The 137,855-nt window shown below is 37.4% G+C and overlaps 7 protein-coding genes, 2 long non-coding RNA genes and 3 pseudogenes across 12 annotated transcripts; 5 read left to right on the plus strand and 7 right to left on the minus strand.

The window, feature by feature from the left end:
- Positions 1–15,176: 15,176 nt before the first annotated feature.
- On the plus strand, positions 15,177–16,764 carry LOC113342650 (wall-associated receptor kinase 5-like). Its single transcript, XM_026587122.1, has 2 exons — positions 15,177–15,334; positions 15,437–16,764. Exons 1-2 carry the CDS (start codon positions 15,259–15,261, stop codon positions 16,711–16,713), a joined length of 1,353 nt encoding a protein of 450 aa, XP_026442907.1. The 5' UTR covers positions 15,177–15,258; the 3' UTR covers positions 16,714–16,764.
- A 705-nt stretch (positions 16,765–17,469) lies between these two features.
- On the minus strand, positions 17,470–19,753 carry LOC113342691 (60S acidic ribosomal protein P3-like). Its single transcript, XM_026587151.1, has 2 exons — positions 19,483–19,753; positions 17,470–17,973 (listed from the first exon to the last, which is right to left on the minus strand). The coding sequence occupies exons 1-2, from the start codon at positions 19,678–19,680 to the stop codon at positions 17,809–17,811; spliced, it is 363 nt and encodes a 120-aa protein (XP_026442936.1). The 5' UTR covers positions 19,681–19,753; the 3' UTR covers positions 17,470–17,808.
- An 18,848-nt stretch (positions 19,754–38,601) lies between these two features.
- On the plus strand, positions 38,602–40,993 carry LOC113342639. The gene is made up of 4 exons (XR_003356769.1): positions 38,602–38,749; positions 38,939–39,415; positions 39,541–39,636; positions 40,459–40,993. It is a non-coding gene; the product is annotated as an uncharacterized LOC113342639 (long non-coding RNA).
- Positions 40,994–45,836: 4,843 nt separating this feature from the next.
- On the minus strand, positions 45,837–47,249 carry LOC113342667. The gene has a single exon (XM_026587134.1). The coding sequence runs from the start codon at positions 47,247–47,249 to the stop codon at positions 45,837–45,839; it is 1,413 nt and encodes a 470-aa protein (XP_026442919.1).
- Positions 47,250–60,597: 13,348 nt separating this feature from the next.
- On the plus strand, positions 60,598–62,192 carry LOC113342668 (annotated as a pseudogene).
- A 9,439-nt stretch (positions 62,193–71,631) lies between these two features.
- LOC113342669 (shikimate O-hydroxycinnamoyltransferase-like) lies at positions 71,632–77,684 on the plus strand. Its single transcript, XM_026587135.1, has 3 exons — positions 71,632–71,739; positions 76,225–76,659; positions 76,785–77,684. The coding sequence occupies exons 1-3, from the start codon at positions 71,632–71,634 to the stop codon at positions 77,682–77,684; spliced, it is 1,443 nt and encodes a 480-aa protein (XP_026442920.1).
- Positions 77,685–104,331: 26,647 nt separating this feature from the next.
- Positions 104,332–106,023, minus strand: LOC113342670. Its single transcript, XM_026587136.1, has one exon. The coding sequence runs from the start codon at positions 106,021–106,023 to the stop codon at positions 104,332–104,334; it is 1,692 nt and encodes a 563-aa protein (XP_026442921.1).
- A 2,268-nt stretch (positions 106,024–108,291) lies between these two features.
- On the minus strand, positions 108,292–110,756 carry LOC113342637 (annotated as a pseudogene).
- Positions 110,757–112,527: 1,771 nt separating this feature from the next.
- Positions 112,528–115,649, minus strand: LOC113342656 (putative wall-associated receptor kinase-like 16). Of its 3 annotated transcripts, none has more exons than XM_026587127.1 (4): positions 114,491–115,649; positions 114,360–114,404; positions 114,198–114,278; positions 112,528–114,000 (listed from the first exon to the last, which is right to left on the minus strand). In XM_026587127.1, exons 1-4 carry the CDS (start codon positions 115,104–115,106, stop codon positions 112,706–112,708), a joined length of 2,037 nt encoding a protein of 678 aa, XP_026442912.1. In that variant the 5' UTR covers positions 115,107–115,649; the 3' UTR covers positions 112,528–112,705. The 3 variants fall into 3 exon arrangements, with proteins under 3 accessions (XP_026442912.1, XP_026442913.1, XP_026442911.1); XM_026587128.1 differs by having other exon boundaries at positions 114,198–114,404; positions 114,491–114,682; positions 114,800–115,647; XM_026587126.1 differs by having other exon boundaries at positions 114,198–114,404; positions 114,491–115,646.
- A 5,182-nt stretch (positions 115,650–120,831) lies between these two features.
- On the plus strand, positions 120,832–122,162 carry LOC113342672 (annotated as a pseudogene).
- A 1,193-nt stretch (positions 122,163–123,355) lies between these two features.
- Positions 123,356–126,414, minus strand: LOC113342712. The gene is made up of 3 exons (XR_003356796.1): positions 126,238–126,414; positions 125,748–125,878; positions 123,356–125,069 (listed from the first exon to the last, which is right to left on the minus strand). It is a non-coding gene; the product is annotated as an uncharacterized LOC113342712 (long non-coding RNA).
- A 932-nt stretch (positions 126,415–127,346) lies between these two features.
- Positions 127,347–130,630, minus strand: LOC113342705 (wall-associated receptor kinase 2-like). 2 transcript variants are annotated; one of them, XR_003356789.1, is made up of 5 exons: positions 129,773–130,630; positions 129,465–129,656; positions 129,172–129,378; positions 128,859–128,974; positions 127,347–127,890 (listed from the first exon to the last, which is right to left on the minus strand). XR_003356789.1 is itself a non-coding variant. In XM_026587159.1 (4 exons), the coding sequence occupies exons 1-4, from the start codon at positions 130,077–130,079 to the stop codon at positions 128,916–128,918; spliced, it is 765 nt and encodes a 254-aa protein (XP_026442944.1). In that variant the 5' UTR covers positions 130,080–130,629; the 3' UTR covers positions 127,347–128,915. The 2 variants fall into 2 exon arrangements, 1 of the variants encoding a protein (XP_026442944.1); XM_026587159.1 differs by having other exon boundaries at positions 127,347–128,974; positions 129,773–130,629.
- Between the last annotated feature and the right edge of the window lie 7,225 nt (positions 130,631–137,855).

The raw sequence follows: 137,855 nt of genomic DNA on the forward strand, positions 1-137,855 counted from the left end.
AAGGCTTTTCCTAATTATGTCTTCAAACCAAAGGATGCCTACAATGGTGGAAGGAAAAACAGCAAAAGTGTGACAGGTGTTGTAAATCAGTCTGAAAGGAGAAAAAGGAACAGGAGAAAGAAAAACGAGTTAAGTTCCTCTAATTTTCTCAAAAAGGAATTTGAATCCAATTCAGATTTCTTACATGTCAACAATCGAGTCTCTGATATGAAGATTCACAGAAACAGATTAAGACGGAATATCAAGAAAACATGGAATGTTGTTAACCCAGGTACTTCTAAATCTTCTCTTGATAATACTTCTTCAACTAAACCAGGTAGTTTGATAAATACCGATGAAAAGGAAAACGAAGAAGTGAATAATAATGAGCAAAATGCTCATCTTATTACACCCTGACATGTTCATGTTGCATCTCTTTTTAATTCTTGTCTTGTTAAAAAGGGATGCTCTGGATTCTCAGGATTTTCATCTTGAGAAAGCTGTCAGTATTGTACTGCATTCGATGTTACTTTATTCCGTTTGCTCCACAACATTTATTTCTTTAACCTTTTGGGCTTCCTGGTCTTTCATAGGCCCGTTTCTCTAGTACACGCACCAACCCTCACGAACGTCATGTTTACTAGGATTTGATGGAATTTCTTATATGTATAATGTGTTCCAGAGGTGCAAAAAGATTTTCTAAAAGTCTTTTTGGTGCACAATGGAGGGAAGCAACAAGGTTGATGATGTTGAGCTATGTCCTATTGATATCTCATGCTTTCATGCTCTTGATCATGAAAACGAAGACAAACTGCCAGTCTAGATTTCTTCACAACTGGTAGGAAATCTTCTTGGAGACTTTAAGGTCGTACGCGAACAACTTGGTATCGCAACACATAATCTAGACTACCTAAAAGACGAACTAAGGAAGGCAACTGAGGAACTCGTTCTTGTTCAATCCCTGGTTGCAGACAGGATTTAGTTTTTCGTCCGATCTTGGTTCTAGTAGGTTGCCTAGTACGCTTCTTTTTGGATTTTTTGGAAGAATAACTAGTGCTTTCAATAGCGATGATTGTGATTACACATAGCTATTTTTGTTTTCATCTTCTTATGTTATTTTTGAGGTTTATTGGTATTAAATTCTAAAAATATTTGGAGGATGATGTTATTGCAGTATTGATCGTTATAATTTTGTGATATTGCAATTTGATTATGGGATATGTATTGTTTGCGTCCGTGAACTTGGAGGTCCCATATGCTGTCAAAAGTAAAGTCGTTCATGAATTGGTATTCATATTGATGAAAGGACGAATCGACTTTTGATAATTACAAAAGTTATGCCTATGCAGTCATGTATTTGATGGAAAATAGGATAAAATCTTTTGTTTGGCAAGGATAAATTCTATTATGTCGTTATGATGGAAAATAGAATAGATCCTTCTATGTTATCCACGGTATTGATCTTCATTGATCCATTTTGTTATGTTTTACCTTGAAGGCTCCATTGTGTGTCTTATGTTGAGCACGATATAACTAAGTCGATTATTATTATTGGCTTTGTTGGTTGTTCCATAAGATGTTATATGTTGAGCATTATGAACTAAAGTAATCATCTTGGTTGGTTATTTAGTTATTTGCTCCGAAAGTCTTCTTTTGTCGAGCAAATCTTTTGGCAATTAAATTGATTACTTTTGTGATTAGTTTGGTTATTTGTATTCCAATTAGATTAATTATGGGTTCTCTTGTAATTAGTCTAGTTGAGTTTTCACATATTCCACAAGTCCTTGTGTTGAGTATATGAACGGCTATACAAATCATGTTCTATTGGTTAATGTAGTCCTATATTCCGTAAGGTTTTCCTTATGTTGAGTATGTGAACGATTAAGTTAGTCATCTCCGTATGATTACCTTAGTCGTAGCTCCGTGAGTTTACTTATGTTGAGCACTTACAATTAAATTGATCACTTTTGTGGTTTGATTTATGCGTATTCCAATAAAATTAATCATGGGTTTACTTGTGATTAATTTGGTTGAGTTTTGGATATAGAAAATCATTTCTATGGTTTTTGGTGTCCAATTAAAAATCCTTCTTTTCTTTCGAAATTAAGGTCGCTCTTGTTGTTCTTTCGGGAATGACATCAAATGGGGGAGAGTTATTTTGAACTTGTGCTTAATGGTAATATCTTACGGGGTGTGCGGCTGTGGAATTTTATAGAGGTAATCTTGTATCTTAAAACTCCTTGATGAATGCATTTAGCTTCGACTTTATGATTGCATCTAAATTAAGTTGGTATGTATTTCTTTTAGTCTATGAAATGTCACTTGTGGAAATTTCATTATGATCCCGTTCTTGTACCTTTGCCAATTTTATTGACAAAAAGGGGGAGAAATATTGTAGTTCACACTACAAATACATATGGTTTTCGGATCCTTGTGTAAGGGGGAGTGGTTTCCATGATCGAGATGGAGTATTGACTAAGGGGGAGTGATACATATCACCATAGTATTGTTGTTAAAGTCGTGATGCTATTGGACTTTGATGTTTCATAATAATACTGTGACACTGTATAATAATGATCGAGAATCTCGATTTCTCTCATTGTTATAGCTACGGATCCTCAACAACGGTGATGCTAAACTTACAACCTTTGGGATCATTGGAGTACTTGGAAGGACGAAGATTTCAGGGAACGTTGAAGATTAGACTAGGAATAGGAGCCACTAAAGTTTATCTTTTTTGTATTCCATATGTATTAATAGTTTTGTCACTAAAATTAACAAAGGGGTATATTGTTAGAGCATAGCTCGGTCGACCTCCCATGCGTTGTTATCTCAAGCATGTTTGTCAATGTTAGTGATCAAAACTATGAGTCTTGATTTCTAGCCTACAAAGCTAAGTCTCGGACTAGGATAGAAAAGTGTAGTTGAGCTCAAGGACTTCATGGCGATTCATCATACAATGAAGAAGATCTACTCAAGTAACCGTGGAACTTCATCAACAAAAATGTATGTGGAGACTTGAACTTATCTATCACTCAAAAGTCTATCTCTTCTATCTCCTACTTCTTATGAGACAAAAGTCGTATGGTATATAGACTGGATCATACACATTTGATATTTCGAGCCGAATATATCTCGCCTATCTATAACTCGAAATCATGTGTTGGTAAAGCGTTTCGCTTTGATCAAGTTTATCTTCACCTAGTGACGAAAGTCATGAAAAGTTTCAATTACTTTGAGAATTTCTCTGACGCGAAACGGTCTGTGAATAACGGCTATATAACGTCCATTGAGAATGTCCCAATGATTGGAATGAGAGTTTAGATTACATAACCATGTATTCTTTAATCCGAAGTTTTCGAACTTTGTTGATTGAGAGAAACCGGAGGAATTGGCTTTGCCCAGTCCGCGAACTGACGGAAGTTCTCGTCCCGAGAATTTATGTTGGGATTTTCCAAAAACTTGTTTGCGTGTAAGTCCGCGAACCTAGTCCGCGAACTGGCGAAAGTCTCTGTACCGAGATTTTCTACTGAGTTTGGAAAACTCCACCGGTTGTCTTAAGTCCGCGATCTTGTTTGTGAGCTTAAGTGGTTATGATCTAAAGATGTGCTCTGAACATGAAACTTAAATTACTAAGGAATGCTTTATGCAAACCGTGGCTATAAAGTTCATGAGCCGATTCAATCGAATCGAATCATCTTTGTTTCAATTGTTTCTTGTGTAGTTACATAATATCTCATAGCAATTGAACAACTCTTTAACTAGTTCATTTGAGCCAATTGAACTAGTTTTGGTGAAGAAGAATTAGGTTAATATGAAATGCTCATATGGTTAACCTTTTGGGTTACTATGTTGAACCAACATACACGTACACGTTTGGGCATGGTTTTCGCAAACCCAGTAAACGTCTACCCAAGTGTGTGTGGAGAGCTAAGTTTTCGATCTAACGGTTGAGAAATATTAGCTTGAATCTAAATCAGGTTTTCATCCAACGGTGAATATGGATTGCTTTGTAACTAAGGCAAAACCATGATTTGAAGGATATATAAAAAAGACATCTAGCATTGTGCAAAACTAATCCCTACACGTCTGTGTGATACTAATGCGCTCGCTAGAGTCGATTCTCCTTTAACCTTTGGGTTTCTTATCTAAAACCAGGTTAACGACTTAAAGACTTCATTGGGATTGTGAAGCCAGACCGATACTACTTTTATCGTAGTTGTGTGATTTGATCTTGCATCTTTTATCGTACGAGTACAATCTATTGATTAGTTTGAGATCGTGAGAGTTCTCCGATAGGCAAAATAAAGAAGTCACAAACATCTTCGTCTCACTGTTTGTGATTCCTCGACAAACCGCCTGTGTAGTCAAGAAGGATTGTAGAGAGGTGATTGATTAATCTAGGATGTTCTTCGGGAATATTAGACCGGATTATCAATTGGTTCCTGTTCACCTTGATTTCATATCTTAAGACGGAACAAAACCTATGGTTTATCTGTGGGAGACAAATTTATCCTTTGATAGACTTTTCTGTGTGAGACAGATTTGTTTGTTATCAAGTCTGCGATTTTGGGTTGCAGCAACTCTTGGTTGTGGGTGAGATCAGCTAAGGGAATCAAGTGCGTAGTATCATGCTGGGATCAGAGGCGTAGGAGTACAATTGTATCTTGGATCGGTGGGAGACTGATTGGGGTTCAACTATAGTCCAGTCCGAAGTTAGCTTGGAGTAGGCTAGTGTCTGTAGCGGCTTAATACAGTGTGTATCCAATCTGGACTAGGTCCCGGGGTTTTTCTGCATTTGCGGTTTCCTCGTTAACAAAACTTCTGGTGTCTGTGTTATTTCTTTTCCGCATTATATTTTATATAATTGAAATAATACAGGTTGTGCATTCGTGATCATCAATTGGATTGATTGATATTGATTGATCCTTGGACATTGGTCTTTGGTACCGTCCAAGTTATTCCTTGTATTTGATAAAGACTCGCTATTGTTTTTAGCTTGAGTAAAAATCAAATCAAGAGAGAGATATTAACTCCTTGAGATACTTTTATCTAGATTGAGTATGACTGTCTAGTTGATTCTCTAGCAAAGTATTTCGGAATTAGTCCATACAGATTGCTAAGCGAAATATTGGGTGGTGTTGTTAGACCCCTACTTTTTCAAATGTATCGGAACTCTATGATGCTCTTGCACATCTTGATTTGTTGACGCCGTTTGAAGATCAGAGCTAGGAAACGATATAAGATAAACTGAAATCAGCAAATAATGAACAAATTAAACATCAGCAGTAAATGAAAGAAAAAAAACAAGGTTGGTGATAAAGAGAGAACGTCAAAAGAGAAAATCTAAGACTCTTAGCAAGTTGTTTTTTGTTCCTCTCAATCACCATGTTTGTGCCACCATTAATGGTTTGGTTTAGATGTTTATTTCTTTTTTTATTCACGGAAGTTTATGTTTTTCTGTTTAGTTTTTACTTTTCCCGAATTTGGATTATTTTTTTTTAATTCTCGCCAATAATTTTGTTAATTTTTTGAGAAAAAAAATGATTTATTCTCCTTTGAGGGACTGGTTTTTGGAGCAAAATCAAGAGGAGAGAAAAAAATTTGGAGCAAAATGGTGAGGAGAGAGAAACAATTTGGAGGCAGAGGGTGATGCTCACCGTGCGGGTTCATATGACTTAGGATTTTAAAGGAGTTAGATGGGGCGTCAAAAATGAGTTAAAAAAAGCTTGAAGATACGTTTAGCTGATGCACATCTGCTAACGTCACATTGGTTGCTATGTGGACATTCACGGCTCAGTACAGACTATAATCCAGGCTGGATATTTAAGTTTTGGCATTTTAGATTCAAAAATAACCATATAAATCCATCGAAATGTCTTCGACAAGAATTAGGTTGAGATTGGCACTAACCCACGATTGTGCAAGTGGGGAGTGAATGACAAAATTTTTATTGCAGTAAAGTAAACAATGGCAATTATATAGTCCAGGACCGCTGAACTATGCCCACATAATTCTTCGAATCGTAGTTAGGTGCAAACGTATCACATTTGAAGCCATACATACTACCAAAACCTTCAATCAATTAAACGAGGTACAACAAATATCTTAGGTGCAAACCAGGTACACAAAATATCTTCTTGCACAAAATTATTTATGCATTATTGGCGATTGTTAAAGAATTTTATGCATTATTGTAAAATAAATAGCTGTCAACCAGAACGACTAATTTAACGAAAGCCACACAATACATGTAGATTGGATCTTCCAAATCTTTTTTAAAATAAACTAGTACTAAAAAAAGGCTTCTATAAGGCCAGTCTACATTTGTAGTTGTAAGAAATCTTACAACTACACTTCACTAAAAATGATCCAATTTCTATGTGATCATTATGAATTCTTGTTTTATTAATTGAAGATTGAGAATGTTTACAAAATAGATTCAAGTATTACAACAATTCTACTTGAAACCTAGACTCACTTTCTCTCTCTCCTTATTTCTTTACCAAGACTTGTCCTAAAATCCCCCTAGAAACAATGACCTCTCTCCTTTATATAGGATTTTACATAGTGGATGACAGCTAAGAATCCCATTATTTTCGGGATCACTATGCGACATATTCGCTCGTCTTCGCATAGCATAATTCTTCACACTTTACTCGTGACTTTGCTGAATCATCTGGTGCGTCATCTCATCTTTGTTGTGTGCGACGTCCTTCGCTTAGGTTGTATTCTTTACTTCGCGTAGTTATTAACGTGTGCGATATTGAACTCCTACAACATTCAACAGAGATCAAGTCATGTACTAATGAAATTTCCTCCGTTGAAATGTACCGAGTGATGTAATTAGAATTTAGACACTCCATCTACTACTGCTACTACTAGATAATTAACAACTAAGGTAAAGAACGAAGTCATGACTAATATTTAATTCCAATTGGGATGGTTCACTACAAAACTGAACACTCAGAGTAGCTCATTGGCTTCTTGAATTTGTCAAAATTTTCATCTCTGGCCAAATTTTGAGAAATTTTCATTGGTTGTAGGTCATTTTCGTGTTGGTTTGCAATACTCTGGAAATGGGTGCAAAGCTTAAATAAGTTATATCCTGCACATCAAAGAAGCAGTCCAATAATCGTTATTAATTTAGACTTAAATTTATTCTAAGATTTTCAACGGATAAAATAAATAAATCAAAGATCAGTGATTGCGAAGTTTGTGGTTGCCATGGAATGCTGTGCGCGCTTAGCTATTGTAGCATTAAGATGTTTTAGTCTTGGTAGAACCACGGAAGAATTTGCACCGTAAATACTCCGAGGGAAATCGCACGGATCCAAGACAGCATTTGATACATTGGAATAGGAGTAGGGTAGAAATGAACCCCATCCATCTTCTCACATCCTCTCACACGGTGAGAATGCGGTGCAAATTTTTCCATGAGTAAATCATTTTCGTAAATATAATCCATGAACCAAACTTAAGTATCCAATCGGTGGTGCTATTCAGTTCCCTATTCTTCACCTCCCTACTCTGCTCCCTCTAATCTGAACCCCATATTTAGGAAATGGTGAACCCCACTTGTACCTGAATATGATTCAAATCCTAAATGTGTGGTGTAGATTGGAGGGAGCAGAGTAGGGAAATGGAGAATAGGGAGGTGAATAGCATTTCTGGTATCCAATATACAACCGTCATTATTTTATACATTTCATTCTAATCAATTAACAACGTGTGTCACGTTGGTTGCAGTCACATCTGTTTGGTTGGCTTACGCTTCACTGGACCTCAAATATATACCAAAACAGTATATCTCCTGTGACTACGAGGATTGGATGTTTACTGTAATGTGCTTTTTTAAAGTCAGTCCAGGGAACCAGTTTCTGATTAAAGCAGAAACAATTTGAGATGCAGGCCCAGCAACAGCAGAATCTGAGGAGAGTTGTTCCACCATTCGAGACTGAATTAAGAAGCAGCGCATCTCCTTGCACAGTTGTTAGTGGAGCCCTTCATTTGGTAGGGGACAGCGTTAGCTGAATTCAATCAAGTTACTCCACCTACCAGTCGAGCTGCACAATTTTATAGCTAAGAATGACCGGCCTTGTTAGATAAGGTCTGTTGTGGTTTAGATTTACTACTACAAATAGTTCAGCATCTCAACTCCTCCTTCAATCATCATCCGCATCATTTTACATATTCCAAACTACTCAAAGACAGAAATATATATATATTCAAGAAGAAAATGGAGGGAAAATCCAACCATTGATTTGATCATCCAACGGTAAAGAAGCCGCTTCTGCGGAAAGCCTCCCGCAAAGTCGTGTGTGTGGGATAGTATTTGTCTAAAATAAATAAATCAAAGATCAGTGATTGCGAAGTTTGTGGTTGCCATGGAATGCTGTGCGCGCTTAGCTATTGTAGCATTAAGATGTTTTAGTCTTTAAGATTTATAAGGGCGAAAAAGAAAACAACCAATAAACTAATAAACCATGGCTCTGCAAAATCTTGTAAAGTTTCAGTGTTGTCTCGTTACTATGGATGTACTTGGCATTCGCGGAAATACCGATCACTGGTTCCCAAGTAACAAGCAAGCCTGGTTGCAAAGATCACTGCGGGAATGTTAGCATACCCTACACATTCGGTATTGGTCCTGGTTGTTTCATAGATGGGTATTTCGAAATACGTTGCGATGAGAGTCTCCTCAATTCCGTCAAGCCAGTTTATAGCAATGGCTATAATATATCAGATATATCAATACGGGACGGACATATGACAACAGAAATTTACATAGCCAGGAATTGTCCAGCCAGGGAAAAAGGAAGAAGCATTTACTCGACAGGGGAGATGGTAAAGTTCACCTTCTCTAATACAAAAAACAAGTTTTTTGGTATGGGTTGCAATATCTGGGCATATCAAAAACCAGATGGTAATAGATCTATCAGTACGGGATGTATGTCGGTCTGTGATAAAGAAGAAGATAGCACTGTTGTTGCCAGGCTCCCGTCCCAGCTGGACTAAAAATACTGAACTTCAGTGTTGGAAGATTGTCCGGTAGAAGATTGGATTTCAATCCATGTAGTTACGGTTTTTTGATTGAAGAAAAATCGTTTAATTTTTCATCGTCGTATTTCAAGGATTTCAAAAATTATGGAAGTGGAAGTGTTCCAGTGGTGGTTGATTGGACAATAGGTAACGGGACATGCGAAGAAGCTGCAAGAAACTCGACGACTTATGCCTGTGGACCTAACACCGACCGTATAGTACCTAAAGACAATAATATTCTAGGTTATCGATGTAGTTGTAGATCGGGCTACAGAGGGAATCCTTATCTAAACAGAAGTTCTCCTGGTAGTTGTCAAGGTAATGTTTACTGATTTCTACTGCTAGAAATGAATTGATATAACAATTCAAGTATATTGAACTGACCAATTTTTTCGCCTGACAGATATTAATGAATGTAATGAGATAGATGTTGTTGGAAAACAATTAATAAAAAAATAATTTCTTAAAGTTTTAATAAAAAATTATAATTTATTGTTTTTTTTTGTGAATGAAATTTTGTAGTCCCACATTGTGGAGTTTCCAATTTTTAGTAGTTTTAAGAAACTATATAAACTTATTAGTCCCACATTGTGGAGTTTCCACTTCTTAAATTGTTTTATTCCATTATATAAAGAAATTCACTACTTTTGTAAAATTGATGGGAAAGGGGTTGCTCTATATTTTAGAGTGACCCCTAAGGGAAACTATTTTATAGCGTTTCTTAAGAGTTCGCGATTTTCCTTAACGGTCTTTTCGGAGTTGCCAAGCTCAAGTTGAGCATCTACTACATATGCTAGTAGTAGGTGTAATAAGGTGTTTTATCCTGGAGATATCCATCCTGTGAGGGCTATAGCATCACTCTTGAGTGTAGCCGGGCGCTAATGTCTTAAGAGCAAAGTGTTGAACACGTGACTCACTCTGTTTTTCCAAAGTTTTGCCTTGTTGCTGTTGTGGAGATATGAGAAGCTCGTTCGTTTCGTCAATCGATCAATTCCATTATAAAGGAGATAAGTATCAATAACTTTTGCTTATTTGATTTTTTTTTTTATTATTGCACCCAACAATCTTAAGACATTACTATTGTAATAATAAAAAAATGGTTGGTTGGTTTGTGAATCATGGATGTTAATTGTGGAGTGAAAAACAAAAACGAATTTTTGGTCATGTAGAGTTTCGAGATTATCTCTTAACCTAGAAGGAATTTCGATGAACCCTTTTGACACAACGTAGTAGACATCCTGATAGTTACCCACGTAAAATTTCAGAATTTTTGGAGTTGTAAAAGTATTTTTTGATATTTTACAAAACAGACAAATGTTCCTGAAAAATTCTGACGGGCAAACTTTTGTTGTTAACTAAAGTATTTTTATGGGGTAATCATGAGTTTTTTGATATGGTGGTTCAAACGAAGTTTTAAATCTAGATATTATCTTCAAAACTCATATTTTATCTTCCGTTTCGGAACTAAGGTTTGTGAGATGTGGTGTATTAGGTGATTGGGAAATTACCGTGTCCGTGGTCAGAATAAACGAAGATTGTGACATGAAATTGAAAAGGAACATGGCTACCAGGCGCATGTGGATGAACACAAGTCTTCCAAAGCTGACAAAGGCGGAATATCAAACACAACTCTAACCGTAGTCTTCATAAGAAAGGTATGTTTCGTAAAACTGAATCCGGCATTACTTTAATTAAGGGTGATTGTTATGTTTGTAAAATTCCTGGCCATACGGCAGTAAAGTGTAGACAACATAAAACCTTAATAAGTAGAAAGTTAATGCTAATTTAGTTGAAACAAATGAACCATGATGTCGGAAGTTATTTTAATAACCAATGTGAGAGACTGGTGGGTGGACTCTGGAGCCACTAAGTATGTTTGTTGAAACAGAGACCTGTTCACCTCTTATCAGAGGATAAGGGATGTCGAGAAACTCTATATGAGTAACTCATCTGCGACAGAGGTTGCATAAAAGGGAAAGGTCGAGCATAAGTCATATCTGTAATATTCTCACACTGAATGAAGTTTTCATGTTCCGAGCATATGAAATCTATTGTATCTTGTTCTCTTGAAGATGGTAAAAGATTGAAGATCTTAATTAAATGTGGAAAACTTGTTATAACTAAGGGTATTGATTTTTTAGGCAACAGTTATAGGACTTAGGGTCTATATAAGTTTGAAGGAAAATCTGATGAAGTGAACATAGTTGATTCTTGTGCTTTCTTTGTGTGTCTTTGAATGTTTTGCATGGTAGACTTGGAACCGTAAAATTATAAGTCAATGTATAAACTGCCTAGCATAGGCTTCGTACCCAAATTTAGTTTGGATCTTGAACACAAAAGTGAAATGAATATGCTATAAAATCTTTTAGCACAAATGTTCAAGTAATTCTAATCCCTTAGAATTAATTCAGTTAGGCCTAGTTGACATGAGTTCAACCCAAAACCACTATGGTAAAAGATGGTTTATAACTTCCGTAGATGATTGTACGAGGTACTATCTTGTATATTGCTTAGGGATAAGGATGATGCCTTAGAAGCCTTAAGATGTATAAACTTGAAGTTGATAACCAATTAGAAGCCTTGAACATATTAATTGTATCCTTAAGGAGATCATAATTACCATGTTGATTAGTTCAGGATTACCTGCGGTCTTGTGGGAGGAGGAAGTCCTCTTAACTAGTATATCCTGAATATAGTACCCTTAAGGATCAGATGAAACTCCATATGATTTATGGAAAGGTAGATGACCTTCTTATGAATATGTCAAAGTGTGGGGGTGTTTGACTAAGATTGTCATTCCTCTTCCTAGAAGAACTAGATAAAACCAAAAATGTGATTGTGTCTTCATATAAGGTATGCTGAGTATACTTCTACATATAGATTTTTGGTTGTGTGTTCTGATTTTTCATACTTTGGTGTGATTTTTCTGACTTTGTTGTGAATACTATTACATAATCTAGGGATGCTGAGTTCTTTGAACATGTTTATTCTTAAACCTGTACCTCATTAGAGATGTGTTGTTGATCCCCTAGATTTATTTTCAAATAGTCAGAACTTATCTTAAAGGAAGATGAAGTTAAGGTTGAGCCTAAGAGAAGTAAAACAATTAGACTTGAGACTTCTTATGAAGCCGACTTCATAACATGCCTAGCGTAGTCTAAGCCCTGGACTTGTAAAGAAGCCTTGATATCTACTGAAACCCCATTCTGGTAAGAAGCTTCATTTAGTGAAATGGACTCAGTCCGTCGGAACCTGACTTGGGAGGTTTATAGTTTACCTCCAGAGAGTAAGACCATGAGATGTAAATGAGTCTTTAAGAGGAAACATTAGGTATATGGAACTGTAGAAAATATTAGGCTAAGTTGGTAGCTAAAGGCTATAAACTAAAAGAAGGTGTATATTTCCTTGATTCTTATTCACATGTGACGAGATTTACTTACGTTGAGATGCTAATTGTTATTGCTGTCATAAAAAATTAGAGATACATCAGATGGATGTTAAGACAGCTTTTCTAAAATCGTGAATTAGATAAAGAAATTTACATAGACCAACCTGAGGACTTTGTAGTGAAAGGTTATGATGACAAAGTTTGTAAGTTGAACAAAATTTTGTATGGTTATAAAATAAGCACGTAAACAGTGACATGGAAAATTTGATCATGTGATAATGTGTAGTGGATTTAAGTTAATGAATCTGACAAGTATATTTACAAGTAACTTGTTAAGGATGCCTGTGTGATTGTATGCTTGTATGTTGATGATATGCTTATACTTGATACAAACATAGATGTGATTAATTCCACTAAAAACATGCGATGAATGAGAACGTTGACTTGAAAGACTTAGGCCCTGTTGATGTAATCTTAGGGATGAGGATTAGAAAATAATCTAACATATGTAGTCTTAGTCATTCTCATTATGTTGAATTTGTGCTTAAGAGATACAATCAGTGTGATTGTAAGCCTGCTTGTACTCCGTACGATTATTCTTGTAGACTCAAGAAAAAAGGGTAATGGAGTATCTTAACTTGAATACTCAAGAGTTATAGGATGTCTGATGAATTTAATGAACTGTAAGAGTCCAGACATTGCCTATATTGAGTAAGTTAAGTAGATATAATTGTTCCAGAGCAAAGCATTGATGCACTGAGTAGAGTATTATGGTACCTAAAATACTCTATTACCTTTTGTTTATTTATGAAAGGTATCTTGTCCTTGAGGACTTTGTGATGCAAACTGGATAGTTGACTCAGAGGAGTCTAAGTCTACGAGTGGATATGTTTCACTCTAGCAGGAGGTTTGTTTTGGAAGATTTCAAACAACATATATTGCTCAATTCATTATGGAATCTGAGAGTATTGCGATAGATAAAGCACGAGAGGGGGCTGAGTGCCTAAGATGCTTTTTAGAAGACATTCCTCTCTGGCATAGGCCTGTGCCAGCTATATCTATATACTGTATTAGCCAAGCTATAATAGCTAAAGCTAAAAATAACTAATCTCAATTGGCGTTATTTCCATTAATTGGATAAAGTCCAAGGAGAATATCGCGCAACCTTTGACGAAAGGTTCATCCAAAGAGATTGTTAGAAACACATCGAAGGGGATGGGGCTTAAGCTCATAAATTAAACTTGCCATGAAGGATACTCAACCTTGATGACTGGAGATCCCAAGATCAAGGTTTCGAATGAGACAACTAATTTATAGTGGGTAAAGGTAAACACTATCAGAGAATTTTATTCTCTTTCCTTTTCCTATGGTGTAGACGTGATAGTGTGACTGCATGTGAAGGATGACTTTTAAGAAGTCTTAATGAGTTCTATAGTTTCAATTTAAGATTGAAGTGGGGTGTAGCAGTAACACTCTTAATGGAAACTCACCTATCTGAATGAGGAAGTGGGCCGCTTCCTATGAGAATATGAGCTTTGATTCTCTAGAGCATTCTGAGAAACAGGATATGTCCAGGGCCAAATTGGACAAAACGGCACGAGCTTGGCAGCAATCTTGGAGATATCACCCATGGTTGTTATCGCGAATTACATCAAATGCTAGCAGTTCAAGACATAGTTCACTGTCTCTAGCAAGTAATTCCGGTAATATCTCACTAAGCAAAGGTTCAAGACCTCATAGACACCTCTGCCTAAAATGGTATTTCCTGCGATTTTTATGTGATTTTCGTTTTGATGGTTTTGGTATTACTGGAACTTAGGACCTAAAGGTCACTAAGGGTTCACTAGTTCATGCTTTTTCACTTTGGTGAAAGATACCTATAGTCTCACCATGTGAGAACTAAAGATGAAAGCTCTCAATATTATTATGATTTATGCAATCCATAGTATGACCCTGGGGTCAACACACTTTTGTATGAGGGAGAGGACGTCGAAATGACTAGTATGATTTCAACACTTGCACGATCAGTCTGTTTGGATCGTGAGGTTGGGATGTTGATTTACCAAGATCTATATGTGTTTTCATGTTTTATTGAGTTTTCATTCATGTGGGGGATTGTTGGAAAACAATTAATAAAAAAATAATTTCTTAAAGTTTTAATAAAAAATTATAATTTATTGTTTTCTTTTGTGAATGAAACTTTTTAGTCCCACATTGTGGAGTTTCCAATTTTTAGTAGTTTTAAGAAACTATATAAACTTATTAGTCCCACATTGTGGAGTTTCCACTTCTTAAATTGTTTTATTCCATTATATAAAGAAATTCACTACTTTTGTAAAATTGATGGGAAAGGGGTTGCTCTATATTTTAGAGTGACCCCTAAGGGAAACTATTTTATAGCGTTTCTTAAGAGTTCGCGATTTTCCTTAACGGTTTTTTCGGAGTTGCCAAGCTCAAGTTGAGCATCTACTACATATGCTAGTAGTAGGTGTAATAAGGTGTTTTATCCTGAAGATATCCATCCTGTGAGGGCTATAGCATCACTCTTGAGTGTAGCCGGGCGCTAATGTCTTAAGGGCAAAGTGTTGAACACGTGACTCACTCTGTTTTTCCAAAGTTTTGCCTTGTTGCTGTTGTGGAGATATGAGAAGCTCGTTCGTTTCGTCAATCGATCAATTCCATTATAAAGGAGATAAGTATCAATAACTTTTGCTTATTTGATTTTTTATTTATTTTAATTATTGCACCCAACAGATGTATGCAAGGGAGATAGAGGTAATTGCTACAACACACAAGGGAGCTACATATGTTCTTGCAACAAGGGATATACTTCTAGAGTCAGAGATGATAATATGACAGATTGCATTCACAGCAATCCTCTTGAGAGCTCAAATAGTCAGCATAAAAACCTTAACAACATTGTTGTTGGTAAGCAGCCCTTTCGAATTGAAGCTTACATTGCTGAGTTCTAACAGCATCTTGCGGACTGAGGATATCGATCAAGATTTTTTAACTTTTTATTGCATGCAGGAGCCTGCCTTGACTTATTTCTTCTACTTATGAGTCTTCTGACTGGCTTATGGATATACTGGGGATATAAAAAACGAAAGCACATGGAAGTCAGAGAGGAATTCTTCAAGAAAAATGGTGGTTTGATTTTAAACCAACTACTTGATGAAAGAGAAGAGGACATCGAGACTAGTAGATATGTCAAAGGAGAAAAGAAGCATCGATCAATTGCTAAAATATACACCGAGCAGGAGCTGACAAAGGCGACCAATAACTATCATGAAAGTCAAATTCTTGGCCGCGGAGGGTTTGGCACGGTGTATAAAGGAACCTTATCTAATGGCGAAGTGGTTGCTATTAAGAAGACAAAAATAGTTGATATGGACCAAAATGAGCAATTCATAAATGAAATTGCTGTTCTATCACAAATCAATCACAAAAATGTGGTTCAGCTCTTGGGTTGTTGTCTAGAAAGCGAAGTTCCTCTGCTAGTTTATGAGTATATTGCGAACGGGACCCTTCACCAACATCTACATGAACGTCGTGAAGGTTCTGTTACTCTTTCATGGGAAAATCGTTTGAGGATAGCCTCAGAAGTTGCAGGATCATTAGCCTACTTGCACTCTGAAGCTTCCATACCCATAATCCACAGAGATGTCAAATCAGGTAACGTACTTCTAGAGGATGATTTCAAAGCGAAAGTCGCAGATTTTGGAGGTTCGAGGTTGAATCCTACCAATGAGGCTCAGTTAAGCACAGTAGTTCAAGGTACATTTGGGTACTTAGATCCAGAATACATGCAATCAAGCCAACTGACAGATAAAAGCGACGTTTACAGCTTTGGCGTTCTTCTTGTGGAATTGATAACCGGTGAAGCTGTACTTTCTAAAGACAGACCTGAAGAGGATAGGAATCTGGCTAGTTATTTTCTTTCTTCTATGAAAACCAACAGATTATTTGCGATTCTTGATGAAAGTTTGGTAAAGAATGACATTGAAAGAGTCGGTAGTGTAGTTGGGCACCAACAAATTCAAGAAATGGCTGAACTAGCACAAAAATGCTTAAGAATGAAGGGAGAAAACAGAACTTCAATGAAAGAAGTAGCAATAGTGCTGCACGGAATAACAAGGGTGTCGTCAAACCACCCTTGGGTCTTGGATGATGAGGAAGGTGCAACAAGCAAAGAAGAACGCATGCTCTTGTTAGAATCAGCTGAATTACTATCTTACACAGACAGCATATCAACAATTGGTGATAGCAGCAAAGGGATATCGGAATATCAAACAGAGGGGCGTTAACATATAAATCCAGCATTCTAGCCCATTTTGGCCCACTATATAAACACTGCAACGTGTGTTCCCATATTTTCTAGGGCTGCACATACTCCGGTACGGACCGGTTCTCTTAGGGAACCGGTGTCTGTACTTGGTGTTGGCCTATACCACTTTTTGAGGACCGGTACCTGTACCTCCGGTACCGGTCCGGTACAAGACCGGTACCGGTTTTTTTATCCGGAAAACGTTACAAATTAATATTAAGTTATACAACATTTTCATATGATTAATGTATCCAAAATAAGTCCAGGTTGCATACATACTTAAGTTCAACATTTCCATAACTTCAAAACAACAATCCAAAATAAGTTCGATTTGCTAAAAAGTAAAAAACAACATTTCCACAACCATAAGTCTGTCTACGACAAGTCGACAAGAAATGAAATGCGATCATTGCAAGCGAAAATGGATGGCTGCAAAGCCTGCACTTGCAATTTGCAATCCTAGCCTGCATTCATTTCCATACATTACATAGTAGCAATGAGAATTTGATATAAAAATGAATCTAAATTATGTTTCAATAAGGACAGCAAGATAAAGAAAGTTACCAACCTTCCATTCTTAGCAAGGAACCGATAATATGAATGGAGATCGTGTTTCTAGCCTTTTAGCCAATAATTATGTTTCAGATCCCAATTTCAAACATGCATTCATCAATTTCCACACCGGATTAATGAATTGGTAAATAAAATCATATATGTACTTTCAAATTACATCAAATTGCAGAAATTGCTGATCCTTCATTTATGAGAGTAAAATGAAATCCTATTGTAAAGCCAAGGAATAGCTAAACTGCATTGTGATCCATATCATAATGAGAGAAAATAAGAGTTGAATAAGTTTCCATAGACTAGTAGTAGTCCTAACTGCAAGATAAATCTCATTGCGGCGAATGAACACACCACAAATCATAATTTGTCCAACAATTAACACAAAATCCCATCAAACATCACATATAACGTAAACAACCTAGTTTTACAAAAATCCTGTCTGCAGATCACAAGTTACAACTAAGGACGAATTGTCATAACCTCCAATAATTCCAGTAACAAGGGTTGTCTAATCAAAGAGAGAGAATCCCATGTCATCATCGCTCTCCTCTTTCTCCTCCTTCTTCTCCTCAGCTGCAGGTGCTTCAGCAGCTGCTGCACCACCAGAGCTTGCTGCTGCACCACCACCAGAGCTTGCAACAAAAGAGCCAGCACTTGCTCCACCAATAACAACCTGAAAGACCCAATGTCACAGACTCATCAACTAATGAAACAGATAACGCTAAGGTTCTGAAAAAGAATAGACAGGAAAATAAAATTCAACATGACATGGAAAGGACTTTGATCACAAATTAGGACCAACACTTGACATCACAAATTTCCTGATTTGAATTCATACGTAAAACAGAGGAACATCAAGATTCGAATCAAGTGGATAACAAAATTACTGCTTGGAACACCTTGAACACATACAAATTTATTGTTTCATTTACATTGAAACATCAGATAAAGAATAGATTTGACTGACTCTTTTTGCTAGACCTAATCCACACCAGAACACAACATTCCCAAGCATAATTTCATAATTGTTAAAACATCTAATAACAAACCATCCAAAATAGGACAAACACTTGACATCACAGCTTTTCCTGGTCTGAATTCATATCTAAAACAGAGAAAAGTCAAGTTGATAACCAAATTCCTACTTGGAACACCACCTTGAACACATACAGAACTAATGTTCGTACAAATTGCACCACTCCTTTCACGCCTCCATACAACCAATGCTGCTACAGGGGGTTACCAAATCCCACAGGGGTTTACCAAGTCCATATAAACAAAACAATCCTCCCAATTGGACCTGCTGGATTGGTAACACCCCATGGAATTTGATAACCTCCTGTTGCAACATCAAATGTAATGGGAAGAACACTAAGATCCTTAGTGAAAGGCACGGTAACATTTTCTAAAAATGACAGAACACTAAAACATATAAACCCACAGGACAAACGATATCCACCACATCATTTGTCGCTACGAACAAAACCCTTAGAGCTCCTTTACCTATCATGGATTTAACCAAATAAAACCACATTTCCCACAGGAGCTAATCAACTTACATAACAAGTCCCAATTCCCACAAAAGCTACTTTACATGGCATGGATTTAACCAACTAAAACCCCAATGCCCACATTAAAACCCCAATTCCTACAAAAACTGTACCTAAACAATCAATCAGAACCATGAACAACTTGCAGAAAAGAGTATCCTAGAGCATACATTAATCAACAATAAAGATACAAAATATATACCAAAAAAAAAAAACCTTCATCATGAATTTTATTAGCAGCTTCAAAACCCCCAAATCTCAATTTCTTACAGAAAATTAAAGAATCTGAAACAAAACCCCTATTCAAATCCCCCAAATCTAGACTAATCAAGATGAAAATCAACTCTATGCCAAAAAAAAGGAAACCCTTATATGACATCATGGATTTAACCAACTAAAACCCCAAATTCCCACAAAAACTGTACATAAACATGACATCAATCACAACCAATCTACTTGCAGAGATCCATATAAATCAACAATAAAGGTACAAAATCAAACAAAAAAAAAAGACTTAATCAGTAATTTCAATAGCAGATTCAAAACCCCCAAATCCCATTTATAGTAAAAAAAAAAATCAAAGAAATCTGAAACAGAACACAGATCTATAAAGTTTCAAATAGAAATCAAACCTGGAAGACACCAGAAGTAGGAGTAACCAAAGAGAAGTTGGATTGAACGGCACCAGAAGAATCACGAGAAAGAACTTCCTGAACCAATTTCCTCTCCAAATCATAAGCACAATCAGCTGATGCTTCAACATCACCTTCGAACTGCTTTGCACTCCATTTTCCACCTGAACTCTTGCAAACAAATGTGAAGACTCCCATTTTCTCTTTCTTTTTTTCTGAAGCTAGAAATGAAAACCCTAAGATTTTGTTTGCAGCTTCACAGATTGCAGAAATTTCCAATGCTGTTTTGTTTATATAGGAGAAGGAAAGGAAACCCTAACCCTATAAGTTTACTCCTAGCAGGCGGAGTTTGGATTGGGCTGCCAGTGTGCTCAGCTATACTGCTAAAAACAACTATATTTTGGATACAGGCAGCCAACTGAAGTCCACCCCGGCCGATCCAAATGTCTTACTGGGTTAAAATACTTATCAGAGGTCCAGTTGGTACCAACGAATGAGATCCAGTGGACGTCTAATACATCCGTTTGGAGAGTTCTCAAATAGCTACATCCTTCCCCAATCCCACTGAAGTGAGATTTTCTTTGAAAATTGTATATATAATTTGAGTACTAATTGCTGGCCTCACATTGAAAGTTAGGCCAAAAACTTGAATTCTAGAGCTCCTGACCCGGCCAAAAACTTGAATTCTAGAGCTCCTGACCCCTACCAATAAGAAACGAGAGTTTACAATCTGTTTTGGAATTTTTCGTGCACACGAAATAGGGCAGGTTATCAATACCTAAACTCATGTACAATACAACGAGTACGTACTTTCCTGACAAAACCTATTCTACACCGAACCCTAACATTTTCATCTTCTCTTTCACTTCCTTCGCTACCTCGGAAACCTCATGCTTCACCACCATCTTCTTTTGGTGGTTGTTTTTATAAGCCTCTCTCGACTCTCTTTCTCTCTCTCTCAGAGTTTTTTTTTTTACCACAGCAGAAAATGAAATAAGTAAACGAAGCGCTCTTTCACACCGGACAGTGGTGGCTCACGCGATCTTTCAACAAAGACTGCCCTATTAATATATGAATATGAATCAGGTAAATTTATTTAGGTTTAATACCCTGATATGATTTAGGGTTGATTAATTTGTTTTGATCGGTTAGGGCTGGGGCTAGGGTTGATTAGTTTACAATTTTGTAATTTTTGCTTGATTAGAGTTATTAGCTCTTAATTCATGACAACATGGAATACAATCACTTTGTTTTGTTTATTTTATATAAAATTAAAATGTCGACAGTATTTCCATGTAGGTATTAATAACTTCTATCTCTTTATTTTTTGGTTGTGGGATAATCCTCATTGTTCTAACTTTTATGTTTGTTGTCTTTATGTTTCAGAGTGTTCGATCATATACCCAAGCAACAATTAAGGTACTAATGCTCTTCTGAAAGTCATCATTTTAACTTATTATTTGGATCACTAAAATGTCGGTAATTAATCAGGAACGATAGAATTGTGTATGTGGACCACAAAACAGGAACGATGTAGGTAATTAATCACAGAAAACACTTCCATATGCAGATTAAAGAAATTCATCGCTTTTTGAACTCAGGAGTTAAGATATTAACCTGCAGAATAGTTTTTCAAAAATAGTAGCTCTGACTGAGGTGAAAATCCACTAGAAAAGTTTTTAGCATTGAGGATTTAAAAAGAAATCAAAAGAACTATCGTTGATCTGTACTTTGTAGGTTGTTTGCTTTGTAGAGTAATAAGATTAAACATCTGCATTTGTACCATCATTTGAAGATTTGAGGTATTTGATTAACCCGTTGTAGGTAATGTAAACATGGGACTTTATGATTCATTGGCTGACTCTCTATATGAATTAAGACACTTTATGGTTAATAGAATTAGTTTGATAAAATATGGTATTATGTTTTATCATTCTCTACCAATTTGCAGTTACAACTATAGGATCCATTTACTTTATACAAACTTATTTTCCCACCATGTTGGCTCTAGGGATATCTTTTATCCAGATACCTTACAGACAAATTCTTTTATTTTTATTGGCGTCAGGCTCTATCTTTCCATATATTTGTCTCTGATAGCAAGTGGTTGGTGGGTTTTTTATCTGGTGGAATAGATGATACAGGCTATTTGTAACTAGAAGAAGCGGGTGTTCCAAAGGTGAAAGGCTGCTCATGATTTTGTTTATGTAGATGATTGCTTATGTGCTATATATAAGCTGACTTTTAAACTCTCTTCTGATATCCCTTTATGCCTTTGAATCACTAACACTTAACTGTCATTATTGCATTAGAAACTGTACTCGTTATCTTAGCTCAAAAGGCAGAGAACATGGTTCTAAACCATGAAGTTGTGGGTTCGACTCCCACAGATGGCATAAATAGAGTTGGTTATAACCTTAGACGTATTCAAGTTCTTGCGGAAATATTAGCTTAAGTGCAACAAATGCTATTATAACCTTACATGCTTTTGAGTTATGATGGAAAAATTAGCTCAAAGTGGAACACATGCATACATTTAAAAAGTGTCATATATCATCTTGGTCATGATTGATGGCTTTAATTAGTTTTTCACCGGTATCAAAGGAACACAAAAGATAGGAACTATTGCGCCTTTCTTTTTTGAAAGAGATTAGGAGTTTTAGAAAGAAAGAAGAAGAAGAAGAAGAAGAAGAAAAGGAAGAGGAAGAAGGTGTGAATTTGGAGATGAGAAGGATGAAATTTATAGGGCGAGAAAAAAAATTCGAGTGGTTGGAAATTTAGTCGTTGGCGTTTGTAGTAAAATGATGAGTGCTAAAAAGTGCATATTTCTATATCTTTTTGTTGGCAATTAACTCATCTTTTGTGCTCTCATTCTCCATTTTATCCCATATTCTGTATTTTCATTGTTTTCAAGAATAAATACTTTTCTTAATTAATTTTGTATTTTTAGGTTCTAAATAAAGTTTGGATGAATTGCGGAGTGAAAAGAGCAGAAAAGTAGTGAAAAGTCGGGAGGAATTACACAAGGAAGCCGCGAAGAATGTTGTGCTCAAGACCAAAAGCCTAGAACTGGGCTTGAAGAGGAAGAATTGTCCTTAAAGAAGATATGGGCTTGGCATATCCAAGGCCCAAAACCCTCACCCAAATCCATTTCCTATATCCATACCCGTTTCCCTTTCTAGCCGTCAGATTGGATCATCTCAGCATCCTATGGTCGCAGCATCGCCAGTACATCAAAGTCTGAAGCTCCTGTCTAACACTACAACACCTAACTCCATCTCAGACCGTCAGTTTTGATGTATCCCAGATCCAAAGGTCGTTTCATATCCATTTCCATCGAGCCGTTGGATCATTCCTTCATCTTTTCATCCAACATCTTCGCTTCGCTAAACATCAAAATTTTCTGCACCCGCTCAACACCACAATACCTAACCCTACCCAAAACAGAACCAAACGCACCCCAACCTAATTCCCATCGAGTTTCCTTCTTCTCCATCTCTTCTCCCTCACCCCCGATGCAGAACCCATTTCCACCACCTGCTTCGCCACCAACTCTCTGCCACTACCACAACCACCACTAACTCCACTTACCACCAACCCTAAGTCCATCATCACCTCTATTTATCTCAACTAGCCTTTTCAATTTCACATCTCCCCAAACCCTAGTCGTTTGTGTGTGAAATTGGAGAGAATAGTTGGTAGGCATCAATGGACAAATTGAAGGCATGGGAAGACACAAAAAACGCAATAGAAGAATGGTTCGACATTATTGAGTGTTTTCAGAAAGTAGGTATGATTTAATTTTGATTTCTTTGAAACCCTAATTTTGATATTTTGGGGATTCTAGGGTTAGACGTGTGCAACTATAAATTGAGACCTTGGGTTGTTGTAGAAGATATGCCTGGATTAGCCAGAGCACCACCAAGAGGCCTGGAATAGCCAGGACCTCAACTGTTAATGTTGTTTCAATTTCAGTTCAAGTTCAGTTCAATGTTTTAAAAAATTTCAATTCCATTGTCATTTAATTTCATTATGTTCTAACTCCATTTGCTAGGGGTTAGATGATACTCTTGAATTGTAAGCTAGGATAGTCCTTGTTCATGTCACTGTTCTTGTAGTGCTGATACTAAGTAGGATTGATAATTGGCTAGTTGAGTGAATGCACCTGTGATCAGCTGTGCTGTAAGAAGACAGCTGATTCTAGGGGTGTAAGAGTGGGAGTAGCTAAGGATTCAGTCCATTTGAAGGACTGTGCTTAATTGAAGTAGGGAAGTTAGTAAACTTAGTGATCAAATGCACCTGTGATTGAGTGTGCTGTAAGAAGACACTCAATGCTAGGGGTGAACTAGAGAACTTAGGGGATTAACCTTCCACTAATGCGGATTGCTAGATAACTGGTTGAGCAAACAAGCCTGTGATCAGCTGTACTGTGAGAAGACAGTTGATGCTAGGGGTAAGTTAGTAAGATTAGTTAAGTAAATCATCCATAATCTTCCCTGAGATGAAGCAAGAACATGATTTGATTAGGATCTGCCTTAGTTTAGGATCAAGAAGTGGATTCAAAGCCCTAGCATGTTCCTGTTTACTTGCTTTATATTCTATTGTTTTTCAGTTCAGTCACTGCCATCATCTCAAGTGTGTTTTAACACAACCAAGACTCTTTGTTACAACTCAGTTTTAGTGAAACCTTAAGCTTCAACTACACACACCTTGTCCCTGTGGATCGACCCGTATTTGCATTGTTCTACACCTCGACACCGTGCACTTTCGGTATTAGTTTGTGACTCTTTTAGAGAGCCACCAAGTTTTTGGCGCCGCTGCCGGGGACTTGGCTGTGCTGTTTTGAAGATTTCTTAGCCATCTTGCATTTCATTCTAGTCCATTTGCATCATTGCATCATTGTCTGCATCAGCATCTTGCATCTGCATTGCATTCCTGCATCTTAGTGTAACTTGCATAACCATTGCATTTGCATCTTCCCTGTTTCAGTGTAACATTTTTTGCATTATTGCATCATAACTTGCATATTCATCTCTTGTCTTTGCATACTCACTTGCATTTATTACATCTTGTTGTTCTTACTATTTTGTTGTTGTGCCTCACTTTCTTCTTTGAGCTGCAGGTACAACTGAAGTCCTGCTCTGTGCCTTGTGGTGCCTCTGAACTTGTGGTGCTGCTGCTGTGGAGCTGGTGCTGCATTATTGTTGCTAGAACTTGTGCTGCTGTGGTGCTCCTGCTGGTGCCAGGCCAAGTCTGCTGCAACCCCTGCTGCCTGGTGCTAAACTGAGCCATTAAAGCCCAACTGGGCTGTAAGCTGCAGAAGGTGAACCAAAGCCCAACTGGGCTTTTGCAACCAAACTGAGCAGCTGGGCTGTGCTTAAGCAAGTAAGCCTAAACCCATTAAGAGAACCCAACTTGTGGGCTTCCATTTTTAATTTGTGGGCTTGTAATAATTTTTTCCATTTTTCTGTTGGGTTTGTAATTAATTTCTTGTGGGCTTGTTTGTTTAATTGCTTGTGGGCTTGTGGTGTTAGATTGATTTGGGCCTGTAGTTTTAAATTAGAAAAACTGAACTTTTGAAAGCCCAACTGGGCCTCAGACCAAACAAGCAACAGTTGGGCTATTTCAAAAGCTACATTGGGCTTCAGTTTGCATACACATTGTGGGCTTAGTTCACCTTCCTTGGCAAAGCAATTTCTCCTACCAATGTGGGCTTGCTCCCAACACTAAAACCAAAATTCTTGCTCCCAATACTAAAACCAAAATTTTTTCTCCCAATTAAAAACCAAATTTTTCTACCTCTTTAAAACCAAATTTGCTCTCATCAAAACCAAAAGCTCCCAAATGGGCTTTGTCTTCAAAGTCTAAAACCAAAGTTTTCAAAACCCAATAAACCAAAGTTCTTCGAACCCATTATAGTCCAAATTTTTTCCAAAACCCGACAAAACCAAATGTTACCCATAAAAACCAAATTTTTCCCAAAAATCCAAACCCATTAAAAACCAAATTTTGGGCTTTGTAACATAGTTACTTAGCTTTTGAGACAAATCATGTCTGGATCTTGGTCTACAGTTGGGGAATACAACAAATCCCTTAGAGAACTTGCGTATGGACATAGTCCACGTTATGAACCTTCCATAGACCATGATGTCAATAGTTATAGGAATTATTATGGAAATTTTCAAAGTCTCGAGCCTCAATACATGAACCCTAATAACTATTCACACATGTATCATTCACCACAACGTGAAAATGAACATTTTGCTAGTGCCTCACTCACACAATCATCACTGATCAATCAATTAGAAGCTCGAATCACAGCTTTAGAAATGAAATCACATGAGGAATCTGTCACATCTAATTTTCTTAGGCAACCTGAAATCTATGCATGTCCCGCATGTGGTAGTTTAGACCACCCTGTTGAGAATTGTCATATTTTGCATAATTTTAGGCAATCTAGAGAAAATCCAAGGTATGAAATGCCTATAAATTGTGAGAATGGTAGTCACTGGGACCATAATCAATCCTTTGAGGGTTGCGATCAATATTTTGTAAACCCTAATGACCATGCACGCATGTACCATTCACCACAATTTGAACATGAATAATTTTGTACTCCCATAAATTTAGACTCCACCACAGAAGCTTTAAGACTCAGTAAGCAAAACTTTGATAGATCTACATCACGAATTCATGCATATTTAGATCAGATTTTGCTTCACCTACAAAAGGAGAAAATTCATGAGGAAATGTATGTTGTCCCTAATGAAGTGTCTAGTCCCATTCATGTAAATGATGTTGAATATGAACCTAATTTAGAGGAACATGAATCGACTAATGACACCACCACTGTTAATGAGGACCAATATGCATGCTACCATGATGATGATTATGATGATATGTTAGAAGAACATGAAAATATTGTGGAACCTGTTGGTTCAATAACATATGGCTTCTCGCCCTCGACCTTCATGAATGTTGTTTTTTCTAATACTCATTGTAATTCATATGATTTTGATATTGACATGGGATTCGTACAATTATTCTGCGAAGATGAGCATGACATAGGAATAGTTGAATCTTCTGTAGACACTAATGTTAATATGCATGAAAATATATTTGATGTGTCTGATTCTCTACCTAGGTCACATTGTGATATTTCTCCTGATTTGCCGATGCATGAGAATAAATCTGTTGATGATGCTGATGACTCTGATTGTGATCTTGCCAATTTGTTTGATGATTGTGAGCATGTTGTGACACGTGTAGAAGACTTAGGAGATGTTGATGTGATTAGTAATGATGTGCCTATCGTCCTACATAAGTCACAATCTGATGGCCTTCCACCCAACCTAGATTTGGTTTGTACCCATATTGTCAAACCGACTTTTCTGAGAGTACCTAATCTAGGTTTGGAACTGTGTGCTTCCCAAGTCCTCTTGGACTATTTTGCTTCTAAGTATAATACATTTGAGGAACCACAGTTGGAATTAGCATGTTTGCCCGTCCCTAGCACAGTTCACTTTGAGTTAGACCTTGTACATGATGAACCCCCAAAACTGCGAGATTTTGTTTCCAAAATTTTATCCGTTGAAAAATCCAGGTTTGGGGTAGCTCATTTTGTTTCACAGTTTCACTTGCGTTTCTTTCTTGTTATATTTGTGTGAAGCTGTTGAAACCTCTACACTTTGTCTTTTGGGTTGATCCTCAACTCTTTAGATTGTTAGTGTATGGTGAATTTTTTGTATATAATCCAGTAGATAAAATTTGAAAACCCTTTTTGTTCCTTTTGTATATATTTTGCTAATCCAATATGATCTCGGCTGACATATGTTGGATTCTTGCCTTGAATAACGGAGTTCTAATATTGCTTTCGCCAAAATCGGGTATTCTCTTTCCTTTTTCTCTACTCAACATGATCCTCTTCATATGTTGTATTATAATTTTGTTCATATTTTGAAACATTGAGGACAATGTTTAGTTTAGGTTTGGGGGTGAAAAGTAGATACTTTGATAATATGCCATAATTGAAAAATTGAACTCTTCCTTTTTGAAAAAAATGAAAAAAAAAATTAAAAATTGAAAAAAAACATAAAAATGGAGCTCATTTACCTTGAAATGTTGGCTCTTGTGCAAATATGTAATTATTAGGAGTCTTAGTCGAGATATTTAGGCACCCTGATTCTAGCACAATTCACATAGTGATAAGAAATTTGCACGCGCACGATCTACCAATACATGTATAGCCTCATCCTTGAGGTGTTCTATCAGAAGTTTTAGTTGCCAATCACTTTAGAATACTGAACGAAACTTGACTAGCTTGTTCTTTGGTTGGTTGGGATAGAAGGTGGAGGTTACATTAAGAAAAACAACAATCGAATTTACCCGGGGACTTGTATATGTATCAAAAGTGTTTTCTTATCACTATGTGAAAAGTAGATACTTCGATAATATGCCATAATTAAAAAATTGAACTCTTCCTTTTTGAAAAAAATGAAAAAAAAAATCAAAATTAAAAATTGAAAAAAAACATAAAAATGGAGCTCATTTACCTTGAAATGTTGGCTCTTGTGCAAATATGTAATTATTAGGAGTCTTAGTCTAGATATTTAGGCACCCTGATTCTAGCACAATTCACATAGTGATAAGAAATTTGCACGCGCACGATCTACCAATACATGTATAGCCTCATCCTTGAGGTGTTCTATCGGAAGTTTTAGTTGCCAATCACGTTAGAATACTGAACGAAACTTGACTAGCTTGTTCTTTGGTTGGTTGGGATAGAAGGTGGAGGTTACATTAAGAAAAACAACCATCGAATTTAACTGGGTGCATCAAAAAGGGCTACCTCTTGCAAAGTGTCATGTAATTTTTTGTTTCCTTTTGTATATGTATCAAAAGTGTTTCCTTAACAAAAAAAAAAAAATCAAGTATTTTTCAATTCCATCCTCTCTTGTTCCAAAAATAAAAGAGAGTAGTCAATGTAAATAAGAGTCATGTAAAGAGTCATTTTGTTGTTTCATTGTAATAAGCAATGAGGGTGTATGCCATTGATGTACAACGCGAGTAATTGTGAAATACCTCCAACTCATTCACAATTCTCGTAAAGTCCGGACAGCTAGCTAGATTTCGACCTTGGTTCTTAGCCTGAGAAACTATCTCTTGGTGATTAGTAGTCATAACATCCGATATTTCTTTACACATGTGTAGATACACTCTACATTCTTATCACATGTCTTTATTTGTTATCAGTGCTAGGATTGTGCCTTTGATAGCTAGATTGACATCTCCATTTTGCTGTGAGCTTAAACTGTCTTGCACATGTCACATTTGATGGAAGCTGAGCTTATATTTTGTCCTAGAACTTTGTAGGTACGTTCTAAGCAAACCTTCACGAGACTTCACTCGTCCACTAGGGACACTTAGTGGTTTAAAAGGCTTAGTGCATACGCTAAATGCATTCGAGAGACCAGCGACAGTGGTATAGGTAGGATTTCCTTAGTTTTGTTTTACTTGAGGACAAGTAAAATTCAGGTTTGGGGGTATTTGATGAGTGCTAAAAAGTGCATATTTCTATATCTTTTTGTTGGCAATTAACTCATATTTTGTGCTCTAATTCTCCATTTTATCCCATATTCTGTATTTTCATTGTTTTCAAGAATAAATACTTTTCTTAATTAATTTTGTATTTTTAGGTTCTAAATAAAGTTTGGATGAATTGCGGAGCGAAAAGAGCAGAAAAGTAGTGAACAGTCGGGAGGAATTACACAAGGAAGCCGCGAAGAATGTTGTGCGCAAGACCAAAAGGCTAGAACTGGGCTTGAAAAGGAAGAATTGTCTTTAAAGAAGATATGGGCTTGGCATATCCAAGGCCCAAAACCCTCACCCAAATCCATTTCCTATATCCATACCCGTTTCCCTTTCTAGACGTCAGATTGGATCATCTCAGCATCCTATGGTCGCAGCATCGCCAGTACATCAAAGTCTGAAGCTCCTGTCTAACACTACAGCACCTAACTCCATCTCAGACCGTCAGTTTTGATGTATCCCAGATCCAAAGGTCGCTTCATATCCATTTCCATCGAGCCGTTGGATCATTCCTTCATCTTTTCATCCAACATCTTCGCTTCGCTAAACATCAAAATTTTCTGCACCCGCTCAACACCACAATACCTAACCCTACCCAAAACAGAACCAAACACACCCCAACCTAATTCCCATCGAGTTTCCTTCTTCTCCATCTCTTCTCCCTCACCCCCGATGCAGAACCCATTTCCACCACCTGCTCCGCCACCAACTCTCTGCCACTACCACAACCACCACTAACTCCACTTACCACCAACCCTAAGTCCATCATCACCTCTATGTCTCTCAACTAGCCTTTTCAATTTCACATCTCCCCAAACCCTAGCCGTTTGTGTGTGAAATTGGAGAGAATAGTTGGTAGGCATCAATGGACAAATTGAAGGCATGGGAAGACACAAAAGACGCAATAAAAGAATGGGTCGACGTTATTGAGTGTTTTCAGAAAGTAGGTATGATTTAATTTTGATTTCTTTGAAACCCTAATTTTGATATTTTGTGGATTCTAGGGTTAGACGTGTGCAACTATAAATTGAGACCTTGGGTTGTTGTAGAAGATATGCCTGGGCTAGCCAGAGCTTCACCCAAGGGGCCTGGAATAGCCATTGCTTCCAAGTTGTTTTCAGTTCATGTTTTGAAGTCAATATTATTTCAATTTCAGCTATTAATCATTTCCAGCATGTTTTAAGTATCATGTGCTAGGGTTTAGATGAAACTCTTGATTGTATGTTAAGATAGTTAGTAATCATGTCATTGTTCTTGTAGTGCTAAAAATGAGTTAGGACTGCTAGTAGCCATTTGAACAAGTAAGCCTGTGATCAGTTGTGCTGTAGAAAGACAGCTGATGCTAGGGGTAAGTGAGTGATAATGGTTAAAAATTCAGTACATTAGAAGGATTGTGCCCAAATGCCTTAGAATTGATAGATTAATTGGTTGTGCAAGTAAACCCGTGATCAGCTGTGCTGTAGAAAGACAGTTGATGCTAGGGGTATGCTAGTAAAATTAGTTGATAAATCACCCATTATAGTATTTCCTGAGATGAAACAAGACATGATTCGATTAGATGCTGCCTTAGCTTAGGATCAATAAGTAGATTCAAAGACCCTAGTACCTTCATTCTATACTTCAATGCCTTTGGCTCATTGCCATTGTAACTGTCATTTGCCACTGTCACTCTTTGCTTCATTAGTTCACTGCTCAGAGAATTAGCTTAGGAAACTTCAACTCACACCCTAGTCCCTGTGGAATGACCCTGTTCTTGCACATACATTGCTACAACTGACCCTGTGCACTTGCAGGTATCACTGTAGGCTGTCTTTGCTCTTATTTTATACATATCCCAAAGCCTACCATAAAACCCTCCCGTTGAATTACCATAAGAGTTGGCGTTTGTAGTACAACTACGCGACTTTACCAAAACCGCCCAATTGAATTACCAACGCCTATTTTTTTGTTATAAATATAACACTAGGTTTTATTCTCATCAAACTAACAGATTTCTTTCTTAAGACAACAACATCCACCATGTTTTCTAAAGGAAGAGCGAAGAAAATATTATGTGTCAAAGCAAAAGAGGTTTGTCCATTATGTTTCATGGATAACCACAGTCTTATGCGATGCCGATGTATTCAAAGTTTCCGCGAGAAGATTGTTCAACATCATAATGGTGATTGAATCACAATCGGAAAAACTCAAGTACTTACAATGTCAAAATCCCAACTCTCTAGAGGAACCACATATGCTAGATGATGCTATGAAGATTAAAGAAGAAGAGGAAAAGTTTGCAACACCCTGCAAAAACTTCAAAATTAAAGACAAATTGAAGAATAAGTTATGACACTTCAGGCATTATGGATATAAAGATCACGAATACAAACATTGTCCACAGAGAATCAGTGGATTCTCAAAGCCAGGTTGCAAGACTTTTATGCATTTGTGCATTTCTTCTGAAGGAGACACATACAGAAGACCTCTCAGGAAATATCCTAGGTTTTTTTTGGTGGAGTGGGTTGATTGAAGTTGAATGACAACTCGATTCACTATGGTATGATGTTATTTAGTTTGTTGTTTATTTTGTATTATTAGATTATCTAAACCAAACATGTGGATGCCTTCACATTTGCACCATCAACATCATAACTAATTTAAATTTTTCTTGGATTAAACAGTGCACCCTCAATATAAGAAATAAAAACATACTGCATTGGATTAAACAACCGCATCAATACATGAAAACAAAAGAAATACATTAGATTAAAATAACTACTACATATGCGTGAATTTTCGTTGGATGGTGGAATTCTTAGGGAGATGTATGGATCATATTTTTTGAGCACCCTGAGAATGCTGAAACAAACATGGAAGTCGAAAGGACATCCTCTGTGAGATACTGTCCACATCGCTAATGTTCTGGGTTCCACTTCATGTACAACTTCACCGTTGAGTTTATTTTTGTGATTTTCTATTAGTACGACTACAAATTCCGATACATTACGACTAATTAGACTAAAACGATACGAGAATATGCCATAATCACTCCCATAAATGTTCCCCATTTCAGCGGTGAACATTCTATAAACTTTCTCCCACAAACACAATGTTGGTTTGGCTATATTCCTATCGAAAACATCTTGTGTGTAAAAAACAAAGGCTCTACAAATAGCTAAATCCTCTTGTTGAGTGAATCTAACACCATGAACTCTGGGAGTCATTTTTGTAGATGATTTGAGAGTGAAGAATGTGTAGAATGGGTGAATTTGGAGTTGAAATGAGGAGTATTTATAGAACTCAAAATTCTAGCCGTAGGATGAGAAGGATTTCCAGCCGTCCTGATTTAGTCGTTAACGGTTTTGTGTCAAACGCGTGAGTAATTAGTAAAAGACGCTGTCGTTTGATGAAGCAACGGGCGGTCATGGCACAAATGCCAGCATTGTTGGCTCAAACGCCAGCGTTTGAGGAACGACCGTCCGGCCTTCCATCGAGCGCGCGCCTGTTGTTCCATCTCACTCAAACTTCATGTTTGTTGAGTCTATAGTGGAATCAAAATCAACAAATCCTTGTTTTATTGAGTCCCTAAGAACTGCTCTTATCGTATTTATGTTACACAGTTAACTTGGCTCATTCTTCATATGGGTGGGTGGACATCCTTTTTTGTCATGCCAGTACCAGTGAATTCCTTTTTTGCTGCAAATGATGGTTATATCACTCGAATGCCAACTTTTATAGTCTTTATGTTACACGGTATAACCTGGCTTATTCTTCCTATGGTAGGTGGATACCAAGCTTATCATTGAGGCTATTGGTTTATTGGATGATCTTGACAAAGAGCTTAATAAGTAGCTTCCTGTATGCAAAAATAGTGAAGCTGATGGGAGACCGTACAAATGCTGCAACTATGGATTTTATCGAGGTAATATCTTACTTTGCATCTGTATAAATTATAACCTTGTTTATGCTGGTTTCTTTCCTTGCTGCGTATGGGCGAACTAAAGGTTCTGCGTTGTACAATCATTATTAGAATGTTGGGGCCTTTAATTGTTTTCAACTGTTCATTCTACTAGTATGTAACCCGTGCTATGCATCAGAGTTGATGGGTATTGTCGATTGGTGTAGCGGGGCAAAGCCCCGCTCCCGTTGCCCAAATATATTTAAATATCTTCAAAAAAATCTTGGTTAGTGACTGATTTTAGTGGATATAAAAGTTTTGATACCTCAAACTATTTTTTTAATAATTAAAAAAATACTACATGTATAGTTTAAAATGATTTGCATACGGCGAAAGTATGAATTTTAGATAAGTCTATTATGTACACCTTTGACAATAGCAACTAAAAGCATCGACCAAATGTTTTATATATTGTTGAACATAAAATTTTGTTTGAATTGCAGCCAAGCTTGAAAGGATTTTCAAACATCATTGGTTGACCAATTACCAAACTGTGTACCACTGTTCATCTCGCACCATCAAGGAATAAGAATTAAAAAGACTTCTTTTAAATTATTTCAGTTTGGTCTAAATTAATATGAGAACAAAAAGTTAGCTTAAATTAGAAATTATACAAAGTGTAACTAAAGCATAAATGCCATATAATAGATTAGTTATTGTAATAAAATCCATTTAATTAAACATTGTCACGACTTAAGCCTAAACTTGATTATCGTCCTTAAATAATTCCAATGAAATTCAATTAATTCAAAATTGCAAAAATTTGATTATCGTCCTTGAAGCATATATATAAAATTTATATTTTTACATTTATGTGTGTAATCCTTCCCATTGTGTAATAATTTATTTCTGGTTGCGTTAATCGACATTGCTTATTTGTGTTTTTTATTCTACAATTAACATTTATGGTTGATTTTTTTCTCGCGGATCTGTATCGTTGATTGTAAAGAAATTATCATTTATGAGAAAAACCATGAACCCTGAAACCCTGAACTAATTAAAAACATCTAATTTCAGAAGATTTTCCAGGCATTGCAATCATGTATTCACTACAAATCCAACATATAAGTAACCAAAGCTAACTAAAAAAAATTATGGTTTGTTTAAAAGTTTTCCATGAATCCTGGACAGCAGAGAAGCTAATTAATTACATAATGATTCCCTAACTATTCTTTTTGTACTTGCTTAAGTTCAGGGCCAGCAGAAAAGGCCTAGTCATTATTTGGGAATCCTCTAAGTAGATAGACAATACCTCTTCCATTTTATACTCCTGAAAATTTAAACAGTATCAACATGTACGTTCTCCTCTAAGCCAAAACCCAATTCAATCAAATCACCTTTTTCGTCAAAGAAATAGCTGACACTTGTTCAATATTTCTTCTCTTTCGAAGACATTTACATAAAACAACAGTTACAATACCAAATTTGTTGCCAAAACACATGCGTAAATCAACAACATCAATAAAAGTAAAAATGGAGATATCTTTTTTGTCTCCCTGGAACTTCATGGTTAGGTCTCCCAAGGTGTGTTGGATATATATATTTTTGTTTGAATAATGGATTATTTTTTTGATGGAAATTTTCTTCTTGATTTATATCTATCTAATTACTTAAATATCACTCGTCTTTGAATAATGTCCAGAAATCTTTTAAACATATTCGACTCAACTAAGTTTTTCTATAACTAATTTATGCCTTTTAGTTGTCACTTTTCATTCAATCGGCGTTCGGAAGAAGCTGAATTTTTTTTGATATAAAAGGCTGAAAATGAATATACCCTTACTTGAAAATCTGCACGGAACAAATATCTAGTGAAAAGGGTAAGCAACATACAGTTCTAGTGCATAACTATAAAATCAGATTTAAATTTTTAGGCAGGGAATGCATCACTTAAGCTTATTCTCTTTACCTTCTTTATGAAGTTTGAAGTCCTAAACTGGATATTGTTTTTGATGGAACTCCGACATAGGCAGGTAAGGACAGGATGAAATGATAGATTTCTCAGAGCATTGTCAAAGAAAATCCCATCAACAGGTAATCTTAACCTCTTCAATATGAAAAGACATGGATGAACTTGTTTGATACTTAGCCTACTTAGTATTTATATTTTCCATACCTAGTCTATGTTGTCCCTCCTTTAACTTCTATTAAATCAACTAACTCCATCTCGAGGAATGGAACAACTTTCCAAGTTGATACTTCTTCCCGGCATAATATCGATGTCCTGAACACCTAGGATTTTCCCATTCGTTGATTCCAAGAACTATTCAACCTTTTGTTAGCCATACTTTTAACTCTACTACAACTATTGCATACGCGTCCGAAGAATAAATTCACTCAACCAAAAAATGCAGAATTGGAGACTGAAATGACATACAATATAAAAGTGACCATGTACATGTAGTAAGTAACACACAACCAAGGATACATATAGTCTTACGACGTGAAAAGACGATTTTGAAGCTAAGCAGTATATCAAGAAATCAATGCCATGTAGCTATCATGAGGAAGTTGGTAGAGGTACCAGATATGGAAACATTTTGTCATTCAAAATTACGATGAGTATAAAACAAATAATAATCCCTAAACAAATTGTCATTCAAACATTTTGTACAGGAAAGATAAATAAATTGTAAAACGACGACAAATAAGTAAATCCAAAAACAGGTTTATTTGTTCACGATATTTCAAACTCTACAATACTTAAAATTTGCTAAGATACATTCAATTACGTCCTTATCAAACTTCAAATCAATAACTTGGTGCATAACTATGTTCTGGAATGAACTGCAACAATAAGATAATTACTATTGAATGATAATCTTGAAAAGACTTACATGGTAAATCCAATGCCAGTCTAGTAGAAAATCAAGGCAACAGATAAATTTTTCATTGAAATCCTTAAGACGTTTTCTCTTTGATATGCTATCCAACTTTTTATCTCATCGCGAATCTACAAATTCCAAGAATTAATATAACGAAAACTAACATCCAAATAAGAAATAGAAAAAAAAAATGCAAAACAGTTCATTAAATATATATGCTTGGACATCGAAAAAAGCATCACTACTATATAAAAAAACATGACTATTTACCTTTTCCAGAATTGATGCTACCCGAGCAACAATAAAAAATGGAATAACATTAGTTTGCCTGGATAGAACTGGATTATCATTAACACATCTAACATGATAAATCTTTCAATGCAAGAAACCAATACGCAGAAACTAACCAAGTTCAGTTAGGAGCAATAGTTTCTTCCTTACATATTAAACCCAAATGCCCTTCACCTACAGATGGGAACCTTAAGTTAGGGTACCAATTATAAAGGTAAACCATAAAAGGATGATTGGAGCAAATGTGATTCCAAGTTTTTTCACGCAAAAACGTTGAACAGAGAAGAGAAGCATGAATATTACTAAGGAAAATCCGATGACAACATCCAAGTAGCAAAGACAAAAAAAAATAGTCAAGAAAAAATGCAGTTAAATGAGGGCATTTCAAACTTACTTTCCTATACCAATTTACACCGTGAAATGAAGTTGAAGACCATTGTCTACATGTGGTGGCAAGGGAGCTTCAAAGACAGCACTTGACCTTATTGTACACAATTTGACAAAAGAAAACTTTAGCCTAACATAATCTTTAAAATCAACAAATCTGAAACTCCCATTACCATTGCAAGAAACACATAAATTAAGTATAACCGGGCAAAAAAAAAAAAAAAAAAAAAAAAAAAAAAAAAAAAAAAAAAAAAAGTATGTAGAAACACGAAAATCGAAAATCTTCTCTCTGCAAGCAAATATACCTCTTTAGTAGATCGAACTGAGAGTATAAGACTGTGCACGTAGTTCTTGATACCTACAATAACAAAAAACAAAACAATTTTTTTTTAATAAGAAACAACGAAAAAAGAAATCACCAATTAAGAAAAGTTCGGAAAAAGCATGGCCATTATGATAATTAGTCTATCTCTTCTACACTATCAACAGAGATAACTAACTCGGGCATCTCAGCGAAACTCATAGTATCATCAATTCCATGAACAACATTTGCAAGCTCAGATACAAAGCTACGCATTCCTTTCACATATGGCAAATCATCCTTTTCTACATAAGGATCCATATCCACTTCCTAAAATGAAAACATCAAATTCATACCAAACAAACTAAATCCCCAAATTCAGCAATTTATCAAGTACCTAACAGAGTCACATTAACCTAAACCAACTCGATTCAGTTCTGTTATATTTAACCCATGAAGATTGCAATCAAATACCTAATGCATGAACCAGGTCGACTCAATTCATATTCAGAAAGAATTTTTTTTTTTGAGAAAAATGATGCTTGCGGGAATTAACTGGATAGAGAAACATTATCAAATTACCAGTGAACTATTCCAAATAAACATCCCCGTTCTCTATGAAACTAAAGAACCTCTTAAAATAATCCTTAGACGTAACCAGCAAGGTCTGCCAGTAAATTACTTGCATTTCTATATCGTTTAATAACCTTCAGTTTAGCCAATGTTAACTTTAAAGCATACCACGTTTACTGCAAGACCTGGTATGTATTTTAATAACGTGATTGTTGAATATCTCTAATTCTCTACCTTTAAGATGGTGTGTACACCGAAAATGTGCCGAATTTTCAAGTAATGCACACCAAAACATATATAAAAAGGAAGTGATACTATAAATTGCCTAATTGGATGAAAGGACATACATATCCATGAAGTTTTTCTAGGTCATAGAAAGTCAGTAAAACCACTCAAGAAAACCTTAAAAATATTACCAAGAGGCGAGAGCAAAGACATCAAAATCATAATAGCGGAGATTTTAAAGTCTACTTAGGAAGACATCGATTTCGAAAAAAATATACCCGCATCTAAAATTGAAATTTTGGGACGTTGTGAAAACTGCAAAAAAAAAAAAAAAAAAAAAAAAAAAGCTTTAGTAACAAACAAAAAGATTATTTGCCACAGGACCATTATTCATTATCACACAACAGAGAGGGGTGAGCATATCATATATTTGAAAAACGATTATTTATCATATTCATCTTTGGCTGAGGTAAACCTGATAATCAAATTTAACATATGATAGTGTGAGAAACCAACCATTTTTTAACCATGAAACTATGAATTTGTATCTCTTGATAGAAATAAGTAAAATGTAAAGGAAAAAATAGATTCACCATGTTTTCGAATACTAACCAAGTTCAGCTGGGAGCAGCATTCTCTCTCTGTAACATGGAAATTTGGGCAAAATGAATGCCAAATCTAATCTAGCACAACATTCACCAAACAACATTTACGTACACGGCCAAACTAATTTAAGAATTAAGAATATATGTTACCCGATTGCTTAGTAAGTATAACGAATAGAAAATATGAAAATATGTTAGCTTGGTACTCGTGAAGACAGACGCAATGTAGACCTACAAAAACAAATGGTTTTTGTCCAATCTGACGGTGGTGAATGATTTTTTCAGAGTGATCGGCGGCTCACATCCCTCTGAAATAGCAAAACCCATTATCACTGATTTCGCGTTGGAATTAATCCCGTCTTCTCCTCCATTAACAACGCCATTTAATCCCTTTGATCCATCCCATGATAATCATGCGTTACGTTAGAAGAGCTATTCTTTGAAATTTTCCCCTATATAAACCTCAACAGTGGTTATCATCTTCCCGGGTTTCTCCATTTCTTTCTTCCGCATACTCTCTCAAGGCTATTAGGTCAGTACCATCTTTAATTTAATTTTTCTTTTAATTTGTTTAATTGGTTTCTTCAATTGGAAATTTGATTCTTCCATATCTTCAATTCATTGTTCAATAAAAAGGTATTTATTCATTTAGGTTTTGATTGATTCAGGGTTAGGTTCTTCTCTCCCCAATTTTTAATTTGATTTTCTTTCTTCATTATAGGGTTTTCCCCTAATCGTCGACAACTCCAGCTAGAAAGTGCGGAAGATTTAGGTTTTTAAGTAATTATTTATCAAGGCTAATTTGAGTTTTCTTTTCCTAATCATAGGCTTCCATTCATTTTCTTTTTGCTAACTATCACTCGTTTTGAATAAGTGTTGTGAGTTAACCAAGATTCAATTTTTTCGCTACTTCAGTTTGGTGTATGGATGCTCATTTTGCTTATATGAATGGAAACCCCATGATTAACCAATAGGATTGGCCGTGGCTTTATGGTATTAGGTTCTTTAGTTGTGTGTGCATAGTGAAAAGAATGATTGCTGACTGAATTGGTTTCAATTTTTTCCAGTCCATAATCCCATAACTTTTTTCAAATGGGTTCCCAGATTGTCAACAGCCCTTCTAAAGTTCCGCAACCACCTGAGAACAGTGCCATCAAAAGTTATTAAATGCCAGGATCTAAGCACGGTGTCATCAAAGGTGGGTTGTTGTTTTTCACCATTTAGGTCTTGAAAAGACATAGTTATAAAAGTTTTATTTGACTGAATGTCCAATTTGGCTTGCTTTTTTTTTTTTTTTTTACTATTGTTGCATTATATCATCAGATTATATGAGAAGTCCGATTAAAGGATAGAAATGCATCAGCCATCGGGCAAGTTTGAATTTATGTTCAAACCGGTGGTACCTCTGCTCCTTCCACAGTAAGTTGTAATTATCTGAAAAACTTCCTAGGGCCTAGGCAATGATATATTTTGTGTTTTTTTTTTTTTTTTCTCAACAATGCTCTACCGAACGGACATATTAACGGATAATCTTTTGAATTGTTGTTGATCTTCAACTTGATTGGTTGTCCCATTAGACAAGTTTATGAAATTGAATGCTGATCATGTACTTTACATATATATTCAACATGTTAGTATGCACAACTTTTCTGATTCATCCGTTATATTACTGTTGCATATAGCCTATGTCAATAATTGTTAACAGAATAATGTATAAGTTGGAGGTTTTATCTTTGTTAAAATGTTGGTGACTGTATATTGCAGCACAAAACATCCTTAAGATGATAACCAGTCGTATCAAATATGCCCTAGATATATAGTGAAGTTTGTTTGCATCACTGCCTTGGACGTGGTCATGAGAGGTAACCAATAGTTGGTTTCTCTTTACTTGAATGCTGTCCTTGAGACTATTAAATAATTCCAGTTGTATACACATTTGAGCTTTCCAGATTACCAATATTTTGGCACAACGTAATCCAATAACATTTTTATGTTATTATGGCACCAGGAAGAGGGAGTATTTGTGGTGTTGCTGCTTTTAATTATTGTATAGCTCCAAGCCTGAAAAATTGTTTTTAAAACAATTTATTTTTATTGTGGAAGTGAATCGTACAATTTAGTTATTGTCGGTAGTTTCGTACTTCCTTTTTTGTGGGCATGATGTCGGTGGATTATATGCTTTTGTACGTTTTTCATTTCAAATTGTATTGTTGAATATGTTTGCATCTTTTGTTGTGGCAGTTAAAATTCACTTGCTAAAGAGTGAAGCCGCCATGGTGGAGGATGTGTCAGACAGAGATAAGAAGAATGAATTCGTTGCGGGGATGAGAAAAGATGGTTCAATGCCAGCATTTTAGGAAATGGAAATGTTGGTGGGTAAATACCACCTCTTCTTTGTAGAATTCTAGCACACAAGTTCATACCCCCTCCCAGTAGCGGGCATGAGTTGTTTGAAATTAAACTATGCTAAATCGGTGTCACATTACAAGGGCACATCCATATACTACAACTGCAAAAGCCTGCAATCAGAATGCATCAGCTTCATGTTGCTGATAAGACAACTATGCTCTGCTGCACTGTTTTGTCTGGAGGAGTTATTAGAAGGAAGTGGAGAAAAAAATGTCTTGCTTACTACATTTTAAAGGTATTTAGTTACTAGGGCATTTAAATCTTAGTTTTAACCTTTGTTTGGTGTATTATAGATACTTATAACGGGGCCGCGTTGCTTTCAGTTGTAGTAGTCCATAAATGAATTGATAAAAAGTATGATTTTAAAATCTTAAAATAAAACTTATGCGCAATGCTGCGGAAAGCCTATGCACGCCCTACTACAATTTTTAGGTGAAAAGATTAAAGCTGGCAAGTCTTTGCTAGAATTAACATAATGGCAATAAGCCTGGGAAGATTAGAAGCTACGATCTGCACCTTTGGACTTGCCTCATTAATTTGTTACTGAGAATGAGTTGAGAAAATGGAAATTGGATTAAAGCTGTAATTTCTCAAATGGATTAAATCCAAAGTGATGTATTATCAAGGTAACACGCTATCCATTTGAACTGCATTTTCTTTGGTGTATTCGCAGCATGAGCAGCTAAATTACAATAAACTTCAGTTGCTTTTATGGACGAGTGAACTTCCGATGACACAACTGCTTAATTAGCTATACTTACTGACGAGAGTGTTTGCATTATGATTTTTTTTATAAGTAAAGGTGCATTCAATATGGGTATACAAAATCTTCTCATCTTTATATTCGTACCAGTCACTTTAGCATACAAATGAGAAATAAACAAGAATATGATTTTGATCAGCGGATAAGTCCTGATTCCTCAGACAATCCTAGTCTTATATATGCGACATAGTGCTCAATCAATTCTTTAACGTACTGACAACCCGTCGTCATCGGTAAGATCCTTTTTGTGAGATTCTTTTCAAAAAAAGAAAGAAGGCTTTAGAGAAGGCAAAAATTATACAAATATAAAGAAGGAAAAACTATATAATCAAAATATAAGAAAAGAAAGAGTCAATAGCACCAATACTGAAGATAAGAGTCTACAACACATAAAGATAGTACTATATAGCATATCAATTTTAATGTGTTACATAACGTAGGATGCCGAATCAACATAACAGACTACTTGTTTGGTCTGATCTGATTTATCCTTCGTTTATAACTCCATAGCTCATACAGTAACCTGTACACAAAATATTGAGCAAACTCCATAACTGATCATATAAATACTTTGCCCAAACGATGTGGAGACACCCAGCACCACAGTTCCGAATTAACAATACTCACGGAGAAGTTTGCAGTTGGCAATACCTCCTTTGCGTTTCAAGAAATCAGCCATTGCTGACCGAAATCACAGAAAAAGAAAAGGTTTCTCTTATCCTCCGCCCCTGGTTGTATGTATCTTTTCCAACTTCGACTTATTTTTTTATTCTTTGTTGTCGTTATATTGGTTTAATATAAGAAAAAGAAAAGGTTTCTCTTATCTGAAAAAAGAATTATTCAAATCAAAATAAACTGTAATAATTCCTTGAGAGAGAGAGTTAGATATTTTGTTTTCATGTATTATAGCCTGCAGAAAGGGATGACAACGGAAAAGCACTTTGCACTTAGCATAAAAATCAACATATCGAAGACAGAAGATATTTACTACCACACAGAAAAGAAGGGAACCATGAGCATATGCATGCTAGCTAAATAGAAGTGAAAACCCATCTGACAACTAAACATCAAATGCTATATACGAAAACGTCAAACAGACAAAAAAAGAAAAAAAAATTGCGGTGTCATTTTTAGCTCATTGGTTATGCTCCAATGAGCTCATAGAGAAAATTAGACGTTAATTCAATCGGCAACTTCTTTTGTAAACTAATTCCACCAACACCACAATTATGAAAAAAAACATATCCGTACTTCTAATCTCCATGAAAAAAAAACATATACGTACTTCTAAGCTCCAAAATCTGACAGTGAATGATCAAAAAACAATTTGTAATATATTGGTTATTTGGCTAGGGTTATAAACCTTGCTTACGGTTCTCCATTGTTTCTGGAGAGTTTGATAGCTTGGTATCCTATATGCGACTGTACTTGAATGTGCAAACCAAGCACCCATGTAGTCTTGCAGTTCCTAGATTTGTTGACAAAAATATATTTAATGTTAAACAACAGTCAAAGAAAATATGGATACATTTCCTTAAATACAATTCCAGAAGATCTTGGCACCTATACATTTCCTTAAGACTCTTATATTCATTATTCACAACTGAGAGGACTTCAATGTTTAGACGGTTTTTCATATTAGTGCATGTATACCTGAACTGTAGCTGCATATTTTCTGACTACTACACCCAAGTAAGATTAAAGACTAAAAACTACTTAAACATACAAGATTCATCATGAACAAGATGTAAATAGCATAAAATGTAAAGATTGACACAAGCATATAACGTGGTTCGGCCAGGAAGACCTACGTCCACGGAGAAGAAGATGTTTTCTTATTGATTATAAGGTCTTACCCTTGAAAGTGTTACAGATTTCTTCTAGATTTCTCACTTTCTCTCTATCTAAATCTCTCTCAGGAATTCTCTGTAGAAAAACCATCTAAGATTACATAAGTTGTCCATCTCCTGGTACATGGACTGGTATTTATAGACAGGATAAAATCGTGGTCGCTTGATCATCCGAGTTGGGTGAGATTTCATCCTTCGTCCTGGCTCCCTCGGACTCGCTCTATACCGTCCCTCGTGATGGAATACTTGGTTCTCCCTCCGAGTTGTCTTGCTCTCCCTTGGATCGTGTTGCGTTCTTGTGGGAAACCTCGTGCTCCATCGCCTCTGGGTCGTAGTATAGATCGTCCGAGTCTTCTGTCACGATGCCCAACTACCCAAGTCCTGTTCTTATCCTTCATTAAATGCGGTCTTGCTTTTTAGACTTGACCGTCTGAGAAGATTAGACCTTTATACACACGCGTCATTCATGTGGCGTTTGTGCAGTTGCCTCTACTGTGACAAAACCTTCTCTCAACGAATGATTCGGTGCTTCAACCTCATCATCTCATCATATATTCACCCCTTGGAACGTCGACACGTTGCCGTCGGGTATTTTACCCACACATTTTGCTCCTTTTCTTTGCCACTTGCCGAGGGCATGATGGGAAGAAAACTGTGTAGCTGTCCCACCTATCGCGACACGTGTGTACCTGTCAGCTTGTTTTAAGATATCTATTGGTTCTCTCAGATTTTCTGGGAACAAGATGTCTTTTCCTTTGTACTTTTCCTCCGAAATTCCTGTCGTCTAGCTTGTCGCGCCTTTGACCTTCTTGGGTTTGGGAGATCTAGTTAGTTTTCCAAAGATTTCCTCTTCTATTTAAGAAGGGTCCTTTTGTGATGAGGGTATAGTCTCCTTTTTTTTCTTCATTCTTTTCTCAGATGTATGCTAAATTTTTTCCTCCTCGTCCTCCATGGGAACAAGGTAGTTATTCATGTATTTTTTACCATGATGGTATGTCCTCTCATTCATGTATTGCTTCGTTTTTCCTTGATCCTGTTCTAGATCATCACCAATGTTTTCTCGGAGAGACCTATCTCTGCGCATGACATCTTTAATCTCATCTGTTCGTCAAGTGTCTACGCCTCCTGTTATGGGATCTCGTATTTATCACTGATTTTCCTTTTACGGGCAAGCTTCAAAACACTTTGTGATGTGTTTCTTCTTACGATTGGCCTTGGGAACACTGTATGTTGTGTGGAGGTGCTAGGATGTAAAATACTATTTCTGTTTTCAAACGTATATATATACCTTGCCCCTGTTTTATGCCGTAGCACCGGAGGCTTGTCATATGTTTAAAGTGGTGGGAAATCGATTGGTGGCTTGCTCCAGTCCAGCGTATGTGTGAAGAGAAGGGTTGGTTGTGCTCCTGCTCATGGATGTCTCCTCGGACGAGGAACTAGTAGGTGAGGAACCCGTTGCTCCAAGCGAGGCGCAAGCGCGATGCTCTTGTCTGAAGGCATTGTGTGATTTGTAGCTCTGTACTGTTCAGAGTTTGTTTATTTGATTGCTTTGTGCCAGTTGTGTGGCTCAGAGGAGTGTCCATATGTAATGTTGGTCCAATCATGGATGTCAAAGACAAGGAGTGATCAGTTCCTGTATTTGGATAAGGCACCGCTTATAGTATTGAAATCTTATACATAGGATCTATTCCTTCACACTCATGTTTTTTTTTTTGGTTCCCTGTTTGGGAATAGATTTCCCCCATATGGCTTGGAGGGTGATACCTCGGTCGAGTGATACTTGCCCTGACCAGGGGCAGGTATCTCGATTCTGGATATCTCCTGCTGTGGAGGACATCACCCGATTCTGTGATCGTGGTGGCATTACCTTAGGTCTGTGTCCGTGTCGGGTAGCTTAGGTAAAGTACCTGCATCATTCTGTGCATAATGGAAGGTGTGTCTAGCACCGTGCCATAGTGGTGTATGGGATTTTGTGGTATGCAAGTATGGGATGAAGTAATTAACAACAAAAAACAAAAAGGGAAAACAAAATAAAAGAATAAAAGTAAATCAAATAACCAAAGCGGAAAAACAAAAATTAACCAAAATGAGTAATTTTATTATTTGTCAAAAGAGAGCTTGGTAGGCTCTAAGTACATTCTAATAAGGTTCTATGACCTGTGTACAAGTAGGGATCGTGCCCTATTCTAGGACCGTCGGACGGTCTTCCTAAGCATTGTAAGCTTTTAGGTATTTGATGTTCCATGGGCGTTCAAGTTCTTCGCCATTGGATTTGAGCAATCTGTATGCTCCATCCCCTGCCTTAGCTAGGACTGTTAGTGGGCCTTCCCATACTGGTGCAAATTTTCCTGCCTCGCGTTGGTAGGGTGGAATCTCGCGGAAGACTTTATCGCTGGGCTGAATTGTCTCTGGTGAACACGTTTGTTGTATTCCCGAGACAATTTTCTGTGATAGTTTTCTATAGTTTGGAGAGCATTTTCTCTGTTTTCTTCCAAATCGTCCAGTTTGGAGAGTATCATGTCTGAGGTCAGGTTTTTCTCCCATGTCTCTGTGAGTATGATAGCCTCTGCGCCATATTTGAGGGAGAAGGGAGACATTCATGTGGCTTCCCTTTTAGTGGTTCGATAGGCCCATAAGACGTTGTGTAATTGTTCACACCAACTAGCTCCATATCCGTCAAGTTTTTTCTTCAGGATGTCGGCGATGGTTTTGTTTGTGGCCTCTGCCTGGCCATTGCTCTCAGGATAGATTGGCGTAGATTTGTTTTTTCTGATATTGAAACAATTGAAGAGAAGGTCAATGTTTTTCCCTCGGAGTTGCGCCCCATTATCAGATACAATGGCGGCTGGGATACCGAAACGACATATAATATGCTCGAAGAGAAATTTAAATACATCATGGTCTCTTATGTGTCTTAAAGCCGAGGCCTCCACCCATTTAGTGAAGTAGTCTGTGGACACGATTAAATACTTCCTTTGTCCAGTACCGGCTCTTAGGGGTCCGACAATATCCACCCCCCATTTGGCGAATGGCCAAGGACTCAGGATGGACTTTAATTCCATGGAAGGTGCATGTCTTCTTTTGCCAAATTGTTGGCACTCTATGAAAGTTTTTGCCATTTTCTTCGAGTCCTCGTTCATGCGAGGCCAAAAATACCCCTGTAGTCTTGCTTTGTGAGCGAGGGATCGTCCTTCACTATGGTTCCCTGCATAACCATAGTGTATTTCTTTTATTATGGTTTGTCCTTCCGCAAATGAGAGACATCTGAGGAGAGGCCCAAGGTAGGATTGTTTGTATAACACGCCATCCCGGAGTTGGTAGTTCCCAGACCTTGATATTATCTTGTGTGCGATTAACTGATCGCTGGGGAGGTATCCGTTAGCTAGATACTTGATGATTGGTGTCCTCCAGTCATCCTCTGGCAGACTCTCCTTCTGGGCTACTGAGTCGACAACGAGGATGTCCATGTTTCCTTCCAAGGGGATGGAGGGGAGTAGAACCCTTTCAATTCTGACATCGGTAGCGTCAGGGCTGACTGTCATAGAAGCTATGAATGCTAAAGCATCAACATATCTGTTGTTGATTCGATTTAAGTGGCGGAACGTGATGTTTGGTATCCGCTCGATATAGTGCTTAGCGAGTTGAAGATATCGCTGCAAATATGGATCTGAGGCTTGGTACGTTCCATCGATCTGCCGGATAATAAGTTGTGAATCGCTTGTGAGACGCACGTTATGGATGCCCAGCGCGATGATTACTCGGAGGGCATGTATTACTGCCTCGTATTCGATTATATTGTTGGTGGCAGGGAATTCGAGCCTTATGCTATAGACAATCCTTCGGCCGGTTGGGTTTGTAAAAACCATTTCGATACCTGAACCTTCCGAGTTACACGATCCATCGACGAAGACTTCCCATCGGTTGGGGTCCTCAGAGAAAAGTATCTTGGGAGGATCCTCTAACTCGTCTTCCATCCCCGGGATTTCCTCAATCTCGTATGTATCCTCCATCGGGAAATCCGATAAGAAATCTGCGACCACCTGGGTCTTAATTGTCGTCTGGGCTTGGTATTTGACACTGAATTGTTTGATTTGGGCCCCCCACTTGGATATTCTGCCTGTTCTGTCGGCATGGTCTAGCACGGACTCTATGGGGCTTTAGTGATGACTATTACAGTGTGTGCATGAAAATAAGTGCGCAACTTCTGTGTTGCATAGACCAGAGATATCACGATTTTCTCGATCTTTGAATAGTTTCTCTCAGCCGATGTTAGAGTTTTGCTGATGAAATAAATTGGTTGCTCCACATCTGCATCTATGCGAGTGAGTACTGCACTAATCGAGGTATTAGTTGCTGATAGGTAGATGCAGAGGTTTTCGCCTAGGTTGGGATTTGGAGAATTGGCAAGGTTTCCAGATGTTCCTTGTTTTTTGAAAGGCTTCTTCACAAGAACTAGTCCAAGAAAACTAATCACCCTTCTTTAAGGTGTTGAAGAAGTCTCTGCATTTGTCAGAGGATCGGGCGATGAATCTGCCCAAGGCCGCCAGCCGTCCATTCTGTCTTTGTACATCCTTGACCGTGGCTGGGGAAGGAATTTCCAATATGGCCCGTACCTTCTCAGGGTCAACCTCAATTCCTCGTTTGGTGACCAAGTAGCCCAAGAACTTGCCTGAGGTTACTCCGAAGGCACATTTTGCGGGATTGATCTTCATGTTAAATTTTCTCATTTGTGCGGAGATTTCCCTGAGATCATGTGCATGATATTGTGGGAGATTGCTCTTAACAAGCATATCGTCCACGAATACTTCTAGGGTTTTGTGTATCCAACCGTCAAACAGGCCCCTGCATTTTTTAACCCAAATGGCATCTTGGTATAGAAGTATAGGCCCCGAGGGGTGAAGAAAGCGGTATGTTCTTGATCTTCCTCGGTGAGGGGAATCTGGTTATAACTAGAGTATCCGTCCATCAGAGACAGCAATCCGTATCATGAGGTTGCTTCTACAAATTGGTCGATGTTAGGGAGTGGGAAGCTGTCCTTGGGGAAAGCTTTATTAAGGTCGCTAAAGTCGATACAGATCCTTACTCCCCCATTTTTCTTTGGTACAATCACCATGTTAGATATCCATGTTGAGTAATGGACTTATCGTATTACCCCTGAAGCTTCCATTTTCTTCAGCTCTTTCTGGATGGCTTCATGGTATTCTGGTGCCACTCTTCTCATTTTTTGCCGCGTGGGTTTGTTCTTTAGGTCAATTTTTAGGTGGTGACAGCACACTTCGGGGTCTATTCCTGGCATATCTTCCATATGCCATGCGAAGACATCGAAATATTCCTTTAGAACCTATATTAGCTTCTCTTCTTCTTTCTTGCTGAGGAGCGTCCCTATTTTCACCATACCCGGATTTTCGGGTGTTCTGATGTTAACCTCCTTAGGTGTCTCCGAGGCCGAGAAATTTGATTTTAGCTCCCCTATATCGGAAAGGTTTTGTATTGGTCTCATGGGTGTGTCCAATGGGAGGTTATTGTCTATCGCGAGTTCGTTGCCTGATCGTCTCGCGTCATTCGTTCTAGTTATGTAATCATCGATTTCAGCCTGATTTTTGGCAATTTTAGTTCGTTTCTTTTTCGCTCTGGCAAAGTTTATTTTGTTCTCTCCGTATTGAACTTCCGTCTTGTAACAGTATTTTGCTTCGGCGAGATCTCCAATGATTTCTGCCACTCCATCAGGCGTAGGGAATCTTAGCCTTTGATGGTAAGTCGAGGCCACTCCTTTGATTCCGTGGACCCAGGATCGTCCCACGATGGCTGTGTATGGTGATAGTACATCTACCACGCAGAAGGTGGTTAGGGTGAGGATCTTTCCTACCCGAATTTCTAATGTTACCTCACCCTTTGGGCGGATTGATGACCCGTTGAAGCCAAATATGTTATAAGTGGCGGGTACGAGACATTCATATTTGAGGCCCATTTGTTTAAATGTTTCATAGAATAAGATCTCCACAGAACTGCCGCCATCGATCAGGATTATGGGCATCGCCTATGGTAGTGCTTTGTTTTTTGTCTAATCTCCCTCGTGCTCGGGGAGTGTGATGGACATTGTGACCACTAGTGGGTCGTTGTGGTTTTGTTCTCCTTCAGAGGCTGAAAAGGTAATGGGAAGTTTCATCTATTCCTCCAATTGGGGTTCTCTTGGTGTACTGAAAACTTCATCGTCGTTGAAGTTTCGTTTGTGAAGTCGTCCAGTAGTATTTCCTTCTCGTACGAGGGTGGATATCGCCGAATGTGATATGGTATTACAGCTTGAGTGTTGTGCCTCGCGGAGGATCTCCACACGATGTATGGATTCCCCAGCGGTCGGTGTCATACGGTAAGTCCTAAGGTGCTCAGTTGCATCTCTTATTCCTGTGAACGGCGGTGTGAACGCCGGTAGGGAGTGTTTACTTGGGAATGACAATCTTAATAGATTTTCGAATAAGGGGGATTTTCCTGCTTCTCTCATGACTGATGCCAACTTCTTATTCTCCTGATTCCCAGTAGCTTCTCTATACATTGCTTCGAGTTGGTTGACTCGAGCTTGGAGTTCGTCCTCATCACTCCTGGTTTCGGGCGAGAAAGATGGTTTATGGGGGCGATGCCTTGATCGCTCCGAGTCATCGTCCGATTGTTTAATGTATGACACAATCTTAGAGCGAGTTGACCTCGAGTTCTTCCCTCACTTTGGGTCTGCGGCTGCGAGATTCTCAGTCTCGTAGTCGACATTTCGTCTGTGTTCGGGATCAACGTCTGATGACCCTTCGGATAGGCTACCCTCGTGGTCGGGCACACCTCTATTTCCCTTAGGAAATCGATCCGCTGTTTCCTCGTTCGAGGTGTCAGGGATGTTAATTCGTTCTTCATCTTGCAGATGCTCGAAAGGGTTTTCCTCCTCTGGGACTTCTTCAATGGTGGTGAGTGGTACCTTCTTTGTTACCTTGCGTTTTAGCCTGCAGTTTCTCCGTTCCAGTTTTCTATTGCGCCTTTCTAAGTTCATCATTCTCTTATCCTGTGCCTCTTGGGTTTTTAGGATGGATGCAATAGCAGCATTAGCATCAACGAGGTCTGAAGGGTTGTCCTTCTTGACCTCACCATTTGCTGCTTGTCTCGGCAAGCAGTTCAACCCTCCTGGCCGAGTAAGACGAATATCGTCACGCTTGTCGAAGGGGTTTCCCTCGCCTTCGGAGCTAGAATTATCAGTTAGTTCTTCCCGATATTGGTCATCGGGTTGTCCCTCTCCTGGGATCAGAGGCTCGCCTGGATCCATATCGTCAAGTCCTTCTGTTTGGGCTCCACCATTTTCTCCTTGGCTCGCACGAGTAGATCATCGCGTTACCATTACCTTCCCTGCAACATATGCAATAATACTTAATTTGTAATTTCTTTTAGAAAAGTGGTACCCTATATTTGCATGTCACATGCAATTACTACGTCATAGTTCAGAATGGCCAGTTTAGTACAGGAAGACTTTGCAGTAGATTTTGGAGACATGTGAAGATGTCAAAACATCCCTATTTGCATGAGGTGTTGATGATGGAGGAAAGGTATTTTTCCAGTCCCCTCTTTTCGAGGAAATATCTCCTTCAACACGCCATACCCCTATAGGGAAAGAATCTAATTATGACGATTGAGTATGTTTTCCCATTCTAGGAAATATATCTCATCATCTTTTAATTTATGATTTCAAAAAAAATTTTAAGTTTGATGACTGATGATATACTCATTAATTCCTCCCCTTGACTTAAATTTAAATTTTTAAGAAGAAGATTCCAAGATTTTGGTGAGTTTGATGAAGAACATCATGAAAAGTTCGTCTTTTTCAACTCTCATAAGGTGATTTCTTCCTTATGTATCTTACTGACTAGCATCTCTTCCCAGCTCTTTCATGGAGGAGATCGTTTGAGTACCGAAGTGTTTTAAAACTTCATATTTACTCCGATCTACAACTCTCCTGAGCTACTTGAGGAAGATTCTAAAAATCTTGAAAATAACAAGAAATCTTAAAGAAAAAAAATGAAAAAACGTAGATTTGTTGATCTTGAGGTTCTTCTAGACTTCTTAGATCGTGAAGATCATTTTTGAGTCAGAGCTCTACTCATTCTTCTCAACAGAAATCTACTTTGTAGTGTGAAAACACTTCTCTTACAGAGATTATGTAAACAATATAAAGCTGTTATTAGGGAGGTAGATTAGTTCTTCATACCTGCTTGTTTCTAGCGCCAAAATATAGCTGCCAATTTTCTGACTACTACATCCAAGTAAGATTAAAGACTAAAAACTACTTAAACATACAAGATTCATCATGAACAAGATGTAAATAGCATAAAATGTAAAGATTGACACAAGCATATAACGTGGTTCGGCCAGATAGACCTACGTCCACGGAGAAGAAGATGATTTCTTATTGATTATAAGGTATTACCCTTGAAAGTGTTACAGATCTCTTCTAGATTTCTCACTTTCTCCCTATCTAAATCTCTCTCAGGAATTCTCTGTAGAAAAACCATTTAAGATTACATAAGTTGTCCATCTCCTGGTACATGGACTGGTATTTATAGACAGGATAAACTCGTGGTCGCTTGATCTTCCGAGTATGGTGAGCTGTCATCCTTCGTCCTGGCTCCCTCGGACTCGCTCTATACCGTCCCTTGTGATGGCATACTTGGTTCTCCCTCCGAGTTGTCTTGCTCTCCCTTGGATCGTGCTGCCCTCTTGTGGAGAACCTCGTGCTCCATCGCCTCTGGTTCGTAGTATAGATCGTCCGAGTCTTCTGTCACGATGCCCAACTACCCAAATCCTGTTCTTATCCTTTATTAAATGCGGTCTTGCTTTTTAAACTTGACCGTCTGAGCAGATTAGACCTTTATACACACGCGTCATTCATGTGGCGTTTGTGCAGTTTCCTCGACTGAGACAAATCCTTCTCTCAACGAATGATTCGGTGCTTCAACCTCATCATCTCATCATATATTCACCCCTTGGGATGTCGACACGTGGCCGTCGGGTATTTTACCCACACATGAACTTCGCAGGCACCAGGAGCCTCACTTCTCCCAGCCAAGAAACTTCCCAACTGTAGATGCACCAAGTGTCAAAGCTTTGACAATGTGTCCAGATTTTGAACTACAATCATCAGCAATCACAGGGACACCACTTCGCGAAGAAACAGATGAAACCTTATATACAGATGTTTCCTAGATTGTTTAAAGAAAGGTTAGCGCTCTTAATATAATGTTAGCACTCTTAATATAATGAATTCCAGAATCCAAAAATCGGAAAAAGTTAAGATGTAGCCAGAAATAACGCAACAGACGACAGGATAAGCATATTTCAGCCCCTCCAAAAAACTTAATGATTTTATGAGCATCTCAAAGGAAGGTGGATCTGTTCCTTCGAGGGACATTTGAACCCTGCTACAGATAACATCGTTACACCTCTCTCTGTTTGTAACTTTTGGAGTAAGTGATGGTCCACAGACTTAAAAAGCAATGACTTTAATGTGTAACTTAAAAAGCTAAGCTTTTAGCTATTTGTATGATTGAATTGATTTGAGATACGCATTAATTTATTTTAAGCTCTTGAGCTACATGTGTCTAAGGCATTCAATATCAACAAATTGGCAACAAAACAGAAAGTTACTATTTGGTTGTGCAATTTCCACAGCCTCAAGCAAGTAACGAAATTAAGATATACAAAGAAATTTACCTGCCCTCTCCCAACAGCACAGACCTCTTGCGTTGTGCAAATCGACCCAGAACCCACACCAACCCTCAATGCATCTGCTCCAGCTTGAATCAAATTATGTGCCTGATACGATGTAACGGTATTCCCAGTTTTTACATCCAACTCAGGATAAGTATTCTTCACAAACTTAATCATCCTATCTGATAAGTCGAGTTACCCTGTGAACTATCCATCACCACTACATATGGTAGAAAAAGACTAATTAATACAAAAATTATACGACATGATATGAGTATATGCATATGAAATAAGACCTAATGGCTGATAAAATGATTAAGACCTAAAGGTCATATAAAATCAATCTTTGTAGAGAGATTAGTATGAGCCAAATATGAATACCTCACCGCTAACAACAATACAAAAAACGAATAGAACCTTAAGTTTGGATGGGGAAATCACCAAAAAGGTTAGCTTCTTCGGCCATTTATTTTATTTACATTATCTCTCGAATATATCCCGGAAATTGTCTTTTCAAAATCCTGTTCATGTAATCCCCTGTTCACGTAATCCAACAGTTAATTTTCAGTAACAAAAAAGTTCCACACATAACCTGTTTACCAACGTAAATCATAAGAACAAATAAAAAAGTTAATAAATCATATAAGAACCCATATATGGCATCTGCAAAATCAAAACCCAAAGATGTAAATATAAAATCAAAAGACAAAATCCAAAAACAGAAAAATAACAAAAGGCAGTTGAGGGAAAAAGAAGCATTAGAGAACAGAGATCACGTGCGTAGTACCTATCGAGACAATGATCACACAACCTGCTACAGAAGATCGTTTATGAAATAAATCAAACAAACAAATACTAATCTAAAAAACGATCAAACAAAACAAAACAAAACAAAACAATACAAAAAGTAGTCTAAAAAAATTGAACAATTGGGAAAAAGGAAAAAGAAACAACAAATGCTATAAGAAGAGGTTGAAGGGAACTTTGAAAGTTTCTTTCGTTAGATCTTTATAAATATGCAATGTTATAACTACTCAGACTATCTGGATCTTGGATGCCCCAACAAATCTAATGATCTACATAGAGCTATTTAAACAAAAAAGATCTATATACTGATAGAGCTCAGACTTGAATTACCAGCTTGTAGAGTAATCACATAATGTAAAAATTTAAGAATCTGATATACAAATTGTAACGTACATCAATGCGTTAACATTAACAAAAAAAAATCCTATAAAAAATAAGAGGAATTTCTCCAATATCAAATTATAACCAAACGATCAACCACTATCAAGTAAAATGCACTTAACTCGGGGAGTGACCATCTTCATTCTGTTGTACATCCAACAATAAATCATTCCATACATTGATAGTTCCAGGTAAGCACCAATAACACAATTATAAGGGACGATCCAGACAAATGATTATTGGTGATATGATCATGGAATAGAATTAACTAAGAAAATGAACTGTATCTAGACAAATAGAATTACTAAACATCAGAAACATAAAAAGAAAAAAAAATGAGAAACTGAATCAGCAAAAGCCCATGATACCAACAGACATAGTTGAACTTTTAATGTTTTAGCCATTAAAGACCAAAGCCACCAGCAGCTTGAAACTTAAGTGGATTTGTGTCACTTAGTTTATCTTCATTCATCAAGCTAGAGATCTGGAAGTGGGTAATCAGGGCTTCCTTTTCCTGAATTTACGCATATGCTAAAAAAGATGCCTTTTCACTATTAAACTTCTCCATTTCTTCCCATTGAATGCCTGCAAAAAAATAATAGTAAGTACACATTAAAAGAACGAAATGATATAAGGTAGCAGCAGCACAGAAAAGAGTAGCAGCAGCACCCTCACATACACAGACATCACAAATTATTCTCATGAGTATGTATGTAGTATTGTGTTTATGAAATATTATTTATGTGGATCACATTACTTCTTTCAATCTAGTAGTACTGTTGTTTACCTATCCAAAGACAGACAAAAAGATCAATCCAGAACACAACAAAAAGAACGAATTGATCTAGGTACATTGACAATTGGTCGACATTGTTTCCCTTGGGAATAATCAATACCCGTGTATTCAAAATAATATCACCAAGAGTTACATGTACTTATTGTAATATATCAAACTCCCCATGTTCACTCCAGTACATATATCGAACAACTACATTTGCGTATTGAACAATTAAATTGACAGAACCCTTCGATCCTAGCTGACATGATGGTGCACTAAAAGCAAATGCTTGAGCTGACCTGTATCTAATAGCCTAAATCCTCAAAATCACATGATTAACTTACCTCAACAGACTTAATCCAACCAAACACAAGTCTTGTTCTTATAATCCCAACTAAATCATCAACTGACACATACAACCTGAAAAAGTGTCGACAACTGTTTAGAATGAAAATAAAAATTTCCTGTAGATTGCAATCAAAGAGTACATCCCAAGTTCTTAATACATCTAATAAACTCTCTCAAACTAGATCATAATGGTTCTTACCACTGCATATAAGTCTGACTGCTTACCTAGAGTTAACAGGCTTCTATTCCTTTTACATTCAATTTTTAGGTTAGTAAAACAAAAAATAGAAAAACCATATGTATGGACTCAGTCACCTGTTGGTGGAGATTCAAGCAAACCGGGTAAACAACCTGGTGGCCTCACAAAAGAGAAAGATCGGTTCAGTACACAATAGGAGCAGCTAAACTGGTCATTCACTCATCCTTTTTTACAAACAAATTGATAGTAGTAGTCATGGCAACCATTGTTCAAAAGATTAAGACCCAAGATAACTACAACTATTTAAGATCGATTTAATCTATCAGTAAGAAAAATCTCAGCAAGCTTACATACCTTGATCAAGCTTGTTTTTCGTGATTTTAATTTGCTTCCTAAATCAAAAAAATAAAAAAACCATGTCAATTCCCATGTAAAAGAAATAACAGTAGAGTTTAGAGGGGTTTTTTAAATCAAACCCTAACACCAATTGTAGCAGAAAAACATATTCTTCCTAAGAAACAACTTCCTGTAATCAACAGTTCACCATCATCTCTCAAATCAGCCGCGACCCCAAATTTCCATCTCAGATCGAAGCCAGTAAAACCCATCACTGCAGATTGTCGATTTCAGATTCGTTGTTGTTAACTGCTATCTTCTTCACAACCGTTTTTCATTGAAGAAGAAAACTAAAACTGAAAAGATTTAAACCTACGGCCTACGCGAATAATAACATGAAAATAGTATCTCAGTTAGGGTTAAATTTGGACGGAAGTATTGTCTACCTAACTTGCGTTAGTAACGTCAGTTAAGTATTTGGTGTAAACCAAGTGTAAGTAATTGGTTATGTGTAAATCCACACATAATTATTGCATACCCACGTTTTGGCTAACGGTGTTACAAACGGCCAGTTAAATATAGGGTGTAAACAGAGTGTAGTGTAATTTAGGTTTTAATGTCTTGACCAATAAAATTCCGCCACTTGTCCTCTTCAGAATTGCTCTATGTGAAAGCTTTTATCTAATTTAATTTGAGGGGGTATTACACTCACCGTGCAACGTGGGAGCTCATATGAGTTAGTGTTTTAAAGGAGGAGAGATACTCAATAATATATCGATTTAATTTTGTCTAAAAATAAAAAAATTTCTCCAATATTAACTGTTTATGAAAGTAAATAAATTAGATAAAAAAGTTAAAAAAAAATTACAGGGGATAAAATACACACATAGATCCTACGAATATTGAACTTCCTAAATATTGTTGAAATACTCTAAATGTTCACCTAATATGCGGCACAATCTTTTTATACAAATCGTATTTTTTTTTAAATGTTAATTAAGTATTATAAAATCCGACGGTTTAGATTTTATTTTAAAGATGTTAACGTGGTGTAAGAATATAAAAAGAAAATGTTTAATCTGGAACATCAGATCGAATAAATTCAATCGAAATTAACGGCCACGAAATGTAGGGGGTATAAGTTGTTTTTCAGTCAATCAGGAGCGAGAGTTTGGTTCACCGACCAATAAGAGGGAAGGTTACCGCAACTCTCGACGTGGAGTGAGAGATGACGTGGGGGTTTTAGGTTGTTGATTTCTTTTCCTTTGGGTCCTACCTAAAGAAATTGTGACTCAATTGAAAGCGTCAGCTATCACATCCTTGGGTTTTGAGCTCAATGAACTGGATTTCAACAGTATCTAGGGGCTCAATGACCTAGTGTTGTCTCTCTCCGAGTCTTGGGCTTAGCTCTATGCTGACTTGAAAATTAAAATGAACTCCGTTGATCCAAATGTTATAGCTTTTGTTGGTGGTGAGTGTAGTTGTAGAAAGTAATACATCTTGCATCTAACATTCAAGACGAAGAGATTGCAAGGTAATAATAAGTAAAGAGCCACATAAAAACACAAAATATACGTCGTTTGGTATGATTATCTACGTCCACATGGGTCAAAGAGTGATGTTATTATTTCTACCAAGTTACAGAGATGATAGATCTCAACACTTAGTCTCTCTACTTACTCAAACACTTACAACGACTTGCCTTCCTCTCAATAAAAGCGTGTATATTTATAGGTAGGGCTGCACATGGTTCGGTTTTTATCGGTTTTTGGCAAAACCTAAACCGAAACCAAAGTACTCGGTTTTCCAATAATGAAAACCAACGAAACCATATAGCATATTCGGTTTCATTGTTTTCGGTTTCTACTCGGTTTTGTTAAAAACCATACGATTTTTGGTTAACCGAATGATTTATAAACAATAATGTGCCAGTGCTTTATAGTTTACACAAACAGTACACCCAATACTACAAGTGGCAGAAAAGTTTACTGGCAACATATCAGAGGCATAAATGACGAGCAACTAAAATGGCAGTAAAAGGCTTTAACTCGAATAATCCTCCTAAGAGTCCTAACCATTCATTAACTACAATTCATCAGTGTGAAAAGATTCATTCTGATATGGTCACTATTAATCGGTTAACCAATTGATTTTTGGTTTGGTTTTGAGATAAAACCTAAACCGAAACCAATACTTTTGGTTATCTGAAACTGACAACCATTAATAAACCATAGCAATATGGTTTTGGTTCGGTTCGGTTTAAAATCTTCGATTTCGGTTTCGATTTTCGGTTCTGGTTCGGTTTTGTGCAGCCCTATTTATAGGCTGAGATGTATATACAACAAGATTACAATGTTGATCCTATTCTATCAACTTTGATGTTCTTTTCGGGTGGTTGTCGAGGTCCTCTCCCGATACTTGATGCCCGACTCTATATTCACCCAATGAGTATATCTTCCGATGTACCATTGTTTGATACGAATATCTTACCCGATACGTTCCTGTTATCTTTCTGAGTTCGGGCCCACTATGACTGGAGTCTCCTGTTCCCCACACGTATTTCGTCAGTGCATTTATCCGATACACGCTATACCATTGGACTGACCCATGCTCTACACGTGTTCGCTTCTCATATGGGTGGTAGCTTTCTATTTTACCGTGTCAAGGCCGAGGAGATGATTCCATGCTTCACTTTGATCATTCTTCGGGTACATCACAGCTTGAGATGGTGCACCTCCATCTGCCGATATTTTACTATTACAGTGAGCTTGTTGGAGCACGGCTCATTGCTCATGCTGGTGGCTTGTTAAACCTTGCAAAATAACCGGGAAGGAAATTCCAGTTTATAGGTAAGCCTTACTTCAGGGCCCAAGGAAGATACGTGGTTCATTCAAAACCGGGATTACCCGCGATGCTTCTTTGATTTGTAAAGCTTCCCCAAGAACAAGGGGAAGATAGAGAGATCTCTGGGAGCCAAGATTGCATTGGCCATCAGACATGATGCTTTGGGAGAGGCTCAAGATAACACCATGGGTCTGCAGACTCGTGCCAAAGTAAGCTATTTAGAGATTTGTTAGTTTTGTGTAATTTCAAAGTTTGTCTTTTTTTTTTTTTTTTTTGATAAACAAGGAACCTTTTTCATTAATGGGATTTCAAGATTACAATGAGTTTAAGATCGAAAATAAGAAAATACAAAGTAACAAGAACATACCGTAACAGTACAATACCGAGAAATCCGACAAGAAAAAGAGAAGGATTACCGGAATAAGACAAATACAAGAAAAAGTTTGTCTTTTAAACTCCTTTCTGATTATAATATTTTTGAGTAGCTTGAAGCAAGGTTGAGAAGTCTCGAGGGTACAAAGTTGGATCGTTATGCAGAGGTGAGATTGTTTTGCCCGTGTCTACTTTAGAGTGATGTAAGTCATGAGGTGTTTATCGTTCACTTATTGTTCCTTTTTGCATGCAGCCCCACGATCCGTTAGCTGATGCGGCAGTAGGCCAGGAACTCCAATCTCATTTGAAAGAACCATAAAAAAAGAAGAAATCTATAAGATAAATCTAGGCGTGCATGGTGCATGGAATTGATATAGAGCCTACCCCTCTAAATCTAGTGGTGGAGGGCATTGGTCCACCTCTATGCTGATCGGATTGCCTCTAAAAGTAAAGCCTCTACTTAAAATTAAGCTTTGTGAATATCACTTTTACAAAAAAATAAAAAGAATCAGCAAAAGCTTATTATAAAAATCATGAAAGATCCAGGAAGACAACTACAGGTTAAACGAGATGCTGTGCACTGTGCGTTGATTAGTTTTCGACATTAATATTTTTTGTGCGGATATTTGTGCAGCACATTTATCGTAATTCTCATGGTGTTACAGAAGTTGATCACTTTATCTTTTTTTTTTCACTGGGTTTCTCTGGCTCAAACTAATTTTGTTAATCCTTGCATTTAATGAATTGTTAATCCTTGCATTTAATGAAAGCTTCACGGGCATAAGATTGTTGTCCCAGCCTGCACCAAACATATAACTTGTTAACGTCTCTGCATACGATTAATGGAAGTTGACTTATCTATTCTACAATATTCTTCTGTTGCAAATCAAATTAACCTCTTGATGATCTTTCACTTAACTGAACTCTTCACGAGGGCAAGTGGGAAGAATACCTCTTGTTAACGTATGTCTTGCATATGCTGGGTATATCCTGTCCCTTATGCTGGCTTGCCAAAGCTGAGCCCGAAAGCCGACCTATTTTTAGCCCAATTATAGGTCCCTAGGGGTTTTTAAGATAAACACTAACTTCTCTTCAACTAAACTTCTACAAAACAGAAATTTATGTAGTTGCACCGGAAAGATTTGCTACATTAAAGGTAAGTACCAAATATATATTGTAGTATTGGATTTGCTTTTTAGCCCCGGAGGTATCACATAAAACTCTTTATAAAACTCCTTATATCCTGTTCTCATATCTTTCGCAGGATTTGTAGAAGAAGTTTGCTAACACTTGTTTCTTTTGTGTGATCTCTTAGTTGTTATGTTTTTTGCACGCAGTCCTATACTCGAATAGTTTCTGTTGTTGGAGACATAAGTAGGCTCGTATTTCTGTTCTCATATCTGTATGACTGTTTAATCATGATTCTATGCATGTGAATAAGTCTTGTACTTATTTTTTTTCGCACTGTTTATACCTAGTCACGATTCTCTATTATTTACTGTTCGGTGATATTTTTGTTGTTAACAGTAAATTGATTGTCGTGCATAACAACTCCGTGATGGAGATGATGAGGGCTATCGTTAGGCGGTTGATGGGGTTATTTTCATCAGGTCTTCCTGTTCAAGATTCAGCTCCTAGTAAGAGTTTGGATGAGTCTCAAAAGATGGATAGACCGACGGAAAAGGTAAAACCTCCTTAATTTCAACACTTGGTGCAATATGTGAACTTAAGAGGTATGGTTTAGCCTCTATAATGTGTTGCCCTAGGCGCTCAGAAAAAGAAAAAAAGAAGTTGCTCACGTTTTTGCGCCTTGGGCGTTTTTATTAGATACTCGTCAATCGTCATAGGTATCCAATAATCTGGATAAGTGTTTGGTACAATTAAGTTGTTCTGACGACTTACCGAATTATTCAGTTGGGGTTTTATTTCCTACTCTCAAGCATCTAATATCATCTTTTGTTAAACTGTCTAACTTGGCGCGCATATTGGATAGATGGATGCCAAGTTCATCGAGGCTGTTGGTTTATTCGATGAGCTTGACAAATCACTAAATAAGTATGCAATGATAGTGTGGAAATTGTACGGTAATCACTTTCCTGAGCTTGCAAACATTGTATCAGACAATGTCCTGTATGCCATAGTAGTGAAGTTGATGGGAAACCGAACAAATGCTGCAACTCTTGATTTTAGTGAGGTACAGTGTTTCTCCTGATCACATAAATAGAAAATGTAGTAATTACTTTACCTTTAGATCCTAGCTGAAGAGGTTGCGATTCAATTGAAAGCGGCAGAAGCCATATCCATTTGATGTTTTTCTGTTCATTGTAGTAATTACTTTACCTTTAGATCCTAGCTGAAGAGGTTGCGACTCAATTGAAAGCGGCAGAAGCCATATCCATTTGATGTGAGCTCAATGAACTGGATCTCATCAATATCAATGGGCTCTGTGACCAAGTGTTGTCTCTTTCCGAATCTAGGGATCAGCTCTATGATGACTTGAAAACCAAAATGAGCACCTTTGCTCCAAACCTTACTGCTCTTGTTGGCGATCTTGTTGGAGCACGACTCATTGCACATGCTGGTGGCTCGCTGAACCTTGCTCAACAACCTGGGAGCACAATTCAGGTTTACGGTGCAGAGAAGTCTTTCTGTAGAGCTCCGAAGAAAAAGCATGCTACACCCAAATACGGGCATATCATCTATAATTCTCCTTTGATTAGTAAAGCTTCCCCTAAATTCAAGGGAAAGATGGCTAGAACTCTGGCAGCCAAGATTGCATTGGCCATCAGATTCGATGTTTTGGGAGACGCTCAAGATAACAGCATGGGTGTGCAGACTCTTAACAGGGTAAGAGACTTGGGAGTTCCTTTTTCAGTATTTTCAAAGTTTTTGTTTTGAACTCCTTTCTGATTAGATTGAGTAGCTTGAAGCAAGGTTGAGAAGTCTCGAGGGTAGAGCGTCATCACCTCGTCCTGTAGAGGTTGGATTTTTTGCTCCAGTTTCTACTTTATTGTTTTAAGTTGTCTAGGTTATATATGAAGTATTTATTGTTTACTCATGGTTCTTTTTTGTATTTAGGCCTACAATCGATCAGCTGATGCGGTAACTCCAATGTTGTTTGAAAGTATGATAAAAAAGAAGAGAACTAAATGATCCTTAGTAGAAAAAGAAGAGAAACCATGTGAAACCGAGGCAGATGCACAAGTCCAGAACGACATACTTTGAAGTCTCTTTTCTTTTTTCCCTCTCTTTTGAGCATCTGTTAACGAAGATGTACGCTATAAGCATTTTCTGAGGATCCATGTCAGAATGAAAAACCTTAGCTATTACTCTATTTTATTTTGTCTAGTGGATTTATAGAACTTCCAGGTCTTATGATTAGGTAATATGATGAATGATGCACTGGGCTCTGAGCAGAACTAATTGACTCTCTTTAACTTTCTCCTCTTTAAAATGATGGAAACTAATACCCCTCCCCCTTAGTCATGAATTTACGGTTGATGGTTCCCAGTCATATAAGATAGGGCAAAGAGTTGAAATGCCCCAATTTGTGGGGTCGTTAGTGAAATGCCCCGAGTTTTGGGAAAATGTTAAAATGCCCCATCTGTTAGTTTTTCCATCCGAGCTAGTTAAGCGGTCAATTTTGCACATATGTGAACTCTCACACCTGAAGAAAAGTCCATTATAACCCTAATGGAAGAAAAGTTAAAATGTCCGGTTCTATTAGTTTTTCGATCGTCGTCGCCACAACCACCACCACCCCTGAACCCTTAATCCTGAAGGGTTATTATTGTCTTTTTCTCACATGTATGAAGTCACATGTGTGCCAAATTCACCATTTAACTATCTTGGATGGAAAAGTTAATGCATTGGGGCATTTCAACCACTACAAAAAACCTAATATATTGCAACACCCTATAGTTATGACATAAACCCCTATTAGTGTCGCGATAACCTATGTAGCAAGAAGTCTTTTTTGCAGCACCAATCTTATTACTGCAGCAAGAGATTATACTTTTTCGCCACACTCTTTTCATATTATTGCTGCAGTTGTGTGACAAAAGTTTCAATTTGCAGCAGTAAATTACAGCTTTTAGCTGCGTGTGAAAAGTACTGTGACTAGAAATTTGCTTTTGCAACACCTATATTGAAGGTGTGGCAATATATGGTGTAGCAATAACTATATTTTCTTGTAGTGAACTTTTTTTTAAAAAATTCGGGGCATTTCTGCAACCATGCCTCCCAAATTGGGGCATTCTGGCTATTTTTCCTATAATATATATTGAAATTCCTAATTAAGAAAAACTCCAAACAGGACATGTCAATCTTCTGAAAACATCTTGGGCTTCTTCTACTCCCTAGGAACAGTTTTAGATCCAGGAGTTAGAAGCGTTGATAGGCCGGTTCCTATGGAGGGTGGTATAAAAGTTGTTTCACCATGCCATGTTTCCCCACTATGATAAAACTGACAAATTTGAATAAATTAGTATATTTTATTATGTTTTGTGGGACCTTATCAATAAAAAAATGGGTTTGTTTAGGTTTGGTGGGATCTTTATTAAATTTTAAGGTTTCTATAATATTTTGTGGGTCCCTTTTATAATAAAATCTGTTATAATAACTAAAAAAATAGGAGAGAAGAAAAAAATAAAACACTAAATATTGCTTATCGCAAATTGCTAGCGGTGCTTATCCGATCGCCCAGTGTAGTCTTGACCGAGCGGTCGAGTCTCAACCGCTCAGTAGATATTCGACCTTGCCTGATTAAGTGGAAAAATTGCCACTTAACCAGGCCAGTTTGCCGGTCAGCCAACTCCATAGGAACCGGCCTTTGCCGTAAAAAGAAAAAAAAGGTGTGTCTACAAATACATCAGGACCTGCCACAAATTTTTAGTTCCAAAAACTATTTATATAGCAGTAAGTAGATCACAGGTTAATTAAATTGCGCACACGAGTTTAATAAAATCCTAGAGTTTTATAGTCTAAAAGTTGCAAAAGCGCTAAACTGAAGAAGGGTATAAAGCAAGAGACGCAAGACAGCTCAAGCGTAGACTATAGAGACATGGTAAAAAATTAAGCACCTAAATTTTCATTGGGTTAAATACACAATTTCTGAACAAGAACCAATTTATGGAAATCCTTTAACTGTAGGAATAGGTTTGTAAGATTTTCTTAATCTTCGCCCATCACCAATATACGGCAAACCCGGAAAACCTTTTAAAGTAAAACTAGGTTTGCAAGACTTTCTGAAACTCGGCCCAGCATCGGCAGGATTCTATTTATTCTTTTAAAGTCCACGGGCAGAACTAATTTCGATAAAAGTTGCCCAAGACATATAAAGTGTAGAATCTTTAGTTTCCCATACAATGTGGGTAGGGGTGAGTGTTTGGAGTCCAATCCGCAGATTCGATCGGGCATAGCATACGTCAGTGGGCTGGATGCATCTGTAGGATTCAACGAAGTTTGAAGTGGACGTGGGTGCTGTCTTAAAAAGAACCATTTTTTTAGGGACCATGATTTTTTTGGGATCATGATCTTATTAGGCCAACCTCCCTATACTTATAAGGAATGTCCTAAAGTTAGATAAGTACACATTTACCCTTTACTTTAATTTAAATTAAAACTAATCTAATAACTATATAAATCTAATCATATATATCTAATCTAAATGAATCTATTAACCAAAATCAAAATCAAAATCAAAAACAAAAATAGGGAGGAATCGAAATTTTTTAGTTTTGAAAAAAAAATCATCCTCTTCTTCTTCTCTCTTTGTTTGACGTTTCTCGTTCGATTGAAAAATGAGTATTAACCATCAAAATGAGTTGAAAATGGAAGTTGCAGAGAGAAGTTCGGCTAGGAATTATGTGAAAAACTTTGTCGAACTAACCGAACCTAATGGAAATGATGAACATGAATAACAGTTTGGCTATTTCGCAAAAAAAATCTCCCAACCGAACCTTAGTTCGATTATGTCGCAAAAAACATTTCCCAACCGAACCCTAATAGTTCGGTTAGTAGCAAAAAACATTTCCCAACCGAACCCTAATAGTTCGGTAAGTTGCAAAAACATTTCCCAATCGAACCTTAGTTCGGTTAGTAGCAAAAAACATTTCCCAACCGAACCCTAATAGTTCGGTTAGTTGCAAAAAATATTTCCCAACCGAACTTTAGTTCAGTTACGTCGCAAAAAATGTTTCTTAACGGAATTTTAAGTTCGGCTTGATCGTAAAAATTTTAAATTTTTTTATAACCGAACTATTTAGTGGTCACACCAAATATAGAGTTCGGTTTGATCGCAAGGAAAAATTTCAATTTTTTGTAACCGAACTTCTTACTGGTAACTAATCATTACTAATCACTAATCATTAAGTTCGTTTTTGGTCATAAATTTGGGTAACCGAACTTAATCGCAAAAAAATTTAAAATTTCTCGCAAAGAAAATTTTCAATTTTTTGTAATAGAACTTCTTAATGGTAACTAATCATTACTAATCATACTAATCACTAATCATACTAATCATTAACTAATAACTAATTAATCATTAAACTAACAAATTAATTAAGGAGGGTAAGTTTAGTATTAAGAAAAACATTTAGCTAAGGGGTGACTTAGGATTACTTATAATGTCTTGCCTAAAATAGAATCATGGTCCCCCACAAAACAACTATGGTCCCCAAAAAATGGTTCCTTAAAAATATGTTGGACACCTTCATCATTATATTAAGACCAAGTCTTATGGGCTAGATTTGGTTGCTAGATTAGCCAAAAAGGCGTTGCAATCACACAGAAAGAGTTGCATATTTTTTAACAGCACTTCTCTTTCTAGATATATCTTGCATTCCAACTAGCTAGTAGCGAGATAGTTTCGCTGAATGGTTCAGCACAGCCAAAATCACCTTTTCGCTGAATGGTTTAGCGCAGATTGATTTATTTTTCAATCAGACGGCTGAGATGGTTGCGCTGGTCCATCCAACGCAACTTAATTCTATTTTTCGCGGTTCCATTCAGCGCATCTAGGTTTAGCTGTTCCATTCAACACATCTAGATGCTAGATTGGAATTTCCAAATTTTTCCCATAGGACTTGGCTGTTAATTTAGATGCTAGATTAGCACACCGTAGGACTTAGCCTAAATGTGCATATTGAATTTCCATAAAACATAGGCTCCATAGTTTAATCAAGTATATATTCTTCTTAATTGTGTTTTTAGCATTTACTTCCTTGAAACTTTTAGGGATAGAACTTGAGAGGAAAGGGGAAAACAGGTAATAACTTCTCTTTGCACCTTGTAACAACTATGGGATGGTCATAAATCAGTTTTGCTCGTTTGCTTTAGTTTTTCTCGTTTGTATTACATTCTGATTATAAAAAAAATCCATTGGATCATCCTCTGTGAGTGTTGCATTGGCTACCATTGTCAAATGTAAAATCCGACATGTATTGGATTGGATGCTATGAGGTTCCGTTCCGATCCCGACCATTTCACAACTAAAATGTGGGACTGATCGGTTCTCAACATAAACACTATAGAAAGAGAGATAGACATGACTAGAGTGTTAATTTCCAATAAACCATGTTCCTGCCTGCAGGGGAGACCCAGACTTCCGACTAAAGCAAAGGAAAATTGTTTCTAAGGGGTGCAAGTAAGGGAAAATAAGCTCGGTAACGCTAAGGCTTGGGATCCAGTTGGGCTGGTGTGCAACTGCACACCCATGCTATTCACTGGCTCCGTCCTGGAAGGCTATGGGGATTCGAACCTCTGACATGTGAGTAGATCTCTGATCAGTTTAGGGTTGCAGTTATTTTGAAGTGACTTGAAGATGCTTTCTTTAGCAAAAACACTGAGTGAGAAAGGTATGGTATTTTTTGATAAAGCTACTACCTCGTCATCTACAACTGTGTCGGCACATCATGATGAATATCTGAGATTTTGTTACGTTTGACATTAAAATAATTGCTTGTATTCAAATAAGTATCAAGACAATGTGTAACTGCTGAAAATTCAACCGTACATTCAAAATATCTAAAATGAAATGAACCTAAGACATGATATTGAAATTAAAAAGAAAAGATAGAAAGTTTATCGAAAGTGTCAATTATTTTCTCGAGTATACACCCCAAACCCTAACTGGATCTCTCAAGAACAACGTTCTCTATCTGACTTACTTTAATCACAAATTACATAACCTCATCTACAATGCCTTAAGGTTCCTTTATATAGACATTCAGTGAAGTGGAGTACAACTCATATTTTACTTCGCTAATACTCACACAATTCACATGACTCTCCTTTTACTTCACAACTCCAATTTTCATTACAATAATTACTTATATTTCGGCGATAACCCTGGCGGCTTGTCTGTACAGCTGTCCGTATTTCTTGCACAATAATTTATCCTCGTTGGACATTACTTCTTTTTGCTTCGATATTTCATGCTCGTTAACACTGGTGATTTACATTCTTCGCTAATCCCTTTATTTATCTCGTCACTAGTACTTCGTAATCAACCTTCTGCATTGTTATATGCTTCACGGTACTTCACAGATGACTTGATCTCCTGCCAAACGAGTTGTCCTTGATCTTGATGTTATCTTCTCCTTTACGAGTAGTATTCGATAATTCTCTTGTCTTCACTGTTGAACACATCCGAGAGTATTTTCTGTATCTACATTTTGTCTTTTCTCTTTCCATTCGATTGTTTGAGATTGAAAAGAGAATTGTCTAGCGACATTATGATTTTGTCCTCTAAGAGAGTGAAAAACAAAGAATTTATTCTTGGTTTCCAAGTATATACTTGCCTTTGCTTTCTCCTTTGAAGTGATAGCAAATTGTGCGAAGGAATTGCTCAAAACAATAGTAAAAATTAAAGTATATATTTGTCTTTATTATTTTGTGGAATTTTGTAGTCATATTTTCATCCTTCTCAATTTCGAATTCTTCTGGGATTCCGAATTGATGTTATTTTTTGCAATTCATTCACTTTTTTTTGTTTTTTGTTTTTGTTTGTGGTTGTAAACTCACATTTTGGAAGATTGTTTTATGATATCTCTATTATTTCCTTGTCTCCTATGCATTATTCTCTTTTCATGATTCGAGGTTTTATTGCGCCTCCTAGTTAAGGTCTTATTTTGCCCCACCCCTTTTGTTTATTTCGGGGGATTTACTGTTTGGTCGACGAAATCTTTGGCGCCCATTGTTCTTGCGAACAATAGCCCATTGATCTCGTCTTATCATATCGTATTTTTGCCTCTGCATGATATTTTTTGTGACAATACGACAAGTCTAAATATTCCCATGAATAATAGTATCATGATATTGTCGTCTTTATGGTCGCTCAGCTCCCTATAAAAGAGCGTCGTCCTTTTATATTCCCCCTGACTGCCCCTTCAAGGAAGCGTACCCCTAACTGCTACAGTTGATCTCTTCATATCCGGTGTATTCCAACAACCAATTGTTTTCGTGACCTCTTATCCCTTCGCTGATATGGCTCATGGTTACGAGATCACATCCTAAGTGAGGTTTCTTTGAGGACCTAGTTTATCGTAGCCAGGACTTGCCAACCGGTATGGCCGAATACGCTCCAGATGTACAGGTCACCCGTAGCTCAACCGTGTACCTCCACGCCCTGATCGTATTTCTACACTCCTTACCGGAAACCATTAGGTTGTTTGCCAAACAATCTCCAGCGGACAGGTTTTATCATTTACCTGATTAATATCTTCTAGGAATTTACCAACTTGACGCGTGTTAGGCCTTACGTAGGTGTGCCTCTTACATATTATGCGAACTAGGGTGCACGCCAAAATTGGGTTCCTAGCCTCCCTAGGTAGAGGTATTAATTATTTGTTATTATTTGGGGTCTTATGCAGCCTCTAGTGAGGTCTTACTTGCCTGTTGAAGATGTCTTATTTTGCCCATTTTATTTTTCTTTATATTTGTGAGGTCTTACCAGCCCGTAATATGGGTCTTATAGTGCCTATTTTTTGCTTGTTGCTTGGAGAAAGATAATTTCATTATATATTCCGATCAGTGATTACATATTCTCTCTCTTTATTCGTAACAACTTCATTCATCACAGAACTTGAGGAAAATATTTCTTAATATAGTCTGGATTACATTGATCGTCTAGTTTGCGATTTTGCTTTGATCCTTCGCCATATATTGGGTTTCCTTCGTTATCCGTTCCTTTACCTTCACAGTCTATGAGTTCGTAATCCCCATTGCCCACTACTCTCTTTATGATATATGTCCCCTCCTGTGTCGGCTCTAGCTTTCCTCCTGATCGTTTATGATATGGCAGAATTTCTCGTAGTACCATCTCTTCAGGATCGAAGCTTCGTTCCTTAACCCTTTCATTATATTCTCGTGACAACCTTTGGTGGTAATTCACCATATGCTTCAACGCAGTTTCTCGGCTTACCTCCAAATCATATAGCTTCCCAAGGATCAAATCTGTATTCAGATTCTTGTCCCAAGATTTTCGCTTCGTTGTTGGGATAATTACTTCGGTAGATAACACTGCTTCCGTTCCATATGTTGGGCAGAAAGGTGACATTCCAGTGGTGGCTCTTCTCGTTGTCTTATATTCCCATATCACATTATGAATCTGTTCACACCATGATTTGTGATGCACATCCAGTTTTTTCTTCAAAATGTTCGCTATTGTTTTGTTTATCGCTTCCGCTTTCCAATTGCTTTGTGGGCAGAGGGAGGACTATCCTGACTGAACTTTGAATGCAGTGAATAACATCGCAATGTTCTTACCTTCAAACTGTTTTCCATTATCAGAAATAATTTGAATCCGAACCCCAAATCTGAAGATGATGTATTCGAAGATGAAGGAGAAGATTCGCTGTCACGACTATGTTGCAAAGCTTTTTCTTCTACCCATTTGGTGAAATAATTTGTTTCCACAATTAGGTATCTTCGTTGCTTCGATCCAGGTACAAAAGGTCCCACGATATCAATTCCCCACATTGCAAAGGGCCCTATACTTAATACTGAGTTAGACTCGTAGCCGGTGCACGGATTCGTTTCCGAAATCTTTTGAATTCTTCGCGGTAATTTTCTTCGCATCTTCATGCATGTGAGGTCAGAAGTATCCTTGCGCTTTAGTTTTGTGAGCCAGCGACCTCTTTCCACTATGATTTTCAGCATCCCCATAATATATTTCCTTTAAGATTTCCACCCCTTCTTCTTTCGATAAACATCTCAGTAGTGGGCCCAAAAATGATCTTCGTTATAATATCCCTTCTCGTAACTCATAATTTGTTTCTTTGCCTTTAATTTTGTTTGCTTGTAATCTGTCACGAGGTAGATCTTGGGTATGTGAGTCACATATTGCTTCACAAGTTGTAAGTACTTTTGCATAGTGGTGTCACTGGCGTTATAAGTTCCTTGAACTTGACGAACAACCAATTTTGAATCACTGGTCAGCCTGATGTCATCCAACTTCATCTCGATCGTTAACCTTAATGCATATATTACTCACTCATACCCCGTTTCGTTATTCATGTCACTGAATTCCAATCTGAAGTTGCACACTATTCTCGCACCACCTGGTGATGTGAACACAATACCGATGCCTTTGCCTTCGCATTTGCAGAACCATCAACGAATATCTCCCACCTTCACGGATGATTTTATTTAAATCTCTTGGATCGGTACGTTCTTAGTTTATATCCATCATTTCTTCCACGCCTTCGTATTCTTCTAGGGGAAACTCAGCTAGAAAATTTGTTATCACTTGGGATTTTGGCGAAGATAAAACTTTGTATTTACATTTGAATTGTTCGACTTGAGCATTCCATATTTCTAATCGCCCTACTCTCTTGGAGTTTTTCAAGACCGATTAAATCGGTGTTCTTGTTAAATCTTTATCTTGTGAGTCTGAAAGTAAATTGATACCTTCTGCGTTGCATAAACTAATGAATTGAATGTTTTGCTGATGTAATATATTGGTTTTTCTACTCCTTCATCTGAGCCAAGTAACATTGCACTAAGGGAATATGGGGTTGCTGGGAGATATACTAGTATATCTTCTCCCGATTCTTGATTCTGCAAAATTGATAGTTTTACGAAATGATATTTGATGTGCTGTAAATCTTGTTCACATTCTTGCGTCCATGCGAATTTTGTTCCTTTTTCAAGATGTTTAAAAAGTGTTTACACTTATCCAAGACCGAGAAATAAATCTTCCCAATGATGCTAACTGTCCATTTAATTTTTGTACATCTTTTAAAGTTGTTGGGGATGGCATGTCTAATTTGCCTGAACCTTTGCTGAATCTATTGTTATTCCCTCATTTGAGACTATGTGTCCCAGGAACTTTCCCAATGACACTCCAAAGATGCACTTCAATGGATTTATTTTATCTTATATTTTCGCACCTGATCAAAGATTTCCTTTAAATTTCTTACATGATCTTCAGATTCTTTACTTTTGACCAGCACATCGTCAACGTAAACTTCCAACGTGGTATGTACCCACTTTGCAAATAATTTTTCAAGTATACGTTGGTAAGTGGCTCCATCATTTCTTAATTCGAATGGCATGAGAGTATAACAATACAATCCTCTTGGGGAAAAATATGCTTTATGCTCTTTATCTTCCTCTGCTAACGATATTGGGTTGTATCTCGAGTACCCGTCCATCAGTGATAGCCTACGATAGCCTGATGCTAATTCTACCACATGAGGTATGTTTAGTAAAGGGTATCTATCTTTTGGGAAAGCTCTATTCAGATCGCCAAAATCAATGCAGATACGAATCCCCTTGTTCTTCTTAGGTACCACCGCCATATTTGTAATCCACTGTGGGTACTTTGCTGGCCTAATGATCCCAGATTCAATCATTTTTTGGAGCTCTGCCTCGATTTTCTCGTGATATGTGGTCGATATCTTACGAATTCGTTGCCTAGACGTTTTCGCTATTGCGCTGGTGTCAGAGTTTATGACGGTCTATCGAAGGATCAAAGCCAGGAATCTCATCAATACTCCATGCAAACACATCTCACTAATATATTAACAATTGTATTATGATATTTGCAGAATTCATGACTTCTTTTTCCTTGTGGGGGTTCCATTCCTAGATTAAAAGGAAATGGAATTTCTTCTGTCAGAATGATTGCTTCCCATATTTTTTCTACAGTCGTGTTGAGTCTCATAAGTTTTACATCTTCAAAAGCTGGAGCATTTGGTCTTCATTACCCATATCTTTGATCAGTTGAATAATTTTTTCTCTGATCATTTGAGTAGTTTCCACGTTGATCATTATATCCGCTTCTTTGCTCTTCATATCTCTTTCCTTGGATACTTTCTCCATAATATATATTCTTATATTCATGGTTAAACCATTCTTTATCCTTGCTTGACATGGCCACTTCTTTTGCTTGATTCGCTCCAGAGAATTCTCCTCACTCTACCGTAGAATCATTTTCAACTGCATTAGTTGCTCTTGGAAGAAGACATGAGTTACCATCCTTCGCATGGATTGTATTTCCTTTCAATTCCCTCAGCTTTTCTTTTAAAGGTGTATATTCTTCCTGGTACTCTCGTAACTCCTTCATTCGCAAAGTATCTTTTAATCTAAGTATTTGTGTATATAAAAGATCTGTAGTGAATAGAGCATCGATGAATGCACGAATGAAATTTCTTTCCTACACCCTTCCATCTAACTCGCCGCAGATTGGCCTCCATATCATTACTAGACTTCGCAGACTCTCATTAGTTCTTCGTTTCAAGTTAAATAGAGTCTCGATCCCAGGCTTTAGAATGTTATTTCTAATGTATGTTTCAAGGAATGTGCTCTGTAATTCTTCAAAATATGATATCGTTTCCTATGCCAATCTATAGAACCTTGCTAATGCTTTTGTTGTTAGACTCGCTGGAAAATATTTACACATAACCGCCTCATTTCTTCCCCATTGTAATAGTGAGAGCTTGTATTGCTTGAAATGTTGAACTGCGCTTTCTGTTCCACTGAAGATGCTTCCGATGGTAGGTAGGGTGCACCTCCCAGGGATTCTTTAATGTAAGATTTCGTATGTGAATGGTGATTTTCCCGCTTCTTCTATTGCTTCTGTCAGTTGCATTCTCCCTGCTCCTCATGAATTCATTAGTGCTCGCCTATGTTTGAGTTCATTAAACACTAGCACGACTTAAGTTCCCGTTTTCATCTTGTTGTGGCTTTCTATTTGCTTCTCTTTGAATTTCTTCTAATGCTCTTCGGAGATCTCGTTCTTCGTTGTCCTATCTATATATCCGTCTCCTTCTTTCCTCGCTTCCTTCATCATCTTCCCTTAAATGTGAATGCCTTTTTATCGAGTTATTCCTACTCGCCCGCGATTCCGAATCTCCAGTCCTTGATCGTGAGACCGTAATAGTCATTTGTTCATTGAGCCTATTGTTTTCTTGCGTTAGAGCAGCATTTTTTCATGCAAGTCTTATTTGATTTTCTACCATATATCCCTCTCATTATTTTTCTTACCGAAGCCTCTCAGTTAACTGCTCTACGGTCATGTTTTCCTCATCTATTATTTCTTCTCGTTTTTCGTGAGTTGTTTCATTCTCTTTTTCATAACGCCGTTCATCCTCCCTTTTGTTCATCACTGTGTTCCTCATGCTGGATGGGACTGTGATGCGGTGGTGGGTGGGCTCCTCTACTTCCTCTCATCTCCGATGTTTCTCCAACCTATGTTCTCCTTTTCCTCATTTATTCAATACGCTTGATTTTCCGTGCTGCTATCACATGATGAGCCCTTGTTGCTACTCTATCCATTCATATCTCTAAGTATTGTTATTTAACTGATCTATGAACAGTAACACTATTAATACCAAACCGCTTCTCTGACTTGATTATAACAAGCTTTTGTAAAAAGAACCTTGAAATCCAAATCTATGAAGCTTAAAATGCTATAACAAAACTGACGGTGAAGACTCAATTGAGGTTATTATGATAATTTAAAACTTCTTTGTCTCAAAACTTTAACACGATTTGGAAATGAATATAATCACCAGACACACAAAATATGATAAGATTTCTGATGTATTTCATATCTTAAAGATCCAAGAGATAAAGATTCTTAAACTTAAAACTTGAGATGATATGTATATGAAACAGATTTTGTGAAAAACGATGAATACCAATAAAAGATTAGATTTCTAGGTGAGGGTAAACCCTCTTACTCCTCCAAGCTGTATTCTAGCGCCAAAATGTAACTGTTGAAAATCCAACAGTACACCCAAAATCTCTAAAATGATATGAAGCGATGACATGATATTGAAATTAAAGAGAAACAAAAAAAGTTTACTGAAAGTATCAATTATTTTCTCAAGTATACAACCCAAACCCTAACTGGATCTCTCAAGAACAACCTTCTCTATCTGACTCACTCTAATCACAAATTACATAACCCCCTCTACAATGCCTTAAAGTTCCTTTATATAGACACTCAATATAGTGAAGTACAACTCATATTTTACTTCGCTAATACTCACACGATTCACATGACTCTCCTTTTACTTCGCAACTTCAATTTTCATTACAATAATTACTTATATTTCGGAGATAACCATGACGGCTTGTTTGCACAGTTGTCCATATTTCTTGCACAACAATTTATCTTCGTTGGATATTACTTCTTTTCGCTTCGATATTTCATGCTCGTTCACACTGCTGATTTACATTCTTCGCCAATCCCTTCATTTATCTCGTCACTGATACTTCGTAGTCAACCTTCTTCATTGTTATATGCTTCGCGATATTTCACAGATTGCTTGACTTCCTATCAAACGAGTTGTCATTGATCTTGATGTTATCATCTCCTTTACGAGTATTATTCGATAATTCTGTTGTCTTCGCTGTTGAACACATACGAGAGTATTTTCTTTATCTACACAATGGATGTCTATAATCTCTGATCGTTATTTCATTCACAAGCATTACCTTCGAAGCCGCTGTCTTAATATTTCTGGATTTGTCTTGAGCAAAGATTATTCAAACATGACATGCCGCGAATATGATTATATATGCATGGATAGAAATGTGACTAAAACTTACGTCCCTTTTAGAACCCTTTTAGAAATATGACTAGTACTTAAGTCCCTTTTCCCGAAGGATTATTGGATCTTTTAATAACGGGGTTCTCCTTTGTAGTAATTGGGAGACTACGTGTGCAGGCAACATGTATCTGATTATTATAATTCATTCACCAAACAATACAAAATCTTTCCTCGATCTATCCTGTTTCCGTTGCAATACAGAATCTTGCCTCGATCTATCGCGTTTCCCTTGCAATTTCATACTTTTTGTTGCAAGTTAATAATACCTATTTATTCTATCGAACCCAAATACTTGTACCTCTCACAGTTATTCACGTGTCTTAACACATGCAATTTCTTCAGATCTTAACACATGCAATTTCTTCAGATCGATCAGTTGTATATATTCACATGTGTTTGGAATTGAAATTCTAAACTAGCCATTTTAAAGGTAGATGGGTCCACAATATTGTTACTGGGTTAATAATTTACGTATCCATTTGTTTCTGCATGGTGTTAAAGGTTGATAGCATGTACAGGGCAAATGTTAAGAATCAGACAACCCAATAATTAGGAGCAAAACATAACATTGATTACCATCACAACCAGTAATTAATACCATTAATTTTGATATTAATACTATGATCATTGTGTTTTATGACAGTTGGGGAAGATTTTCAGAGTGTCATTAATGCAAAGATTCTTTTAATTAATTTGTTCATATTTCTAGCTATACAAGAGAACCATAATATCTAGGTGGGAAGAGATGGAATATACAATGTTTTTAACATTATTGAGAGTTTGTGAAAGTATTCCGAGCAAGTAAAGAAAGAGTAGAACTTAAGTTCATTTTTTCAAGCTGCAGAGAGATAATAAAAAAACTGTTCAACTATTTTATCCCGTAGGGTTTCTGAGTTAAGTTTGTTGCAAGTAAAATCAAAAGGTATAGTTGCGAAATACCTTAAAAAGTGAGATTGATTACGCGACGGATCTGTTTGAAATTCATTTTGTATAAGTTTTTTTTCTTGAATTTCTTGTGTTGTTACGGATCTAGTTATAGGCATATATATCTTGTTTCTCCCTCAATTTATAATTTTCTGAATTCTGACTAATCTTCTTAACCCTATTTCTTATGCGTGAAGGTGCATTTCTTGCCGATCGTTATGTTGAAAGTTACAGTGAAAGAATCATCTGTTGTTAAACCGGCAGAAGAAACACCAAAAGTGTGTCTGTTGACGTCAAATATTGACCAACTGTCACCAATACACGTACAAACTGTGTCCTTTTATAGGCGTCCAGCAGCATCAACCGACGATTTCTTTAATTCAACTGTAGTGAAGGATGGTTTAAGCAAAGTTCTCGTTACTTACTACCCAATCGCTGGGAGATTGAAGAGAAATGAATCCGGGAGAGCTGAAATCGATTGCACCGGTGATGGTGTAATTTTTATAGAGGCAGAAACAGATTCACTTATCGAAGACCTCGGGGATTTCACTCCTAATGAAAAACTTATGCCTCTCAGTCCTAATCTTGATTATAGCAAGGACATTTCTGTGTATCCACCTCTTTTGGTTCAGGTAAATCACCTGTTCTGATTTATCAAGTTTTGACTAAGAATTTTTTAGATTTAACTCACAAAACAAATTATGCAAAATAATTTCTCTCCCACTGGTCGAGTCACTAAAGTCCCTGGTTAATACAGGTAACGCGTTTCAAGTGCGGTGGTGTTTGTCTAAGTACATCAATCATCCATATAGTAGTGGGTGGAGTCTGCGGATTTAACTTCATCAATGCCTGGTCCGGTTTATGTCGAGGAGTAAACAATATGAAATCTGTCCCGTTCTTTGATCGAACCGTATTACGAGCTCGTGACCCGCCGATAGTATCATTCCCACATATTGAACATAATAAACCAACTTCTATGAACATACCACCGTTATCAAAACCTAAAATTGCAATTTCCAAACTCAATATCTCAACCATGCAGGCCACTCTACTGAAATACAAATGCAATAAGGGCGAGTTTCGGTTCAGTACGTACGAAGTCATTGCAGGGCACATATGGCGTTGTGCATGCAAAGCCCGTGAACTCAAAGACGATCAAGAAACCGTAATATCAATCCCTTTAGATTGCCGTTCACGTTCAATTCCTCCTCTGCCGGATGGTTATTTCGGGAACGCCATATTCGATTTAGCACCAAAAGCAATTTCAGGTGATATTGTCTCAAAACCATTAAGTTATGCTGTCAATATTATACACGAGACAATAAAGACGTCGGGAAACAATGAGTATTTAAGGTCAGCCCTTGATTATCTGGAACTACACCCAGATATCTCTATCCTCAAGGGAGGAGGTCCTCAGAGCTGCATCATTAGAAACGTCAGCTGGCTTAAAATGCCAATATATGGAGATGATTTTGGTTGGGGACAACCACTTTATGTGGGTCTAGGTACGGTTGGTTTAGCGGGTCTATCTCTTTTGGCTCCAAAACCACCTTGTAGTGACGGTGGCTTTTCGTTAATTATTTCTTTGGAGTCTGATTATCATATGAATCTTTTTACTGAATACTTTTACGAAGATTGTAATTTGTCCAAATTGTGATAAGAAAAATAAGTGTTGTAAACTATTTAGTTTGGATTTTTTTGTCTGCATTTTTTGCGTACAGCAACTTGACTAGTTGGGGAATAACCACCCAAAAAACCGGCGGGATCAGGACTCGCCTTCTGTATCAGCTGACTCCATCTCGTGTATTAGATTACACTGAGAAACGTCTGAGTACTAGTCTTGTAGTACTAGTCTTGTAGTTGCGGGAAAACCTACAACCACATCCCAATGTATCTAAACAATAACCTAAGTAATCATAATGAATTCTTTTATTAATTATCAAGATTTATAATTGGATACAAAGGATTACAATGACTCTACTTGCTCTCCAAATAAACTTTCTCTCTCCTAGGTTCTTGTCTCACTCACACTAAAAGATCTCTCCCTCTATGTGATGACTTCTTTCCTTTATATAGGAGTCCTCATAGTGGATGACAGCTAAGAGACCCACTATTTTCGGAATCACGGTGTGTTGCATTCGCTCATGTATACTCACTCATTCTCGCACAGCTTATACTTCTCATAGATCATCACACTTTACTCGTGACTTTGATGACATCATCCAATACGTCACTTCAACTTTACCATGTGCGATAGTCCTCGCTTACATCAGATAATCCTTACTTCGCATACTTATTGATATGTGCGATATTTCATTCCTACATTTTGCCTCTTCTCATTTCGCTTACATTGTGAAGTGAGCGATATGAGAAATTTTCATCCTATAATATCGCATGTTTTCGTATTCTATCTTGCCGACATTCCTCCAGAATTCCAGTTTTCTTTAATTACGCGTGTGTTTTTAACCACTTGTTATCTGACACGTCCTTTTAACCGCCTGTGTTTATCCGTTCTATAGTTGCAGGAAATCCCACAACACATCCCTTGTATTATCATGACTATAATTTCTAGATCTAAACTTATTTGATATGAAAATAAAGATAAAGATAATGAAAATAGAAAATAAGACACAAGATTTACGTGGTTCGATCAATTTGATCTACATCCACGGGGTTAGATTTCACTATGATCATTGAATTATATATGAATTACGTTGAGATTCCATTAATGAGTATTTGGAGCTCTCTCTCTCTCTGGTTTTTGGGGAAGAATAAGAAGATAATAATAATACAAGTTACTTTTCTCTCTCCTACCTTTCTCTTTATATAGGATGCTACCTAGTGGATGACAGCTCATATACAGCTAAGATTTCCCCTAATTTCGGATATGGCTTGCGATGATATCGCAAGCTTACAAATGTTAATTTCGCAGATATTCTAATCTTCGCAAAGTTATTACATTTTTCTTATGTTTATGCTAATATCACCTATTGTGTCGTTTTTCAAAGTGCTCTGCGACATTTTTGTATTGCGTTGTTAAGAATTTCCCGAGCGTATCGTTGTCGCGAAATTCTGATCCTACATCTTGCCTCTTTTTTCTTGAATATTTCTTGAAGAGCGATCTTCAAGAAAAAATCCATTCTTGTAGTTATTGGAGAGAGATGTGTGTTATTGGAGTAGTCTTTGATCTTTGTTGATGAAGGAACGAGCGAAAGAATAATGGATTTGAAAAGTACGTACTTGTCTCTATTCTTTTGTGAAGTTCCGGAGCGTTGCGAAGTAAATAAGAAGTATCATCTCTTAAAATATGCGAAGTATGAAGTATCCTTGAAGAAGTATAAGAAGCACTCAATCCTCGAAATATATAAGAAGTATGAAGTATCCTTTGAGAAGTATAACAAGTACTTAATCCTCGAAATATAAGAAGTATCCGTCCTTGAATGAGAATAATAAGTATTGCCTCTATTCATGCGAAATTATTACTCCATTTTTGGTGATTCTTGCCGAGAAGATAAAGAACATAAAATGTTTTCTTGGTAATCCATAGTTGCCTCTGTTCTTTATCTATGAGGGTAGAATCCTTGAGAAAATGTTGAATGTGTGAATTGTTTCTTCATTCTTATCTTGCCTCTGTCTCATGTTTTGTGCTCATGCGATAGTATAATCTCTTCAAGTTGCTTATAATTGTGCGAGATAATTAAGAGAGATAATCACATCATTCGGAAGAATCATATTCTGCGAAATTCTGAATCATTCTGTGAAGTTCTGAATAATCTTGTGAAATTCTTGAATAATCCTGTGAAATTCTAAATAATCCTGAATAATTCTGCTAAATTCTGCGATAATATTGCGAAATTCTGCAATATTATTCTGTACAGTTTTGTAAAGTACTTATGCGAATATAATGCTTACGTGATGATTATGTTATGAAATGTGTATGCGATGTTTATGCCATGAAATGCTTATGCAATGCTTTTATGATGCGAGTATGATGCTTGTATGATGAGAATGCTTATCTATTGCAATGTATAGTTAATGTTTGTGTTACTTAGCTCATTTTGCACGCTAAAATTGATGTATCTTTAAATTGCCTCCATTCTCCATTTCTCTGGCTTTTTCTTTAGTATATGCATTCTTCTTCGTGTAGTTATTGTTCAAGTTCTTACTTGTTTTTCATCTTCCCTCTTTCCTGCACTATTAGTATCTCATAACAGTATGATCATAATATCAAGTCTGCGACATTTTCGCTGCCTCAGTTTATTTTCCATGTACATATTCGCAAGCTTGATTGCTTACATATAATCATTCTCGCAAGCTTACTTTCTTACTCATTTTCTTATGTGGTCTTATTTTGCCTTCCTAGTTAAAGGTCTTATTTTTCCACCTCTTCTCATTGCGACAAAATCGCAGGACGTCTTTGCACTTTCATGCAAAAACCCATTGATCTTGCCTTAACTTTTTCTTTTGTATTATTGCCTCTTCAGGATTGTCGCACAAATATGACAAGCCTTAATACCCTTGCGAGTAAAAAGCCTCATGACATTTGCTTCTTAAGACACTTATCATCTCCCTAATGGAGGGTGCCGCCCTTATCTCCCCCCTGGTTTCCACTTCAAGGAGGCGTACTTCTACCATACAAGGTTAGCTCCTCCCTCCAGTCTTAACAACAACCAGTTGTTTTCGCAGCCTCTTATACCTTTTACCTATAGGGCTTATGGTTACGAGACTGCACCCTAAGTGGGTTTTTATTCGGGCCGAGTGCAGTATAAGCCAAGACTTGTCAAGAATGGCAAGGTACGCTCCAGACGCTCCTGGCACTCTTGACTCAACCGTGTACCTCGGCGCCTTGATCAGATTCCACACTCCTTGAGAGAGTCCTTATTATCTTAGTCGCCCAACCTAAGTCATATGCTTAAGCTGAGAATCCAAGGTGCCTCTCCCGGATGGGCTTTATTGACCACAAATCTCCATGACTCAGGTTCCAGGGGCGGTGTAACCTTTTCCCTGAGTCATGCTACAGCTACTCCCTTCTATAACGTACTTTAGGTCTTATATTTTCCTCTTGCGAAATTTTATTCGCGAACTAGGGTGTACGCCATAAAGGTTCGCCCCATTCTAATCTTAGATTTTTATGGATCTTAGATTTTCTCTTGCGAAATTTTCGCGTTTCTTTGTTCTTTCATTCATTCTTTCATTTCTGTCATTTCTTTCATCCACTCTTTTATTCTCATAATATCATATAATTTGAAGCAAAGTAAATATTCAAGAGAAATTCTAATACATTATAATTCTGAAATCTTTGTAATTGTGAAATCTTTGGAATTCTGTGATTGTTTCGCATTTTGTAAATCAAATCAAAAATCTTTTTATTCTCTGCAAAAGAAATATTATAGAGAAACATATAAATTGAATTTTCTCAGTTTTCTGTAATTTTGAAATCTAGCAATCTTTGTAATTTTGAAGTCTTTGTAATCTTGAAATCTTAGTAATCTTTATAATCTTTGAGATATTGAAATCTTTGTAATCGTGCGATTGAATCGCTTTTTGTAAATCAAATCAAAAATCTTTTTATTCGTTCTTAGTATAAAGTTAAATGTTCAAGGAAGTGGTACTTATCTTTCATGTGAGTCGTTGTTGTTGTCAAATAAGTGAATAAATGCCTTGAAACGTATGAATTTCGCGCAGCAGAAAGAAGAGTGAGAAGTGAGACTTAAACCCTTGACCTGCTTCTTGGATTTTCTCGCACCATACCAACTGTGCTAAGCCTCTCTTGCGAAGTAATCAAATTCCAACTGTGTGAGAGACAATTCTGTATAAATTTCGCGTAACAAAAATAAGCATGCGAAAAGAAAGAATTGATCCCGCCACCTGCTGCTTGCATTCATGCTTCCTGACCAACTGTGCAAGCTTCTTCTTTGCGAAACATCTCTGCGAAATTATCATCAACTCTCTTCTGTGTGAAATAATCAAAGAAATATATGTGCGAAAAAATACACAGGTGTTGGGACTTGATCACACGACCATGAACGTATTAACTTCGCAGATGACCAATTGTGATTCCTCTTGTTTGCGAAATAATGAAACAATATTCGGAAATTATCATTTTTTCGCTGTCTGTAAAAAAGAAGAAAACTATGTTCGCAGGCGAATTCGAACTTGCGCCCACGAACGCACATACTGCTCTCTGGACCAATTTTGCAAGAACCTCTCTGCGAAATTAACACATAACTTTTTTCCTTATTATTTTATTCTCCCATGCAAATGAGAAGAAAATGAAAAATATGTGTCTCTGCAAATTCGAACCCGAGACCTATTTGTTGTTCGCTCAGCCTTGAACCATCTGTGCGAATATCTGTTTGTGACAGAAATTATAGCGCCTGCCTCTTATCTTATCTTCTTCTTTCCCTTGTTTCTTCTCCTAAACATGAAAATCTTCCACTGAAACTTCCATTTTTTCCTTAAATTTCACCACAACAACTAATTTTCTCTCTCACTCTTTTCATGTCTTTGAATTGTTGATGATGTTTACTCCCTGAAAGTGTGATTTCTTCCATGAAATTTCCACTTTTGAACTTAAACTTTGTAGATCTAGAAAAATATGAATAGTAGCTAATCTTCATGAAATTTTTTTGAACCAACAAGCTACAGGAGGGATAAATCCTTTACTCCTCCCTGTTTCTAGCGCCAAAAATGTAGTTGCAGGAAATCCCACAACACACCCCTTGTATTATCATGACTATAATTTCTAGATCTAAACTTATTTGATATGAAAATAAAGATAAAGATAATGAAAATAGAAAATAAGACACAAGATTTACGTGGTTCGATCAATTTGATCTACATCCACGGGGTTAGGTTTCACTATGATCATTGAATTATATATGAATTACGTTGAGATTCCATTAATGAGTATTTGGAGCTCTCTCTCTGGTTTTTGGGGAAGAATAAGAAGATAATAATAATACAAGTTACATTTCTCTCTCCTACCTTTCTCTTTATATAGGATGCTACCTAGTGGATGACAGCTCATATACAGCTAAGATTTCCCCTAATTTCGGATCTGGCTTGCGATGATATCGCAAGCTTACAAATGTTAATTTCGCAGATCTTCTAATCTTCGCAAAGTTATTACATTTTTCTTATGTTTAAGATAATATCACCTATTGTGTCGTTTCTCAAAGTGCTCCGCGACATTTTTGTATTACATTGTTAAGAATTTCGCGAGCGTATCATTGTCGCGAAATTCTGATCCTACACGTTCATCTCGCATTAATGAAATGGAATCTTGAAAAATGGGACAAACTTTTCCTTATATATCTTCTTCTTTCGTCTTCTTCTTTCTACTTTCTTGTTTCATCTTCTCTACTACTGCTTTCACTGATCTTGATTTTGGCAAAACTAAAACTTATTTCACCAAATAACTTACTTCTTTTATTCATCTTCATTCCCATTCTAAAAATGGCTCCTGCTCGTAAGAAGATGAAGACATAATTCAACAGGTTAAAGGACGAACTCCATTCGAGGGGTTACTCACTTTCTCTTCCTTCATCATCTAACTATTCATCCAAACTCAATCTTGATTTGATCAACTCCGAACAATGGAACAATCAAAAAGTTATTGTTTCATTGGGACAACTTTCTATTCTTCCAATTCCCTTGTTCAACCCATAAATTCCCCTATTCTATGAAATTCTTGCTGATGATCGATTCGCACGGAGAATATTCCAACTAAGTGGTGATGCGATCAGAATAACATTGGAATATTCTCGTCACGCAGCTGGTTTAGAGACCTCTTATCCTTATGAGGTGCGAAACGAATCGCATCGTGATAAGGTCATCGACTCTACCGAATATACTCTTGATAACTTCTTCAAAAATTACTATGATGCAATTATGAAAATTAATTCAACTAATTGGGTCATTCGCTTAAGAAGAAAAGATGGTATCGCTGAAGATAATAAGATCATGCGAGATGTTGATTGGAATGACAAATCTAACAGTTCTGCTCGCAGATCTAATGACTCAAGCTGGATTAATTGCCCTGTCATTCTAGAGGGTCCTTATATTTCTGGTAAAGCTGAGGATGGCTCTGATATTCCTCTTCCCAAAAGGTTTTCTTCTTACCAACCTTGGAAATTTGTACTTTCCGAAGATGAGATAAAGAAAGTGGTATGGGAGCTTCGCATAAATGTTCTCAATCTCGCATAACTTCCTTCCAATTTCTTATTTTCCCGTATTTTTCTTATTTGCAGGCTGCTAAGAGGGCCAAGACTTCACACAATGCATCAGCTTCGCAGAATAATAAAGTAAGAAATATTATGTTTAACTTTAACAATATTGTTGCCTCTATTTCTTATCTTGATTATTCGTGTAGGTGAAACCTTTGTGTGATAAGACTTCAGGTAAATGTAAGAATATTGCTAAAAGGCCTACGTCTAAGTCTTCGTCAAAAACGACATCTTAAATGGATGATCTCTCCAGGAAGCGTAAAATAAACGATTCTTCTTCAAGTTCGGAGTTTAGTGAGGTCGACATTCTTGCTCCTGAGGATTCATCAGTTTATTCCTCTTTGAAAGAGTTATCCAATCTTTTGGATGGAGATCTTTTGAATGTTGTATACAATAAAGAATTGAATCGTTCCTTTGGAATGGTCTCTAAAATATGCGATGTTCCTACTTTAGATGATCCATCTCTTCGTGGAGCTTCCTCTGCGATAAATCCAAACCTCCAATTCACAATCGGTTCTTTGGTAATAGTTGCAACTTTACCTTTTGTTTTTTCTTTAGTCTTGCTTTATTCCTAACTGTAATACTTCCTTTCGTTCTCGCAGGGAGCCCGTTTATCTTATGTAATCTCCTCAGACTACCAAAGGAGACTTATTAAGCTTGAGAAAGAAAATGCTAAGCTTAAAACTGAGAATTCGACCAATTCTGAGTTGATTCGCAGAACCCGAGAAAGAAATGATGAACTCATTGGTATGTAGCCTTTACTTTCCTTGTTCTTCTATTTTTATGCGATAATTCACATTTCTTATTTTGTTATATTCGTAGACCTGTATAATCTTTCGGATGAGGCTTCCAAACTCCCTGATGATGAAACCCTTTCAGAACATATTAATTCTTCTTTAAATAACTATCCCCACCAAGGATTTGAAAATCTGAGTTCGGAATAATTAAGACCGAAATATGCTGCTCTTAGAAAAATCCATAGATCTTTATTGACTTCATTTAATAACTTTAAACATCGTCTTCATGAGAGCCAAGAAAAAGTCAATTTTTGGAAACGAAGAAGAATAAGCTTATTAATGAGAAAGATGAGATTGATCTTAAGGGTGCGAAAGCACTAGAAAAATTCCAAGAATCCATTATTGAGGTTCAAAAAGAACGTGATTTAGCTTTGAGCGAAAAGAACATACTTGTCGAAGAAAGAAATTTAATTCGCTGTCAGCTTCTCATAGAAAGCGAAGCTGAATTTAGTTGGGTTGCTAGGGTTCTAAATAATGCTAGAAAGGATTTAGCTATAAACGTGAGTCTTCAAGCTGAGCATTCCGCACTGGTTAAAGACATTGTTTCCAACTATGAAGGTCAAATGTTGCTCTTTAATACTTATCTTTTCTTTGAAAATAACATCTTTTTTTTTTCTGTGTCCTAACCTGCTTATTCATATTTCGCAAACAAGGAGAAGGATCATCTTTAGAAGATTAAAGAATTAGAAACTTGCTTAGCTTCTAAAGAGAAAGATTTATCTGCCCGCAACTCCAAGTAGCGGCAATTGAAGAAGAATTTCACCATCATGGTTTCAAACAATAGTAATGATGCTAATCGTGCTCGCGAAGTTGCTGTTAATAAAGTCTGCGCTGAGAATAACATTCCTCTTACAAAATATAAATTTCCAGAAATCCCTGACAATGAACATATTTCTGATATTTCGGACAGTGAGGGAGAATCTGAAGAAGAAATAAGCGGTTCTGAGGCTTAGCGAGACGAAGAAAATGAAGATTAATCATTTTCATTTGTTGTAAATTCTTTGCCTCCTGAATATTTTCATGTAATCTTAAAAACATGCACCTTTTGAGCATAAATTTTCACTCCTTTAATATAAATTCCCTTTGTTCGCATTCGCGTCCAAAATATCATTCTCTCGCATGTGTATGAGTCTATCAAATGGGTCAAATAACATTCCCTTTGCATTCCCATTCTTACCTCTGTTAATTGACACATCTTGATAGACTTAGTATGAGTAGTTTATTTTATAGTTCTTCATGCATTTGGTGTGAATGATTTCGCAGTACTCTTTTTTCTCTGCGAGTTACATCAAAACAAAATTAGTTTAAAATTTTATGTTTCTCTCAAGGTCTTATTTTGCCTTCCTATGTAAAGGTCTTATCTTGCCTTAATTCTGTGCGATGAGATCGCAGGAGGTCTTTACACTTAAGTGTATCGACCCATTGATCTCGTCTTATCTTATTTTATTTTTTTTGTAATATTACCTCTTTAGGTTTTGTAATATGGACGACACCCTCCATAAATATCCCTAATGGAGGGTGTCGTCCTTATATTCCCCATGGTTGCCCCTTCAAGGAAGCTTACATCTACCGGGTTAATGTTATGGATCTTCCTATCCGGTAATCCAACAACCAGTTGATTTCGCAGTCTCACATCCCACTACCGATGAGGTTTATGGTTGCGAGACCGCACCCTAAGTGGGGTATCTTCGGACTGAGTGCATCATAGTCAGGACTTGTCAAGAGTGGGAAGGTACGCTCCAGACGCCCCGGGCACTCTTGACTCAACCGTGTACCACGGCGCCCTGATCGAGTTTCTGCACTCCTTGGGAGAGACTTTCTCACCTTAGTCTCTCATTTAAGTTTAGTATCTTAGACTGAAAATTTAAGGTACCTCTCCCGGATGGGCATTTTCGTTTATTCTCACCCCAAATCTCCATAACTCAAGTTCCAGGGTCGGTATAACTTTCCCTTGAGTCATGATTTCTAGGTTTCTCCGACTATGATGTGCGATAGGTCTTACTTTTTGCCTCTTGCATGTATTTGAACTAGGTTGCACGCCACATTCGGATTCCTAGTCTATCTTGATAAAAATTATCATTTCTGGTGCCTTTTATTCAGGTGGTATTATAAAGATTTTATCTTTTCTTGACACTGTGTCACTTCATGAAATTAGAATTTGTCATTCCACTTTCAATTTTTGAGTTTATACAACTCTAGTACATAAATTTCTTATTAACTTGTTTCTCATAAAGAAAGACGTGTGCATTCCCCATATTACTCACTTATCCCCTTCATTTTTTGTATCTCCTTAAGATTGCAGATGCTTTTCAAAATATTATTTAGTATAACCCTTTCACTGATCGCTATTCGCAGAAAACCCTGCTTCAGTATTCTGCTTATCTGTTTGTCCAACTTGATATACTGCATCCACCATTAAACTCTCAACTCTTTGACTATCTGCAGCATGCTTTTTCCAATTCCTTCGTTTACTCTCTCTTTCTTCGCACTTATCAATGTCAATTTCTTGACAATTTCTACTTTCAATTGTATCTCCTCTTATAATACCAACACCCTGGGGTAAAGGAAATTTTATGCACTGGTGAAATGTCGAAGCCACACCCAAGATACTATACTGCCATGGTCTTCCAATCAGAGCGTTATAGGGTAATTCGACATCCACAACACAGAATACAATTTCTGTTGGCATATTCTGAAGAAGAATCCTCATCGTTACCTCGCCTTTTGGTTTGTTCGCAGTTCCATTGAAGCCATAAATTTTATACGTTGAAGGAATCAATTTTATGTAGGATAAAAGAGAATATCGTCATAGCTTCCGGGATCTATATGTATTATAGTTAGTCCCCAAGTGTTTGCTTCATCTTCCTCATCATCTTCTACCTTTGCAGGAAAACCTACAACCACACCCCAATGTATCTAAACAATAACCTAAGTAATCATAATGAATTATTTTATTATTTATCAAGGTTTATAATTGGATACAAAGGATTACAATGACTTTGCTTGCTCTCCATATAAACTTTCTCTCTCCTAGTTTCTTGTCTCACTCACATTAAAAGATCTCTGCGTATATGTGATGACTTCTTTCCTTTATATAGAATTCCTCATAGTGGATGACAGCTAAGAGACCCACTATATTCGGAATCATTGTGCGTTACATTCGCTCATGTATACTCACTCATTCTCGCACAGCTTATACTTTGCATAGATCATCACACTTTACTCGTGACTTTGCTGGCATCATCCAATACGTCACTTCAACTTTACCATGTGAGATAGTCCTCGCTTACATCAGATAATCCTTACTTCGCATACTTATTGATATGTGCGATATTTCATTCATATAAGTCTGGTTATGTCCGCCACCATTATTCTCTGGCGTTGCTATTTTTGTGTGGGAAGATTGAGAATTTTCAAGTCATTGTAACGTGAAAAATATAAGTATTCTTCCCATGTAAACGTCTGAGTACTAGTCTGGTTATCTCCGCCAAGGAGATAAAACGTTTTCCGTTGTTAATGAAAGATCAAATTGACTCGGTTCCCAGTATCCTCTGAAATACAGTGCATTTGCAGATACAAATTCAAACGTTTACATTGGCTTCTTCACAGGCAGCAATATAATCCTCCTGACAGCCTTCAATAAGTATTTTGTCATTTTGTTTTTCGTTCCAATTGAACTGCCAATTTTGCAGAGAGATTTAGCTACAACTTCGAATGGGTTCAACTGGCTATGAAATCTCGATTATTTTGTTTTTGTTCCATGGATTAATTAGAATTTATATCTGAAGTTGTCTATGAAATCTCAAAATTGTCTCAACTTGATTGCATTTAACATGTTAACAAAAATAATCATAAAAACTACTATCACTTTGCATTGCTAGCTAAACTGTTCAAAACAATGCATTCCAACTTTTAGAAACTCAAAATTAAAGAATTGAAATAAACTTGCACAATAAAGTGTTAGACGTGGAGGTTATGGAGGCGAATCATCTGGAATGTGAATGTACCTCGCGGAGTTTTCTCCAAGATCTTCCAATGAAACAAAACTATTCATGTGGGGAATTGCTTGAGCATCCACCTCATATGGATGATACTTATCAACCCACAGATTCTTAAAAGTGAGAGTATTAGGATCATAACAAATAAGTGCTTTATAGGGCCCAGTTTACCATCCTCCCACATCAAAACTTGATTATTGTTTGTCATGGAAAATGGTTCATTATGCCGATAATAAGGGTACTGAGAATTGTATTTCATACTGATCTCCAAGACCCAAACCCAAGAGTTCGAGTCATCATTCTCAGCCACGGGGGAATACCATTCACTCTTCTTCTTTTTTTCTGCTCTTTCTTTAATATCCACATATCTATGCGTCTTTCTTCCTTGCGATTATGAGTTTCTTTCTCTGGTGCATAACGCATGATGAAATTATACTCATCTCGACGAGCTTCTGCCTCATCGTCAAACACACAAGCTACCATTCAAGGACATAATAAGACCTTTGTAACCACAAACAAGACCCTGACACGGTGGCATTGGAAGGGTACCAAATATCTCATCTACTAAATAAAAAACTCTGATGTTCCATTCATCTTCAACACGCTCTATCCAATGAAGTGCCTCGTTTGCGAAAACCAACCTTTCTTGACAAGTATAACGGATTCCTCCTTTGTTTCTCCACCCTCTGCCACCACCGAGGGTGTATACTTGAACCCTTCCCAACTGCTTGAATTGGCTGTACTGTAGGTAACTTGAACAACCTTATACTCATTAGTAGATTTACCGTAACCAAATTCACCCAACACCTTAGGTCTCGATATTTCACCAAAATCCATCTCCGAAAGATAAACATATTCTCCAGTCATTGGATTGCATATGTACAAAAGCCACTTCTTTTCATCTTTTTGAACAGTATAGCAAACCAAACCATTGCAAGAACCGAATATATTATGTCTAAAAGGTCCACTTTTTATCATCTTAACATGGATATTTTGGAATTGACCAAAACCAAGGTCGATCTTTGCAAGTTTCTTATAAGAAATTGGTTCATCATGAATGCTTACCTCCTCAATATATCCGTGGAAGATCTGGATTTCTCCAGAGCATTTTTCTTCTGAAACTGCCAAAAGAAACCCCGTGTTTGGTTTCTTCAATAGAATTTTCCAAAGTCTGCATACTGCTCTGCCCAGCGAGACACACTCAATAGGGAAATGAGAAAGTATGATTGTTGTTAAATCTACATTGAGATTCTTGATTAACCCATTGCTGGTTCCAAGAATATTCCTGACTAGTACTTTTCTTTTGATAGTACGTATCAGTAGGTGCATGAAGCTTACGATCATCTAGAGCATACCACTTGGACCACCTCTTTCCAAGATCCTTCAATGATACATAGCTATTCATATGAGGAATAGCTTGAGCATCAGTCACATAGTCATCATACAGTTTCTTGATAATGAGAGTATTAAGATCATAACACAGTAGATATTTGACATCAGAATTCTCCCACAACAAAATTTGATTGCTTGTTGTTATGGAAAATGGTTCAAATTCAGGTTGACCATAGCAGGTTTTATACTTTATACTGAACTCCCGTCTCCAAACCCAAGGGTTCGAGTCATCATACTCGTCCAGAGGGGAATTCCCCCAACTTTTTTTGTTGTTCTTCTTATTTTTTTCTTTCTTTAATGTCCATATATCTAAACAACTATCTTCCTCATAAGGACCTAGAAAATAATTCGAAGTCGTATTCACATGGTAAATACCTAAACTCCCTCTTAACGACACGAAATGAACACTTTCAAAAGATTCAAAGCACGATGGCAACAGGAAGACACTAAATGTTTCATTTACTAAATCAAAAGCTATGATTTTCTTGAATTGCATTTTTGTACTATGTTCTAGCCAATAAAGCTAGTTGTTTGCAAAAAAAAAAGCCCCTTGCTTAAAAATGTAAGGGATTTCTGCTTTGTATCTCCACCCATTGCCACCACCAAGGGTGTAAACCTGAACCCTTCCAACGGAACCATTGGTCTCGTAGTAAACTTGAACAACCTTATACTCATTAGTTAATAATGAATAACCAAATCCACCAAACACCTCAGCATTTGATATTACACTGAAATCCATCTCTGGAAGATAAATGTATTCTCCTGTCATGGGGTTACAAATATAAACTAGTTTTTGCTTTTCAATATCTGGAAAGCAAATTAAACCATTGCAAGACCCATATATAATAGGTATATATTTTTGACCTAAACCGTGGTTAATCTTTGTAAGGGACTCAAAAGAAATCTTTTTAACATTTACCTCTTATCCGTCTTCGGTATATTCATCCTCATAACAGATTTGGAGATGCTGCCCTCTGAAAAGTAAACTCGTCTTTGGTTCTTGCAAGTGATTTCTCCAAAGTTTGCATACTGCTCTGCTTCGTGAGACAAACTCAATAGGTATAAGAGAAAGTATGTTTTCTATTATATCTGAGTTTATGATTACTCCATTGCTTTCGATGAAACTGTCGGCGATTAATCTTCTTTTGGATCTATCATGATCTTCCATGGTATGTTGTGTGTAGGGGTAAATATCGCACACATGGTTATCACGCGAAGCGGTAGAATTATAAGGAGGTGAATTCCTTCGCACATAGCATATTTCGGATGACAGAGCTAATTACGTCATAAAGTTACGAGTAAAGTGTGGAAGTTGTGCGAAGTTAAAGAACACGTGCGAGAAGACCCAACATAAGCGTGCGAGAACATCGCACGTCAGATCCGAAAAAAGGGGCTTTATTAGTTGTGCTCCACATGTAAAACTCCTATATATAGGACCAACCACCATTGTATTGAGAGATAGATCTTTTGAAGAGTTGAGATAGAACTTTAGGAGAGAGAAAGTTATTTGCTCCCCAAGTTAGGGTTTTATCTTCTTTCTTTGTACTGATTTCTAAACTTAATAAAATTCTTATAAGTGTTCCTCATCATGGTTTCATAGCTTAGTTTACAGATTATTGAAGGGGTGTAGTTGTGGGATTTCCTGCAACTACATTTTGGCGCTAGAATAGAGCTAGTTGGAAGGGATTGCACCTGCTTATGAAAATCTTAGACTGGTTTTTTGGAAAGTTTCTTATTATTCTTGTTTTCGTGAAAGATTTTTGTTGTTTTCGTTGAGTTTCAATATTTAGGATCACTCACTGAAAAAGCAGTTTTCATTTAGGAAGGAAATCTTGGTTTGCATAAGTCTGTGAGGAAAGTGTTTTTTCAGGAAAAACGATGGCGAGGCAGACAGCAGAAGGAGAAAATACAACACCAATCAGGAGGAGTAGAAGGATTGCAGGTATAAGAAGAGGCGAAATCGCAGAGACATCAAGAATGGGATAGATGAAAAACAGATCTCGGCCGGTCAGATCTCAGATCTAGCAGGAACCAAGGGAAAACGATCAAAGAAACTATGATGAAGTAAGTGTTCGCACTACGAATACAGATACTGTAGAAGAAAATGAAGGAAGAACGCATGAGGAAGGAACGGTAGGATAAAATGAGGAGAAAATGACCATTGCAGAACTCAGAAAAAGGCTGATCGATGAAAGGAGGAGAGAAGGGGAAATGCGTGGGAACTTGACACGCGAAAACGAGGAACTAAGAGAGGAGAACCATAGATTATAGGAGCAAAGATCAAAAACTAGATCCATAACAACACGTGTGATCCTAAGATCAAGAATAAGTAGAAGTACCTCCAGGCGAAGCAGATCTGATTAAAGAAGGGAGGAACAAAGACAATTTTTAGATAATAATTTTCAGGTAGGCGACAACATACAGGAGGAGCGCGAACACAATCAAATAGACGATCGATATGTGCAGGTGGGCGAGAATAAACCCAGGCAAGGACATCGCAGAGAAGATATACTGTAGCGAAATGAAGAATATAACCGCATCCAAGAAGATGCAGAACAAGAACATGACCCAAAACAAGCAAGGATGGTACTACATGGAAGATAAATGTTGAGACGACACAACGAGAGAGATAGAGCCGCACAAGAACACGCAAGGGATGAAAGAGAGAGGCGAAAAAAGAGAAGAGAAGAGGCTGAACAACATGAATTGGAGGAGGCTATGCGTCAAAACAGGCACGAAAACATACTGAGGTAAGCACGTTTGAAAAGGCCAATGCAGCAACAAGAGAACCCATTCTTTAATGATGAAATTTTAAGAGAAATAACATAACTAAGAGAGATAATGGAAAAAGGGAAAGATGGAGGAAGAAGGCAGCTAGAATAGGCGATAGAAGAAGCAGCAAAGACACCCTTAGCACGACGGATACAATTAGTAACAATACCAACAAAGTGCACACTACCCACATTTCCTAACATCTTTGATGGATCTACATGCGCAGTCCAGCATATGAAGGTGTACAGTTTAGCTTTGCTACAATATAAGGATAACGACGCAGTCTTGTGCAAGTATTTCCCGGCAAGCCTCACAGGAGAAGCTTTGAAGTGGTTCGATGGATTGCCCGTAGGTTCAATAAGATCATTCCAGCAATTGCAGAGTTTGTTCTTGGGACAATACATCAGCAACAATATGCTAAGACCAGGAATCGAGAAAGTATTCAGCCTAAGAAGGAGAACGAATGAAAGCCTGCGAGCTATGACCACTAGATGGAGAACAATGTGTAGCGAAATGGCAGGGCGAGTGGACGAAAGAATATTCATCTTAGCATTCATCAATGCACTATTTACAAATGACTTGTTGTATACACAGATGCATAATGAGGGAAATATGGAGAAAATGGAGAAAATGCATAATGATCTTCATAACAGAAAATATCTGAAAAAGTACGACGAATAAAAAGCGATGCAACAAAAAGATCGAAGGCATTATTCACTGCACGAAGTCATTAAAAAAGAAAAGGAAAAAGTAGCAAGTAGGTTATTATCAAGGTATTACAATCATGTATGCTAATAGATAAAACAAGAAATCAACATTGTATGACCGAAAAACATGAAAAGAAATGATTCTACTTCTTCATATTGAATCCTTTACAAACACAAGAATAAAAGAGGCAACAATAAGACCTTAGAATAAGACCTCACTTGGGGGAAATAAAATTTAAAACCTCTAACTAGGGAGGCTAGGTATCCAATTGTGGCGTGCACCCTAGTTCGCACTTGTGCAAGAGGCAATATAAATAATCCCTAACGCGTGTCATAATTGGGTAAAACCTAGTAATGCATGGCTCAGGCGAAAGCCATACCAACCTGGAACCTGAGTCATGGATATTGGGGGAGAAATAAAAGTGTTAGAGCATAGCTCGGTCGACCTCGCATGCGTTGCTATATCAAGCATGTTTGTCAATGTTAGTGATCAAAACTCTGATTCTTGATTTCTAGTCTATTATAGCTAAGTCTCGGACTAGGATAAAAAAGTTTAGTTGAGCTCAAGGACTTCATGGCGATTCATCATACAACGACGAAGATCTACTCAAGGAACCGTGGAACTTCATCAACAAAAAGGTATGTGGAGACTTGAACTTATCTATCACTCAAAAGTCTATCTATTCTATGTCCTACTTATTTTTAGACAAAAAGTCGTATGCTACATAGACTGGATCATACACGTTTGAAATTTCGAGCTGAGTATTCACTACTTATCTTTTTCTCGAAATCGTGTGTTGGTAAAGCGTTTCGCTTTGATCAAGTTTATCTTCACCTAGTGACGAAAGTCATGAAAAATTTCAATTACGTTGAGAATTCCCCTGACGTGAAACGGTTTGTGAATAACGGCTATATAACATCCTCTGAGAATGTCTCAATGATTGGAATGTGAGTTTATATTACATAACCATGTATTCCTTAATCTGAAGTTTTCGAACTTTGTTGATTGAGAGAAACCGGAGGAATTGGCTTTGCCAAGTCCGCGAACTGACGGAAGTTCTCTTGCCGAAAATTTCTACTGGGATTTTCCAAAAACTCGTTTGCGTGTTTAGTCTGCGAAATCAGTCCGCGAACCTAGTCTGCGAACTGGCGGAAGTCTCTTTGCCGAGATTTTCTGCTGAGTTTGGAAAACTTTGTCGGGCCTTAAGTCCGCGAACTTGTTTGTGATCTTAAGTGGTTATGATCTAAAGATGTGCTCTGAACATGAAACTTAAATTACTAAGGAATGTTTTATACAAACCGTGGATATAAAGTTCATGAGCCGATTCATTCGAATCGAATCATTTTTGTTTCAATTGTGTCTTGTGTAGTTACATAAGATCTCATAGCAATTGAACAACTCTCTAACTAGTTCATTTGAGTCAATTGAACCAGTTATGGTGAAGAAGAACTAGGTTAATATGAATTGCTCATATGGTTAACCTTTTGGGTTACTATGTTGAACCAACATACAAGTACACGTTTGGGAATGGTTTTCACAATCCCAGTAAACGTCTAGCTAAGTGTGTGTGACAAGCTAAGTTTTCGATCTAACGGTTGAGAAATATTAGCTTGAATCTAAATCAGGTTTTCATCTAACGGTGAATATGGATTGCTTTGTAACTAAGGCAAAACCCTGATTTAAAGGCTATATAAAAGAGACATCTAGCATTGTGCAGAACTAATCCCCACACGTCTGTGTGATACTAGTGAGCTCGCTAGAGTCGATTCTCCTTTAACCTTTGGTTTTCTTCTCTAAAACCAGGTTAACGACTTAAAGACTTCATTGGGATTGTGAAGCCAGACCGATACTACTTTTATCGTAGTTGTGTGATCTGATCTTGCATCTTCTATCGTATGAGTACAATCTATTGATTGGCTTGAGATTGTGAGAGTTCTCCGATAGGCAAGATAAAGAAGTCACAAACATCTTCGTCTCACTGTTTGTGATTCCTCGACAAACCGCTTGTGCAGTCAAGAAGGATTGTTGAGAGGTGATTGATTAATCTAGGATGTTCTTCAGTAATATAAGACCGAATTATCAATTGGTTCCTGTTCACCTTGATTTTATATCTTAAGACGGAACAAAAACCTAGGGTTTTTCTGTGGGAGACAGATTTATCCTTTGATAGACTTTTCTGTGTGAGACAGGTTTGTTTATTATCAAGTCTGTGATTTTGGGTTGCAGCAACTCTTAGTTGTGGGTGAGATCAGCTAAGGGAATCAAGTGCGCAGTATCCTGCTGGGATCAGAGGCATAGGAGTATAACTGTACCTTGGATCGGTGGGAGATTGATTGGGGTTCAACTATAGTCCAGTCTGAAGTTAGCTTGTAGTAAGCTAGTGTCTGTAGCGGCTTAATACAATGTGTATTCAATCTGGACTAGGTCCCGGGGTTTTTCTGCTTTTGCGGTTTCCTCGTTAACAAAATTCTGGTGTCTGTGTTATTTTTATTTCTGCATTATATTTGTTTATATAATTGAAATAATACAGGTTGTGCGTTTGAATCAATCAAATGGAAATCCGACCTTTGATTGTAATTGATATTGAGTGATCCTTGGACATTGGTCTTTGGTACCGTCCAAGTATTCCTTGTGTTTGATTAGGACTCGTTGATTTCTATTAGCTTGAGTAATATCAAAAATAAGAGAGAGATATTAACTCCTTGAGATACTTTTATCTAGATTGAGTCTGACTGTCTAGTTGATTCTCTAGCAAAGTATTTCGGAGTTAGACCATACAGATTGCTAAGCAAAATATTGGGCGGTGTTGTTAGACCCCCGCTTTTTCAATTGGTATCAGAGCAGGCAAACACGTTAAAGACCTTATAAGTCTGTGTTTGTGGCAATCTGAGTTTGTGGATAGAATCTCATACGCATACCAAAAATGCCTCATAAAGCTGTCAACTTTGTCAAGTGTCTCAGAAATACCTCAAAGGGTCACTCCTTAGATGATTCTTCCGAATTCCGAGGTAAGAAGATTGTTCCATCCTGTGTTGGTAATTCTTCCTCCAATGAGACATTGGACATAATGGCAAAGGCTGAAAAGAAGCTCACCAGAATCTCAAAAATTTCTATAGAGTTTGTTGATCTCAAGGATCATGTACAGCTCATTGATGAATTTGAAAAATCTATTGATCGTGAACAGGTACTCTATAACATTATAGGGTCATTCTCTATAACATTACAGGTACTGCTGACGTCATGATGGCGTCATCGATGACTAAGCTGCTGACTGAGTTTGTGCCGCTGACGTGGCAGCTTCTGATTTGACAACGTTGATGACGTGGCACGTTGACACATCACCTACTACTGACGTGTCATTTAGGTGTTGGCGTAGCAATGTGTCATGGCAATAAGTGATGAAGCGGCAAAGTGACAACACATTGTATTGCTGACGTGGCACGGTGACGTGGCGTATGCTGACTGGACAGTGTACTTACCTGGTTGTTGATGACTGGATCGAGTTGCTGACGTGGCGTGCTGCTATGTCAGCACTTGATGATGTGGCACTGCTTATGTGGCGCCCTTTTGAAGTTTGATGTAGCACGGAGCATCGAAGTTTGATGTACCACAAAGCATCGAAGGTTGATATACGCGGAGCATCGAAGTTTGATGTAACAGGAAGTTCGAAATTTTCCAGAGCGTTGATGTTTGATGTAGCGCAGTCCATCGAAGTTTGATGTACCACAGAGCATCAACAGTCGATATACGCAGTTCATCGAAGTTTGATGTAACAGGAAGCATCGAATATTTTTTCTTTTGGCTGTCTGAGAACTTTTCGTAACGGTTTTGCTAAACTGTGATCTTTAGTCTTGAATTTTCTGTCACGGTTATCTGAACTGTGGTCGTTTCCATTAAACTTTTTGTAACAGTTTTCGAAACTGTTGCCTTTACCTTCAACAACTTCTTGCAACGGTTCTAGGGACTGTTGCCGTTTCTCATGGACTTTCCACCACCGTTTTTCTGCACTTTTGTGGCCTTTTCTGGATCTTTTTGAGATGCTTTTCTGGAGGTATTCTTTAAGGTTTTCAAGCGCCTAGAGATGTTGGCAACTTGACAACCTTGCGAAGATGACAGTGGTGATTTTGACATACTACAAACTCGAACATGTAGACACTACGTTATTTGGGAAGCAAATTTTTCCAACTTTGGAATTGAATATGCTGCGGATCGAACATCCTGACAACAATCTTAGCGATCTTTCCAATGAGTCAGTCTTGGTGGCCTCTGACTATGAAGCTGGACTGGAGCAGTTGCGACCAACTGGGCTGCAGCAGCTACGATCAGCTGGACTGCAGTGATTGAATCAAAACCGGACCCAACCATGTTGCGGATCGAATATCCAGCAACAATTTTGTCGATGTTTTTACGCCACCTTTTGCTGCGGACCGAACGTCCTGGCAACATTTTCATCAGGCTTTCTGGTGATGCAATTTTTAGTGGTTTCAGAAGGTAATAGCTTCAGCAAATCTCGAATTGCGAATCTGGACTACAGAAGTTGCGATCAACTGGACTGCAGTAACTGTGATTAACTGGTCAGCAGCAGCTGCGATCAGCTGGACTGCAACTATTACGATCAAACTGGGCTGTAGCAGTTACGATCAACTGGACTGCACCAGTGATTTTTCACGACGTTCAAACAGCCTTTTCACGGACATGATTTTAAAGCATTCTGTACAAATTTTCTCAATGGGAAAACACGATTCCTTTTCTCGTATTCCCCTTAGTCGGCGCCAATGTTTGTACCCAAAATTACTTTTGGGCATGAAACACGATTGAATCCATTATTTGGTGTGTATTTTGGGTTAGAAGACGCATTGGAGAACAAATAAAAAAAAACACAGGTTTTACGTGGTTCGGCATGGTTTGCCTTCATCCACGGACGAATCCCCTTGGGGAGTGGTTTTTTATTGATAATAGAATTACATGGCCCCCACTTGTATTGGCTACCTCCCAATTTATACAGTTCAATAGATAATTTCAATATAAACTTAAATGGCATGAAACTGCTCGTTCATGCCCCCATCTTCAATTCTGCATGAAACCGCTGGAACTAATACTGCATGTTCAATTTTGTATGAAACCGCTGGAATTAATACAGCATGTTCAATTCTATATGAAACTGCTGGAATTAATAATGCATGCTTCCATGTTAAATTCTGCATGAAACCCCATGAAACTTCCCTCTTGTATTAATTCTGCACACTAGCTGACTGGATTGATGGTTGATAGGAAGAATGGGATGGCAGACTGGATGGACTGGCTGACAGCATAATGGGCTGGTAGACTGGATGGAGGGTTCCGCTTGTGGACATCGCTGAGCAACCTGACTGGGGGAATGCACGTGAACTAGTTGGCAGCATTGCTGGAAATACGAACGGAAACTAAATGTCTTCACATTTGCCTGATGGCTGAGTTTGACCGTTGACCTCGAACATTAACCGGGCGTCAACTTTGACCATTGACTAGTCATTGAATTTATGTAATGTTGGGCAGGCTGGTGGGATGCTCTGGTTGACTGGTTAGCGGGCTTGGATGACAGCTGAACATTGACCCAGGAAACATTCTGGCCCAATATGTGGCAATTTTACTAATGGTACAAACACATACATTAAGATTTAAACCTGAAGCGCGTTACAGAGAGGTATGACTTTCAATTTTTCGCTGAAGATGCTCGCGCGGATAATGAGAAGTTGCAGAACCAAATAAATCATTAAATAATAAGCATTCATATTCGCTTGATCAAATTGAAAATCTAACACATGAGAATGTTCACTTAGCTCAACAAAATGAGATACTAGGCTCCCAAATTTCCCACCTATCTAAATTATTGTATAGTGCTGATTTAAGACATCAAACCTTGTCAGATGAGAATCAGGATCTATCCAGGGAGAAGCGATGTTTTCCCGTCAGTATCTAGTTCTCCAGAAAACTTGTGATGACCAAGAGGAAATTCTTCGCGCGTTAAGGAATCAGCATGATGAATCAACAAAGGAATTAACCACTCAGAATGAAAAGATTATTCAGAGTAACATAAACTTGACTGTGAAGATGAACCAACTTCAAGAACAATACACTCAGTTAAAAGAATCTCATGATGCCTGTTTGTACCGTGTATAAAATACACGGGAGGCCCGCAAATCAATACAAGGAGGCATGCAGGGCAAGTCAATAGGCATGTATGAAGTTTCATGCAGAGTTAATTCAAGGAGGCATGCAGGCAGTTTCATGCACATTTAATTCCAGGAGACATGCGGGGAGATTAATTTCATTTAAGTGTATCTTGAAATTAATTATTCAGCTGTATAATTAAGGAAACCCTGGTAGAAGGAAGGAGGAGGTTTTCAGAATGAGAGGAAAACATTATAATTCTTATCAATAAATTATCTATCCCTAAGGGGATTTCATCCGTGGATGTAGGCATCAATCACCGAACCACGTTAAATCTATCTTCTTTATTTTTCTTCATTAGTAACTTAACCCAATTTCACATCAATCATCAAAATCATCGTGTTTAGTACCCGAAAATATTTCTGGGTACAAACATTGGCGCCGACTAAAGGGATTCGTGTAAAACAATCGTGTTTTATCATTGAGATAGGTGCGTCAAAAGCTCAGAAATCATGCCACGAATTTCCATGCAAAAATCAGCAAAAAAAGAAAAAAATAGGGTTGAAGAAACCGTTGCGAGGTTGAAGAAACCGTTACAAAGGTTGAAGAAACCGTTGCGAGGTTGAAGAAAGGTTGAAGAAACCGTTGCGACGTTGAAGAAACCGTTATGAAGGTTGAAGAAAATGTTGCGTAACAGTTGAAGAAAGCGTGGCCAAAACAGTAGCAACAAGTATTGCGAAATCCAGAGAACAATAACAGTTATAACTGTTACAGAAACGCACCCGCTTCATCCAAATCTTGTTTCGTCAATAACTTCTTCGTTTAAAGTCCGAATTGAGTGATTTTTGGCTCGTTAGAACCGTTTTTCAATTCACTACAGCATGGAAGCAAAAGTTTCTGTGTTCGAGAAACTTTTATATGCACTTGGGCAGCTACATGATCGATTTCGAGGTTCGTGGATAACGACATGATCGAGTGCGTGGTTCGTGGATAGCGACATGATCGAGTTCGAGATGAGGATTGCATAGACCCTTCAATATTTAGCCTTGAATCACTTCTAAAGCACCTAAAGCCTCACCTTTCACATGAGCACATAAGTCTTGCTTTTATCGCAAGCATAAAATCTCGTCTTGCACGCGAGTATGAAAGACTTGCATCTTGGCAAGCATAAAGTACTCTAGTATGAACCATGAGCCCAATTCCCGATATTGGTCCAAAGACTCGTACTTAACACAAGCATAGCCATCCTGCCCGAGCATCAAGCGCTAGCGTTGTTACGTTGCGAGCAAAAAGCCTTGCCCCAGCCACAAGCACACTACACTCTACTCAAGACTCGACTAACTATCGAGCATCACAATTCCACCACATGGCAAAAAGTCTCGCCTTACACGTGAGCAAATTTTGTTGCAGGTTATCACAGTTGGGGGCGTCTTTGTAATGTCTCTACTAACGCTTGGGGGGGACGGGCGAGTTACGTCATCGACGATCGACGTGAAGGAAAAACAAAATTCTTAACCTCAGGTTAAGAGGGGGCAATGTTTGTACCGTGTATAAAATACACTGGAGGCCCGCAAATCAATACAAGGAGGCATGCAGGGAAATTCAATAGTCATGTATGAAGTTTCATGCAGAGTTAATTCAAGGAGGCATGCAGGCAGTTTCATGCACATTTAATTCAAGGAGGCATGCGGGGAGATTAATGTCATTTAAGTTTATCTTGAAATTAATTATTCATCTGTATAAATAGGGACACCCTAGTAGAAGGAAGGGGGATGTTTTCAGAATGAGAGGAAAACATTGTAATTCTTATCAATAAATTATCTCTCCCTAAGTGGATTTCATCATCTGTGGATGTAGGCATCAATCGCCGAACCACGTTAAATCTGTCTTCTTTATTTTTCTTCATTAGTAACTTAACCCAATTTCACATCAATCATCAAAATCATCGTGTTTAGTGCCCGAAAATATTTCTAGGTGCAAACAATGCCCTTATGAAAGAGAAAACTTCTCTTTCTTTGGATGAGAAGAAGATTCGATCTCTTCTTAAGGATTTGGTTGGTGATGATTTTGATAAGGCTATGGAAAATATGAAGAGTAATGGTTTCGCTTTATCTCAATATCTCCTTTCGCAGAGGGAAGGTAGTCACATGGAGCTGACTGCCTCAATTTACTTGTCCTTTTTGATTATTACTTAAATCATGATGTTGTGAAAACTTCGCTCCGGTGATAATTATATATTTCTTTTGCAGAGTATGAGAAATTGCACCAGTCCACCATCTCGCAGTTGAGATCTGATTTGGCTAAGGTCCGTAATGAACGTGTGAAACTCTCAGTTGCACTTACCTCTTCTCGAGACCGAGCGAATATATAGGAGATGTTCATATCTTGAGAACTTCATGGAGGTTGGCGTCAGGAATGCTGAGAAAGGTGTCGCTCGTGAAGCTCATGTTAAAGCTCAAGCCTTTGTAAACAAAATTCTCCTGGACAACTCTCTTCCTTTAATGAATGTGGCGCCTCTTGATATAAGCGAAAATGAGAAGCTTCCTGATCCTAACGATGATTATGAATATGTAAGCGATGATGAGGAAAATCCTGAAGTTCCCCTTCAAGAAAATCAGCCTGAAAAGGACGAGTTTGGTGATGGCCTATCCAAAGCTCCTAGTTCTGATATCAATCTCGTCAGCGAAGCTGACGCTGGAGCTTCTTTGATTAATCAAGATGCACCTTCTAATGAGCTTCTTTAATTAATCAAGATGCACCTTCTAATGATGCCTAGCTTTTCCCTTCCTTTGGTATTTGGTGTCTTCCCAAATGTATTTTGGTGTATTTGAAGCATACTCTTGTTCTTAACACTCGTTTCTTGACAAGGGAGATAATATATATTTTGTTTTAATTCCCATACTTTCCTCTTATTATATTCCTTGTAAGAAACATGTAGGTAATTTCGTGCGGCCTTTTCTCTGTTCACATCTCCTGTAAAACAATGTTAGTGCGAGTTTTATTTTTCTCATGAGGTATTATTGGGCCTCCCTAAGTAGAGGTCTTATTTCGCCTAGTATATGACTTGCTTCTGTGCGACGAGATCGCAGGCGGTCTTTGGATTTTAGTGTAACGATCCATTGATATCGCCTTATCATATTCTTGTATTGTTTCCTCTGCAGGTTTTATTGATGCGCAAATATGACAAGCCTTAATACTCCCGTGAGTAAAAAGCCTCGTGATATTAGCGTCTATTGACACAATTCAGCTCCCTAATGGAGGGTGTCGTCCTTATATTCCCCCTGATTGCCCCTTAAAGGAAGCTTACCCCTACCGGGTTGGGGTGGGTTCTTCCCATCCTGTGATGCAACAATCAGTTGTTTTCGCGGCATCTTATCCCTCCGCCGATATGGCTTATATATGGTTACAAGACCGCACCCTAAGTGGAGTTTCTTCGGACCGAGTGCATCATAGTCAAGACTTGTCAAGAGCGGCCAGGTACGCTCCAGACGCCCCAGGCACTCTTGACTCAACCGTGTACCTCGACGCCCTGATCGAGTTTCTGCACTCCATAGGAGAGACCTTTTCACCTTAATCTCTCGATTTAGGCGCCTCTCCTGGATAGGCTTTTGTTTCACCCCAAATATCCATGACTCGGGTTTCAGGGTCGATGTAGCTTTCCCCAATTATGACGTGTGTTAGGTCTTATCATTTCCTCTTGCTGTATGTGAACTAGGGTGCACGCCAGAATTGGATGCCTAGCCTCCCTAGTTGGAGTCTTTACTTCTGTTGCCTTCTATTAAGGTCTTATTGTAAGGTCTTATTTTTTCCTTTTTGTTAAGATATTGGTTATGTATAAAAGAGCAAAGTCTTTATTTTTATTCATACGCTTGAATATTACATCCCTGTGAAAAAATTCGCATCTTCATCTGCATATAATTCATTTTAAGTTGCATGGGGTTTCCTTCTTCATACGTGCGGTAACCACTGGATGACTTATGGATAGTATTTCTTCAAATATAATATGTTCCACGGATCCTCAAGCTTTCGTCCCATGTCTCTTCCCTCAGGATACATCAACTTGTATGCTCCATTTCCAACTACCCTCTTTATTATGTATGGTTCATCCCATCTTTTCTCCAGCTTTCCATCTCCTCCTCGTTGATAAGGCGGTATTTCTCTGAACACTAGATCTCCTGGATGAAATTATCTTTCTTTGACGCGCTTGTTATATTCTCGAGCTATCTTTTTGTGTAATTTTTCATATTTTGTAGAGCAATTTATCTACTTTCTTCTAGATCATCAAGTTTTGTTAAAATTAAGTCTGCACTCAAATTCTTTTCCCATGCTTCTTTCTTAGTTGTAGGAATGATGACCTCAGTTGGCAACACCGCTTCTACTCCATATATCAGACAGAAAGGTGACATTCCTGTAGCTTCTCTCCTAGTTGTTTTGTATGCCCATACTTCATTATGCACTTGTTCGCGCCACCCTTTGTTGTATCCTTCCAACTTCTTCTTCAATATATCTGCAATTGTCTTGTTGGTTGCCTCTGCTTGTCCATTACTTTGTGGATATAATGGAGTGGATTTTCCGTTTTGAATTTTGAATGCGTTAAGTAGCATTTCTATGTTTTCTCCTTCAAATTGTTTTCCATTATCAGGAACTAATTGCGCAGGGATTCCAAATCTGCAGATGATATTCTCAAATATGAACGTGAACATATCTTTGTCTCGAATATGTTGCACCGCTTTCACTTCTGCCCATTTTGTAAAGTAATCTGTTGCTACTATTAGGTATCTACTTTGCCGTGTTCCTGGTATAAATGGACCAACAATGTCTAAGCCCCATTTTCCAAATGGCCACACACTTGTTGATGAGTTCAGCATCGCTCCAGGTGCATGTATCTTTTTTCCGTGATGCTGGCACTCTTCGCACCGCCTCAATACTTCTTTTGTGTCCTCATGCATGTAGGGCCAGTAATACCCTTGTATATTCGTCCTGTATGCTAAAGACCTTCCTCCACTATGATTCCCATCATCTCCGTAGTGTAATGCCTTTGGGATTTCTATTCCCTCTTTTCGCGTTAAACATCTAAGTGATGGTCCAAGGAATGACTTTCTATATAGTACACCATCTCTTAGTTCGTAATTTGTCGCTTTACTATTTAACTTGTGTGCCTCCAACCTGTTTCTTGGGACTTCTCCTTTCTCCAAGTATAAATGAAGATGGGTTCTCCAATCTGCGTCTTTGTTCGCTTGCTCTTCTTCAGTGTTTTCTATTATCATTACGTCTGCGTCTTCTTCCTTTTCCTTCTTAATTGAAGGCGAAAAGAGCGTTTGTATCTTTATATACCTTGCAGTTGGATCTACTAACATAGAAGGAATAAAAGCCAGTGCATTCGCGAATCGATTGTCTTTCCTGTATATGTGCCTCCAACTTATTTTTGGAATTTGGAATGCTAACTCCGTGACTAGCTTCTTGTATTTCTGTAAAGAAGGATCATTTGTGCTATATGATCCTTCTATCTGTCGGATTACCAACTGTGAGTCACTAGTTATTCTTGCATATTCTAACTTCATTTCAATTGCTAACTGTAACGCGTGCACCACCGCTTCATATTCAGTTTCGTTGTTGGTGGACGCGAACTCCAACCTGAATGAGTAAGCCATTCTTGCCCTTGCTGGTGAAATAAAAACTATTCCAATTCCATTGCCTTCTCCATTTGATGATCCATCCACCAGTGTCTCCCATATATTTGAATTATGATCTGTCAACAAATCTTTAGGATTCCCATGTTCTTCATCCACATCCATCATTTCTTCAACATGTTCATCTTCCAATGGAAATTCTGCCAAGAAATCTGCGATGACTTGCGATTTTGGTGAAGATAATATTTCATACTTGATCTCAAAGTGCCCTACTTGTGTATTCTTTCTTTCGATTCTTCCTGATCTTTTTGAATTTTTCATTACAGACTCGATTAGTACTTTTGTCAATACCTTAATCTTGTGGGCTTGAAAATAAATACGGAGTTTCTGTGTTGCATAGACCAGTGCGAGAATTAGCTTTTCAATCTTTGAGTAATTTTTCTCTGTGGCATTGTATGTTTTACTTATGTAGTATATTGGCTTTTCTACTCCTTGATCCAAACGTAGCAAGACAACACTTAATGCGTGTGGTGTTGATGCCAGATGTATTAATAATTCTTCTCATGGTTTCGCTTTCTGTAAAATAAATACATTCATTAGGTAATTCTTTATATTTTGCAGTGATTTGTCGCATCCTTCTGTCCATTCGAACTTGGTCCCCTTCTTTAGGATGTTAAAGAAGTGCTTGCACTTGTCTGATGAACGTGACATAAACTGCCCCAATGAAGGTAACAGTCCATTCAATTTCTGTACATCTTTCACAGTCGCAGGTAATGGCATGTCACGAACCGCTTGTACTTTTTCTGGGTCGACTTCTATTCCCTCCTTGGATACAATATAACCTAAAAAAATTCCCGACGCAACTCCGAAAATGCACTTTTCCGGGTTTATCTTGATGTTGAATTGCCGCATCTGCTCAAAGATTTCTCTCAAGTTGTCAACATGATCTTCATCTTTTTTACTCTTCACCAACATATCATCTACATAGACCTCCAATGTTGTGTGTATCCATTTTTCAAATACTTTTTCTATCATTCTTTGATATGTCGCAACTGCATTTTTCAGACCAAAAGGCATTTTTGTATAACAATATAATCCTCTGGGTGCGAAAAAGGCAGTGTTCTCTTGGTCTTCTTCAGCCAAAGGAATTTGATTGTAGCCTTTATATCCGTCCATAAGTGAGAGCATATCATTTCCTGATGCTGCTTCAAACATTTGTGGTATGTCTGGTAATGGAAAGTTGTCCTTTGGACATGCCTTGTTTAAGTCACTGAAGTCGATGCAAATCCTTATTCCATTATTCTTCTTTGGCACCACCACCATATTTTCTATCCAATCTGGATATTTTGCTGGCCTTATTATTCCTGCCTCAAGCATCTTCTGTAGCTCTGCTTCTATTTGAGGATGGTACGTGGTTTTTATCTTCCTTATCCTTTGCTTGAATAGTCGTGCGTTCTTATTGATATCCAATCTGTGGCATGCGACAGAAGGATCTATTCCTGGCATTTCTTCCATGCTCCATGCGAAAATGTCTTTATATTCACGTAAGATATTGATCGTTCGCTCTTCCTCTTCTTAGCCCATCTTTGTTCTAATTTTTAATATTTTTGGATCATCCTAGTGGTTTTGGTTCTTTTATTTTGTGCATTGGTGCAACCTCTTCTTATGGAATTTCTCTTGGTATTCCTCTTCCTTCTTGTGCTCTTATCATGTATATTCTTAATTCTTCTTCCTTCCTTAGATCTCTTGCTTTTCTCCACTGATCTTTTCGCTTCTTCGCTCGTACGTCATAATTCTTTACATCTATCTGACCGCAGATCTTCGCACTCTTTTTATCTCCTTTGATTTCTCCTATTCCACTTGGTATTGGGAATCTCACACATTTATGGAGAGTTGATGCTACACCTTTATCGCAGGCACCCATGGTCGCCACAATAGCATGTTGTATGGTGAATCTACATCGACCACGCACAATGTATCTGCGTTTCTATTTCTCCCAATAGTATTCGCACGGTTATTTCACCTTTTGATTTTGTTATAGTTCTGTTAAAACCATGAATGTTGTATGTAGAACGAGTCATATCCCCGTCCTTGTATCCCATTCCTTTGAATGTGCGATAGAACAAAATATCTACCGAACTACCCGTGTCTACCAAGGTTTTGTCTATCGCCCACTCTTCTGATTCTTTCATTCCTTCATTTTTTTTCTTTTCGCTTTGCAGTTATTGTAATCACCAAGACATCTGTTCTCCTTAAGTTTCTTCCGAGATCTTGTCCGCTGCAAACGTTATCTTCTTCTTTTCCCATTCCTTTAATGGAGCTATTTTATCCACCGTCATGATCTTCCTTCCTTCATAATCGCGCTTGTGTACTCTTCTGTTATTCCTGCATGGAAATCTGCATCAGAGATACTCGTTTTAGTTACTGAATTACTCGTTTTAGTTATTGAAATCTGCCTCCTCCTTTCGTTCTGACTATCCTTATTTCCTCTGTAGATGCTTGTTGTTCCACCTTTGTTTTATTGTTAACAAACTAAAGAAAATTTGTCCCTTAAAGACCTGAAAACCTGAACAATGAAGATTGTTTTTCTGAGACTGAAACTTTTGGTGGAATTTTTTAGATTTAACCTTCAAAAGATCTCTCTCCTAAAATTCTTGTCTAAGCACTCCAAAAGATTTCTCTCAATACAAGTCCGCTCGGCTCCTTATATAGGAGTTTACATAGTGGATGACAACTAATAAAGCCCTTATTTTCGGATCTGGCGTGCGTCATTAACGCACGCTTACATTGACTCTTCTCGCACGTACTCTTAATACCTCATAGCTCTTCACACTTTACTCGTGATTAAGTTGACGTCATCTGATGCGTCATTCCATATTTGCTATATGCGGTCGTCTTCGCTCAGTCTTGATGGTCATTACTTCGCATATCTGATAGGCGTGCGGTATTTTACTCCAACAATGTATATGTTAACGGCCCTCGGTTTGAAATTCCGATACCCCTTTACTGCTATCACCAATTGTTGATATACTGTCTGTGTAAGATAGTAATTCAGCTGATTCCAACAAAAGCCTGTGTTCTTCTTTGCTTGTAGTATTTTTTATATCCTCATCATCATCCAAGACCCAAGGGTGGTTATACGACACACTCATTATTCCGTGCAGCATTATTGCTACTTCTTTCATTGAAGGTCTGTTTTCTCCCTTCATTCTTAAGCATTTTTGTGCTAGTTCTGCCACTTCTTGAATCTGTTGGTGCCCATGTACACTACTGACTCGCTCAATATCATTCTTTACCAAACTTTCATCAAGAATCACAAACAGTCTGTTGGTTTTCATAGACGAAAGGAAATAACTAGCCAGATTTCTATCTTCTTCAGGCCTGTCTTTAGAAAATACAGCTTTACCGGTTAGCAATTCCACAAGAAGAACGCCAAAGCTGTAAACGTCGCTTTTATCTGTCAGTTGGCTTGATTGCATTTATTCTGGATCTAAGTACCCAAATGTACCTTGAACTACTGTCCTTAACTGAGCCTCATCGGTAGGATTCAACCTCGAACCTCCAAAATCTGCGACTTTCGCTTTGAAATCATCCTCTAGAAGTACGTTACCTGATTTGACATCTCTGTGGATTATGGGTATGGAAGCTTCAGAGTGCAAGTAGGCTAATGATCCTGCAACTTCTGAGGCTATCCTCAAACGATTTTCCCATGAAAGAGTAACAGAACCTTCACGACGTTCATGTAAATGTTGGTGAAGGGTCCCGTTCGCAATATACTTATAAACTAGCAGAGGAACTTCGCTTTCTAGACAACAACCCAAGAGCTGAACCACATTTTTGTGATTGATTTGTGATAGAACAGCAATTTCATTTATGAATTGCTCATTTTGGTCCATGTCAACTATTTTTGTCTTCTTAATAGCAACCACTTCGCCATTAGATAAGGTTCCTTTATACACCGTGCCAAACCCTCCTCGGCCAAGTATTTGACTATCCTGATAGTTGTTAGTCGCCTTTGTCAGCTCCTGCTCGGTGTATATTTTAGCAATTGACCGGTGCTTCTTTTCTCCTTTGACATTTTTACTTGCCTCAATGTCCTCTTCCCGTTCATCAAGAAGTCGGTTCAAAATCAAACCACCATTTTTCTTGAAGAATTCCTCTCTGAGTTCCATCGTAGCCCTTTTTACAACTACAGCGATAACCTTGAACATCACTGCCTGCCGGTATACACTCAGTGTTAGGTCCACATGCATAGCTTATTAAATTTCTTTCAGCTTCCACACATGTCTCGTTACCAATAGTCCAATCGAGCACTACGGGCACCCTAAAAGTCCCATTGTTGGCGAAACTTCCGAGGTATGATGAAGAAAAGTTGAATGAACTTTTTTCAGTTAAAAACGCATAACTACATGGATTGAAACTCAAATTCCTACGGGGAGCATACATGCTCCCAAGTTTCGTTTCATATCTCAGCAGACCAGCTGGAATTGAGGCCTCGCAACAACCAACACCATTGCAAATTCCATCAGTGGTATCTTCTACTTTATTGCAGTATGACATACATCCTGTACCAACAGATGAATCATCACCTTTGGCTACTATATATGCCAAGGTGTCACAACCAATAGCTATGAACTTGTTTTTTGTACTAGACAAGGTAAACTTCTCAGATTTTACCGCTGTCAAATCATTATTAATCTTTATACTCTTATCTGAACAACTGGTGACTATTCCCATTCCAATTGTAATCTCGCCTCCTTGTATTGATATATTTGAGACAGTTATGGAACCGTACACTGGTACTCTGGCGTGATAAGGAAGACTGTCGTTGCATTTTATTCTGAAAAAATATTTGTCTATGGCACAACCGTCTCCGATACCAAATGGGTACGGTATGTCGACGTTCCCGCACTTATCTTGGCAACCAAACTTGGTAATCACTTTCGAAGCATCGATCATCCGAATTTCCTTGGTAGATGTTAATTGCAGACGTAATAACAGGAGGAAACACTGAAGCTTTAGGAGAAGATGTGAAGCCATGGTTTATTAGTATTTTCTCTTTATGAATTTAATTGTGATAATTGATCATCTTAATGTTGTTTATAACATTATTAATACATAGTTGATAATTAAACCAATAAACAGTTGTTACATGTCTGTTTCGCATTGGTTTCCAAAGTATTGCATTGCACACGAAGATCATGACCCTTTCAAAGATGAAAATTTTAAAAAATTCAAGACGCTAATGAGCTATTTTGAGTGTTCAGTTTTGTTGTCAGCCAATATATTATAGTCATTACCTGGTCTTTAGCTTGGCAAGTTGTTCATTATTATATAGTAGTAGTTGAAGTGTCTAATAAGTTACGTCAATTGCCACACTTCATTGGGCGAAATTTTGTAAGTTGATAATTTCGGTCCATGTTTCTGACATGGCCGCCTGGCCGGTGGCTTTAAACATCAATATTTTGTTGATTTCTCATTTAAGAATACATCCCAATTGCACATATGACCATTTCTTTGTTTTAAACCATCTCAATTGATACTAAATGAGTCATTGCAAGTAGTAGATGGTGTGTCTTACGTCTCTAATGCTGCTCAGTAAGTTGCTAGGTCAGGAAATAAGAAAATGCAAATGGAAATTGGACTCTGCCTCCTGATAACGAAGAGAAATTTCAACCGTTAATTATGAAGAACTTGTTTCAATCTGGTAGAGGATAATAGCCACAAAATACACTATTTGGGGTGGGGAGTTGATAAATCAATTTGGGACTACCTAATAAGATGAATCAGGAATACTTAATAAACCTGGTTTAATTGGGGGTCCCAAAAAATTATTAGGGGCTTCACACTACAGGACAAAAAAGGGTCATGAATTAGCAATTATGGGTTATCCCTTATCCCATTTTTTTTTGAAATGCCGAAGTACCCCTAAATCGTTAGTGTTAATTAAGTTAATTAAGTTGTTAATTAGTTTAGTTATATTAAAATCAGATTTAGAGAATAATTTTTGATAAAAGAAAAATTGTGTTTTTGTGTTGTGGAGAAGAAGAAGTTGAATTTTTGGGGGAAGCATTAGGGTTATTTGAAATGAGTGATTCTAATGGAGGGAATGATATTGGTGAAGCTTCAAATAACAAACATGATTGGGTAAAAAATTGGCCCCTAATTGTTTTCGGGGCCCAATTAAACGATATTAGTAAAGGGAGGTGATACTTATATTTTTTTCTACTGGGAAAAAGTATTTTCAAAAAAAAAGTCAGGATTACCACAGATAGTGGCTGCCCAGAGGGAAGTTACAGAGTGCTACAGATCAATAGCTTGAAAACCAGAAAACACAGCTAAAATTATAGCTAAGCTAACAAAGAGATGCAAACAAATTTTGAAGAAGTCCCATCACTCCATCCCAATTGTGCAGCACCGAGTTGGTGGTACAGCAGCAAGCTCTGGTGATGCAGCAGCTGCTGAAGCACCTGCAGCTGAGGGGAGAAGGAAGAGAAAGAGGATAGTGATGACGACATGGGATTTTCTCTCTTGTTTTGATAATTTTTTATTAGTTGTTGTTGTAACTTGTGATTTGCAGACCCCCTTTTATGTATTTGGTTTCTTCTAGGATTTTGTAAAACTAGGTTGTTGTTGATCGATGTTTGATGGGTTTCTTGTTCTAAGTAATTGTCGGACAAATTTTGAATTGTGGCGTACTCATTACTCGTTTCTTCTAGGATTAGGATCTTGTAACTCTTAGATACCTCCTGCCCTTGCAACTTGCATTTTCATGGGTTGACATTTCTTCTCAAATCATCAACCTAAGATATTCTGCAGAATACGTTTGAAAAGGAAGAGGGTTAATTTTTAATATAATTATTTCACTGCAATCAACAAGCAATTCAATTTGTCTTATATATTACATCAACTACTGCCCATTGGGACGTTATTACAGGGGTCATGAAGACAAACCCCTCATGATGTGATAGGTGAACACACTTCGCATAGTTTATTCTTTACACTAACGTCCCTCAGTCTGTAAGGCTGATATCCCTTTGTTGCTATCGCCAATTGTTGGTATGCTATCTGTGTAAGATAGTAACCCAGCTGATTCTGACAGGAGCCTGTGCTCTTCTGTGCTTGGTGAATATATTATATCCTCGTCATCATCCATGACCCAAGGGTGGGTAGACGACACCCTCATCAATCCGTGGAGCACTATTGCTACTTCTTTCATTGAAGGTCTGTTTTCTCCCTTCATTCTTAAACAATTTTGTGCTAGTTCAGCTATTTCTTGGATCTGTTGGTGCACATGTACACTACTAATTTGTTCATTATCATTTCGTACCAATCTATTGTCAAGAATCACAAACAGTTTGTTGGTTTTCATAGAAGAAAGGAAATAACTAGCCAGGTTTCTATCCTCTTCAGGTCTGTCTGGAGAAAATACAGCTTTACCTGTAAGCAATTCAACAAGAAGAACGCCAAAGCTGTAAACGTCGTTTTTGTCTGTTAGTTGGTTCGATTGCATGTATTGTGGATCTAAGTATCCAAAAGTACCTTGAACTACCGTACTTAACTGAGCCTGATCGGTAGGATTCAACCTCGAACCACCAAAATCTGCAACTTTTGCTTTGTAGTCATCATCTAGAAGTACATTACTTGACTTGACATCTCTGTGGTTTATAGGTATGGAAGCTTCAGAGTGCAAGTAGGCTAATGATCCTGCAACTTCCGAGGCTATCCTTAACCGATTTTCCCATGAAAGAGTAGCCGAACCGGTTTGGTTCCCCCAATGTTCGTGTAAATGTTGGTGAAGGGTCCCGTTAGAAATATATTCATAAACTAGCAAAGGAACTTCGCTCTCTAGACAACAACCCAAGAGCTGAACTACGTTCTTGTGATTGTTTTGTGACAGAACAGCAATTTCATTAACGAATTGCTCATTTTGATTCATATCGACTATTTTCGTCTTCTTTATAGCAACCACTTTGCCATTAGATAAGGTTCCTTTATACACCGTACCAAACCCTCCTCGTCCAAGAATTTGACTTTCGTGATAGTTGTTCGTGGCCTTGCTTAGCTCCTTCTCAGTATATATTGTAGCCACTGATCGGTGCTTCTTTCCTTCTTTTCCATATCTACTAGAGTCGGCATCCTCTTCCCGTTCATCAAGGAGTCGGTTTAAAATCAAACCACCATTTTTCTTGAAGAATTCCTCCTTGAGTTCCATGTGCTTTTTTTTCCTGTATCCCCAGTATATCCAGAAGCCGGTCACAAGACTCACAAGTAGAATAAATAAGCTAAGGCAGGCCCCTGCAAGCAATACAAGAGAACTTAATAGATATCCCGCGTCTGCAATATGCTAGTAGGATTCAAAATTATAATTGTAATACCACAACATTTCCGCTAGAAAACCACAGTGATCATACAATCTAATTAAATTTAAGGTTTTTATAGTTCATTCATACTATTAGTGTAAGATGCCATTCAAAATCACTGCTAGCACTTACCAACAACAATCTTGTTGACGTTATTATTATTCTGAGTACTCCGACTCTCGGGAAGATCGCTCTGACTCTCGAGAAAGCAATCTGTAATATTATTTCTGATATCAATACTATATCCCTTGTTGCAAGAACAGTTGTAGCTTCCTTCTGTGTTTTTGCAACTACCTCTATCTCCCTTACATACCTCTAGCTCGTTACATTCATCGATACCTGTCCCGCCAAAAAGAAGAGTCAGTTCAATATACTGCAATTGTAGTTTCATTTCATTACTAGCAGAAGAAATCTGTAAATATTGCCTTGACATCCACCAGCAGTACTGCTGTTCAGATAAGGATTTCCTCTATAGCCATTTTTACAGTTACACCGATAACCTTGAGTACTATCGCCTGCAGGTACTGTACAGTCAGTGTTAGGTCCACAGGCATAAAACGTCGAGTTTCTTTTAGCTTCATTGCATGTCTGGAAACCAACGGTCCATTCAATCACCACTGGAACAGTTCCGGTTCCATTATTTTTGAAATCCATGAAATACGACGAAGAAAATTTAAATGATTTTTCTTCAATAAAAAAGGCATAACTACATGGATTGAAACTCAAAGTTCTACCGGTATTAGACATGCTTCCAACACTGTAGTTTAAATTTTGAAGTCCAGCTGGGACGGAGGCCTGGCAACAACCGACACCATTGCAAGACCCATCAGTGCTATCTTCTATTTTATCACAGACTGACAAACATCCGGCACTAATAGATCTATTACCATCTGGTTTTAGATACGCCCAGGTATTGCAACCCATACCAACGAACCTGTTTTTTGTATTAGAGAAGGTGAATTTTCCCAAGTAAGCTGTCGAGAATAAATTAGGAGATTCCCTATCTGGACAATCGCTGGCTATGAAGATTTCGGTTATCATATCTCCGTCGAGTATTGATATATTTGAGATATTTAAGTTTTTGCCATAAACTGGCTTGGTGGAATTGAGGAGACTCTCATCGCAACGTATTTCGAAATAATCGTCTAAGAAACAACCAGGACCAATACCGAACGGATAGGGTATGCTAACATTCCCGCAGTGACTTCGGCAACCAGGCTTGGTTATTACTTGGGAACCAGTGATCGGTATTTAGCAGATGCTATGTATATCCACAGTAACAAGACAAAACACTGAAACTTTAAGAGAACTTGCAGAGCCATGGTTTATGAGTTTGGTTATTTTAATGCTTAGGGTACCCATATATATGCACACACCATTCCTTAGCCGGCACAAACTTCGCGATCACAAATCTTTTAATTTGTATTTTTATTTTTATTTCCTGTGAAGCATCATCCTCTGAAACGCATTGAAGATATATCAGCCTTAATTAACAAGGGTTGTTGGGAGGCTTCTAGGAAATGCTGGAGATAACTTATTTAGCAGTGCACTCAATTTCAAAAATATTGCAACCCACACGAAGATGACCTTTTCAAAGGTGAAGATTTTGAAAAAATGAAGAACCGAATGAGCTATTTTGAATGTTCAGTTTGATGTCAACCTTTACAACTGGAACTAAATATTAGTCATTAATTACCTGGTCATTTAAGTTGTGAAGTTGTTATTATCTAGTTACATCACTTGCTATTTTTTTTTTCTTGGTCACTTGCTACAATTGAATGGGCAAACTCTGATTGATGTTGCGCATATCCCTGTCATAGACAATTTCCGTCGATGTTTCTGACTAGTAAAGTTGATTGATGTTGCCAGGTAAGTTGACAATTCCGGTTGATCTTTCTAGGTAGACTATTTGTATCGATGTTGCTACCGGACTGGTGGATAATGTACGACTTCTTCTAGCCGTCTCTGTGATACGGCACGGCGGAAGCAATATGAATGATTAGTAGCACAAGGAGAAGCCACTCCTTAGAACAGTAAACTCACTCTAATTCAGGAGCTACGGCAACTCTAATCCAAGAGTTAAAAATAGACAATGGTTTATAACCAAACTAAATCAATAATATTATCAAGATGATGAGCATCAAGCTGCTTTACAATGAAAGGGAAATGACTATTTATAGCCTGCAAACATAAACCTAGAAATCTAAATATTCCTAAATATTCTAAGAGAATATATTATTCACATAAAAGAAGATAAACCTAATAAAACAAATGATAATCCTAATAAATAAAATGCCATAATTAATAAATATCCAAGATATGGCTATATCTTGGAATATACTTCTAACTTTCCTAATACGTCCCATATCAAGCTCTCCCACTGCGATAAAACTCGTCTCGAGTTTATATTGAAAATGGCAAGTCGATGAAAACAATTTAGAGCTTCCACTAGTAGCACAACTCGGTCTTGAATTATGCATTGGAATTACTAACGATTCAGAACACAATTTTTGCATCAAAGTCTTCTTCCCAAATATGGACCAACCAGATAATAAACGTCTAACAATCCCGCGACTATAATATAAAAACTCCAAAGAGAACTTCCATGCATAGTCTACTGGGCTTCCATAACTGTTGGTTCCACTACCACAAAACTGGGTATATAGATCTTCATAAGTGCTTTTGGAAACTACGACTTGGGGAAGACTATTATTAAGGATCCGATTGTCTCTTGTCACTAGATTAGTTGACTGGCTCGGTAAGCCTTTTGTAGTTACAGTTGGTAACATATCTTTATCTACTGCTTCTCTCGACGGTCGTTTTCCTGGCATAAGCTTGACTTTAGTGGTTCCCCACACGAATTCACAAATGTTGTCACGAGAACTTGCTCGAACCTCAAAAAACCAGGGAGCACCCAACACAACATCACAAACGTCGATGTCAACTACTTCGCAAAAGATTATGTCGGAGTAACACTTAGCAATTGCTATTGGAATTTTGCAAACACCCAGACAAGTAATCAATTCATCTTTGTTGTTCACCCATTTAATCTGATCCGGGATAGGATACCAATCCATTTCCAAACTTAATGATTCAATCATTTTTATAGACACCAGATTTTGTTCACAACCACCATCGATCACATAATTCCAAAGCTTACCTTCCAGTATGTATCGACTACGAAAAGTATAGGCTTGTATCTGCATCTTGATTCTCGCATATAAATTAACTAACTGGAGGGTTTAAAAAAAACTATCCCTTGATGAAACAAACTCTTGTTTGCAGTATAACTAGGAGCAGTAGAGTAAAATATTTAATGGGCTTAGTTTGTATTAACGAGTAAAAATAACTCCCAACGACATATAGTATCTACTGATCTCACGGAACCAATTTCTTTCTTTGACTCTTTTTTTCACCTAATTGAATAAAACAAGGGTTTCCGTAAATCAATAAATCTTTTTTTTTTAATAAAAACATAGAGATCACAGGAATCCTCAACTGATTCTTCTAGGCGACCTTTCAGACGAACAGGAACAAACTTGCTCTGGTAACACCTGATACGGCAGGGCGGAAGCGATATGAATGATTAGTAGCACAAGGAGAATCCACTCCTTAGAACAGTAAACTCACTCCAATCCAGGAGCTACGGAAACTCTAATCCAAGAGTTAAAAATAGACAACGGTTTATAACCAAACTGAATCAATAATATTATCAAGATGATGAGCATCAAGCTGCTTTACAATGAAAGGGAAATGGCTATTTATAGCCTGCAAACATAAACCTAGAAATCTAAATATTCCTAAATATTCTAAGAAAATATATTATTTTCATAAAAGAAGATAAATATTTTAAAACAAATGATAATCCTAATAAATAAAATGCCATAATTAATAAATATCCAAAATATGGCTATATCTTGGAATATACTTCTAACTTTCCTAATACGTCCCTATCACTCTGTCTACAAAAGATCGTGTTAATCCTCGTACAGGTATGTGTTAGATTTTGATCATTGTCATTTGTCGTTATCATGAACTTACAAAATTTGTTTTCACTTTATGTCTGAGATGCTAGGTAATTAGAAAAAAAAAATCCTAATGTAGAAACCTCAATCCGTATTAACCATCTTAAGGAAACAGATTTTCCAATGAACAATGTGTGTAAAGACTTAAAGTCCTAGACAAATAAAGCTTCCACGTTGAACGGTGAGGAAATCCTCGATTTCTATTTGCCGAAATAAATCAATTTTGAGTTTTGTGAAACAAGTGTTTTGGTGAGGACATTTGACAATATATTATTGGTTTAAAAAGAATAGGAAAAAGATTAAAATAAGGAAACCAAATTCAGTTTGAAATTCATGAATTGACGGTATATAGGTGAGTACACTTGGCAACGTATGATTGGTTTCAAAATTACAAACTTAAAAGAAAAACATAACTTACCGTGTTTGAAATTTTATGGAAGTCCAAATTCAATTTGGAAATCGAGTAATTACAATATTAGGACTATTTTTACCAAATTAATATATAAAAGGGGAAAAATCCACATATTTTCCGCGAAAATAAAAGGAAAACTAAATAAAATTTACACGTATCCTCCACCTATTTAATATATTTCCCCCGCCACACCAAATAAAAAATACATCTCCCTGGGGCCCCCGCGCACACAAAATCAAAAATGCATTGACACAGGATGGGGCGAAGCTCCCGCGCACACCAAGTTAAAAGGAAAAAATAAAATAAATATGCACATATTTTCCACTTATTTAATGTATTTTCCCCGCCACGCCAAATCTAAAATACATCTCCACGGGGCTGGGTGAAGCCCTGCGCATACGAAATAATGAATGCATCGTCACAGGACGCATACAAAATCAAAAATACATCTTCACAGGGTGAGGCGAAGCCGCGCGTACAGAAAATCAAAAATACAATGCCACGGGGCGGGGTGAAAACCCGCGCACACCAAGTTAAAAGAAAAAATATGCGCACCGGGAACAAATCTAGTGAATTATTAAAAGCCTATTAGAGTGCATGTTTGAGTACAAATATCATTTAATACCCAAAATTTCTTATTTATTTATTTTTTGGCCCTAGATTTAATAGTTTTTAGATTGTGAATTTTATATTTATAAGATTTTTTTATTTTTTTATTGCAAATTTAGGTTATTCACTTCTTTCTTGACATTACATGATGTGGTATGTTTATTTATTACTGACCGGATTGGGATATACAAAAATTTAATTGGACTTGGTTTATAGGATAAGGGGTGTCCAAACAGAATAAAATTACCTAAATACCCTAACAAAATTCTTTTTCTTCCCAACCTCAACATTGTTCATTCTTCTCCCCTACCTAACAACAATAACTTCTTATTTTTCATAGTTTTTTCTCCTTCTACGTCATTAAATCTCAAGAAAACATCTCAAATGAACCCATTCTCCTTCCCAACTTAAAGACCAGTATTTTATTTTGTTGTTTGAATGACAAATGAGGCCAGAAAATTGAAATTGTTGATTTGCAGTTATATAGTCGTCAGAGTATCTCTTCATCGACCCCTTGATGACTTTTTAAGTTTTATTTTGGTCGTCAACTTCTTGGGATAAATATCGTGACGAATTTCATCCCTCAAAGTAACATTCATAGGGTCGTCATGATATTCACCCCAAATATTGACGTACGACTAGTTGGCGGATATGATTAGTCGTCAGGTTATGAAAATCTAAATCATGTCGACTAATACTGTCAAAAACTTATTTTACCTATGTTCCATTTTGTAATTAGTTATAGGGTTTTCAAAACCTAACTTGTCGATTAGGTTATTGTTACATTCCCTAATGTGTAAAGATAAAGTAAGCACGACTAGATTTTTTCTATTTAGATGCCATTTATGCGCAACGCACGGGGGCACAACTAGTATCTATATAAATGGGTTAAGAGTTTCAGCCCCTATTCATAATCTTATCTCATTTTTGGGTTGTGTTTTTTTTTTCTTTTATTTTGATACCCTAGACTAGTGATCTCTAGAATACTTCCAATCTCCTTAAATTGGAGTGGATTCTGACAATTACGGGGTTCGAATCCCTACCTCCTCAGTGAGGGGAGAATAAGAACCATCAGACCACTTGATGATTGTCATCTCATTTCCAGGTTCAGTAATCCCAATAAGGAGATTCATCGGTTATGGATATGGTAGTATAATCTTATACCCCGTTTGTTTGGATTTAACTCAGTGCTTTGAATTTCGTATGGCATTCGATTCCGCTCGAATTAGATGTGAGGTCATTCTTTTTTAACCTTCTGATGTGAAACTCGAGGTTATACTAGGCTCTCGTTGATATCTTCAATGTGTGATTAACTACCTCACTTTGCCCGTCCGTCTGCGGATGATAGGAGGAACTGAAGTTGAATGCAGTACCATTCAGCTGAAACAATTCTCTCCAGAAAGCATTTGTAAAGGCTGGATCTCTATCACGGACAATTTATCTTCGCATTCCATGCAAACGAAATATATTATCGAAGAAAACTTTAGCTATCCCAACAGCTGTATATGGATGAGAGATGGCAGTAAAATGTGCATACTTCGACAACCGATCAACTACAACAAAAATAGTAGTCTTACCGCTCGATGCAGGAAACCCGTCAATGAAGTCCATATATATGTCTTCCCATATCTGACAAGGGATTGATAGAGGTTAGAGGAGTCCGACAGGTGCAAGTTTTTCAGTCTTATGACGATGGCATGAATCACAGTTCTTTATATACATGGGGTTAGTCCACGAGTGAGTTGGGGGTGTTTAATGTATTTTGAATCTTGGGGATTTTGAGGGAGTGTAAGAGAGTATAGGGAGTTTGATAGGTTTGGTGTTTTGAGTGTAGGGAGTCTAAGAGACTCTCCCAAAATCTTTACTTTTTTGAGAGATTTGGAGTGAGGCAAAAATACACTGGAAACTCCCTATAACTCCCCAAAACAAACCAACTCCCTACCATTCTAATTTTTACCACTAACAGGGAGTTTAAGAGTTTGTTTCAAACTCCCCCACGACTAACGGGGTTTCTAGGGAGTTTGGGAGACTCTTTTAAACTCTCCCACGACTAACGGGAATTTTGAGAGACTCCTTCGAACTCCCCCACGACTAATGGGAGAAAACCCAACTACACCCAACTCCCACAACTCCCTTGAGGACTAACACCCTGATAGTCTTTGATCCTTTTCCTCATTCCCGTCCATTAGAAATTAGAGCGAATTCTCTGAAAAGTATTGACGAAACCTTCATTCGTGCTGCCATGAAACTGATCTTCTATATCTGTAATGAGTGGTGAGTGTTCTTCCAAGTAAATTTTATCCTTGTAGAACAAAATGTCATTCACTAATTTCCAAGGTCCTATAGCTAGGGGTGTGCAGAAAAAATGAAACCGCGGATTTCACCCGTATTCGTTCGCAAAATTGCGGGTGAAACCCAATCCGCAAGATCTTTGGGCCGGATACGGGTGGGATCTCAAATCCGCATGCGGTGCGGTTGCGGTTGGACAATGAAAACCGCGGATTTACCCGCACCGTAGGACATGAAAGGAATTTGATAGAAATATTAAGGATAGTATGGGAACTATGAGTTTATATATAAACAAGGGAGGTTTTGCAGAACCAACTTAAAAGTGAAGTATTGAAAATTGAGGAAGAAATTATGCAAGCAGTTGCTGGAGCTAGCAAGGAGTGCGAGCTAAGAAAAATACTTGATGAGGTGTCGCCAAAGAACATTCAGAAGCTTAATAAGCTTATAGCTGCGAATGATGAAGAGATAGGGTTATGACTGCTCATTGGAAACTTAAAACTAGAGAACTGGAAGCACAGGTATGTGTCCTTTTAAACACTATGTAAAACTTACATTCTATCTGAGTTTATACTTCACTCTAAAGCTTTCATCCATGCTTAGTTATGAATTGTATGGTCTATGATACAGTTGGAGAAACATCGTAGAGCTGATCAAGATGTGAAAAAGAGGGTGTTGAAGTTGGAATTTTGTCTTCGGGATGCTCGAGCACAGACTCGGAAGCTGCAGAGGGTATTAAATCCTACTTCTGTGATTTTTTTTTGACTAAATCCGCGGTTAATCCGCATCCGGTCGTACAATTCGCTGATCCGTAGAGGTCAAATCCGCGAGTGATTGGGCTGGTCACGGTTCAATTTTCCAAATCCGCAACTTTGACAGTTTGGTTGCGGGTGACCCCTAATCCGCAACCGTCCGTCCGTTGCACACCCCTACCTATAGCTTCATCTTCTTGTACTAACTGAACAAGCCTTTTAAGGGAGGATCTGACCTGGTTTCGTCTTTTATAACCTCAATCCAGTTGGGCGATGGAAGAGATAGGACATAAGCTTTTTCTTCTTCTAGTTGACTTCTCCTGGAGAGTGCATCATCAATAACATTTTTTTCCCCTTTTTGTACACAATGGTAAAATCATACCCCATTAGCTTGAGTTTCTGAAATGCTTTTCAGCGAGCAAACTCCATTGAAACGAATCTTTCTTAAGCATATTCGTAAGTGCAGCTGCAATTTTACCGTAATTCTGGATAAATTTATAGTAATAACCGGTTAAACCCAAGAACCCTCGCAATGCTTTAAGTGATTCCGGCTTTGGCCATTGTTGCATTGTTTCAATTTTTTCTGGGTCTACTGCTACACCTGCACTTGATATTACATTACCTAGGTACCTGACTTCCTTTTGCGCAAAGTCACATTTCTCATATTTGACATAGTTGGTGAGATTCTAATATAGAGAATACAATTTCTAAATTATCCTAATGTTCAGACCATGACCTACATTATATTAAGATGTCATCGAAAAAGACTAAAACAAGCTTTTTTAATGAGCTTTGGATACCTCATTCATAAGTGTTTGGAATGTTGAAGGAGCATTTGTGAGACCGAAAGGCATCACCAAGAACTCGTAGTTCCCATGATGAGTTCTGAAGGCTATCTTCTCAATGTCACTAGGATGCATCCTCACTTGATGATAATCGAACGCAGATCCAACTTCGTAAAAAACTGAGCGCGATTAATTCATCCAAAAGCTCGTTAATCACCGGTATAGGAAATTTATCCTTAACTGCAATCTAATTTAGAGCCTTATAGTCGACACACATCCGCCAAGAACCATCATGCTTCTTAACTAAGATCACTGGTCATGAGTACGGGTTGTTACTCAAACGTACGACCCCAGTAGACAACATTTCATCAACCAACTTCTCTATCTCAGTTTTTTGGAATAAGGGAAACAATACGGCTTGATAGAGACAGGTCCTTGTCCATGGTAGAACGAAATCTTATGATCTTGTTCACGTTTAGGAGGAAGTCCTTGAGTTTGATCTAGCACCCTATGATATTTAACAAGAATCCCATGTACTTGTGCATTAGGACGATGCAAAGAATTAGTTGGTGCAGCTGTTAACGAATATAATTGCAAAGAAAGGCCTTCCCTCTTCTTACTTGCAACATGTTGGATTTTCACATCATTAACCACCACATTTTCCGGTGTCGATAACCCTTGCAGAATTACCTCATTTCCATCCACATTGATTCGCATATGCAGTTTGAGTCCTAGTGTACTCAGCCATTGAGTTCCCAAGACAGCATCACAACCCTCCAGAGGTAAAACATAAAAATCAACTAGCATAGGAAATCCTTGTAAGCTTAATAGGGTTTGGAAACACTTACCAAAACTGATTAGCTTCTCACCTGATGCCACCATCTCCTCCAATCGACCACTGAAACAGGCCGCAATCCCACCTTCTGCGCTACCCTTTCACTTATAAAATTGTGAGTACTTCCAGAATCTATGAGTACTGTGATAGCCTTATTACAGATACTACCTTGCACTCACATGGTCTGAGGTGCTAGAGTTCCAACAATTGCGTGCAAGGAAATTTCAGGTGTCTCATCATTTTGGTCGACAACATTATCAACTTCGATTTCCATTTCAATATCATCATCACTATCTTCAATATAAGCTTGAATCATGAATAATTTCTTGCAGCAGTGACCAGGCCCAAATTTCTGATTACACCTAAAACAAATTTCTTGTCTTCTTCGCTCATTAAGCTCATCAGTAGTCATTCTCCTCACAATGGTGCTTACTGAATTTTGTATGTTAACTGTAGTATTTTGGGTAGTAGAATGACGAGGCACTTGATTGATTTTTGAATAACTAGGTGTCTGTTTCATATGTGATTCATCTCTAGTCTCATAGAGACGTGCTAGACTAATGGCATATGCAAGGGTAGTGGGTTTGTTTGCTTGAACATCAGTACGAATATTAGGAAACAAACCACTAGTAAACATACCGACCTGCTGAATTTAAGGTATTGGCCTTGCCTTAGCCAACAATTTTTCAAACTTGATACGGAAGTCCTGAACGGTGGTGGTCTGTCTTAGCTTTGACAACTCCCCGAAGAAATCCATGTATTGATTTGGACCAAATCTAACATACAAGTTCTCCTTATACTCATCCCAAGAAATATAGATAATCTCTTGTTTCAATAGATGGTACCAAAACTGTGCATCTCCTTCGAGGTGGAACCCTACCAAAGGAACTTGGTCTACTAGTGGAGTTTCATGGAGTTTGAACCATTGCTCTGCCTTACAAATATATATAGTTGGATCTTCTCCTATCACAAAACAAGGAAAATCTAATACTACTCATGCAGGTCTAAGAGCTTCAGAAACAAAAATTTTGAGGAATTCTACCTCCAGTAATTGGTCGAGCACCTGATGTTCGTTTTACATTTGTAGAACATTCGGCCTTCTGATTAGTTTGTAGTTCCATAAACTTTTGAAACTGCTCAATCAACACATTCAACTTATTTGCAATTGAGTTTTTCCATTTCTCCATAAAAGTTTCGAATGGTATCTCATGGTCCTTTGATGCTTTCTTTGCTTCATCATCCGGAGACAAACCTGGCTCTGATACCAAATGTTACAGTTCGGAGATTGGGTACCTGTAAACTGTAGACTGAAATATAAAGATCTGAAATATGATAATTAAAAGTAAAGATAAATGAGTTCTTCGAGGGACTCAATCCTCCAACAACATAATATTTTTAATAGAAATTCATTGATGCTTCTCTTGAGAACAGACTGGGATTATATGTCGCACAACCAAAGTTATAGTCCCACCATAATAGGAGACTTCCTAAAAATTAGGAACACTACTAACTACCACTACTACTTATTCAAAGCATTACTAGCTAACAACTACGACTACTTCAACTGAAATTAAGCGACTCACAGAAACAATACTTGATTGGAATGTAACAGTACATCCACCGATTTAGTTCCTTGTTTTCCCAGAGTTGCCGAACTATTAGATAAGTGCGTTGTTGAATCTATTGTCTCAAAATAAATTGAAGTAGAAAGAAGTATCCATTCCTTCGCACTCATATACCATCATAGGATATATACTGATTATAAATAATTTAAAGTCAAAACTTAGTTCCATCTTATCGGTTTATTCTTTTTCGTTCAGGAAAACGTACGTAAAGCAGGGGAGAAAATTCATTCATTTTTATGCCTTATGCCTCATCAAGTAGTGCTAGTATTGACTAAATGACCACCTTAAGTTTATATCAGATTACACTATCAATGAAAAAGCTCATTATCGATACAATTTCAAAAAAAAATTACCTTGTCTGCAGCTGCTGTGCGGAGATTTCAACTCAGGAAGAACTTGTCTCTCACGCATTTTCTCAAACACCTTGCTGGTGATTCATGAAATGCAGTTGCTGGTGATTCGTGAACCCCCTGTATCTCCTTCCCTGCATTGAATTCCAAATTTAACATCAACCCAGCTTCCTAATCTATCCCAAACACTCAAACCACACCTTTATATTCTACCACTAGATTAATAACTTATCTGTATAACACCTTCTGCTACCACCATAACCTCCTCCTTTGTAGACACAATTACTGAACCATTTCCACTAATTAATTTTGTTCCTTAAATTTCATTTATACTACCATTAAACGATGAATTCATCTCTGTTACACCTTATTTTTCTTTTAGAAATTGAGTCTGCTCTACAACTGATCCAAATTCATCACCAAAACCCAATAACTATAACATTCTAACAACCTGATAAAAATCATTAAAAACAGAAGTGGGTTTCTGACAAACCTCTCTTTAAACTGTCTTTTGCGCCTCGTCACCTTCACTACCACTAAATCTTTAATCCAATGATTCAATCTCTTATAAACAACCACGATTAACGTTAATTAGGTTTGATTTGATAAAAATCCCCCAGTTGTCTCTCGATTTTAGCAGAAGAAAAAATTGATTTAGATGAACAAGAGAGAACCATAGAGAAAAAGGAAGAAGAAAAGGAGAATCTATCCCGCTCTCTCTATCTCTTCTGCTATTAGATGGGTTTTCCCCCGTATCATCTAACCATCTAAGCATGTAGACCATCTAATTTCTCTGAGATCTAGATATCTCAGATTACTGATTTTGAGACCAATACATGTGACGTTAATTCCTATGGATGTCCATCTTAGCCGTTCAATTATCTTCGTGATTTCAGCGATCTTAGATTAGGCATTCAGATCGACACACCTGGACAAGATTAACTGTGCTACTGACAGACGTACAGAAAGGGTAATTTAGTAATCTTAACACCTTCACGAGATCTCTCTATACGAGATTTTGGCGAGATATTGACTAGTTAACACGAGAAATTGACTGAGATAACGGATTCTGATGAAATCCTTTGATTGTCCTAGATTTATAAGAAATAAAAAAGAGGCTTACATTTGAAAACGAGGATCCAGAACAGACCAACTTTTGTATATATTCCAAGTTTTTTCTTTTTATAATAGTATTGCTTCAATAATTTAATAATAGGTCGTTTGGATATTAGTTTAAAAGTAACTTTTCGACTTTTAAAAATTAAAAAGTCGAAAGTCAGTTTGAAGATGCAATATGAAAACGACTGTTATAAGTCAAAAAGTTGCTTATTTTTGGAGCAAATATTCTTTGTTTCCGAGCTTCTTGTCTGTTTTCTTTTCTTTTTTTCTCTCTCTTTCTCACTCATCTCACATACCCCGCATACAACAAATTAGAGATGAAGGAGAAGAGGAGTAAACCCTACTTACGAATTTCAAAGGTTCGATGAGACTTTTTCTAACATTTTTCTTCGATTTTCCTTTAGTTATATTATTTATTTTGTCCTTCAAATTTTGATCGTAATTTTTTTTAATATTTTTTTAATAAAATTATTATGTGTACAATGGATGAGTTGGTAACCTAGCTACAAGTTATGCACCAACACCCTTTTGAATACCAACACCCACTTTATGAAAAATAAAACTGCCTAAACCACTAGCAGCATCATTGTTAACTAAACAATTCTTCAGCCTCTTCAAAAAGGTCGTTGTATCTTCGCCCAAGTCACCTAAGATAGTGAAAGCAAGCACATCGAGCCCATACCCATGTTCAACACATTTTTCCAAATATTTGTTGCGCTTACGCATCACAGCCTTGGAAATAGCCTGCCTAGGGGTGAAGGCACTCACACCACCTCCTGTGAAAGGCGAGACTCCCGTAACATCCATACAAACATCTTGACTGCTTTCCTAATTGTAGACTAGGATATCGAATGGAAGTAAAGCACTACCATCATCAGACAAGAAACCTAACGCCACTTCTTTGCGTGCTGGCACACCCGTCGTGTAACATATATCCGCAAGAACATCACGAACCAAATCATGTCGGAATTTGAGGCCAACATCACTAGCCCAATGCAAAGCATGATCTCCATTTATATCCATTCGCCTGTTACATCTTGAACATTGTGCACGTTCAGCAAATAACAGTATACCCAAACGATAACAAACTACAGGATAGAACTGTTTTGGCCCAAGGCTTTGATTATTAAGCCCGCTGATGGGTATACCTAGAAGATAATACTGAGCGTGTTTAAGCCTATTACACTGCCACAGTACTAAATCTCATTCAGTCATTGTGAAATTGCCAGGAATTCGCTTCTTAACAGCATCGAAGTAGGTTACCGCCAATGAGAGTGCATAGACACAGGTCGATGTTGTAGTTAGAAGTCAAACTACATATGATTATTATTGGAATACTGATAGAATTTTAGTGCCATTTAATTACTACTTCTTCTTTAACTTTTCTTTGATGTTGAGAATAAAGAAATTAAAATAGGCTTGTGGACTAGAAATCCCAATTCAAAGGCTTACTTATTTGGGAGTGCAATGTTCTGGGAGTTTTTTCCATCACGTGAAATTTAGTCCAATTAAGATAGGATGCAGCTTTCAAATGGTTGTTAAATGAATTGAATTAAATTGCCTGTAAATCTAAATGTGTAAGAATGATTTCCGAAGATTGTGAATGGTTTTTAATTCAATCAAGTTCTCAGCCCATCACATGTTTGTGAAAAGAACCTGAAATTTCTGAAAAAAATGTAATCAAATTCTCAGCCTATCAAACTCATTATTGCTTATCATTTTTATGTTGAGGAGGGTTTCCTAGGCTTTATAAAGAGACCAAATTTGCTGAATTCCATCCCCTAATGCATTTTCTATTAGGGACTTTCAAAACTGAAAACTTATGAACATGTGCTGTGATATCCTGTTTTGTCCTGTTTTGTAGAGACTCTTTGATAGAGCTACAAACCCCCATAATTTCTCCTATCATTTTTAGGTTAAGGAGGGATTACTTAGCTTTCCAACAAGACCAAATTAATTTGACCAATTTCATTTTTAGGTTTAAAATCAAACCACCATTTTTTTGAAGAATTCCTCCTTGAGTTCCATGTGCTTTTTTTTCCTGTATCCCCATTATATCCAGAAGCCAGTCACAAGACTCACAAGTAGAATAAATAAGCTAAGGCAGGCCCCTGCAAGCAATACAAGAGAACTTAATAGATATCCCGCGTCTGCAATATGCTAGTAGGATTCAAAATTATAATTGTAATACCACAACATTTCCGCTAGAAAACCACAGTGATCATACAATCTAATTTAATCTAAGGTTTTTATAGTTCATTCATACTATTAGTGTAAGATGCCATTCAAAATCACTGCTAGCACTTACCAACAACAATCTTGTTGACGTTATTATTATTCTGAGTACTCCGACTCTCGGGAAGATCGCTCTGACTCTCGAGAAAGCAATCTGTAATATTATTTCTGATATCAATACTATATCCCTTGTTGCAAGAACAGTTGTAGCTTCCTTCTGTGTTTTTGCAACTACCTCTATCTCCCTTACATACCTCTAGCTCGTTACATTCATCGATACCTGTCCCGCCAAAAAGAAGAGTCAGTTCAATATACTGCAATTGTAGTTTCATTTCATTACTAGCAGAAGAAATCTGTAAATATTGCCTTGACATCCACCAGCAGTACTGCTGTTCAGATAAGGATTTCCTCTATAGCCATTTTTACAGTTACACCGATAACCTTGAGTACTATCGCCTGCAGGTACTGTACAGTCAGTGTTAGGTCCACAGGCATAAAACGTCGAGTTTCTTTTAGCTTCATTGCATGTCTGGAAACCAACGGTCCATTCAATCACCACTGGAACAGTTCCGGTTCCATTATTTTTGAAATCCATGAAATACGACGAAGAAAATTTAAATGATTTTTCTTCAATAAAAAGGCATAACTACATGGATTGAAACTCAAAGTTCTACCGGTATTAGACATGCTTCCAACACTGTAGTTTAAATTTTGAAGTCCAGCTGGGACGGAGGCCTGGCAACAACCGACACCATTGCAAGACCCATCAGTGCTATCTTCTATTTTATCACAGACTGACAAACATCCGGCACTAATAGATCTATTACCATCTGGTTTTAGATACGCCCAGGTATTGCAACCCATACCAACGAACCTGTTTTTTGTATTAGAGAAGGTGAATTTTCCCAAGTAAGCTGTCGAGAATAAATTAGGAGATTCCCTATCTGGACAATCGCTGGCTATGAAGATTTCGGTTATCATATCTCCGTCGAGTATTGATATATTTGAGATATTTAAGTTTTTGCCATAAACTGGCTTGGTGGAATTGAGGAGACTCTCATCGCAACGTATTTCGAAATAATCGTCTAAGAAACAACCAGGACCAATACCGAACGGATAGGGTATGCTAACATTCCCGCAGTGACTTCGGCAACCAGGCTTGGTTATTACTTGGGAACCAGTGATCGGTATTTAGCAGATGCTATGTATATCCACAGTAACAAGACAAAACACTGAAACTTTAAGAGAACTTGCAGAGCCATGGTTTATGAGTTTGGTTATTTTAATGCTTAGGGTACCCATATATATGCACACACCATTCCTTAGCCGGCACAAACTTCGCGATCACAAATCTTTTAATTTGTATTTTTATTTTTATTTCCTGTGAAGCATCATCCTCTGAAACGCATTGAAGATATATCAGCCTTAATTAACAAGGGTTGTTGGGAGGCTTCTAGGAAATGCTGGAGATAACTTATTTAGCAGTGCACTCAATTTCAAAAATATTGCAACCCACACGAAGATGACCTTTTCAAAGGTGAAGATTTTGAAAAAATGAAGAACCGAATGAGCTATTTTGAATGTTCAGTTTGATGTCAACCTTTACAACTGGAACTAAATATTAGTCATTAATTACCTGGTCATTTAAGTTGTGAAGTTGTTATTATCTAGTTACATCACTTGCTATTTTTTTTTCTTGGTCACTTGCTACAATTGAATGGGCAAACTCTGATTGATGTTGCGCATATCCCTGTCATAGACAATTTCCGTCGATGTTTCTGACTAGTAAAGTTGATTGATGTTGCCAGGTAAGTTGACAATTCCGGTTGATCTTTCTAGGTAGACTATTTGTATCGATGTTGCTACCGGACTGGTGGATAATGTACGACTTCTTCTAGCCGTCTCTGTGATACGGCACGGCGGAAGCAATATGAATGATTAGTAGCACAAGGAGAAGCCACTCCTTAGAACAGTAAACTCACTCTAATTCAGGAGCTACGGCAACTCTAATCCAAGAGTTAAAAATAGACAATGGTTTATAACCAAACTAAATCAATAATATTATCAAGATGATGAGCATCAAGCTGCTTTACAATGAAAGGGAAATGACTATTTATAGCCTGCAAACATAAACCTAGAAATCTAAATATTCCTAAATATTCTAAGAGAATATATTATTCACATAAAAGAAGATAAACCTAATAAAACAAATGATAATCCTAATAAATAAAATGCCATAATTAATAAATATCCAAGATATGGCTATATCTTGGAATATACTTCTAACTTTCCTAATACGTCCCATATCAAGCTCTCCCACTGCGATAAAACTCGTCTCGAGTTTATATTGAAAATGGCAAGTCGATGAAAACAATTTAGAGCTTCCACTAGTAGCACAACTCGGTCTTGAATTATGCATTGGAATTACTAACGATTCAGAACACAATTTTTACATCAAAGTCTTCTTCCCAAATATGGACCAACCAGATAATAAACGTCTAACAATCCCGCGACTATAATATAAAAACTCCAAAGAGAACTTCCATGCATAGTCTACTGGGCTTCCATAACTGTTGGTTCCACTACCACAAAACTGGGTATATAGATCTTCATAAGTGCTTTTGGAAACTACGACTTGGGGAAGACTATTATTAAGGATCCGATTGTCTCTTGTCACTAGATTAGTTGACTGGCTCGGTAAGCCTTTTGTAGTTACAGTTGGTAACATATCTTTATCTACTGCTTCTCTCGACGGTCGTTTTCCTGGCATAAGCTTGACTTTAGTGGTTCCCCACACGAATTCACAAATGTTGTCACGAGAACTTGCTCGAACCTCAAAAAACCAGGGAGCACCCAACACAACATCACAAACGTCGATGTCAACTACTTCGCAAAAGATTATGTCGGAGTAACACTTACCAATTGCTATTGGAATTTTGCAAACACCCAGACAAGTAATCAATTCATCTTTGTTGTTCACCCATTTAATCTGATCCGGGATAGGATACCAATCCATTTCCAAACTTAATGATTCAATCATTTTTATAGACACCAGATTTTGTTCACAACCACCATCGATCACATAATTCCAAAGCTTACCTTCCAGTATGTATCGACTACGAAAAGTATAGGCTTGTATCTGCATCTTGATTCTCGCATATAAATTAACTAACTGGAGGGTTTAAAAAAAACTATCCCTTGATGAAACAAACTCTTGTTTGCAGTATAACTAGGAGCAGTAGAGTAAAATATTTAATGGGCTTAGTTTGTATTAACGAGTAAAAATAACTCCCAACGACATATAGTATCTACTGATCTCACGGAACCAATTTCTTTCTTTGACTCTTTTTTTCACCTAATTGAATAAAACAAGGGTTTCCGTAAATCAATAAATCTTTTTTTTTTAATAAAAACATAGAGATCACAGGAATCCTCAACTGATTCTTCTAGGCGACCTTTCAGACGAACAGGAACAAACTTGCTCTGGTAACACCTGATACGGCAGGGCGGAAGCGATATGAATGATTAGTAGCACAAGGAGAATCCACTCCTTAGAACAGTAAACTCACTCCAATCCAGGAGCTACGGAAACTCTAATCCAAGAGTTAAAAATAGACAACGGTTTATAACCAAACTGAATCAATAATATTATCAAGATGATGAGCATCAAGCTGCTTTACAATGAAAGGGAAATGGCTATTTATAGCCTGCAAACATAAACCTAGAAATCTAAATATTCCTAAATATTCTAAGAAAATATATTATTTTCATAAAAGAAGATAAATATTATAAAACAAATGATAATCCTAATAAATTAAATGCCATAATTAATAAATATCCAAAATATGGCTATATCTTGGAATATACTTCTAACTTTCCTAATACGTCCCTATCACTCTGTCTACAAAAGATCGTGTTAATCCTCGTACAGGTATGTGTTAGATTTTGATCATTGTCATTTGTCGTTATCATGAACTTACAAAATTTGTTTTCACTTTATGTCTGAGATGCTAGGTAATTAGAAAAAAAAAATCCTAATGTAGAAACCTCAATCCGTATTAACCATCTTAAGGAAACAGATTTTCCAATGAACAATGTGTGTAAAGACTTAAAGTCCTAGACAAATAAAGCTTCCACGTTGAACGGTGAGGAAATCCTCGATTTCTATTTGCCGAAATAAATCAATTTTGAGTTTTGTGAAACAAGTGTTTTGGTGAGGACATTTGACAATATATTATTGGTTTAAAAAGAATAGGAAAAAGATTAAAATAAGGAAACCAAATTCAGTTTGAAATTCATGAATTGACGGTATATAGGTGAGTACACTTGGCAACGTATGATTGGTTTCAAAATTACAAACTTAAAAGAAAAACATAACTTACCGTGTTTGAAATTTTATGGAAGTCCAAATTCAATTTGGAAATCGAGTAATTACAATATTAGGACTGTTTTTACCAAATTAATATATAAAAGGGGAAAAATCCACATATTTTCCGCAAAAATAAAAGGAAAACTAAATAAAATTTACACGTATCCTCCACCTATTTAATGTATTTCCCCCGCCACACCAAATAAAAAATACATCTCCCTGGGGCCCCCGCGCACACAAAATCAAAAATGCATTGACACAGGATGGGGCGAAGCTCCCGCGCACACCAAGTTAAAAGGAAAAAATAAAATAAATATGCACATATTTTCCACTTATTTAATGTATTTGCCCCGCCACGCCAAATCTAATATACATCTCCACGGGGCTGGGCGAAGCCCTGCGCATACGAAATCAAGAATGCATCATCACAGGACGCATACAAAATCAAAAATACATCTTCACAGGGTGAGGCGAAGCCGCGCGTACAACAAATCAAAAATACAATGCCACGGGGCGGGGTGAAACCCCTCGCACACCAAGTTAAAAGAAAAAATATGCGCACCGGGAACAAATCTAGTGAATTATTAAAAGCCTATTAGAGTGCATGTTTGAGTACAAAGATCATTTAATACCCAAAATTTCTTATTTATTTATTTTTTGGCCCTAGATTTAATTGTTTTTAGATTGTGAATTTTATATTTATAAGATTTTTTTATTTTTTTATTGGAAATTTAGGTTATTCACTTCTTTCTTGACATTACATGATGTGGTATGTTTATTTATTACTGACCGGATTGGGATATACAAAAATTTAATTGGACTTGGTTTATAGGATAAGGGGTGTCCAAACAGAATAAAATTACCTAAATACGTTAACAAAATTCTTTTTCTTCCCAACCTCAACATTGTTCATTCTTCTCCCCTACCTAACAACAATAACTTCTTATTTTTCATAGTTTTTTCTCCTTCTACGTCATTAAATCTCAAGAAAACATCTCAAATGAACTCATTCTCCTTCCCAACTTAAAGACCAGTATTTTATTTTGTTGTTTGAATGACAAATGAGGACAGAAAATTGAAATTGTTGATTTGCAGTTATATAGTCGTCAGAGTATCTCTTCATCGACCCCTTGATGACTTTTTAAGTTTTATTTTGGTCGTCAACTTCTTGGGATGAATATCGTGACGACTTTCATCCCTCAAAGTAACATTCATAGGGTCGTCATGATATTCACCCCAAATATTGACGTACGACTAGTTGGCGGATATGATTAGTCGTCAGGTTATGAAAATCTAAATCATGTCGACTAATACTGTCAAAAACTTATTTTACCTATGTTCCATTTTGTAATTAGTTATAGGGTTTTCAAAACCTAACTTGTCGATTAGGTTATTGTTACATTCCCTAATGTGTAAAGATAAAGTAAGCACGACTAGATTTTTTCTATTTAGATGCCATTTATGCGCAACGCACGGGGGCACAACTAGTATCTATATAAATGGGTTAAGAGTTTCAGCCCCTATTCATAATCTTATCTCATTTTTGGGTTGTGTTTTTTTTTCTTTTCTTTTGATACCCTAGACTAGTGATCTCTAGAATACTTCCAATCTCCTTAAATTGGAGTGGATTCTGACAATTACGGGGTTCGAATCCCTACCTCCTCAGTGAGGGGAGAATAAGAACCATCAGACCACTTGATGATTTTCATCTCATTTCCAGGTTCAGTAATCCTAATAAGGAGATTCATCGGTTATGGATATGGTAGCATAATCTTATACCCCGTTTGTTTGGATTTAACTCAGTGCTTTGAATTTCGTATGTCATTCGATTCCGCTCGAATTAGATGTGAGGTCATTCTTTTTTAACCTTCTGATGTGAAACTCGAGGTTATACTAGGCTCTCGTTGATATCTTCAATGTGCGATTAACTACCTCACTTTTCCCGTCCGTCTGCGGATGATAGGAGGAACTGAAGTTGAATGCAGTACCATTCAGCTGAAACAATTCTCTCCAGAAAGCACTTGTAAAGGCTGGATCTCTATCACGGACAATTTATCTTCGCATTCCATGCAAACGAAATATATTATCAAAGAAAACTTTAGCTATCCCAACAGCTGTATATGGATGAGAGATGGCAGTAAAATGTGCATACTTCGACAACCGATCAACTACAACAAAAATAGTAGTCTTACCGCTCGATGCAGGAAACCCGTCAATGAAGTCCATATATATGTCTTCCCATATCTGACAAGGGATTGATAGAGGTTGGAGGAGTCCGACAGGTGAAAGTTTTTCAGTCTTATGACGATGGCATGAATCACAGTTCTTTATATACAGGGGGTTAGTCCACGAGTGAGTTGGGGGTGTTTAATGTATTTTGAATCTTGGGGATTTTGAGGGAGTGTAAGAGAGTATAGGGAGTTTGATAGGTTTGGTGTTTTGAGTGTAGGGAGTCTAAGAGACTCTCCCAAAATCTCTACTTTTTTGAGAGATTTGGAGTGAGGCAAAAATACACTGGAAACTCCCTAGAACTCCCCAAAACAAACCAACTCCTTACCATTCTAATTTTTACCACTAACAGGGAGTTTAAGAGTTTGTTTCAAGCTCCCCCACGACTAACGGGGTTTTCTAGGGAGTTTGGGAGACTCTTTTAAACTCTCCCACGACTGACGGGAATTTTGAGAGACTCCTTCGAACTCCCCTACGACTAATGGGTGAAAACCCAACTACACCCAACTCCCACAACTCCCTTGAGGACTAACACACTGATAGTTTTTGATCCTTTTCCTCATTCTCGTCCAGTAGAAATTAGAGCGAATTCTCTAAAAAGTCTTGACGAAACCTTCATTCGTGCTGCCATGAAACTGATCTGCTATATCTGTAATGAGTGGTGAGTGTTCTTCCAAGTAAATTTTATCCTTGTAGAACAAAATGTCATTCACTAATTTCCAAGGTCCTATAGCTAGGGGTGTGCAGAAAAACGAAACCGCGGATTTCACCCGTATTCGTTCGCAAAATTGCGGGTGAAACCCAATCCGCAAGATCTTTGGGCCGGATACGGGTGGGAATCTCAAATCCGCATGCGGTGCGGTTGCGGTTGGAAAATGAAAACCGCGGATTTACCCGCACCGTAGGACATGAAAGGAATTTGATAGAAATATTAAGGATAGTATGGGAACTATGAGTTTATATATAAACAAGGGAGGTTTTGCAGAACCAACTTAAAAGTGAAGTATTGAAAATTGAGGAATAAACTATGCAAGCAGTTGCTGGAGCTATCAAGGAGTGCGAGCTAAGAAAAATACTTGATGAGGTGTCGCCAAAGAACATTCAGAAGCTTAATAAGCTTATAGCTGCGAATGATGAAGAGATAGGGTTATGACTGCTCATTGGAAACTTAAAACTAGAGAACTGGAAGCACAGGTATGTGTACTTTTCAACACTATGTAAAACTTACATTCTATCTGAGTTTATACTTCACTCTAAAGATTTCATCCATGCTTAGTTATGAATTGTATGGTCTATGATACAGTTGGAGAAACATCGTAGAGCTGATCAAGATGTGAAAAAGAGGGTGTTGAAGTTGAATTTTGTCTTCGGGATGCTCGAGCACAGACTCGGAAGCTGCAGAGGGTATTAAATCCTACTTCTGTGATTTTTTTTTTTTTGACTAAATCCGCGGTTAATCCGCATCCGGTCGTACAATTCGCTGATCCGTAGAGGTCAAATCCGCGAGTGATTGGGCTGGTCACGGTTCAATTTTCCAAATCCGCAACTTTGACAGTTTGGTTGCGGGTGACCCCTAATCCGCAACCGTCCGTCCGTTGCACACCCCTACCTATAGCTTCATCTTCTTGTACTAACTGAACAAGCCTTTTAAGGGAGGATCTGACCTGGTTTCGTCTTTTATAACCTCAATCCAGTTGGGCGATGGAAGAGATAGGACATAAGCTTTTTCTTCTTCTAGTTGACTTCTCCTGGAGAGTGCATCATCAATAACATTTTTTTCCCCTTTTTGTACACAATGGTAAAATCATACCCCATTAGCTTGAGTTTCTGAAATGCTTTTCAGCGAGCAAACTCCATTGAAACGAATCTTTCTTAAGCATATTCGTAAGTGCAGCTGCAATTTTACCGTAATTCTGGATAAATTTATAGTAATAACCGGTTAAACCCAAGAACCCTCGCAATGCTTTAAGTATTCCGGCTTTGGCCATTGTTGCATTGTTTCAATTTTTTCTGGGTCTACTGCTACACCTGCACTTGATATTACATTACCTAGGTACCTGACTTCCTTTTGCGCAAAGTCACATTTCTCATATTTGACATAGTTGGTGAGATTCTAATATAGAGAATACAATTTCTAAATTATCCTAATGTTCAGACCA

Source organism: Papaver somniferum, unplaced genomic scaffold, assembly GCF_003573695.1.
Source record: "Papaver somniferum cultivar HN1 unplaced genomic scaffold, ASM357369v1 unplaced-scaffold_46, whole genome shotgun sequence".
NCBI classification, from domain to species: Eukaryota; Viridiplantae; Streptophyta; class Magnoliopsida; order Ranunculales; family Papaveraceae; genus Papaver; species Papaver somniferum.

Coding starts and splice junctions, on each gene's coding strand:
- LOC113342650 (XM_026587122.1), top strand. CDS start 15,259: ATGACAGATTGCATTCACAGCAATCCTCTTGAGAGCTCAAATAGTCAG. Junction 15,335..15,436: donor CCTTAACAACATTGTTGTTG/GTAAGCAGCCCT, acceptor TATTGCATGCAG/GAGCCTGCCTTGACTTATTT.
- LOC113342691 (XM_026587151.1), bottom strand. CDS start 19,680: ATGGGAGTCTTCACATTTGTTTGCAAGAGTTCAGGTGGAAAATGGAGT. Junction 17,974..19,482: donor CTACTTCTGGTGTCTTCCAG/GTTTGATTTCTA, acceptor TGGGTCTTTCAG/GTTGTTATTGGTGGAGCAAG.
- LOC113342667 (XM_026587134.1), bottom strand. CDS start 47,249: ATGGAGGATACATACGAGATTGAGGAAATCCCGGGGATGGAAGACGAG.
- LOC113342669 (XM_026587135.1), top strand. CDS start 71,632: ATGCTTTATGCTCTTTATCTTCCTCTGCTAACGATATTGGGTTGTATC. Junction 71,740..76,224: donor TGCTAATTCTACCACATGAG/GTATGTTTAGTA, acceptor TTATGCGTGAAG/GTGCATTTCTTGCCGATCGT. Junction 76,660..76,784: donor ATCCACCTCTTTTGGTTCAG/GTAAATCACCTG, acceptor TGGTTAATACAG/GTAACGCGTTTCAAGTGCGG.
- LOC113342670 (XM_026587136.1), bottom strand. CDS start 106,023: ATGAAAAATTCAAAAAGATCAGGAAGAATCGAAAGAAAGAATACACAA.
- LOC113342656 (XM_026587126.1), bottom strand. CDS start 115,106: ATGATAACCGAAATCTTCATAGCCAGCGATTGTCCAGATAGGGAATCT. Junction 114,405..114,490: donor TACTGCTGGTGGATGTCAAG/GCAATATTTACA, acceptor TTGGCGGGACAG/GTATCGATGAATGTAACGAG. Junction 114,001..114,197: donor CGTCAACAAGATTGTTGTTG/GTAAGTGCTAGC, acceptor TATTGCTTGCAG/GGGCCTGCCTTAGCTTATTT.
- LOC113342705 (XM_026587159.1), bottom strand. CDS start 130,079: ATGATAACCGAAATCTTCATAGCCAGCGATTGTCCAGATAGGGAATCT. Junction 129,657..129,772: donor TGGAAGCATGTCTAATACCG/GTAGAACTTTGA, acceptor GAACTGTTCCAG/TGGTGATTGAATGGACCGTT. Junction 128,975..129,171: donor CGTCAACAAGATTGTTGTTG/GTAAGTGCTAGC, acceptor TATTGCTTGCAG/GGGCCTGCCTTAGCTTATTT.